The 115,292-nt window shown below is 46.8% G+C and overlaps 1 protein-coding gene across 1 annotated transcript; it reads right to left on the bottom strand.

Annotated features, from left to right (window-relative positions):
* Nucleotides 1-71,324: 71,324 nt before the first annotated feature.
* Nucleotides 71,325-115,078, bottom strand: Cnbd2 (cyclic nucleotide binding domain containing 2). Its single transcript, XM_027421318.2, has 12 exons — nucleotides 115,031-115,078; nucleotides 112,119-112,256; nucleotides 109,729-109,782; nucleotides 107,720-107,883; nucleotides 103,286-103,442; nucleotides 102,695-102,846; nucleotides 100,883-101,021; nucleotides 92,330-92,444; nucleotides 86,884-87,046; nucleotides 84,624-84,744; nucleotides 77,456-77,619; nucleotides 71,325-71,646 (listed from the first exon to the last, which is right to left on the bottom strand). The coding sequence occupies exons 1-12, from the start codon at nucleotides 115,076-115,078 to the stop codon at nucleotides 71,325-71,327; spliced, it is 1,737 nt and encodes a 578-aa protein (XP_027277119.1).
* Between the last annotated feature and the right edge of the window lie 214 nt (nucleotides 115,079-115,292).

Consider the following 115,292-nt stretch of genomic DNA (forward strand, 5'->3'; position numbering starts at 1 on the left):
CTCCCCTGTTGGAGCCCCAGAGGTAGGACCCCCCAGCACCCCAACAGGAGTTTTCAAAGCAGGGAGCCCCAAGCTGAAACCAAGAGGGACCACTTGCCTGATAAACATCAGTACAATGGAGACGCTGCCGCCTCCCCTGAAGGGCGTGTACAGTGATGGATAGGCACACGATCTGTGAACATGTGCCAAACACATGAAATTACCAACAATAACACAATCATCACTGGCCTTGCTGGCCACATCAGATCCCAATATCTAAATATCAACAACCATCATCATGGTTTCAACTCCACAGTACTATGAATTATCTACTGAGCAACGGGCATAGTATTAAGCAAAGTTGCCTGTGTTCTCACTGAAGTGAGAACCATTACTGACTCCATTTCACAGATGGTCAAATCAAGGCACAGAAGGGAAAAAAGTATCTCACGGAAACTCACAGTAGCAAGAGGTATCCATGCAGGCCTGCATCTGGACAGCGCACAAGTTTAACTGTAATCCACTACTGAGGCAACTCCAGGAGCCAAAGCATGACATACATGTCCCTGAGCTAATGCAGTCACCTCACTGACTCTTGCAGTAGTAACTTCTGAAGAGGATACAACTGTGTCTCAAGTAGCTGGGACCACAGGTGAGACAGTCCATTGCCCACCAGCCCAGCCAGGTTACCTTCCAGGCTCACTTAGCTGTTATCCTCCTGGGCAGTAGTAACCTTGCTCTCCCCAGTCCTGGGTACCCATGTGAGTCCCCACAGTCCCCAAGTACCTCAGCTACTTGTCAGAGTCTCTAGACTACAGGAAGAAAAAGACGGTTGTTCACGTTAAATGGCACATCCTCGGTGGCTGTGAAAATTGTCGAAAAAGTATTCAGTCAAGCCTTAGTGAAGCAAAGGTTAAATGGCAGGGGAAAAGAAAATCTGTGCCACCTCTATGAAACTCACATTCAATTGTTCGAGATGAACCCAGCCTCCATCTCTTTATCTGTTAAATGGGGACTAGTCTTCTTGGCCTACCTCCTCTCAGAGCTTCAGAGAGGAACAAAAGATGTGATGCTCCTTAATGCATTTATTCAACAAATCTGCTGAGCCTAATGTGTGGGGGGTGCTCTAATCCAGGCTATTCCTTAAAACAAGATTTAGGTTTAGTTGATGTATGAGTATTCTGTTTGCATGTTTGTATGTGTACTCTGTGCTTTCCTGGTGCCCACAAAGGCCACAAGAAGGCACTGGATCCCCTGGAATGGAGTTCCAGATGGTTGTGAGCCACCATGTGGGTGCTGGGAACTGACCAAGGTCCCACACAAAAGCAGCAGTGCTCCTGAGTGCTGAGCCATCTCTCCAACATGCTCAGTGTTGAGTTATGAGAGAGAAAGAAAGGTCATTCACCTGCCATAAAGCTTATCACTTTAACCCGTATAATTTAAAGGATCTTAGTGTGTTTACAGAGTTGCATAACCAATGGGAAGAAAGAGCCGGACTCCTGTGTGTTGAGTATGCAAAGGCCTGGATTCAATCCCCAGTGCTACATAAACCAGGTGTGGCAGTGCATGCCTGAGATCCCATCAGGAGGATGGTCAGAAGTTCAAGGTCATCCTAAGCTTTATGGTGCATTCAAGGCCAGCCTGGGCTACCCATGCGACCCTGTCTCAAAACAAACAAAACACTTTCTTTCCTGCCCTGTACTTCAGGGTTATGGAGGAAAATCAGAGAGAGAGAGAGAGAGAGAGAGAGAGAGAGAGAGAGAGAGAGAGAGAGAGAGAGAGAGAGATGAGGGGCTGAAAATCCTTCTGTGGTAAATACTTCTATTTTAGTCTATGTGAGCTGGAGAGCATCACAGAAACTCCAGGACCCCAGAGACATGGAGTTGCAGAAGAAATGCTGGCTGGCTGCACCTTATCTGGGGAACATTCCGGAGGCTGGGCCCTCCCCAAACATCCCCTCTGGCTGCAGGCAGGCAGTAAGTGAAGGGATGACCTGTTACTGCAGAGGCGAGGCTAGGGAGCAGCCCTCTGTGCAGTCAGGAGGGCAATGAACTGGCAAAGGCAGGGAAGGAAGGGCAGGCTTCCTGGCTGAGTCTCCCACGAATCTGTCCCTTCTTCAGAAGACAATGACACAGCTACCTTCTGTGTGACAAAGACATGTCATTGCTTTCCTTGGAACTTTGGGGTCTTCACCTACAAAATGGGGAGATAAGGACCCAGCATGCCCTAAGTTCCACTCAGTTAAGTGTGACTGTCACTAACAGCAAACTCATTCCTCACTTTTCCTCGATCCCAGAGACAGGTTAGGGACTAAGCCTGGGCTGCTAGGGGTACTGTCCACCTGTCTATCCAGTACGATTAACAGTGAGAGAGGCCTCCTCAAGGGCCAGTGCCATCTGCTTCAGTCTGTAGTCCAGAGCGGGGCTAGGGAGCCCTCTCTCCAACAAGGCTACCAGAAACCACCCTGCCTCTCAGAACTCTGAACCCTGGGCAATGGGCCATCCCCATCGCCCGCCAACCCTCCAGCAGGAGTGAAGGCTGATTCTAAAACCTACAAGTGAGCATGCCCTGGGCGTCCACCATCTAGGTGGGGCTAGCCTCCTTACATCTGGAAAGGGGGAAGCATACTGAGTATCTCTCTTGCATTCTAAATAAAACAAAATGGAAAGAAGGGGCACTCTGGGTGAGGGCTGAAAACACAGTTGGCCACCATCTTTGCCTGCAGCTCTCCAATCCTGGGGAAACCTCGTGACCCCTTCTCCTCCCTTCCCTGCCATCGATAAGTCCTTCTCCTCTCATAGAGAGCCCTTTCTAAATCAAACCTTCAGATCCCAGCCCCACTGAACTGGATCCGAGGCCCCCTCCTCCCCTCTTCCCTGACCTCTCTCCTCTGAACTCCCACTGTGCTTTGCCTGTCTCTCTCAATGGTAATCTGCACACTGTGTTACAGCGACAGCTGTGTCCTGCACACTTTCATCCCACTCTGGAGGACACAGGCATGACAGTCATTTAACAAAGCCCAGCAGATAGGAACTTAAACAACAGCTTGTAGATGCTCAGCCTTGTGACCTTGGGCCAGCCTCTCTCATAAGTGTGTTAGCTCTGGCAAATGAGGTAATGCCAGTACCTCCTCAACCGATAGGTGGTGTAATTTAATGAGATAATGTGTCCAGTCCAGAACCTTGAAGAAAGCAAAGCCTATTGACGCAGCCTTGGTTTAGAAGACCTTTTAGGCAGGTTCATGGATGAGTTTTCTTCATTTCTGAAACACCTGGTACAGAGCTGCATGCTGGACAGACAAAATATGCATGGAGACAGACAGTGGGCCTCAGCAGGAAGTAGAACAGTACAGCTTAGGCCTGGGTTGTCTCTTCAGGTCATGAACTGTGCCACTAAGCAGATGCACGGTGACGCCATAGCCTACCAAAAAGAATGACCCAAAGGCTCCAAGAGCCTGACTCCCAGTGTATGGACTTAGCTGTGTCTCTGCTTCTGCACCTGTACAATGGGCTGATAATGGTACCCACCAAAGGGCTGTCATGAGGATAACTCATGCCAAGCAGTGGGGCCCGAGAGCATGCGAGCCTCTATTACTAGGCTGCATTATTGGGCTTTTGCTTCCTTCAAGGCTTCATGCTGGACGGTTTCCCTCATTTAATTACACCAGCAGACCAGCAGAGGAGGTGCCATCATTGCCCCATTTGCTATCAGAAATAAGCTCAGAGAGGAGAATGGCTGACCCAAGATCTCACTCGAAGAAGATGATGCAGTCATTAAGCTATTGTTATCACTGTGGATGATCTATACCCAACACAGAAGGGGGCATGTTTGGCCCCTGCAGGCTATGAACTGTTCCTTCTCCTATAACCAGGACTCCACAAAAACCCTAGTATGGTCCAGGGCTGTCTGCCCAGCAGTCACCATGACCTTGGGCTGGTGGTGGCCTCACCCCTCCACTAAGCACATGGGCAGGAACCTGACCTATGCCAAGTAACTCACAATGTCCCTGTCTTACAAGGATAGGACCAATTAAGAGTCTTTCTCTTGACAGATAAACCCTAGAAGAAAGACAGTCCTTTATGTTGGAACAACTAGACTGAGGCAGAGGACAGCTCAAAGGGAAGAGACAAGCCATAGTGGGTTTATGGTGAGTTAGCCTGATTCTTCATCCTTCAGTCCTATGATCTGACACAGGTCTGTGCCGCTGCCATGGGAACTGCCCCTGTGCTTTTGATCCAGCCTCCCCCATCTGGGAACAACTTCAACAGGTCCAATACGCTCATCCACGTTGTATGCAAGGTAGAGCTAAGGCCCAGAAAGGAAAAGTAACAGGGCCAAGGCCTTGGAGAAAGTATATGGGACTAACTTGTGGGCCAGTGGCCTCCATTGCAGCAGGCTGCCTCTCATTCCCTGGCACCCTCAGTAAACAGATGGTGGCTCTTCCCTCTCTACAGGATCCTACAGAGTTGCCTCTGAACCTGGTTCCTGGGTGGGCTTGAAGAACATGAAGAATAAATGCTTGAATGGATGGATCTCTGCCTCTCCTTGCTGTGCCCCCGGCTCAGCACATAGGAGCTTGCCCAAATGTCAGGGAGCTGTTGGGCAGCCTCCCTCCTGGGGACTCCTAATCCACCTCCCCTGTCCTGACTGCCCTCTGGTTGTGGACAGAGAATTCCTTGTTCCCAGTGCTTCCTGCCCAGAGATCTCCGTGGGGCCCGAGTGCTGGCAGGAAGGAACCAAATCGCTCTTCTCACATGGAGCTAAAGGCACCCCTGCCCCCACTACTCAGGGATAACACACTCCAGCTCTGTTAGCCATTCATCCTACCTGCCCCAGCCTGGCTCAACACCACTGCCAGCCCCTCTCCCACAGACCCTGCTTGTGTAAACACACACACACACACACACACACACACACACACACCCTTCATATCTACCCAAAACTAAACTGGAAGATTCTGGAGTAACGTTACAACCCCAGCAGTCTTGCCTAACAACCCCCACAGTGATATCTGCATGTGACTTTGCAATTTTTCAATCAATGTAGGTTACTGGCTTTTGCCCTCTCTGTCACTTCACCCTGATGTGAGCCAGTAATATTTTGTTTTCTCTTTTCTGTTTATTTATGATGACCCCTCCCCCAGAGATGCTCAAGACCACTCCCACAGGCTTTTTAAACTGCCACACAGAAAATAAACTCCTGGTTTTCCGGTCTCTCTTTCCCAACTCCTCTCTGGGGGACTGGAAGGCCACTGGGAGCCTTGTATCCATTGAATGTGGGCTTTTTCTAATTCAGTTTGATTTGGATTATTTGCATCAGCAGAGAGGCTTATCAGGGTGCAGAAACTTTTCAGCTACAACCCACTTAGCTAGCTTATACATTGAGATTCTTTGAGTTCATTTCTAACAAATACTTCCCTAAAACACCTGGAGAGAGAGAGAGAGAGAGAGAGAGAGAGAGAGAGAGAGAGAGAGAGAGAATTTTCCTGGCAGAAAGTTCAACAGATGTCATTCATCCTGACCCTAGGTTCCACTGGACCCGTGATTCTAGGGCCAACAGAACAGAGGCCCCATCATGCCCCCAACTAATGTAATCTACACCCAGGAAAGGCTGAGCAAAAGAAAGCAAGGGCCCAGGGCCCACAGATCCAGCTAGACCCAGCTTTCTGTCTGTCATCTCCATCCTTGGCCGGCAAGTGGCTCAGTCAGAGTGTCAACAGCGTGCTCAGTGAAGCAACACTTCAGCCTCTTCCACAGGGGCAGCCTCAGCACTGTCCCCTTTGTCAGCCTTAGCAGAACCTGAGGCCTAGACAAACTCTCAGGCTGCCTCAGCATTGACAGAGCAACCAAGAACCTCTGGGCCCAACCTCAGCTGCAGCAGATGGCCCTGGGCACTCACCCCTCCTCTGCACACTGGCTCCCTGGGGAAGACGTCCTCAGCCAGGCACCTGGAATGAGAAGAGAGCATTAGCCTCTTTGGCATGTTAGACTGGCTCAGGAAGGTCTGAGGAACCTGGGAAGTTGCTGAACCTGTTAAACAGAAAGGCCAGAGAGCCACAGGTTGCCAGAGGGCAGGTGGAGGCTAACTCGAGGATGAGTCTTCATTCTAAGGCCACCCCGAAGCCCCAAGCTGGAGAAGGGACTGGAAAGAAGTAAAAAATGACTGTGGGAGAATTAAAAAGGAGGAAGGAGCCTAGGCTGAACAGCCACAAAGGAGACAAAGTGGATGGACTAAAGAGACACTTAGGGTGGGACCCATAGACTTCACAGAGCACTGGGCAGAAGCAGCGGACGGACAGCAGAGCACCACTCCTCGGGGCTTTCCTTCACATCAGCCCAGTGGTTTCCAGCACCACCCATCAACCTGACTGTCCTGCCTCAGTCTCCCCACCTGTGACATAATGTGGTTGGCCTTAGGCATCTCTCAGGGCCTTTCTAACACCGGCACTCTTGTTCTGATATAACTCCATCTGTCATGGAGGTCTTAATTCCCTTTGTCTCTTCTTTGAGCTCCATGGCAGGCCTGGCCTGGCACACAATGAGCAGTGTAGTCGGGAGAGAAGACTGGAGTCCTCATGCACTCAGAAGTGCCAATCTCCATGTTTCAGTGTCATAAGGAACATGACGATCAAGTGAGCAGGAGGAAAATACACAGCGATTTGTGAACTTGGGTCTGGTTTGTTCTGTGGCCTGGGTAAGCCACTTCCCTCCTAATCTAGAGAATGTGTGAGCTGTGGCATCAGCTTCTAGAGCCAACAGAGGATTAAAGGAGATGATCTTATGGAGAGCTCCATCCCTGGAGAGGACGGGACTCTGCATACACATGAAAACCCTGAGCTCCTCTTGGTCCCCAGACTAATAGCTGGGATACCAGCATGGGACTGATCCAGACCCCCAAAACATGGGTTTCAGTGAGGAAACCTCAGAAATCTACAGGTCCTCCTGTAATAGTTCAGTACTTATCCCTAGAATAGGTGTGGACTTTGGGAGCCCATTCCACATAAAGGAATACTCCCTGAGCCAAGACACACGGGGGTGGACCTAGGCCCTATCCCAAAGGATACGATAGACTCTGATGACATCCTATGGAAGGCCTCACCCTCCAGGGGGAGCAGAAAGGATATGTGATAGGTAGGGTTTTTGTTGGGGGGGTGTGGTAGGGGTGGAGGGGAGAGAGAGGGAACTGGGATTGACATGTAAACAATCTTGTTTGTATTTCAAATAAAAAAAAATCTGCAGAAAGAAAAAGAAAAAGAAAGAAAACTCTGAGCTCCAGAGACTGAACTGGCACACCGAAGCCCACAGTAGAGATGAAACACATACACCCTCACTAGTCACTAGGTTGCAGGACCCACGTGGTGGTGGGGGTGAGGGACGGGGGAGGGAAGGGGGAATCGTGGGGTGGTGTCAGTGCTGCTGCTTCTGGTTCCTCCTCCTCCTCCTCTTCTTCGAGTTAGTATCTCTCTATGCAGCCCTGGCTAATGTGGCACTCACTCTATACACCAGGTTGGCCTTGAACTCACAGAGATCCATCTGCCTCTGCCTCCCCAATATTAAAGGTGTGTTCCACAACATGGAGCTTGGACCTAGGTACTTAACTACTAGGTTGTCTGTACACTATTTGGTTTTTCGAGACAGGGTTTTTCTGTGTAACCCTGACTGTCCTGGAACTCACTCTATAGACCAGGCTGGCCTCAAACTCACCGAGATCCACCTGCTTCTGCCTCCCGAGTGCTGGGATCAAAGGTGTGCGCCACCACTGCCTGGCTGCCTGTACACTATTTTGATTGCTGGTTTTTGGATAAGGAAAGTAAGGCTAAAAAGTTTCCAAATGGCCTGCCTAAGATCAGAGGGTGAGTAAACTTCAGGAGGGGAATTTGACAGACGCCTTGGTGAGAAACCCCGTGGTCTCCCTGTGCTATCCAGAGAGTAGATGGTTACACGGGGGCTCTGGTTTCCTAATTTGGAATGGGAGGGGATGACATCAGGCAGCAGTGGTGTGTGTGCCTCCACTGCATGCCATGAGCCCCAGGGCACCCACATGTGCATGTGCCCCAGGTACCTGGAGAGAAAAACAGACAGAGCTGGAACAAAAGCCTCTTTCTCAGAAGCCCTCTCTGGGGACTGGACAGGAGAGGAGGCCACAGTCCTGCCAGGGCTGAGCACAGGGCTGGATCCAAGTAACAGAGGCACCAACTGGCCGCCATATTTCTTCCTTCCTTCCTTCCTTCCTTCCTTCCTTCCTTTCTTTCTTTTTTTTTTGGGGGGGGGCTCAAGACAGGATTTCTCTGTGGCTTTGGAGGCTGTCCTGGAACTAGCTCTTGTAGACCAGGCTGGTCTCGAACTCACAGAGATCCGCCTGTCTCTGCCTCCCGAGTGCTGGGATCAAAGGTGTAAGACACCACCGCCTGGCCCTGGCCACCATCTTTCTGTGTGACCCCAGCCTGGCTTCCTGCACCTCCAGCCTCTCTCCCCTGCTCCCTTCCTCCTCTATGACTCCAGAATATGACACAGCTACACTGACAGTGTCAGGACTTTCTCAGAGCCAGGAGAGGTGACACAGGCAGGAAGATCACTGCAAGTTCAAGATGATCCCATTCTGCATAGCAGAGTTCAGGACAGCCAAGGCTATACAATGAGAGGCTGGCTGGGGGTGTGGGGTGGGGCCGAGAGAGGAGGTGGCACCTGTGGAATGCCACCATAGACTATCCTCTGGCCTCCAAATACATGCAAACATATGAATATGCACACATACATACACACCAAAAACAAACAAAAAAGATACTTGTGCTAGTTGGCTTTTTGACAACTGGATACAAGCTAGGGTCATGGGGAAGAGGGAATGTCAATTAAGGGATTGTCTCCATCATATTGGCCTGTAGGCAAGTCTTGGGGGGGGGGGCGTTGATTAATAATTGATTCGGGAGGACCTAACCCACTGTGGGTGGTGCCACCCTGGCAAGTGGTGCTGGGTTGTATAAGAAACTGAGAAAGCCATGGGCTGGAGAGATGGCTCAGCGGTTAAGAGCATTGACTGCTCTTCCAGAGGTCCTGAGTTCAATTCCCGGCAACCACATGGTGGCTCACAACCACCTTGAATGAGATCTGGTGCCTTCTGCTGTCATGCAGGCAGAAGACTGTATACATAATAAATAAATAAAATCTTAAAAAAAAAAAAGAAAAGAAAAGAAATTGAGAAAGCCTCTATGCAGTATTCAGTGTTCCTCCATGGTTTCTACTTCAGTTCCTGCCTGGAGTTTCTGCCCTGACTTCACTCAGGGATGGACTGCGACCCGGGATGTGCAAGCCAAATAAACCCCTTCCTCCCCAAGTTGCTTTTGGTCATGGTTTTTAACATAGCAATAGAAAGCAAACTAGGATAACCCTATTCTGTTACAGGAGACAACTAATACCATTCCTCAGTTGTTCCTGTCTCCTATAACAACCTAAAGGAAAGAGGCCCTCCTAACACTGGCTCTACCATCGCTAAAACAAGGTTGGGAAGACCTGCACTTATGTTCTCTTCATAGCTAGGAAATTTTCCTTTGAAAGGCCGCTACTTCCTCATCTACAAAATGGGGACTTATTGATGGACAGTGATGGTGCACACCTTTGAGCCCAGCACTCAGGGGCAGAGGCAGGTGGATCTCTGTGAGTTCGAGGCCAGCCTGGTCTACAGAGTGAGTTCTAGAACAGCCAAGGCTATGCAAAGAAACCCTGTCTTGAAAAACCACAAGAAAAAAAGATGGGGACTTATTTTTGCCTGATCACTGGCATAAAAGTAAATCCAAAGAGGTTCTCGGAAGGTAAGCCATTTATGGAGGTACCACATAAAGCATCCCGATTCCCCTTCCCAGCTCCCATGCTTCGCTCTGGTACAATCAAACCCAATGGTAGCAACATCCTCACAATCAGAGGTAACAGCAACTACTGCCAATCTGAATCAGGTGTGCCAGGCATCATGCTAGCTGCTTCCTGGGATGGCTTCTCCAGTGCCATTGGTCTCACTGACAGATGTAATGTAAAGTATCCAATGTCACACAGAGCAAGTGGCATAGCCAAAATGAGAAGCAATGCTACCCTGGAGGCCATGGGATTATCCAGGGTGACATCTCACCAAGAGGCATTCCCTAGGGTTGGAAGTGAGGAAAGGAATATCTGGCCTAATATTTCCCCAGAGCTCTTCAAATAATTAGTCTTTACAGAACCTTGTATTGTTATTCGAATGTGTCCAATTCAACACTGGTTATAACAATATTGTCCAGTAGAAACATGACTTAACGGAGGCACAGTGACAGGTGCCTGTCATAGCAGCTACTGAGGAGCCTGAGGCAGGAGGAGCAATAGTTTTATGTCAACTTGACACAAACTAGAGTTATCTGAAAAGGAGGGAACCTCAATTAAGAAGGAAAGTGCATCTCCAGCAGGGCATGGGGGTGCTGCACGCCTTTAATCCTAGCACTCTGGAGGCAGAGGTAGGTGGATCTTTATGAGATTCAGAGTTCCAGGACAGCCTGGTCTACAAAGCAAGTTAACAGAGACAAACTTTCAAAAAACAAAACAAAAGCTAGAAGTGCCTCTATAAGAGTAGGCTGTAGGCAAGCCTGCAGGGCATCTTCTTAATTAGTGATTGATGGGGCAACCCAGCCCATTGTGGATGGTGTCATCCCTGGGCTAATGGTCCTGGGTTCTATAAGAAAATCAGGCTGATACCTTAATGAGATGATGGGACTTAGTAGACTTCCTAGGGGAGGCCATACACTCTCTGAGGAGCAGGTGGGAGGTGGGGGTGGGGGAGTGGAAGGAGAGGAGGGAGGGGGAACTGGGACTGGAATGTAAAAAATAAATTAATAAAAAAAAAAAAAAAGAAAAAGAAAACAGGCTGAGCAAGCCAGTAAGCAGCATCCTCCATGGCCTCTGCATCAGCCCCTTCCTCCAGGTTCCTGCCCTGTTTGAGTTCCTGTTCTGACTTCCTTCCATGATGAACAGTGATGTGGAAGTGTAAGCCAAATACACCCTTTCCTCCCCAACTTGCTTTTTGGTCATGGTGTTTTATCACAGCCATAGAAACCCAAACTAAGACAAGAGACACATAAATTAAAAGTAAAATGCAAGCTATATATGAAATATAAAAAATTAACATTTTTAAGAAAGGATAAAGGAATGGGTTAAATTTAACTCTTTAACCCAATATACAAATTTCAACATGTAATCAATATATACTATTTAGACATTGTTTTCATGCTAAGTCTTCTAAATCCTGGGTTTATTTTCAAATATTTAGCTTTTAAAATTGAAAAAAATACATTCACAAATCTAGCTTCCCAAGCATTCATAGAAGTTTGTCTACAACTAAATGGAGTATTGCTTTAAATGTTAAAATGAAATAATTAACAGAATTTGAAATTCAGTTCCTCGGCCTCACTAGCCATATTTGGAATGCCCAGTCATCACTTGGTTGGCTCCAGCACTCTACAGCAGGTCCCTGGGGTGTAAGGTGGTGACCTCCTTGGGTCTGGCCCAGAGCTAAGCTTCAGAGGCACAGGCTTGTCGGAAAAGAATGGTGTCTACTCATTTCACAACCCCCTGCTGAGCCCAATGTTACTATCCACCTGAGGTGCCTGTTATATTCACAATGTTGATGACAGAGAACAAGAGTTCAGAGGATGAAAATGTGGCCCACAGAGTGGTCCATTTGCGTAAGGTCACCAGCTTTGACAGGGCCCGCTGACCTAGAAGTTTGAGCTGAGCTGTCCCTAAAATTTGGCAGGGGCCTGCCCCAGGCTTGGCTTCTAGAGAAGAAATGTCTCTGTCCTTTTCTCAAGGAAGCCTGCTCCTAAAGGGTAGAGTCGAAGAAGGGCCTGGAACAAGAAACCCAGTGAAGAGGCTATAGGGGGAGGTGAGCAGGAGAAAGACACAGGGTACTACACCTTTCAGTGGAACCCCTCTGGACTCTGTAGATAGAGGGTTTGAGCCACTGTCACCTCTTCCTTGTCTCTCCTCACCAATGCCCAGCAGCAGGCAAGACTGGCACGGTACACTGACTTCCTGCATGCTGGGTGGGTCCCTGGGGCTAGCGCCCTTGAATCACCCAGCCTTCCCAAGAGTGCACAAGCAGAGGCCCTTGGACTAGGGCCAGGGCTCATACTTACTTATGTCCCAGGCTTACCTCTGTGGAGGCAGGGGGAAGGGTCCAAGTGGCAAGTTTCCCCCCTGGGAAGGAGAGGGCCCCGGAAGACAGACCTCACAGTAGGGAAGAGGTAGTAGGCATAGGCCAGAAAAATCTGGGTGGCTCCACCCCTCTCCTGGGGAACAAGGCCAACACAGCCCCCTCCAGCCAGCCCAGCAGGGTGAAACTCAGCAGCCATTAGGTTTAACAATTAACTCTGGTTGGCTTCCAGTTCAGCAGAAGGTAAATCCAGCAAAAAAGTCCTACCTGAAGGTAAGGGGACTTACAAGATTGGAACTGAGAAGAAGGGGGGGTTTGTCTGCTAATGTGGCCTAAAGTTCCCTCCTTAAAGCTAGAGGCAATGCCTGATGCATAATAGGTGGTTAATCAATAAATACTTTTAATAAGCAATTAAAGAGAAGTAAGATGGAATAAAAAAAAAAAAAAAAAAAAAAAAAAAAAGGCCTGCCTAGGTGGGCAGACTGACAAAGGGATCAGGAAGTCTTAGACTAGGTACTACTTGACCCCTTTGACATCACAAAGCCTAAGACAACAGCCATGGAGGGCATGCCAAGAGCATAGCTTTGAAGTCTCTAGCCCTAAAGGCCACTCCTGATCTAGTCTTCTACCAGGACCTTGGGAGCCCTGATTTCTAAGTAACACAGGTGAGATCCCACCAGGGCACAGGCTGGAGAGGGCCAGGCCTGCAGTGATAGCTGATCTGCTGTTTTCCCCATCCTCTGGCTGCTTGGCAACAGCCTCCTCATCTAAGGCCACCCTCTGACTTCCCCCACATCTCAACATGCCTCTAGCCCCCACCTATCCAGCCCTTTCTCCTTTTCCGGAAAGAAGGCCTAGAGCGATGAAGGCTCCAGCCCTCACACATCCCACTCACCTGGATCCCACACCCCTGGCAACAGATGGCTGCCAACCTGACATTGCATCCGCATTTCCAATCCTTGGATTCCCTGTTACCCCTCACCTTTCTCCCAAGCCCTAACGCAGATCTGCAGCCCACCACAGGCTCAGGGGCAGTTCCCACAAGGCTCTCGGGCAGTGGACCTCTGTTCCCATCTGTCTGATGGGGGTTGGGTGGGTAGATGTTTTCCTCTACTGGTTTTCTCATCTTTAGAGATCCTGGCATTTCTGGGGACACTCTTCACTTTAAATTCAGACAGACCAGGGTTCACATCCTGACCTGGGCCAGGTACATAGACAGCTCTGCAGAGGCCTAGAACTGAAGACCACTTCAAGGCCTCCTTAGCACCAGCCTGCATAGAAAAGAACTAAACATCTACAGCCTCTTGTGCTGAGCAACCTTCACTGGCTTGCCATTAGCACCAACAAAAATCTCCCCTCCCAGTCCCATTTTCCAAGCCCCCACCCCCCACCCCCTGCTCCCAGTTGGTGGTATCAGGAGCCATCAGTCCTGAAAATTATTATTCTTGGCAAAAAGAAGCTTGCTGCTCCTCCTCCTGAGCCCCTCATGTGGAGACTCTGGGACTGTTTGCACTCTGCTCTTTCCTGCATATAAACACACCCCTACCCTCCAGCCCCATGCTGAACAGGAAGCAGCTGCCTCCAGACTCCTATTACTCTCCTTCTTCATGCCCTTCCAGCCTGGGCCCATCTGTTCCCTGCAGCCCTCTGTGTCACTCACTCAGCCACATCTCTTCTAGACGCTAGCTCCTTGTGTTAGAGTCTCACGGGCTCTAAGTGACCTAAGATCCTGAAGACCTCAGAACTTCTGTAAAGACTTCACCCTGCCCATGAGAAAATCCTTCATTTGCTGAAGCAATAGTCATTAATTTAAACAGAAAGGATTATTCCTGAGTAGTGGTCGTTTATTCTCCGCAGTGCTTCCCGGGCACTTTACCTGGAGCTCCAGTTACTTCTCCACACCACAAACATATTTGTCATCTCCACCTCTTTGGTTTGGTTTGTTGGTCTTGTTTTATTTATTTATTTTTTTGAGGGGGGGGTGGTTGAGGCAGTATTTCTATGTAGCCCATATTGGCTTCAAACTCACAATCCTCCTGTCTCAGTCTCCCCAGTGCTGGGATTCAGGAATCCACTTCCACACCCAACCTTATCCCTTCATTTTAACCCAAGAAAATGGAGACTCAGTGAGAGGAAGTGGTTGGCTCAAAGTCACACAGCCAGCAAATGGCAGCATAGGGAGTGGAATTTAAGTTCTTAGCTACTGCCCAACTTGGCCTTTCTCCAACCCACAAATAAAAGAGGAGCTATGTGAGAAGTTGTGGCCTGCCAGCAACTGATGTGGGCTACAGGGGTTCCAAAGAAACCAGCCTAGCTCAAGGCAGCTCCCTGCCAATAAAACTTTTAGGCCTGGATTAAACACCTGCTCTGTACCCAGCCCTGTGAGGGGGCTGAGGAATGAGACATGACACTCCTCAGGAGAAGAGAGACCAGATAAAGCTGAGGCACAGCAGAACTTGTCTCCAGAAGGGAATAGATAGGCACTATGGGAATGTAGAGGAGCAGAGAGAATCTCACCCGTGAGGTAGAGGGGGGCCCTCGAGGCTTTGTGGGCCAGAGGCAGGCATGTGAGAAGAAACTTGGAAAAGGCACACAGGATTCTATCAAGGATTTGGAAAAGCAAAGCTGGCCTTCTTTGTGGGGGACAGAAGAACAAGGGCATAGGTGAGCGCTGGGCATGTCCCATGAGCCTCTGGAAAGTTCTGCTTGCCCTTGGCTTGGCACTAGTCCAGGTATCCATACAGCCCACAGAGAAACCACCTTGAACTTCCCCAGACTCACAGGCACCTGCTACACTTCTGGTGAGTGGGCATAGTGGGAGAGAGCCAGCCAGGGACCTGCAGGCCCAGGCATGTGGTTTGACACTCAAGAGGGGACAGGAAGAACCTGAATCCAGGCCCTGTCCAGAATCTGAGGAGATGGATGCTGAGGCCAGGTCACCATAGGAGGTAACACAGAGGCACAAAGGAGAAGCCCAGATCAAGACTGCATGGAACCTTGATATTATCCTGCTTAATCCCCACTTTACGTGGGAAAACTGAGGTTCAGACTAAGGAAGGGACTGGTCCACAGTCACTTGGCACCTTCATAGCAAAACTAGCCAGCAGCATTCCCAAGGGACCAGCTAGACGAAATCCCTCCATATGGTCCCCTATTAGCTCCCTGTGGACCCTTTTCTAGACCTCAGTTTCAATTCCACAGAAGTCCTAAAGGTAAGCATGGTGTTTCACACCTGTTATCCTAGCACTTGGGAGCCTGAGGCAGGAGAAAGTCACAAGTTCCAGGTCAGCCTTGGCTAAGAGCGAGAACCTGTCTTAAAAACAAATAACAACAACAATAAAAATACTAAAGAGGTGCTGGGCATGGTGGCTCATGATTTTAATGGTAGTCAGAGGCATGCGGATCTCTCTAAGTTCAAGGCAAGCCCAGTCTACAGAGTTCCAGGACAGCCAGGGCTACACAGAGAAACCCTATCTCAAAAACAAAATAAAACAAAACAAGGCCAGGTGTTGGTGGCACACGCCTTTAATCCCAGCACTCGGGAGGCAGAGGCAGGCGGATCTCTGTGAGTTCGAGACCAGCCTGGTCTACAAGAGCTAGTTCCAGGACAGCCTCCAAAACCACAGAGAAACCCTGTCTCAAAAAACCAAAGAGGCAAGCCTAAACTTTCATGGGTGACATAAGGACTCAGAGAATGCACACAGAATGTCTCGTCATCTGACCTTCTCCCCCCCCCCCGACAGTACACAATTTCCGTATGCCTGCTACTTCAGAAGTTCACAGGTGTCTCTGACGAGAGTCTAGAAGAGGGCTAAAGTAGCCCTCCTGCATTGCTGTAGCAAGAACAATGTCTAAAATCCCTGGTGTTTGGGGACCCTGGGACTTGGGGACATGAGACTCTCCCTTGAGTGATTATACAAATCCAGTTTCTGCTCCTTTGCCTGTGGAGAGGCCTAGAAGTTGTGAAGCTCCTTGGTCAAGGTCTCAGGCAAGCATGTAGGTGGCTGAGCTGGGCTGGGCTGCCCAACTGATAGTCAATGGGCAAGGGAGGGAGTGGGCACCCAGCATAAGACCATAGCTGCCCAGTATCTAAAGTGACACTGTGAGGTTGGCAGCCTGGCCTGTGTGGAGGTCTGGACTCCTGGGCTGTGCTTGGAATGACAGGATGCCCAGACTGTTCTGCCCCAGCACTCTGCCTTTCCTCATCTAGAAATGGGGACCCTAGGACTCCTGGCTCTGACCTCTGCTTCCCTGCCCACTTCCTCCAGAGTTCCGGCCATCATTAAGCCAGCCAGAGGGTCCTTAAGTCCCCAAGCCCCTCCTGAGCAAAAAACTAACTGTGGTTTGCAGACAGTTAAGTTGCTTTAACTGGAAGACTCAACATCAGCTATGAGAAATTAAGGTGGTTAGTGGGAAAATAACCAGGAAAAAAGCAAAGGAAACCAGGTGTGGTGACTCAGGCCTTTAATCCCAGCATTCAGGAAGCAGAGGCAGGAGGATCTCTGTGAGTTTGATGCCAGCCTACATAATAAGTTCCAGGACAAACAAGACCATGTAGTGAGACCCTATCTCAAGTAATAAATAAAATCAAAAGACCTTCAAACCTGTCTTGTCACCTTCCTCTGATGCCATATCTCTCCCAAAAATGGGCAGCTGCTCAGAACAGGGCAGATTCAGAGGCGTGGCCAGCCCTGGGACCCGTAGTCCCCGACACTGAGACAAAGCACAGACTGGAGGCACAAGCCCAGTCTTGAAGCCCCTATACTCAGAATGAAGAATTTGCTCACAGAATTTGAACAAATGTATGCACCTCTCTGGACCCCTAAATGGTCTCACTGGCCCCAAGAAAGACTCAAAATTACCTGTGGGCTTTGGCCAGATCAAGATTTAAATCCCAGCTGGGCCTCTTGCTGGCTGAGCACTAGTCAGGCCCTGGGCATGTTATTTAGCTTCCTCCACACGACAGGGATTGCAGTCTGTGACCCTGGGTAGTGGTGGAAGGATTATGAGTCAGAAATCCCAGGAAGCGCTCAGCAGCACCCGATGCAAAGAAGCCGGCAAGTGACAGCAGGGATTTCTAAGTCCACGACAACCCCAGGCTTTCTAATTCTAGTTGACCCCAAATCAGTCACCTGAAGTGGCTCTGCAGACTTTATCTTTAGACCTATAATCTTAAGAGAAGGTGGGGAGGAAAGAAGAGAGAAAAAGTGGAGAGAGTGGAAGGAATCAGAAGGGGAAGGAAGAAAGGGCAAGAGTGAGGTGGAGAACCCAGCTTGGGGAAAAGGAAGATGATTTAATTTATTGGAAACTGCCAAGCTAGGGTAAGTCCTCTCCCTCTCACCCCTTTTCTGATCCTCCCTAGACAAGGATCACAAGGACCCACCATGCAGGGAGGAAGCACAGGCCTGTCAGTGGCGTATCATCGGCTTATCTCTGGGTGCTGCCTCTCCACACTGCTGCTCACAGAAGCTCCTCCCTCCCACTGGAGCACATAGAGAGACCACTACCAGGCAGGTAATAAAACAATCTGCCAGGTCAGCCACACAGGTACTGTTTGCTCACCCAGGCCCCAAAGACCTCTTTTCTTTTTAAAGGTTTATCTGTATGAGTATATATATGCCTGCATGAATCTACGCATACCATGTGTGTGCCTGATGACCAATGAAGCCAGAAGGTGTTGGATCCCTGGGAACTGGAGTTACAGTTAGGAGGCACCTTGTGGGTGCTGGGAACTGAACCCGGGTCCTCTGCAAGTCCAGCAAACAGTCTCACCACTGACTCATCTCTCCAGCCCCTGGGGCCTCTTTCTTGACACTGACCATGCCAGCTGAATCCCCACCTCTGTCTAGGACTTGCACAGAGCCCTCTCTAGGCATCTACATGCCCTAAACTGCTCTGGAATGGAAGTTGCAACTGGGGAAAACAGATGGTTCAGGAGCCACAGATAAGGTATTCCAACTGCCACTGGCAGATTTGGGGTGTCACTTCTATCTAAGCCTACGTTTCCCTCTCTAGGCTAATAAAGGGAGCAACAAGAATTATGTCCATGGTTTCCCCAACTTTGAACCTGGTAGTACTTCATGCAAAGCCTCTATGTAAGGGAGAAGAGGTCCTCCCTGAGAGAAGAGTAGGCTGGCTGGGCTGTTGAGGTGCAACGGATGTGGCAATGGCCAAGGGTTATTATGGTGATGGAGGTTATAATTAAAAAATCACAACAACAAACCCTTAAGCAATTCACAGAGAGCTTTCTCATTATCTCCTGGGATTTAGAATCTGGCAGGATTGGTCTAGAATACTCTAGAAGATGATTCCTTGCATCTGAAAATGTAGCAAGGCTAAATAACTTCTCAGCTACTCAGGGCAGAGAGGGAGGAGCCCCAGGGGATGTAATAATTGAGTGCCTACTGTATACCACCCCAATGAATGTCCCTCTTCTCCCTTACATAGAGGCAACTTCTTCCTGATCACTCTAACCTCTATAACACTATCGTACGAACTGCTGTCCCCATTTCACAGATGAAAACACTAATACTTGAGAAAATGTAACTGACCCACCCTAAGACTCATGGCCACTCTGTTCAGAGCCGAAATGTGGATCTGAGCTTGAGGACTCTAAGCCTATGCTCTTCCTGTCTTCTGTCTATAGTAGGTTGAGTAGTGACACCCACCCTTTTCCCAGCTTGTCTAAGGAGAACCTCAGAACATGACCTTATTTGGAAACAAGGTCTTTGCAGATATGATTAGCTAGTTAAATTAAAATGAGAATGCAGAGGATTAGGGATGGTCCTAAACCTTAAAAGAAAGGGACTGCAAAGACCGAGAGAAAGTCACATGACACAGAGACAGACCGGGCAGCAGATCAAAGGCACCACTGCAGGCCTTCTCCAGAAACCAGTGGTGAACAGGGAGGTGGAAGATACCACCTGGCTGACTGGATGTTGTGCTTCCAGCCTCCAGAACAGAGAGAATACAGATCTGTGGCTCTGAGCTCCCTGGAAGCTCCTCAGGAAGGTAACACACTGTAGCAGACCTGGAATCTACAGCTCTGGATTCCAGATACCCACTCTCCAGGCGGCTGTACAGTTAAAAGGATCTCAGTGTTTGTGTGTGGACAGTGTGTGACTGTCAGTTCAGTCTCTTTCTCTCTCTCTCTCTCTCTCTCTCTCTCTCTCTCTCTCTCTCACACACACACACACACACACACACACACACACACACACACAGAGAGAGAGAGAGAGAGAGAGAGAGAGAGAGAGAGAGAGAAAACTGGCTCCCCTGAGTAGATTATTAGATTATTAGGCTGGACCCTGACCCTATCCAGGTCAACAATCCTCCTTTTCTACCACAAGTCAGCAGCTCCCAACACCTGGAGAGCTGTTTTTGAAATGCAAATCTTTCCTGGTCTGTTTAATTCTCTTCCCCAGTCCCCACCACCAGCAAGACCAAGGCAAGCTCTGCCACAGACCTGGAGCCTTTCTGCCTCTCCCGGTTCTGCAGCCACTCACTCTGCTCCCCCCCCCCCGCCCCCGCCCCCACCAGCTTTTGTTTCAACCCCAAGAACCTCTTTGGGATAAAACCCCACATTGCCTTTGCACATACTGGCCCAACTACCAAAAGACCATATCTAACATGAACACCATCTCTGCCTCTCCCAAAAAGCCTTTCCTCCCTAGGCAGCCGCACCTCCCCACCTCCGGCAGTGTCCTTGTGCTGTGGCAGCTTTACATATCTTGCTGCTGCTCCAGGCTGTATTTGTCTCTCTTTCTGTAGGCCCAAGGCCCAACACAAAGGCATTCAAGCAGGTTGAACCAAACTGTGCAGTAGCCATAAGAGTAATAACAGCTAACATTTACCAAATGTTTACTCTGTGCCCACATTGTGCTGAGTGTTCCGTATGTGTTGTCTCATTTAATTCTCAAATCGGCCCTATGAAACAGAGGCTTCTATTGGTTCATTTTACAGGTGAACAGATATGAAGGAAGAGATAAGTCACCTGTTCAACTAGTACATGGCAAAGCCTGAAGGAATCCGGCGCCAGTGTCAGTAACCATATTAGTCCCTCCTTAGCTGATTCAGTTACCAGTTATGGTTTGGAAATATTAAATGTAAAATTCCAGAAGAACACAATCCATACATAGTTGTAGACTGTTCTGAGTAGCACAATTAAGCCATTTTTTTCTTGCTCTGTTCTGCTTAAGACATGAATCACTCCTTGTCCAATGTGTCTGTCTGCTCCCAACAGCCATCTCAATTATCAGACCAACTGTTGCACCGGTATCCTGTCTCATGCATTCAATCCTTATTTCACATACTAGTGGCCCCAATGCATAAGAATAGTGACGTTGGCAATGTAGATATACCAGAGAAGACACAAAGCACTTCCTTCAAGTGAAAAGATGTCCGTTCTCAACTCATTATGAAAAAAATATGGTATGTACAGTGTTCAGTACTAGCCACACTTTCAGACATCCCCTAGGGAGCCTCGGTCCAAATCCTCATTGGATCAGGAGGGATTCATCCCCACACCTTCATTTGATGGAAGAAGAAACATGCAAACATGATGGAGGAAAAGTGATATGTCCAGTCACACCCCAAGCCTTTATATCCCTCACTCATTGCTCTTCCTCTACACGGTATCATGGGTTCCTATTTCAGGAGGATGCAGAACACAAGCATCCCAAGAGCTTTCTCCTGCCTGCCCCAGGCAGAACCAGCACAGCTCAAGGCACACAGTGAGAGCTCAAGTCTACAGTCAGGAGATGCAGGAGGAAAAGGATGAACCTGTCTGAGAACAATCCTTGTCCTGCTTGAACGGCACACCATCAAAGCTTATAAGGAGACACTTAAGAAAGGACATCTCTTAGTATCATCTCCTACTTTAGACATTAATTCATTTGACAGACGTCCTGAACACAAATCAAAGGCCAGACACTATGTGGGACACTAGGAAGAGTAACAAGCAAGCCCCTGCCCAGATGCTATTTACAGTCTAGTTGAGGGAGACAATCAAACGACTAACAAGTTCAAGAACAATTACAAACGCTCACAAGCCCTCGGAGAGACAGGCACTCTAAGAATGTATGAAGGGAAATACTGGCCCAACCTAGGGAGCTGGCAAAGCCCTGCTCCTCTCCCAAAGAAACAGGGACCAGTGTGCTAGACAGAGGAGCCTTCGTGAACAAAATCCCAGCCAGAGGCAAGTGGGAAAGGACTGGATTTTACCTGCCTTTGGGTAAATCAGGGTAAGGTTTGAAGAAAAACAGAGCATAGTGGGGAAGCTGCAGGGTGAGATTTTGCTTAGGTCAGCAAAGGAGTTATTGTCTAAACTCACAAGGAAGACCCAGGGCTTGAAGCCAGAAGTCCTACCTATTAAGGTAGGCTTTGGGGCCTCAGGCATGGATGGCCTAAAGAAAGGAGGGGTTTCTCCCTTGTTTCAACCTACAAGTTCCTGGTTCCTTTATTGAACCATAGAACAGGTCAGAATAATTTGCATTTGTTAAAACATAGATTGCTAGGCCCCATCCCCAGATTTTGTATGGTGTAGGTCTACCACGAGGCTCCAAATTTGCATTTCTAAGAAACCGGTAACCCTGCTGCAGGTGGTAAGCTGACCACACTGGGAACTAGTGCAATAGGCTCTAATGAGGAAAGTGGCAGATGGTGAGTAGGGACTACAGCCAGGATCTCTAGGGGCAAGAAGGGTGAATTCCTGGCTAGCAGGATGTCTCAGTGGGTAAAGGCATTTCCTATCAAGCCTGATGACCTGAGTTCAATCCCTGAGGCCCACATAGTAAAAGGAGAGAACTGATCCTTTCTTGAAAGTTATCCTCTGACCTTTGCTGCCCCCTCCATACATATAAAATGTAACCTTTTTTTATTTTTTTTAAGAACAGTGAATTCCTAAATTGTGGTAAGGAGACAAATCTAGCACTCTGGGCAAAAGTCTAGCCTCGAAGACCCAACCCTGGACCCCCAGCCCCCTAACCAGAGAAACTGAGGCTCAGGAGTCTTTAAGAGAAAAGAAGTTTAATAAAGATAAACACCAAAAGGGTTTGGTTGTTGTCAACAGGGGACTCCTGTACCACACTGCAGAGCCTGTGACCTGCAGCCACAGCACCTCTCCTAAGCTGTGTATTCAGGGAAAGACCCCAGCTTCCCTTGCCTCTGCCACCTTTGGCAGGGAAAGAGTTTAAGAGTTGCAGAAATCCGCCTTTACACACACACACCCCCAATCACCATCCACTTGTCTTCCTTTTATACCCCCAGCTTCCTCCCTTTCCACTCCAAACCCTGCACACTTATCCTTGTACACACACCAAGCAGCAAGGTGGAGGGAAGTTAGGGAGAAGAGCCAGGAGGAGGTTTGAGCTTGTATGTCCCTCTCCTTCCTTCCCTCTGGAAGATTTTGTTTCTCCAGATCCTTGTCAAACCCAATCTATCTACATACATTTCAGTACCAATATCTGAAACCGGCAAAACTAGTAACCAAATCCCCAAACTTCCTTTTCACCTTGTTTTTCAAATAGAAGGGACTTTCTATCCTATTCCAGTTAGCAGCAAAATGGCACTCTCTTACAGCCCCACATTCAGGCTCACCAATACACAAACAGTTACACACACACATAGAAACAAATATACCGGAACTTATCAAACCAGATGCACACATACATCCAGAGTTATTTATTGTTCATGAGTAAAATGTACATTTGCACCTAAATGCACAAGCAATGGGGGGGGGACGCACACGTGCACACAGACTAGACATGCATGCGGTGCCCAGTACGTGGGGGAAGAGGTGCAGACGTGTCTCTCAAAGTACTGAGGCCTCCTGAGAGGGGATTCCTTGGAATTGGGCGCTGGCCCTTTAAGACAGTGATGAGCCTTACTAGTCCTTTCAGGGTACCTAGGCTGCTGCTCTGCCCAGTAAGAGGGTGAGGATGTGAGTGTAGCTGACCAGGCTGGGCTGCCTCTGGTCCTGTCCTTAAACCACAAGGAAACAGATCTCAGAACCCCTGGGTTACTAGCCGAGGGGGCCGCTGTTGCTGCTACCAGCACCCCACACCCACGCCTACACACACCCACCCCTTCACACCCAATCACCCATCCCACCCTTCACAAGCACACACCCGGGATTCAGGCAGGCCACGCCCTCCGCTTCAGCTCAGCCGGGAACCAGGCTCTGCTGTCAGTAGGGCTCTCTCCCGTACCCGGGGCGTGGCTGCCCACCTGCCAGCAGGGAGTCTCCACTCAGCTAGGACGCCCGCGCCGCCACTGCCACCCACTTCCCCGGCTAGTGAGGGGCTCCGGGCGACGCCAGCGCCTCGGCCGCCGCCCCCACCCCCTTCCTCCCGGCAGTGCCGAGACAAAGCCGAGCACAAGCACACAGGGGCTACGCGGGCGCACACCCGCTCTCACACGCGCGCGCGCGCGCACACACACACACACACACACACACACACACACACACACGGGGAGTCACACTGGAGCTCACACAGTGAAACACACACACACACACACACACACACACACACACACACACACACACACACGCCATAGGCTTCAGTCACAAGCGAAGCCATCCGTACAAGCGCACACCCTCATCCAGATGTACACACTGTTACACATTGGGACACACCCTCTCCAGGCACATCCGCCGATAAGCACAAGCCGACACGCAGACCCTCACACCACCCCGCCCCAAGGTGCACACCCTTACACTGAAGCACACGCACGTACATACCAAACACCCACTTGTACCGATCCACAAATAGACGCGTTTTCACACTCAAAGCACACCAGGAGACTGGGACCCCGACACGCGTACCCGCAAAGACACGAATCGAAGCTCGCGGCTTCGTTCACGCACGTCCTCCAGTCCTCGAGGCTCGGGACGCGGCGACAGCCTGCGTGGTCTCGACGCCCTGCTAACCTGGCGGTGGCGGCGCGGCTTCCGGGAGCCGTCTGTCTGTCTCTCGGTCCTTGCGTTCAGTGGCCGCCCTGGCGGGTTCCGAGGCGCTCAGAAGCTGCGCAGAAACGCCCGGCTCGCTCTCTCGCTCGCTCGCTCCTTCGCTCCCTCCCACGGCGCTCAGCCCCCTCCCGCCCGCTCCGCACACCTCCTCTCCCCCTCTGCCCCGCCCCGGCGGCTCCCTGGGAGGAGGCGGCTGCGAGCCCGGCCAGGCAGCGGCCGAAGGGCGTGCTAGCAGTGAGCGCAAACCACTGGCCCCGAGAGCCCAGCTGCCCCGGAGCAGCCGCGTCCGGTCCCAGGGAGGGGCGCTCGGAGGGGGGGTGCGCCCCGCGAGCCCCTACCGCTCGCTTCCCCACGTGGGCCAGGAGCCCACCTGAGCCTCGGTGGAGCACAGAGGCCAGGATGGAGCAGCGGGACCACGAGGAGGAGACTCCACAACGAGCCTTCTCTCATTCCAGGTGCCAGCCAGGTAGGCTTGGCCTCACCCCACCTCCTCCAGAATCGCTGCCGGCACCAAGCCCGTTCAGCTTTCAGGGCTGTGGCCTGGTCTAACCCGGTGGCCCAGCAGCACCACCGGTCTCCTCTCCCTCCGTCAGGGACCTGGCCGACGCCCACCAACCTCCAGCCTCCCTCCTATTGTTCAGACGGCCAAGCTGCGAATGCCCGTGCAGCTCTTTGCAGCCAGTCTCAGGTGGTAGCCCCTTTGCACTCACTGGGAGCTCAGCAAGGGCCGAGCACCTGGTCCTGGGACCCTGGGACCCTAGACTCATAGACCCAAGCATGCCCAAAGTAAAGCGCTTCTCTGAATTAGGAATATATCCACCCTGGCCCTTACCGGGCTCCTGCCAAAGGTCCTGCACACACACTTAAAGCCAAGCATAGGAAAGGGCGAACTAACCTAGAATAGCACCCCAAGAAGTACCCCAGAACATAGACTAGAAACCGAGGGAATTGCGCTTGGGTTCCCAGGGCAAGGGCCAGACCTCAGGAAGGCCAGGAATACCGAGCCTTCTTTATTAGATTTTGAAGGGAAGAAATGAGGGAGAAGTAAATGTAAGAACTTACAGCGTTTTACTGTAAGTCAGGACGTGGGTGACAATATGGGCAAAGACTCCTAAAAACAAACAGTCACCTCCTTGTCTCATTTGGCCCTAACCATATCTCAAGTGCAGCTGTGAGCCTAAGTCTGCCCCAGGTAGCACAGAGTCAAAGCCAGGGCCAGTATTCTGGTTCTTTGCTGTGCTCCCACCTCTTCCTCCCAGACCCCCTCCCCACCTCCTCCCTACCCCATCCTCTCCAGTACAGGGTGCTAAGAGCAGATCCGAATCAAGAAGCTGAATGGATAAGTCTAGAAGGGGGACATGGTGTGGACCTTCAAGGACACGGATAAAGCAAGGAAACCAAGACCCTAACTCAGGACTGAGCAGAGCTTGCCCGGCTTTCCTCAGGATGCAAATTAAGCTCATCATAGAGACTAACAATTCAATTATTTGGAACATGTATATTCCAAAAATTGTTTTGAATCATACTAGTTGGGCAGTGGTGGCACATGCCTGAGTGTTCAAGGCATGGTCTACAGAGTGAATTCCAGGATAGTCAAGGCTGTTACACATAGAGAGTAACAGAGTAACTCTCTCTAACCCCCCTCCCCAAAAGTCATACATGCATTAACTCATTTTATCTCTACAGTTACACTAGAAAGCAGAAATTACCACAAAGTCACTACATAGCTTGAAAAGTGGCAGAGCCAGGATCTGAACCCTGGAAGCTGGCTTTGAACTCCCACATCAGGCCAGGCCTGAATATGAGATGAAGCTAATTGAACAACTACAGTCAGGATCCACCATTACAGGACTCTACTTATGGTGTTTTCTGTCTCCCTGAAGTTCCCTGGTACCCAGCACAGACCCTGATTCAGAGACCTAATTTATTAAACAACTATTTGATGACATGGGCATGGGTCCTATGTCTTCTGCTCTGGGGAGAGTGTTTGTTACCAGTGGTTTTAGATGAAGCTGAGGAGATATGAAGTGCTAATCAGATCTGCTGTTGTCAGCAGGAGAGAGAGAGACAGGAGAGAGAGAGAGAGAGAGAGAGAGAGAGAGAGAGAGAGAGAGAGAGAGAGAAACTCAAGAGCATGTACTGTGGAAACCAGAACAAGTCTCCAGAAGGCCTCAACTGGCTTGAAGACTGAGATGAAACTAGCAAAATGTGCTGCCACCCAGAGCAAGTGTAAAGTCCTGTCCTCAGGTCCATACCAGAGGCATCTGAGAAAAGATTATGGGGTCATACTGTCTGTAGCCACTATCTACCCATTGGCTACCGAGCAGTTGAGATGTGGCTGGTGACTAAGGAACTTAATGGCCATGTGGGGGGCGGGGGGCTGGTAACTAGAGAGAGTGTCTCCATGAGATCCAAGTGCACAAAACATAATATGAAGGATCTAGATTAAGAACAGTTTCCATGAAAATCATTTCAAGATTTTTACTTGACCTTGAGCTCAATGATACAATGGGGGTAGGGGTGGGGTGGGGTGGGTAAAACAATTTTGTCTGTTGTCCTCGAGAGATCCCAGCATACCACAGGACTCAGCTCCAGGATCCACATCTGAGAGAGACACTGTCATGCTGATGCATGTCTAAAGGAGAGGACCAGAGTGCTGAGGACCTGCACATCACATGATGTGTAAGTGGCCTGGAGAAGGGTGTGGTGAGTGGCTATCTCCGGCCATCTGTAGGCTGACTCCCAGAAAGCAGAAGTGATCCATTCCCTATTATGTGTTTATGTCTATTAAGCAAGACCATCATCTGTGTACATGAGCCCCTGCGGCTCCTCTGAAGGAAGGATCCATGTGTAACAGATCTGCCCTTTCCCCTCAGCACCTATTCACCCAAGACCTGGCTCAGATGAAACATTGATTACAGATTTTCTGGCTGAAGGAATTTGAAGGAATTACATTCAGCTCCAGTAGGTAGACATCCAGGAGGATGAGTCCGACTCACCTTAAAGAACTCTAGAGCTGGGAATGTAGCTCAGTGGATAGAGCATTGGGGGAAGCCCTGAGTTCCATTCTCCAGCACTGAGAAAAGAGAAAGGAAAACAAATAAACAAACCCTCTCTAAGATTTAAAGCTAACCCAAATCTGTATGGGTCACTTTGACCAACTTACTGTCGATTTGATCCCTACTCAAAGACCACATTTTCACTGAGAGGCCGAACCAGGAACTAGGTGACAAACCCTCAAGGTGAAAACAAGCCAGTTCTAATAGGAGGGAAAGTCAAGATCAGGGCCATGCTGCTAGACCATCATATGGTGGTCCGTGCTGCCCTGACTGAACCACGGCAGGACCATAGGACTCACCTCTAGGTCCTATACCTTCTGACAGAGACACTGCCACACTAGAGAAAGTTCATAGGGAGAGGCCAGAGTCAGGGGGGATCCGTTTGGGAGACTGCAGTGGCCCAGGAAATAGGTATGACTTGAAAGGTGGTCTGGGATGCAGTTAGGACCTCTGGGTTCTAATCCTGCTTCTGCCACTAGATTATTGTTTGCAGTGTCTTCTCCCAGTGATTTCCCTGCCCCTCCTAACTCTGGATCCTTAGAATGGGAGACAGAGAATGAAAGGTTACTAGGATCGCATGTAAGACAGCCTGCATAACTGACAAAGTAACAACTTAGTATCGCTACTATCATTTCAAAGAAGCAGCAATAGGGTTTGGTGACTGGGCTTGTTGGGGACACCAGAAAAGAGGATTGAGATGAGGAACAAGGGCCCCTGAACTTTTGGAAGGGTCAACAAACACCCCCCCCCCAACTTTAAAGACAAATTGTGTTGCTGTGTCCCCGTCACCTCCTGCACAGCTTCCTCATTCCTTTGAGCCACACCCCACACTTGGCTAAAAGAGTCAACCAGTTGTGAGAAGCTTGACTCTGTCCTCTTCTTTCGTTTCTGGGGATTGAGCCCCAGGGTCTTCCACATTCAAAGCACACAATCTACTCCTGAACTACCCCCAGACCTGCCGCCCTCTTTTCACCAATGAGCCCTCCTTGGGTTTTTACTTACATAATCAGCATCATTATGTTGTTTGGAAATAACCAACATTATTGAGCTCTTGGTACATGCTAGGCACCTACATAATTTTCCCATCCCAGGCTCTAATTATTATCTCCATTTTATAGAAGAGGACGCCATGGCTTGCAGAAATTCCAAATCTTCTGCAGCCTCCTGGTCTATCAGGGAGATTTTAAAACTAACAAGGGAGAAGAACAAGACCGTTGTTATCTCCAGTTCTCCGCAGGGTCAAATTCAGCCATTTGGACTAGTTAGCCAAGCTTTCCGAGGTAAGGTGGGCTCCTCCCTCTTCTCAGCTTGATTCTGCTGTTCCAGGGACCCCTCTTTCTCCTGGGAGGAAATGGCCCAACCCACCTAAGGAAAGGCTTTCTATCTTTTTCCAAAGGGAAGGGAAAGACCTGTGGAAGGTAGAAGTGACTTCTGCCTCCCTTCTCCTGCATCACACACCCTGGCCCAGGGCCTGGTGGTGACAGTGTTGAAGGCTCACAGGATGAATCAGGTGGCACTGTCCTGTCAGAGTCACCTAAGCACAAGGTGCTAAACTCAATTTAGAGAGGTGGAAAAATAGAACAAGTGCTGTCATCCTCAAGAGAATGACCCAGTTGTAGTGTGTCCTCCCTACCTCATTCCCCAGTACTCTGGAGACACTGTATAAGCAAGCCATTGGGTGGAGAGGGCACCAGTGACAAGGGAGAGAGAGTATATCCCCCACCCTTCAGAGGAGATAAGAGAAAGGACAAACTCATACTGATATATGTTAGGGTCTGTTAGGGTTTGAGTCTAGGAAATCCCACTGTGGGTACCAAAATGGTAGATGTTTAAGTCCTTTATATAAAATGACATAGCATTTGCATAAATCATACTCATAACTTCAAGGTTATTTACAATATTCAACACAATGGAAACTACATGTAGACAATTGTTATACTGTGATGCTTAGTGAATAAAGATAAAAAATCAGCATATTCCATGCAAATGCAATTTTTTCCCAAGTTGGTTTTTTGTTTATTTGTTGTTTCATTTTTTGAGACAGGGTTTCTCTGTCTAACAGCCCTGGCTGTCCAGAAATTCACTCTGTAGATCAGGCTGGACTCGAACTCACAGAGATCCTCCTCTTTAATCCCGAGTGCTAGGATTAAAGGCATTTTTCGCTTGGCAAAGAGAAGGCTAGGCAAGCAAGAGGGAAGGTCAACAGAGTGAATAGTCTTCCTCCTACTGCCCTACCTTTTAAAGATTTAGTTATTTTATGTACATGTGTGTTCCAAGATATTTCTTTTTTTTAAGATTTTATTTATTATGTATACAACATTCTGCTTCCATGTATATCTGCACACCAGAAGAGGGCACCAGATCTCATAACGGATGGTTGTGAGCCACCATGTGGTTGCTGGGAATTGAACTCAGGACCTCTGGAAGAGCAGTCAGTGCTCTTAACCTCTGAGCCATCTCTCCAGCCCTCCAAGATATTTCCTAATTTATTTTTTACATTCCAATCCCAATTCTCCCTCCTTCCTCTCCTCCCCCTCTCCCCTCCTTCTCCGCACCCCACCTCCCATTCACTCCTCAGAAAATGTAAGGCCTCCTCTAGGTTGTCAACTAAGTCTGTCTCGTCATCTCATTGAGGCAGGACCAGGAGCCCTCCCCCATGTCTGGACTGAGCAAGGTGTCTCTCCATAGAGAATGGGCTCCACAAAGTCAGTTTATGCATTATAGTTTGACCTTGGTCCCACTGCCAGTGGCCTCATACTGCCTAAGCCTCACCATTGTCACCCTGAGGGTCGTAGTCCAAAATTGTTTTTAAGTAATTTTAACCCGGGTGTAGTAGGGCACGCCTTTAATCCCAGCACTCAGGAGGCAGAGGCAGGTGGGTCTCTGAATTTGAGGTTAGCCTGGTCTTTAGATGGAGCTACAGGACAGCCAGGGCTGCAAAGAGAAACATTGTCTCAAAAAACAAACAAGCAAAAAGTATTTTTAGTTTTTTTAAATTAGTGTATGAGTGTTTTGCCTGCATATATGTATGTATACCATGTGTGTGCTTGGTGCCCATGTAGGTAAGAAGAGAGCATCAGATGCTCTGGAATTGGAGTTACAGATGGTTGTGAGCCACCATGGGGGTGCTGGGGATCAAACCTGGGTCCTCTGCAAGAGTAACAATTGCTCTTTACCACTGAGCCATCTCTCCAGCTCCCTTTTTCTAAGAGTTTTAATCCTTGGTTGGTTGACTCTGCAAATGCACACTCCACCGATTTGAGGCGCTGACTGTAAACGTTTACAAAGCACTGTCTGATATATGGCAATGATTCTCTCAAAAGAATTGAGAATGGATGCTGGCTTGAAGAGTAAGTCCAGCACACACAAAAGGAAAGAGGCTGACCGGTGCATGTTTGCATCTTTCATAGATACAAAATTAAATCCAACAGGTAGTGGAGACTCAATACATCCCATGGCTTTAGAGGACTGAGTTTGAATTCAGACTCTGCCACTTCCCAGCTGGTTCCTCAGCCGCTATGGTTCAAGTATGTCTCTTCGTCACTTGTCACTTGTCCTTCCTCTTTTCCAGTGAGAGGATTGCCGAAATGATCTAGTGAGTTGTCATGTGACTTGAACACCCTTCGGGAGGAGTGCACTTCCCTAGCCATGTCAAGGATGACCGTAGGAATTGCTTTGGCCAGAGAGCTGAAGGCCATGCTTGAGTCTCAGATCTTACTGGTAATCCTTTCTGCCAGTGGAGCAGTGCACCTTGTATAGCAACTGTGCCTATATTTGCATCCAGGAATGAAAAGACACACAGAGAGCTAAAGATGACCCACAACTGCCTCTCGCTGCTGCTGCGGTGGATTCAAAGCCAGGGAAGGTCTGGGGATGTTTGTTATCATATCATAAACTGGCAAATGCTGACAGGGATATCCCCTAGCAATGTGGGTGGTTTTAGAAGTATCAACCTTGAAGTTTTATTGCAAGTATCAAATAAGATTAGCACATGAAAAATCTATAACCATTTCATCAGCGCTTCAGATGATAAAATGAGCAAACTGGCTGCCAGCCCAACACTTAGGAGGCAAATGCAGGCAGATTTGGAGGTTGAGACCAAACAAGTCTCCATAGTAGACAGGCCCTATCTCAAAAAACAAAACAGGGCAGGGGCAAGGTAGCTCAGCAGGTTAAGCTCTTGCTGAATAGGACTGACATCCTAAATTCTGTCTTCAGAACATGTGAAAAGACACACATAGTGACTCCTCTGTTATCTCAGTACTACTCAGGGAAGTGGGAGGAAGAGACAGAAGAATCGCCTGGAAGCCTGAGGGCCTGCTAGCCCGGAAGACAGCTAGCCTGGAGGACACAGCTAGCCTAGAGGATAGAGTGGCAGAAACAGCCAGGGAGACTGTGCCTCAAAAAGGTGAAAGGACTCTTGAAAATTGTCCTCTGACCTCCATGTATGTGTTTGTGCACAAGTGTGTGTGTGGGTGCAGCCACACACACACACAAATTAGAGAAAATAAAATAGCATTTCTGCCCCACAACCACCACACATAGAAGTTTGATGAAAATCAGAAATGGTGTTTGCAAAAGAGAAGTAAGAGGTGTGAAAATGTGTGGAGTAATGTCACCCCAAAATTTGTGTCCCCCTTAAAATTAAAAATATTAACTTATTTGGAAATAGGGTTTAACCTGAACACCGTGACTCGCACTTGGACTCTCAGTCCTGGAAAGGATGGAGCAAGATGCATAATGAGTTGCAGGCCAGCCTGGGCTACAAAGTGAGGCCCCAAAACAAAACAGAAATGGGGTTTACCGAGGCAATCGGTTAAGGATTTCATGAATAGCTTGCCCTGATTTGGGCTCAGGAGGCAGAGGCAGGGGAATCGCTAGCTTGAAACCAGTTGGAGGCCAGTCTAGCTGTACAATGGTGCGATTTCTCACTGTCCTAAACACAACAATAAAAACAAAACATCCTGGGTTTAGGGTGGATCTCAAAAGCCTAAATCCAAAAACAAGAACACATGAAGACACTCAGACGACAACGTGAAGATGGAGGCCACACTCAAGAGACAGATCTACAGACAAGCCAAGGAATGCCAAGGTGGTGGCCACCATGTCAGAAGCCAGGAGAGAGGCAAAGAGGAGCTTCTTCCTTCAGAGTCCCTGAAAGAACCGACACTGAGGATACCTTGATCTCCGACATCCTGGACTGTGGGAAAATAAATTTCAATTGTTCTAAGTCACTAGGTTGGTACTAATTTGTTATGTCAGCCCTGGAAAACTAGTACAGATGGATTATTTTAAAAATAATTTTGAACAATTGGTTATTCATTTGGAAAAAAATAAAACTGGATTCCTGCCTTGCAGCATGAACATAACTTTCAGTTGTACTAAACACCTAAATTTGGAAAGTAGAACTTTAAACTTTTTAGAAGCATCAGGAAAACTGTGGCTGGAGAGAGAGCTTGGTGGTTGAGGACCCAAGTTCAGCTCCCAACACCCATGTCAGGCAGCTCATAACCAGCCATGAGGCTGGGGTATCTGACGCCCTCTTCTGGACCCTGTAAGCAATTGCATTCACAAGCACATGTCCATGACCAGACACACATACACATAATTAAAAATAAAACAAACCTTAAAAAAAAAAAAAGTAACAAAAGCCGGAATGTGGTGGCGCACGCCTTTAATCCCAGCACTCGGGAGGCAGAGGCAGGTGGATCTCTGTGAGTTCGAGGCCAGCCTGGTCTCCAGAGCGAGTGCCAGGATAGGCTCCAAAGCTACACAGAGAAACCCTGTCTCGAAAAACCAAAAAAAAAAAAAAAAAAAAAAAATTACAAATTGTACTAGTCTTCATTCTCCATAGAAACAGACTAGTAGGGTGTGTGTGGATAAGAGAGATATTTCTTGTGTTTCTCATGTTTACTATGAGGTATGGTGGGGTACACATGCTAGCATTTGACAGGTGCCAACAATGTGCTATATAGCAACGTCCAGACCAGAAGGAGCTACAGAATGGGGCTTATCTCAAGGAACCATAAAGGGGGCAGGGGCAGGGCAGTGAGATGGTTCAACAGGGCCTTAAGACCTAAATTCAATCCCTGTGCCCCATACAGTCAAAGGAGAACCAGTTCCTGCAACTTAACCTTGATTTCCACATGTGTGTTGTTGGGGCATGTGAACATATGTGCACTCACTCACACACGCAAATGCAATTAGAAATTCAATCCTTTTCAACTATATAGTGAACTTTACTAAATATAGAAATCCTATGCATCAAAAGATGGCGTGAGACAAAAAGATGAGTCACTGACTTGGAGGACATTGCATCAGCGGTGCTTTTGGCTGAAAAAGGGCAAAAATCCAAAATGTGCAGAGAATTCCTAATAATTGATATTAATTAAGCAAATGGGCAAAGAATGAATGGGAACAAGACGTTGACAGAAGTAGAAATATGAATGGCCGATAAGCCCTTCCATCTCACTAGTTACAGACGTGAGACAGTCTCTATGGAAGTGGAAAAAGTTCTCCCACTCAGCGATTCTGTTCCTAGACTTGAAACTCAGGCAGGGCAGCTGGAGCTGGGCCTCATGTGTAGGAAATGTGCAAGCATGTGCGAGGTCCTGGGTTCTGTGCCCAGCACTACCAAAAACAAATGAGCAAGCAGACAGCAAACCTTCTGTCCATTCTATCTATTCTTGGCCTCCTGATCAGTTCATCCACAGCACAGTTCCAGTGAGGAACCTTTCAAATTCAAGAGAAAATCCCGACTATGTAATTCAGGGCTTCAGCCTTTCTGTGACAAATCTCCTCGTCTCAATGCCTACCACTTTCGGTGTGTGAGTGTGCATTTGTGTGCATGTGTATGGCACTAAGAATCAAACCCAGGGCCTCATGCAAACATTCTAGTTCAGTCCTGGGATTCCATTACTATTAAACATATCCTTACCTTTCTTGTTCCTCCACAAGCCACCCCATTTCACTATGGTCACTGTAGCATCCATGGCCCTAATATCCTTTTCTCTGGTCTGGGGTTGTAGTTCAGTAGTGGAATGATTGCCTAGTGCATCTGAAGCCCTGGGTTTAATCCTTAGCACCAATTTAAAACATAAAAAAAGAAAAAGATAATTTTCCCTTTTTCTAGGCTGGGTATGTAGCCCAGTATAGGACATGTTCAGGGTTTGAGGCCCTGAGTTGGATCCCTGTCACCAATAAAAAGAAAGCACAGGACTGCAGAGATGGCTCAGTAGTTAAGTACACTTACTGTTCTTGTAGAAAACCTGAGTTTGGTTCCCAGCACCCACATAACATCTTACAACCAACCATAACTCTGGTCCCAGGGATTCTCTTGTCCTCTGTGGGCTTTGCACTCACGTGGTGTACCCACACATGCAGGTTAAACACCCACACACATAAAATAAGGATAAGAAAATCCTTTAAAGTTCTGTTTAAAATACAGAAAAGGTAAGTTTCTCCCTTTCTAGTAAGGACCCCCTTCTCTTTAGGAGCTCTGTTTCTCTCTTATGCACAGGACCCCATGAGTTCTAGCAAGCTTTCCTCCAGGCCACTGGGATTCATTCAAGTGACCTAAACTGCCCAATATCATGAGCTCCTGCACTTTTCTGGTTAAGGTAACAGAGAACCTGTTCTAGTTTCCTCTGCTCTCCTATAATTATTGGGGTTTTGTTGTTGTTGTTTGAGGCAGAGTCTCACTACAGAGCCCTGGTGGATCTGAAACTCACTGTCTAGACCATGCAGGCCTGGAAGTCACGGACATCCACCTGCCTGTGCCTCCCAACTGTTGAGACTAAAGGTGAGTGTCACCATGCCTGACTTTCCTGTAATCATGGAAGAACCTCCCTTGGGGAACCTGAGACTTCTGACTCTTCTGTCTCTGTGACAGTCACATCCTGGCAGTGGCCTCCTCCAAGCACTCAGTGTTCACTGACTGCTTCTTATAGGCAGACTTTGTGTTCTGCTCTTGGGATATGGAGCTGGATGGGACACCATGCCTAACTGAATGACTGACTGGATAAAAATGCTCCTCTGGGCTTTACCCAGTTTAACCGTTGGATTTGAAGAGAAGAAAATGAGATATAAGATTTGAAATTACCAGTCATGCCTTCCAGACTTCCTACAGACAGTCTGGTTGTAGTTTTGTCTACATGTTTAGCTCCAGCCAAACTGAACTGTTTGTGGTTCTGGAACAGCCCAAGCTGTCCCCACTTGCATGTCACTGGGGTGTGTGACCTGTGCTCTCCCACGTCTCTTTCTGTTTCTTTCCCATCCAGCCTTTGTTCTCTGTCTCCTTTCTCCTTCGTGTGTGTGTGTGTGTGTGTGTGTGTGTGTGTGTGTGTGTTTATGCACATATATGTACATGTGTTTGGAGACCAGAGGACAACCTCCGGTGTTTGAGACAGGGTCCCTTATGGTCTCTGTGCTAGCATACAGAGTCTCCTAGGCCAGCATGCCCCAAGAATCTGCTTGCCTCAGCATTCCTGTGCAGGGATTATCAACATGTATTACACCTGGCTTTTCTACAGGTGACCTGGGATCAAACTCAGGTCCTCATACTTGCAAGCACTTTACCAACAGGGCCATGCCCTCAATCCCCATCCCTCACATTTTTTGAGAGAGAATCTTAGGTAGCTCAGGTTGGCCTCAAATTCATTATGTAGCCAACGATGGCCTTAAATTCCCAGTCCTCCTACGTCTACCTCCTAAACTCTGTGTCTCCACACCTGGATCTTGTGGACGTTCATCCCCACCCATCCCTCTCCCTTGCTCTCTTTTCCTTTCTTTCTCCTCTAAGCACCTCCTCTTCCACCCCACCTTCCTCCTTAATTTTCCCAACCCCTTTCCTGTCACCACTCTACCAAGGACCTGTCAATGACATCCATGGTCGCTCAGAGTCCCTCTCTGTGCGAACAAAAGATAGAATAAGACAAATCTAAATCTAACAGCTCCTAGACCTCATTACAAGAAGCCCTCAGAGTGGGTAGTCAAGGCGAGGGGCTGAGTTGGAGGGGGAGGGGAACCGAGAGGAAGCTGCCTAGCGACTGCTGGCGAATCCCGGGAGCATCCACAGTGAGCATGCCAGTCATCAGCTTCCAACCCACCCGCTCCTCCCTTTCCTCTCTCTGATCAAAGAACTAGAAAGAAAAAAAAAAAATCAGGATTTCAAAAATCCTTGATAGTCATCTATCCACCTCCATAATTCTGCATTGAGAAACTGAGGCAGAGAAAAGGGAAGCCTTTGGTTAACGTCATTCAGAAAGTGGTTCAGCGGGCACTGGACTCCAAGCCTCCAGTTGCTCCTTTTTGTTTGGTTTAACTGTTTAATTGTTGTTGTGGTGTGTGTGTGTGTGTGTGTGTGTGTGTGTGTGTGTGTGTGTGTGTGTACTGTCAGAGGACACCTTTGGGGCGGTAGTCCTGCCCTGTCACTTTGTTTCAAGGCAGGGTCTTTTTTGTTGTTTCTGCTCCTTCAGTGAGTACTTCGGGACAGCACCACCCCCACACCACCCTTTTTGGTTTTTTTGAGACAGGGTTTCTCTGTGTGGCTTTGGAGTCTGTCCTGGAACTTGCTTTGTAGACCAGGCTGGCCTTGAACTTACAGAGATCCGCCTGCCTCTGCCTCCCAAGAGCTGCCATTGAAGGTGTGCACCTCCACTGCACCCCCTCTCGTCTCACTGTAGGAGCAGTGGGATTAGAGATGGGCACTACCACACCTGTCTTTTCACATGGGCTCTGGGGGTTCAAACTCAGGTAGTAGGCTTGCTCCATCTCCCTGGCCCTCTGGGGGATTTTGAGATGGGTATCATCATGTAGCCCAGGCTAGCCTCAAACTCACAATATTTCTGCCTTCGCCTGCCAAGTGCCAGGGTTACAGATTGCAGGCATGCCACCACACCTGGCAGAGGCGTCTTCTTTCACTACCCCACCACCATCCTGTTCTCCTAGTGCTCTTGTCTCCCCTTCTCTCTGACTCCTACTATGCCAGGCTTGGTATTCCATGTTACGGTTCTCCGTCTCTTTACCGAGTATAAGAATCCCTAAGGTTCGAATAAAAGGACAAAGCATAACATTATATCCTAGCCAGATGCCTAGTAGCTTCTGTGGCTCTGGGAGGGATGATGCAAGTATCCCTCTGGCCTGTAGGGGGACAGGCTTTGAAGAGCCTACAATAAGCAGCTTGCAGAGAGTTAAAGCAGGCTCTGGTTCGGTAGGTGGGACCCCTCCTCACTCTCCCAGCCTAGATGGCTGCTTGGAGGCTCCGTCTCACCCCACCAGCCTCCGGCTTGAAGCAGAGGACACCCAGGCACAGGATGGTCAGGGCCGCCGCTGCAGGCTGCTGCAGGCAGGGGGAGGGAAAGGTTTCCAGCGGCTCCTCTTTCAGTCCACTCCTCTCCTCCACAAAGAGCCACTGTCTGAACACAGAGGGACCCTGGAAGGCGGCCTCCCAAGGTGCTCAGCAACAGGGCTGGGTTTCATCAGGCCAGGCCTCTGGGCTAAGTAAACATCAGGAAAGGAACAGGCCTAGCGGTTTCTGCAGACTAGCTCCCAGCTCCAAGCAGCTCAGGAGCACGCTCACCCAGGGCTTCCAGAGACAGTAAGGATGACTATGGTCATCTGCCTGATTTTATAGCTGCAAAAATGGAGAATCAGAGATAAGAAACCGGCACTCCCTGGCATTTGTCATTGCTCAAGGCACAACCATCCTATAGTCCTTGTCAAAGGCAAGGGTCTTATGAGAAGGTGTTGTGTTAGTTCAGAGATGAAAGGGAGTTTTGTGAGCTGCAGAAATCAGGGAACACTTCCAGGAAAAGTAGGACTTCAGTTTAGTCTCCATAAATGTTCAAGAAGAAGGACGATATCTTGGGCACAGATAAGGTACAGCATAGAGAAAGCAGGAGTACTTGGGGACAGAGATGACACCTCTTTAGATACGACAGAGAATTTGCATAGGGAAGGTAGAACATTGGTCTCAAAAGTTTGGTTGGGAATTAAACCACAACTAGTCTGAACCAAGTTGAGAAGTCCTAAACAGAGTAGTTAATGGATACCCTAAAAGAGCCGTAGATTGACCCCTGCTTCTCTGGGTGGTGCTCAGTAAAGTGCCTGCTGCACAAGTATGAGGACCTGCTCAGGTTCCCAGCACCCATGTAAACATTTGGGTGTGGTGGGCATGCCTGTAATCCCAGCACAGGCAGGAAAATGGAAGGATTCTGGGACCTTACTGGCAAGCTGGACTAGCCAGTTGATGAGTTTCAGGTTCAGGGAGAGATACTGTCTCAAAAAATAAGGTGGAAAGTGTTTGAGAAAGACACTTGACATTGACTTCTTACCTCCACATGCATGTACATGCATGAATACATATACATGTAAATACTGCACACAGAGACACATAGACATAAAATTAAAAAAATAAAAGTGGGGGCTGGATCAGCAGTTAAGAGTAATTGCTGCGCTGGGTGTTGGTGGTGCACACCTTTAATCCCAGCACTTGAGAGGCAGAGGCAGGTGGATCTCAATGAATTCAAGGCCAGCCTGGTCTACTAATGGAGGATGTCCTTCTGTATATTTGTTTCTCTTAATGGTTGATGAATAAAACACTGTTTGGCCAATAACCAGGCAGAAAGCATAGGCAGGGCTACCAGACCAGAAGAAGGCTGGGGAAAAGAAGGCAGAGTGGGGCACAGAGAGACACCATGTAGTGGGTGAAGGAGTAACAGGTCCAGACCCTTCTCTGGTAAGATAAGACCACTTAGATTAATAGAAATGGTTTAATAGTTAAGACAGAGCTAGCCAATAAGAAACCCTAGCCATCGGCCAACACTTTTATAATTACTATAGTGTCCGTGTGTTTATTTGGGGCTGAAGCAGCTTCGGGACCAAGCTGGGAAAAAAACTCCAGCAACAGTCTACAAAGTGAGTTCCAGGACAGCCAGGAGTGTTACACAGAGAAACCCTGTCTCAAAAACCAAAACCAAAACAAACAGACAAACAAAAAAGAGCACTTGTTGCTCTTGGAGAAGACCTGGGCTTGGTTCCCAGTACCAATTTATGACTTACAACCATTTGTCTGTAACCCAAGTTCCAGGGAATCTGATGCACCCTTCTGACTTTCACAGGCATCAGGCACATATATAGTACACACACATACATACAGACAAAACACACTCGTAAATATAAAATAAACAAATCGAAAACAGTAAAAGGGTTCAGGGGTTGAGAGTACAGCTTAGTGGTACATTGTATGCTTAGCATACATGAATGTAGGTTTCATTACCAGTGCCAAAAAAAGTGAATAAAAGAAAAGGGCTGGCGATGTGGCATAGTGGTTAAGAGCACTGACTTCTCTTTCAGAAAATCCAGGTTCAATTCCCAGCACCTATATGGCAGGTTACAACTGTCTGTACCTCCAGTTCCAGAAGATCTGACATCCACACACAGGCATGCAGGCAAAACACCAATGCACACAAAAAAATAAAACCTGGGTGGTGGCACACGTTTTTAATCCCAGAACTCGGAGACAGAGGCAGGTGGGTCTCTGTGAGTTCAAGGCCAGCCTGGTCTACAGAGTGAGTTCTAGGACAACTAGGTCTAAACAGAGAAACCCTGTTTCAAAAAAAAACAAAACAAAACCAAAACAAACAAACAAAAAGGACTATGCTAGAGAATCTTGAGGCCCTTTTATATCTGATGTGGAAACACATAGATCATATCAAATGAAGAGAGGGGCAGAGAAGCTAGGAGAGTGAATCAGAGCTCACACCTTTAATCCCAGGATTTGAGAGATATAAAAGGTAGAGGCATTCAGTCTGAGAGTTAGTCTCTAGCCACGTCAAGGAGTGCATAGCAGTCTGAAGAGCAGTGAAGTCAGGAGCAGTCTAAGGATTACCCCTTAGGTCTGAGTTGAGGTAGAGGTAAGAGCTGGTAGCTGACTGCTTTGCTTTTCTGATCTTCAGCTTGAAGCTTGAACCCCAATATCAGTCTCTGGGTCTTTTATTTTTCATGCTCCACTTCCTTAGCAACCCTCCCCTTATTTATTTATTTATTTATTTATTTATTTATTTATTTATTTTGGTGTTTCAAGACAGGGTTTCTCTGTGGCTTTGGAGGCTGTCCTGGAACTAGCTCTTGTAAACCAGGCTGGTCTCCAACTCATAGAGATCCGCCTGCCTCTGCCTCCTGAGTGCTGGGATTAAAGGCGTGTGCCACCAACACCGGGCCCTCCCCTTTATTTTTGTTGTTGTTTTGTTTTGTTTTTTTGAGACAGGGTTTCTCTGTGTAACAGCTCTGGCTGTCCTGGGACTCACTTTGTAAACTAGGATGGCCTCGAGCTCACAGAGATCCACCTGCCTCTGCTGGGATTGAAGGTGTGCGTCATCACCACTTGGCTCCACCCCAATTTTTGAGACAATGTCGCTCATTGAACCTGGTGCTTGTGGATTGGCTAGACTGGTTGGCCAGCAAACCTCAGGGATCCCACCCATCTCTTCCTCCCCAACTGCAGGGTTTGAGATAAAGATGCGCACCTCTGCAGTCTGCTTGCACATGGGCACTGGGAATCTAAACGAAAGTCCTCATGGCAAGTGTTTTACAGACCGAGCCATCTTCCCAGCACCTGCCCCCCTCCCCAATTCTTTTTCTTAGCAAACACATGCTGTTCTACACCTTTTCAATTTAAAAGTTCTTTTCATATGAATATATCAAGAATTACTCTTTTTTTCTTTCAGATTTTTTTATTTGAATTAGAAACAAGATTGTTTTACATGACAATCCCAGTTCCTTTCTCCCTCCTGTCCTCTCCTCCCCCCTCCCCCAATTAAAACCCTACCTATCACATGTCGTTTCTGGATGGTGAGGCCTTCCATAGGGTGTCATCAGAGTCTTTCATATCTTTGGGATAGGACCTAGGCCCACCCCATGGGTCTTGGCTCAGGGAGTATCCCTCTATGTGGAATGGGCTCCCAAAGTCCACACCTATGCTAGGGATAAGTACTGAACTACTACAGGAGGTCCCGTAGATTTCCGTGGTTTCCTCAATGAAATCCATGTTCCTGGGGTCTGGATCAGTCCCCTGCTGGTATCCCAGCTATCAGTCTGGGGAGCAAGAGTTCCCCGATGTTCAGGTCAGTTGTTTCTGTGGGTTTCACCAGGCTGGTCTGGAAGAATTACTCTTTTTTTGTAAAATTTATTTACTTATTTTTATTACATATACAGTGTTCTATCTGCACACCAGAAGAGGGCACCAGATCTCATAACGTATGGTTGTGAGCCACCATGTGGTTGCTGGGAATTGAACTCAGGACCTCTGGAAGAGCAGTCAGTGCTCTTAACCTCTGAGCCATCTCTCCAGCCCCTAAGATTTACTGTTACCTGTGTAGTCTGATGATAAACCATGTGTGTACCATTCCCGAGGTCCTGAGTTCAATCTCTAGCATAAAAGTAAGAACTAAAAAAAGATACCTTGATCTTTATATGGTAAAGCAATGATGAACACTCTAACCCCTACTGTTGCATACTTAGGGTGTTTCTTTTCTATTGCAGACAATATATTATTGTGAATACATCATTCAGTACATGCAGAAATATGTCTCCAGGATACAATCCCAGAATAGAAATTATGTGCTAAGTTCTTTATATCACTTAATACAACAGTTTAAAGCAATCATAGTTATGCAAATTGTACAAAGGAGGAGAATCAAGCCATAAAAAGACTCTACAATTAGGTAGGTCAAAATCACATGGCTCCTATGTAGTAGGGTAGGGATTCCCAGAGAGGCATTCTGGGAATTCTGACACCAGAGCTGACAAACTCAATCATTCTACTGGTGGTTCTCACATGGTAGCGTCACCTGGAGGACCTGTTACAACACCTAGAGGACTACAGCTAGCCCTGAGAATTTCTTACCCATTTGCTATGGGTCCATGGATTTGTGTCTCAATTCATTCCTAGGTCATCCTGATGTTACAAGCACACTTTGGATAGTCTCCATGTCCACAGTCTCTCCCACTCTAGCTGTTTATTTAGGTCAGAAAGCAAGTGGCTGGTGCTCCGCACATGACCTTGATGGGTCCAGAGCTGAGACATACAGGAAAGGCTTCCTGGAGCCCATGAGCCTATGCCCCGTGTGGACAGGGTGAGAGTCTAGAACAGAGCCGGTGTCCTGCTTAATAAACACTTGCAGAATGAATGTAGAAATAAACGAGGTACAAAGTGCTCCATCCAATTTGTTGCTGCCTCTTTTCCTAGCCCCCTGGGAAAGCCCACTGCCTACACTGGCTGAGATCCAAATTCACGCTCCGAGAGCCTTGGAGGGAAGATGTTCATTTCCTCCCATCACTCCTCTGACTTATAATGAAGTCCGTGAGGCAGCCAGGCCCCTGTTATTGATGGAGAGACAACATCTTAGCATGCTAGAGTTCCGCTGAGATAAGCCAGTCCAATGCGCTCATTTTATTAGCATTAATGGCAATAGATATAATTCATAGCATACCCATGCAATCGATACACTTACTTAAAAAAAAAAAAAAAAAACTCTAGACAGTACTTCCTTCCCTCTTATGGCAGAGAGCTTCTTTCCAGAGATGAAGCCTTTCCATGGGATCAGCCTGGCAGGCTCACTCAGACACAGCAGGGGATGACTTAAATTCAGGAGGTCTGCAGGATGTCCCTTCCACATAGCAGGATGGCAGGGATCGCTCACAAACCTGAAGGCACAAAAGGCACAAATTCACAAGCTTACCAGAGGTGCTTAAACTTACATGTCAAGCCGGCTCCTCCAGATCCTGGTACAGAATTCCATTCCTGCAGTAGGAGTTCTGGATGCCCTATATATAATCCCTTCCCCAGCCCTGCTGATTCTTCTGGCCCTTGACGGGCCCTTAACTCCTGCTTCTGTTGCCTGCTCCACCTCAGGCTGTTCCTAAGCCCTCTTTCCTGTTGATGTACTTGCTTTGGGTCCACCAAGGCCCAGTCTTATAAGGATCAGATCCCAGGTCTTGCACAAACATCATGCAGGAGTCACCATGGACATCTGTGGTGAAGGTATCGTGGTGAAAGGTGTCAAGAGTCACAGAGAGGAATTTCATGGGCCCACTCTACCTGATGCAGTTGACCAGCCAAGCAGTTGGATCACACTGTTGTTCCCTGAATGGCTACTGCGTGAGGGATGGATGAAGCCAGAGTGGTCAGCCATCATGGTCTTTAAGCAGGGGGAGTTCCACACTGATGCTGTGAATCAAGAGGGCTCACACAGGTGGCCAGTGAGGGACATCAGGCAGACCCAGTCACACAGAATGCCCTATCTGTGAGGTACATGTACTCAGAGGTAGGCAGAATCAGCAGCCATGCAGACTAGGCCAAGGGTCTGGTCAGCTGACCCATCTCAGTGCTGTGGAGAGGCCCATGGGGGTAGGGTGGTCATAGTCTCAAAATCAGTTAGGATACTCAGATCCAGGTGTGGGCTAGGCCAGCCCATCTGATCCCACAAAGCTGAGATGGAGGGTGTGTGTGTGTGTGGGGGGGGGGGTGTTGGGCAGCTGGGACAGAAGGTCTCAATCTGACTGCAGCCAGTCCGACACAGGCAGCTGACACCAGTCAGATGCAGTTTGTCAAGCATGGATAGGGTCTGTTTGGTCAGTTGCAGTTAGGTCACCGCAGACAAAATTGTCCTGTCAAGAGAGATGCCATCAGCCAGGTAGGGGCAGTCAGTCAGCTGTGATAGGATGGACAGAGCAATCCGTCTTGGTCTGTCAGGCACCCAGGAAATCTGTGTTCAGTTGGACAGCTGGACACACTTGGATTATCAGGCAATGATGGCCTCTGTGGCCAGTCATCTGTAGGTGGTCAGTTAGGTTGCATCAGTCAAGTGTTAGATTTCAGGGCCCTTATGTTCTTGGCAGAGACCTGGCAGTTTAAAGGTGGGGCCTGCTCCTGCCAGGCCTGAAGACCGTGCTTTCCCAGCAGCCTTCTAGTGTTGCCATAGCAGCTGGGCTGTCCCAGGCTTCCAACTAGCCGTGGCTAGTTGGTTCCAGATTCCCCTCCCTGGCCCAGGGACCACCAGAGCCCAAGGATCGAGCACTGTGCAGAAGCAGTAGCAATGGCTGGGGTGAGGGGGTGGGGTGGGATGGGGGGATAAGACGGGGGCTGGGAGTGAGATGGGGACTGGGGGGTAAGATGGGGGGGGATGGGACACCGAGTACAGCACACTGCCAGGTTGCCACTTTATCAGATCTTTACCCTCATGGGGATGGCTGGAAATGGCTCACATAAGGCTACACAACAAGAATGATAGGGACACAGAAACCCCCAACCCCTGATGCATACCATGACCCTGTACCATCCATTCAAATTCCTCTAGATGTTGAGGGCGTGACCACGAGAACAGCCTATGCAGTGATGTGATTAGGGAACACTGGACTCCAAGATGACAAGGGTGGGGGCCAGGTCTGTGATGAAAGCTGTCTAAAGTACTTGAACAGAGCCTCACAATATTGCTTCTATAATGCTTCTTTTTTATAGATGAGGAAATCACACCCAAAGGGGTTTCATGTCTTGCACGGGCTTAGCTGTCCTGAGGTGCAAGATGGGATGGAAGGCAATCTAACCCTTGCTTGACATGTGGACATGTAAGTCCTCAGCCAAATCCTTCTGGGATGTGGTGGTGTAGTCCCAGCTGCTGGCAGAATGGAGGATCACATGAGATTATCATGAGCAACCTAAGACCCTATCTCAGTAAAAAAAAAAAGAAAAAGAAAAAAGAATCCTTCACCTTTTTATTATAAGCTTGCCCCCCTAAAGGCCATAGCATAAATCTCCATTCACATGTCTCTTATTCTGCTCAAGTAGAAGAATCTGTTAGAATGGAGAAGCCAGGGTAGGGCTGTAGCTCAGGGTTAGAGCACTATACCCAGCATGCATGCACAAGACCCTAGGTTTGATCCGTGGTACCAGAAAGGAAAACAAAACAAAACATAGAATTCATATTAAATCAGGGACAGATTACAAATCTGTCTTGCAGGCCTCTAAAATTGGGAAGCCTGTGGGATGCCACTGAAAAATTGGGTGGGTACACTGTCACCAAAGAAACCCAAGAGTATGGCTTCAGGTCCAAACAAACATCCATGATCAAGTTCCAGCGATGTAAGCCAGGAGTTAGGAACACATGGTCATAAGCTCAAATAGTTACAAAGGTAATGAGATCATGAAATTGAGTCAAGGACCAGACCAGCAAACCTGGTCCCTCTAAAGGGCTGTTTGCTCCAGGTGTTGTGGCACGTGCCTTTAAACCCAGCCCTTTAATCCCAGCATTAGGGAGGCAGGGACAGGTGGATCTCTATGAGTCTAAGGCCAGTCTATGTCTGCGTAGCCAGTTCCAGGCCTGCTGAGGGTACAAAGACCTCATCTCTAAATAAATAAGCATATCATGTACTCAGTCACCCACTATCTCTAGCCCTCCAGTTAGGCAATGCTGACTCAGCCAGTTAACAGTCTGATTTCCACCATTTATATAACAAGAAGGAAACTTCATCTCACAGTGTGAAATTTTATGTTGATCAAACATTTCTATCTGTAGAAAACATGGTAAGTGTAGCATAGTCTATAATTGAAGGGGAAAGCAAAAAATGCTGACTGAGGCTCGTTGGCCATCTGCCACAGAGACTACAGGAATTCTGAGGACATTTCTCTGAGGAAGGGCTCGTGTCCCTCTAGACAGAAGAGGAAAGGCCCTTACAGGAGTAGGGTGACTTAACCGAGGTCACAAGTTGTTTGCAGTGGAGGCAGATTTGAAATGTATACCCTCCGATGCCAAAGATCAGTGTCTTTTCCCAACCCCACTATCATTCTCACCGTTGATGGGCATCGCCCTGCCAGGAGTGACTTGTGGGGCTGGAGAGATGGCTCAGAGGTTAAGAGCATTGACTGCTCCTCCAGAGGTCCTGAGTTCAATTCCCAGAACCATATGGTGGTGGCTCACAACCATCCCTTATGAGATCTGGTGCCCTCTTCTGGTGTGAAGGGAAACATGCAGGCAGAACACTGTATACATAATAAATCTTAAAAAAAGAAAAAGAAAAAAGAGTGACTTGTGTCCACTGGTCACACCAAAATGATTTAGGAAGAGGCTGAAAGAATAGTTTTTAGGGCTGGAGAGATGGCTCAGTGGTTAAGAGCATTAACTGTCCTTCCAGAGGACGTTGGTTCAATTCCCAGCACCCACATGGCAGCTCACAACTGCCGTTAACTCCCAGATCTGACACCCTCACACAGACATACATGCAGGCAAATGCCAATGTTCAGCCTCTGCAGATTCTTGGAGACAGGACTGCCATCTCAGCTTGGTAGAGGAACCCCAGTACCTGAAGAGTCGAGCAGCTTGCCTCAGATAATGTACTCCTGTGATCCAGTAAAAGATATAAAATTCCTCTTCAGAAGACACCCCAACCAAACAGATAAGTGACGACTGATGGGGAGGCTCTGAGACACCGCTTTCTGGGTGGCAGTTTTTCTTCCTCTCCTTATACCTTATGCATGCATGAGAGACCCTTACTTCCTTCAGGGTGGAGTCGTTCTTTTGAATGACAGGGATCACTTTAGCTGAGCCTTCCAGTGTTATGAATTTCCTAACAGTCTTCCTTCTGACTCTTTGATTCCCTCCCACATTAAAACTGCTTAAAGAGCCCACTGCGTTTAACCTAGCTAACCAAATTGCTTGTCCACTGAATTGCACCCATTCTTGCTATTTGCTTATGCCTTGACGATAGAGCTACCGGCACCAGCCCACGGCTGGGCTCTGAGGAGTGTTTTCCAAGGAAATGCACGAGGCCAATCTTCTGGTCCCTTGTCAGTTGAGGGCTACTGGCCCAGAAACAGACTTAACAAAAGAACCAAAATGTGATGCAATCCTAAAGCAGTCACAAAGAGTGATGTACGCCTCCCTAGTGGATGGATGCTCAGATATCTAACCTGGGACACAACTACCAAGTTCTCGTTCTCTTATGCAACAAAAAGGGCTCTCACTCACAGGTGGAGAACTTTATTAATCTCCACCAATGGGTGTAATAACTGAAATAATCTTAGAAACACTCACTCACAGGTGGAGAACTTTATTAATCTCCACCAATGGGTGTAATAACTGAAATAATCTTAGAAACACTCATGACAACGCATTAAAAACACATCTTTACCACAGGTGTGGTGACACACTCCTTTATTCCCAGCACTTGAGAGGCAGAGGCAAACTGATCTCCTCTATGAGTTCGGAGCCAACATAGCCAAAGCTACACAGAGAGACCTGGAGGCTTCCCCTGCAACCTCCTCCAAACTATCTTAGCTAGCTATCAAGTGTCCATTAGGGGGCAGATAGGCCAAAGGCTTGCTCCTTCCTGGCATGGCGCGTGTCCTTGCCTTCACTCTTCTGCTTCCCTTGGCTCCCATCTTCTCGATAAACTTACACAGTTCATTTCTTCCAGAAGTCAGCAAATCCCAACTCCAAATGGTTTCACAAGTGAACAGTGTCCTCCTGATGCATGAACACAGAAAGCAGCCTCTGACCCAAAGGCCACCGCCTGACTACCCATCACGGGATGGGGGGCTCCAAACCCAAGGGCGCCCCAATTCAGCAGGAAGTAGCTGGACTGATTCCAACGCCCACTAATCCCTTAGGCACCCCCATCTCCTTTTCTATCAAATCACCCTTCTGATCCTTTTGGATATAAACAAAAAGACTGGAAAAGCTAGAGAACCTTCAAGTTACCCAGGCCCTAAAGGATAGGACTTCAAATAAGGCAAGAACACACTCAGCATGCATGCATACCTGCCCCCCGGAAGTCTGAGGCTGACTGCTGTCATGTTGAGTGAATCACGCATTAGCCAATGAATCATACATCCCCTACTCAGAGGAGAGTAGCCCCTGTCATGTCACCTAAGTCATGAATAGCCCACTTCCCAACCTTGGTCATGTGGTAGAATAGGTCACATGTGAACTAAACCTGCTTCCTCATGGTACAAGACCCCCCTTCCCCCTGGAAACCTAAAAATAGACACTCTGTTTTCAGACTCCCCCCCCCCAAATGCCAATGTTCATAAAATAAGAATAAATAAATATTTTAAAAGGAATAGTTTTTAAACGTCATACCATGCTTGTTATTTCAATTAAAGAGGAGGCTTAGACATAGAGGACACCTTAGTTTCATTCAGCCATGTTGTAGTAGGCTGAATAATGGTTGTCCAAAGACATCTGATTGTAGTCTTTGGGGCCAGTTTCCTCTCTTACATTTCTCGTTTGTTCCAATTAACTTTAGTGTTTCTCCCACTGTTTTAATGAAACACCAAAATCAAAAAGCAAGTTGGGGAAAAAAGGGTTATTTGGCTTACATTTCCATACCATTGAAGAGAGTCAGGACAGGAACACGGCAGGAACCTGGTGGCAAGAGCTGATGCAGAGGCCACGGAAGGGTGATGCTACTGGCTTGCTCCATATGGCTTGCTCAGCCTGCTTTCTTATAGAACCTACAACTACCAGCCCAGGTGGCCCCACCCACAATGGACTGAGACCTCCTACACCAATCACTAATTAAGAAAATGCCCTATAGTCTTGTTTACAACCAGATTTTTTCTTAAGTGCATTGGTGTTTTTGTCATGGTTTTGGGTCCCCTGGAACTGGGGCTACAGACATTTGTGATCTTCCATGTGGGTGCTGGGACTTGAACCCAGGTCCTCTGGAAGAGCAGTCGGTGCTCTTAACTGCTAAGTCATCTCTCCAGCCCCTACAACTGGATCTTAAGGAGGCGGTTTCTCAACTGAAGCTCCATCCTCTCTTAGGACTCCAGCCTGTATCAAGTTGACATAAAAGCAGCCAGCACGCTCACTACTATCTCTCTTCAGTCTGAGTCCTGTGGAGCCCCCCACACTTCATTTAGTCATTTCCTCTCTTTGCTCCCTTCTCCTTAGTTTCTTGGATTTTCATGACCTAGTAGACATTTTATTGTTTATTTGGTTTTTGTTGTTGTTGCTTTTTGTTGTTGTTTTCTTGTTTTTTAAAGATTTTATTTATTTATTATGTATACAACATTCTGCTTCCATGTATATCTGCACCCCAGCAGAGGGCACCAGAGCTCATAACGAGATGGCTGTGAGCCACCATGTGGTTGCTGGGAATTGAACTCAGGACCTCTGGAAGAGCAGTCGGTGCTCTTAACCTCTGAGCCATCTCTCCAGCCCCGTTGTTGTTTTCGAGACAGGGTTTCTCTGTAGCTTTGGAGGCTGTCCTGGAACTAGCCCTTGTAGACCAGGCTGTCCTTCGAACTCACAGAGATCCGCCTGCCTCTGCCTCCTGAGTGCTGGGATTAAATGTTTTTTTTTTTTTTTTTTTTTTTTTTTTTTTTTTTTTTTTTTTTTTTTTTTTTGAGACAGGATCTCACTATGTCATCCTCACTAGACTGGAACTTGTTATGTAGACCAGGCCGGCCTGCCTCAAACTCATAGCGATCCGATTGCCTCAGTCTCCAGAGTGCTTGGCTTAAATGGCTGTGCCACCACGTCTGGCTCTGACCCTGCGGTTTTGAGAGTTATTGGTCAGAAGTTTTATAGGAAGCCCTGGATTTGGGTTCATCTGATGGTTGTCTCATGCTTAGTCATGTAGGTGGGGTGGGGGACATCACTGCATTATGTCATGGGTATGTGCTCTCATCATGGCTTGACCACCTATCAAGTGGATGTATGCCATGTTTCTCCCCACACTGCAGTTAGGCGCATGGACTATGCCACTTAACTACAGCCCAGCCCTGGAATTCTTACATCAGAATGATTGGTCTTGGGTTAGAGAGAGCTCAGCAGTTAAGAGCACTTTTAGAGGATGCAGGTTTGGTTTCCATCACCCACACAGTGGTTCACAGCCATCCATAACTCCAGTTCCAGGGGATCCAATTCCCTTTTCTGACCTCCTTGAGTACCAGGCATGCATGTGCACACACACACACACACACACACACACACACACACACACACACAGGCAGAACATTTATGCACATAAAATATTTTTAAAAATTTAAAGAATGTCTCATAAAATTCCTACGCATTTATTTATCCAATAATTAGTATCAACCAACATGAACTTGGGGATGTTTAATTATACATTAGCCTATATTCCAATACTAGGATACTTGTTTTGTTGCTCAGATGGTCCTAGCTCTGGCCATTGGCAGATCTTTCATGTTGTCTCCTAAGTCCTTTTGATGTAACAGCTGTTTGGCCAAGTGGGACTCAGGTTCCCTGACTGCATCGATATGGTCTCAAAAGGAATCTAGATGAGCCTTTCTAAGAGTTACATATTTGAGTCAGCAAAATAACTCAGCCACTAAAGGCACTTGCTGCCAAGCCCGATGACCTGAGTTCAATCCCCAGGACCCATGTGATGGAGAAGAGAACTGACTCCTGCAGGTTGTCCTCTGACCTCCACACTTGTAGGCATGTGCACAAACACACATACACCAAGTAAATTTCTTAAACATCCTTTTAAAAAGTTATTTACTTCAATGTGTACTAGGAAAATATGACTATCATGTCAACTGGGTGATTTCTCAAGGACAAAGAGATACTGAGTATAGGCTGGTGCCCACCTTTAAAAAAAGGATACAGATATAAGAGGGTAAAACTGTAGATTATTATTGAATCTACTCTTAAAAAAGAAAAAAGGGAGAATATAGATATAAGATAAAAGGTAGATTATCAAATCTACTTCTAAAAAGCATAAATATGATGAAATAAAAGGTAGATTATTGAATCTACTTTTAAAAAGCAACTACTAGTTTGAAATATTTTACACTGCATTGGATTTCTGTATATTGTATACAAATATTATGTATTGCTACAAAGTGTGTCTGGCTTATATGGCTTGTTGCAGACTTTGCTTTCTAAATCCTCAGGCAAGCTTTAAAAAAATGGTAAATAATTTTTCACTACAGCAGCCTAAAGGGCCTAAGACAATGTGGCACACAGATATGAAGGTCATGGTTAAGCTGTTTTGGGGATGACTGAAATTTGAGAAATTCTGGCCTAGGACAGAATAGACTCCTAAATCCAAATAATGATCCAATGAAGATTATGACCAGGTTGTTGGAACACACCTCCCTCCCTCTTCATGTTGTCTCATAACTTGAAAAGCCCTTGAAGTTATCTTTCATTTGCTTGCTTGCTTGAGTCTAAGCTGTGAGTTTCTGTGTGCAAGTGTCTACTCAGGCCTTGGAAACATAGCTGGTTTCCAGAGTGTACTGCCAATCGGATCTGCCTGGGTGGGGGCAGACGCACACTGCTGTTGATCAGGAGGTGGGTAGTGCATGTCTAGGCCCAGAAAAGGGTAGCTGCTGCACTGTGTTTGTTTCTCTGGCAAGCTGTGTGGGTGGCTTGAAGCTCAGCACTCTTTCGTGCTAATGAGCTTAGAGCTTTTGCCCTAATAAACACTGCTATGTGTCACAGGGCTGACATGTGATGGCTCCCAAGGAGAAGTGTTATAGATGAGATGCTCATTATTTTTGTTCACTACTTTTTCTCCCATGTTACTCACCCTTAATGTAAGACAGCCAGAAGGATGGGGTGGCCAGATCTGGCTCACCCTTGACTCACAGTCATGTCTAGAGTCTTTGGACTCACACACCCCAGCCTCGATGATGCTCAGAATTGAACTGCATCATTTAGATTTAGCCCTGAACCTGCCTCCCAGTTAGCAGAATTCTGGACCTCAGAATCTCTACCCTTGTCTGAGATAGAAAAGCCCTTCAAGTTATCTTTCATTTGCTTGCTTGCTTGAGTCTAAGCTGTGAGTTTCTGTGTGCAAGTGTCTACTCAGGCCTTGAAATCTTCTGCAATGCCTTTCCGGAGCTCTGGAGCCAGGGCAGTTGGATTAGACTACTGGTTTTTCCTGATAACTAGACAGATTGCACAGCTTCCTATTTGTAAGAAGGAGAGGGTAATAAAATGTACTTTCATTTTGCTGTGCAAATTAAATGAGACAACATGAAGTCTTCAGTTATTATAGTACCTGGCCCAGAGTATGTGTCAACAAATTCATCTGTATAAGAAATACCGCTGGAGCCGGGCAGTGGTGGCACATGCCTTTAGTCCTAGCACTCTGGAGGCAGAGGCAGGCAGATTTCTATGAGTTTGAGTCCAACCTGGTCTACAAGAGCTAGTTCCAGGACAGCCCCCGAAGCCACAGAGAAACCCTGTCTCAATCCCCCCCCCAAAAAAGAACTACCACTGGGTGTGGTGTGGCACAAGCCTTTAACCCCCGAACTTGGGAATATACCCTCATGTGGATCACTATGAGTTCAAGGCCAGCCTGGTCTACATAGTGAGTTCCAGGCAGCCAGGACAGTATAGTGAGATCCTGTCAAAGAAAGCAGGAAATGCACATTGTTGTCACCTCCGGGTTCCAGGAATATCAGCTTGTTTGGCTGCTGAGGAAGCCAGAGTTCAGAAGAGGGACCATGATCTCCTATTCCTTAACTGTCATTGTGCCACTTATTTACCCAGCCCTAATGTGTGAGGTCCTCGTGGGATAACTCCTCCCCTGCAGACACTAAACCCAGGAACTTCTTTTTGGAGGAGGGTGTTTCAAGACAGGGTTTCTCTGTGTCTTTTGAGGCTGTCCTGGAACTAGCTCTTGTAGACCAGGCTGGTCTTGAGCTCAGAGATCCGCCTGCCTCTGCCTCCCGAGTGCTGGGACTAAATGCGTGTGCCACCACCGCCCGACTCTCAGCCCAGGAACTTTGTTTTGCGATGCTATAACCCTTTTTTCACTAGTTTTCTAGTCCTCTAGGCATTCCCATCTCAGGTGCTTGTCATCCATCATGGACAGGCGTCTACGGCCTCCTCACAGCCTTCCATCAGAAACATGTTTTTGAGTGTTCGATTGTCCTCTTGGAAATCCTGTCTTAAGCTTGGGCTGGGGTGTGGCTCAGTGGTAGAGCAAGTGTTTAGTATGTCCAAGGCTGTAGGTTCCATCCTCAGCACAGTAGTGTGTGTGTGTGTGTTGTGTGTGTGTGTGTAGCTCATTCTTACTATAGAGTTCATCAACCTCAGCATATTTTTTCTTTCCTTGGCAAATAGAAAAGTTCACCTTTTTCACTACACAAAGCACTATATAACTTCTTTTTTTGCTATATCTAATTTATTAATACCACTAGTCTTATACTTTAGAACCATTATTATATAACATGTGGGCATTTTTGACATTTTATTCTCTTTCTCCCCCGCCCCATCTCTCTGTCTCTCTCTCTCTCTCTGTGGTGTTAACTGAAGCTAACAAGTGGCTTTGGAGTTCTTGTAGTTATAGTTACAGGTATTTTGTGCTTCCTGATGTGGGTGCTGGGATCCAAAGTCTAATCCACTAGATAGAGCCATTGCTCTAGCCCCAAGGATAGTGTCGTTGCCTTGGCTCATGTGGAACTTGCTATGTGATTTGATAACAATCAGTCTGATAGCTGACAGGGTGACTGATTGAGGACAGAACAGATAAAAGACAATTTACATCCTGGATGAATGGCATGAGACAAAAGTATTTCATCATGTCACTCAGAACTTACACATTGTTTATTTGGGGAATTATCCATTTAGTACTTCTGGGAAGCAGTTCACCTGTTGGTAGCTGAATCTAGGAAAAGGTAAACCAGGGTCAGGAGAACTACTGTATAAGCCCTTACCATACGTCACCAGGTTGAGCGCAATGATGTACTATAAGGTCTCTCTGCTTCTGCCCTGGTCCCTACCTCACCTGTCTTTCATGGTGCAATGCAAAGCCCTTCAGTAGCAATCATTTCTGTCTTTGTATACATTGACCAGTTCTGACTTCTCTTCTCTAGTATTTTTTGGGGGTAGTTGGGTATGAGGCAGGGTTTCTCTGTGGCTTTGGAGGTTGTCCTGGCACTCACTCAGTATACCAGGCTGGTCTCAAACTCACAGATATCCACCTGCCTCTGCCTCCTGAGTGCTGGGATTAAAGGCGTGCACCTCCACCACCCGACTCTTCTCTAGTATTTTGATATTTGTGGAGTAGGCCTGGCCTGTGTGGTAGTTTTGTAGCCTGTTAACTGTTTTCTATTCTCTTCTGTGAGGGAAGCGCTTTCCTGATACTCCCCATGACTGGCCATTCCTTGCCTCCTTCAAGACTTTGTTCCAATCAGGAGGCAGAGGCAAACATTTTTGTGCATTTGAGGTCAGCCTGGTCCACACAGTGAGTTCATGAGAGCCAGGGGAGTGTATATATATATGTATATATATATATATATATATATAGAGAGAGAGAGAGAGAGAGAGAGAGAGAGACCCTATAGCAAAACAAACAAACAACGTAACAACAACAAAAATCAAAGACTGTTCCAAAGTCGCCTGTCTGTCACCTCAACGTCCCACGCATATATTTCTGTCATCCTTCCCTACTTCTTACTTGTTCCTAGGCATTTCTGCTACCTGTCCTTAGATTTATTTTAAGGATGTTTAGTGTCTGTTTTACCTACTAGAATATAAAGGTCATATCAGTGTGTATTGCAAAGCAGGAGGACCTGAGTTTAGGCCCCAGAATCCATCTGGAAAAAAAAAAGACAGATATGATGGAACATATATTTATAATCCCAGGACTACGAAAGGCAGGATAGGCAGGTCCCGGGGCTCCCTTCTTGGTAAATTTCTTGGCAGTGAGAGCCCCTAGCTTCATAATAATAATAATAATAATAATAATAATAATAATAATAATAATAATAATAATAAATAGGTTGGTAGGCAAGCAAGTGTGCACATACACAACACTGGACAAAAACACAGTGGGAGAAGAATGATGGTCGTGGGGGGCTGACTCACCTTCCTACCCTCATGGAGCAATACTATGGGGTTGTATTTGAATAGATAGGAGGCAGGCAGTTCACTATCTTACTAGCTAGCTACTTTATATAACACCATTTCTAGTGAGACTAGCTATTCCTAGTCAAGTGCTCCGGCTGTTATAGGGGTTTGGCTATTACTAGTTATATAAAGCGTACCACACTGCGGGGTCTGCTAGTTCACTTTTGCCCCCCTTTCTGGCCTTCTGGTCTCTACAGAAGATTTGAAGAGATCAAAAGTGCCCCCATCTCCCCGCTTCACCATGTCGTATTCCAGTAGGACTGCAGAAGGCGCCCCGCTCCTGGCCGGAACGTTGAAGTTGGGTCACTGTAGCTCTCCGGCGGTGTTTATGGAAACTTCCGGTGCCGCTCCTGTTTGAGCGAGGAGAACTGCCAAGTCAGTTCCGGCAGAGAGCGTGGCGAGCTAGGGAGTGCGGCCTCCTTCCTCCGGGCCCCCCACCGCCTCCGGCCTGCGCCGGGTGAGCCGGGGGGCCCGGGGGCAGCTCCGGTCTACGTCCTGCGGACCCCAGGAGCCCGAGCCCTCCCAGCGGCGCCGGCCCGGCCGATCCGCGACCCGACAGCGACTCTTCCTCCGCCAACGAAGCGCCGCGATGGCGGCGCCCTCTGCGCGAGGCCTCCTCGACCCCGCCGGACCCCTGCTCCCCGGGGCCGGGCCATGCAGAAGCCCCCAGCCGGCCTTCGAGGACCCCTCCCTGGAGTCGGCGGGCGGGCGTGGCGTGGCGGGAAGAATGGTGGCCACCCGAAGGCCAAGGTTGGCTCTTCGGGGCCTCTGCAGCCTGAGGCGGCGGATCTGCGCAGAGCACTCGGCCTTCGCTGCGAGGGACCCGCCCGGTTGTCGAGCCCTTAGACCTGGATCGACAGAGGTCCCCACGGTCCTGGAGGAACGCATAGCAGCCCGAGGATCGACGGATCGTGGGGGCGCGGGTCCTCCTTCCACCCGAGAGAAGCCGGGACGTGACATCGCTTGCGGCCAGTCGGAAAGGCTGGCGAAGACGCAGCCGCCGCCGTAGAAGGCCTTGTATATAATATGGAAAAGCTGCTCTCAACCTTTCCCCCGACCCTTTATAGAGACCTTTGGCGAAATCTGGACATCCAGCTAGCTGTAGAGATTGCCGACGCAGGGTAAAGTAGAGGTAGGACATCACATGTGTGTATCCAGTCGTCTTTAGAAACATCGTAGACGTGTCTTCCAGAAGTGACTTTGCAATGGAATTGTTTAAGCCACCTCTAGAAAAGACCCCAGGAGCGACACTCGTCCTAGTTTGTTCAATAGGTTAGAGGACCCAGCAGGAGGAAGAGGAGGTCCGGAGCCAGATTGGTCGTGTGAAGACGTCTTCTTTTGTATTCTATTGCATTGTGTATGCATTTTATTCATTTCAACACCCCCCCTCCCCCGTGTGTGTATGTGCCTGCGTGTGTGGGTGTGGTGTGGTGTGGTGTGTGTTTGACAATGCCAAGTATTTTTGGGGAAATATCTTTCTAGATACTCTAAAGTGCCTGACATATTTTATTAGTAGTAGTAAAACAATACATTATGTAAATACGTTTTTGTTAGGATTCATTTGAAATATTGTTTGGGGAGGAATAGCCAAAGCCCTCCTGAGGTGACCACATTGTGTTTGTTCCCTGGTTTCCAGGAGAAGGAAATGTAGAGCTCTAAGTCATTGTGCTCCATGGGTGGAAAAAACCCACTGTCCCATTTCGTTTGGCTTTGCTGTGTACATAGTATATATAAAGGACAAAGGGGTCCTATTCACAGCATCTAGTCACTCTAGATGTTAAAGAGGTTGCCAGTGTATGACAAAGTAGAGGTAGTAGAACAATATTTTGTACTTTTGTGTTAAAATTTTTCTTTTTGTGTTAAAAAATTTTTTAATTATTACTCTTGTTCCATGTGTGCTGTTTACTGGACTGCTGTGTACATAGTGGACAACAGTCCTTACTTGAAACATCTGGTCTATCCAGATGTTTAGAAGTGCCCAACGTATGTTAAATGTAGAGGTAGTGAAATATCACTTTGTAAATATCTTTTTGCTAAAATTCATGAAACACTGTCTTTGGGAGTAGAATTATGAGCACCTCTATGAGCAGTACTGCCTGTACTTGCTCAGTGCTCTGGAGGAAGCGCTGGGAGACATCGAGGTAGTGTTTTTTATATGGGACCTTTTCAGATGCCACTTCTATATATTTGCATTTTGTTTTGCTCTGTGTATACTGTATATAATGGACATGTCAGCTTCTACTCGCTAAATGTTAAAGAGGTTGCCAGTGTATGACAAAATTAGCACATTGTGTACACTGTTAAAATTTATAGGAAAGATTGCCGTGTAAATGATTTGGGGATATGAATTTGTTCAGCAATTTCTAAGCATTGCATATGCCTATATTTGTCTACTGGTTTGAAGGCAGACAGAAGGGAGAAAAGAAGAAAGTGGGTCAAAGCCCAGATGGTTACGTTTAGAAGATACCTCAGATAATAACCATTGCTTTACATAGTTTTATTTACTAGTGCGGTGTGAATAGCAGATAAGTTTACATTTAAAAGTAGAAGTAGTAGAATAAAACTTCATGTAAATAAATTTTGAAAAACTGGAGATACTATGTTTAGAGTAGAATTGCTAACCCACCTCTGAGAACAGTACCAGCTGTACTTGTTCAGTGGATTGAGGAGGTGGGGGGGAAGAAACTGCAAAAAGATTCCATTAGTGTGCTAGATAGTTTTAGCTTACCCATCACCCCCTGTATATACTTCATTTAACTTTGCTATACTGTATATATTGTACATACTGGACAAAGGAGTCCTGATTTTAGTTTCTAGGTATTAAAGAGGTTGCCAGTGTATGGCAAAAGTAGAGTCGGTAAACTAGCCCATTCTATATACTCTGTATTAAAAGTCATAGCAAGGTTGTCTTCTGAAAGGAGTGGTGAAAGTATCAGGTGCCTGTGTCACATGATACAGGGGAGGGGCTGGAGAGAAAGGAGGTGGGAGCCCAGAATGCTCTCAGCAGAAGACACTTTGAGATCTACTCATTGTTACATGTGTGTGGTTTCAACACTACTCTGTATATAGGGGACACATTTATGTCCTCATCTGAAACATCTAGTCCTTCTAGGTGTTTAGAAGTGCACAAAGTATGTTAAAGGTAGACGTAGTAAATAATACTTGTTGTAGATTATTCTGTACATTATTCTGTTTAAACTCGTGGTGAAATGTCTTTTGGAAATGGAATGCTAAAATCACTTCTGAGCAATATGACGTGTGCTGGTTTGGGAGGGAGGAAGAAAGAGTTATGAAGGGCCTAATACTAATGTAAGTTTTGGTAATGAAGATTAGCCATTGTCCCTTTTATCTGTGTATCTTATTTTTGCAATGTGTGGTGTATGGTAAGACAACCAAATCCAAATATGCAGCACTTAGTCTTCCTAGATGGAGAAGAGGCTGCCAGTGTGTGACAAAGTAGAGTTAGTGAAAAGACATATTTTAAAGTTGTGAAAATTCATAGGAAAAAACTCAAAACCATTTAGGACGTGAAATTGTTAATATCCCCACAAAAAAAAAAAAAACATAAGTTACATAAACTGGGTTAAGAGAGATGGGGAGAGGTTCTAGACCAGAAGGTTGCTATTTATAGGTGTGTGCAGTTTATTTACTGCACTGCATTGTACATATGCTGGGGAAACAGAAGTGTTAGTGGAAACATCTAGTCTTTAGACTTTAAAGTGCATAATAGATTTGGTGCGGTAATGCATACCTTTAATCCTAGGTTGAGGCAGGTGGATCTTGTGAGTTCCAGGCCAGCCAGGGCTACACAGACTTTGTCTCAAAACAGTAAGAAAATGTGCATAATGGACTGTTGGGATGGCCCAGCAGATAAAGGGGCTTGTCACCCAGCTGGTGGCCTGAGTCTGCTTGCCAGGATCCCCATGATGAAAGGAGAAAAGTGATTCACAAATTGTCTTATAGCCTTATACAAGTGGCATGCATGTGCCCACATGTACTAATTAATGTAAAAAATGCACATGGTAAAAATAGAGAGTTAACACCTTTTAAGGATTATTATTTCATAGGAATGGTTATGGGGGGTGTGGAATTGGTAAGCTTTGTCTTTGAGCAGATACTGTTACCTGGTGGAGGCGAATAGGAGAAAGAATAGTGCAGGGCAAGGCGCTGCCCGTTGGTTGGTTCCACCGGCCTAGCCACTGTTCCTGTGTGCATTTCAGTTAATGGTGAATGTTGCCAAGTATTAGAGAATAAGTTCCAGTGCCCAAAAGAAGGGCTGTCTTCTGGGGGTGACCTTTGTAAGACTGGCAGCATCCTGGACAGGAGTTGTGCAGAGAAGAGGACGGATGAAGGAAGAGCTCTTTGCTAGGACCACCACATCTAGAAAACAGCTGTACCCAGGGATCCGTATGTGCAGATACTTGTGTTTATTGTGTACAAAGTTCATCCCACAACATCTGAACTTCATGAATGTCCTAAAGGAGAGCATATGGTTAAAAGTATAGCTTCATAGATTGACAGAAAAGGTGCCTCTTGAATTGTTACGCCATGTCTGGACAGTGTGAGTTAATTCATGTTGTTAGACTGACTGGAGAGGCAGAGAGGTTCACAGGGCGAGATCTACGGCGCTGTGCTGTGTTGACATTGACATCCTGAGGACCCCTGCCGTAGGCGCATCTAAAGTGCTCCATAGGAATACATTTATTGAGCAGGAACACCTTCATATTTACTATATAGATCTTAGGAATGCTGTACTTAGTTGGTCTGTTGCTTTGTGTTTCCTTATAAGCTGAGCATTGAGGGAATGCAGAATTTTAATTGTAACTTCGCCAGTATTTCTATCTAGAAGCCCTGCTGCCATTTTTGTCTTCTATGAAATTTTTGTTGCCAAGGAAGACAGGATTACAGTCTTGTCTGACAGATTGAGATGGCGTGGTGTGTTCTTGGTTATCAAAATACTCATGTAGCGTTGGGGGTTTTAGTTGGTGAATATTCACAATGTGTGTGTGGGGGAAAGCTTGATACATAATTGTATAATCTCAATTCCCTAAATGTGTGTACATTACAGCATCTAGAAGGACACAGCAAGCTGAGCGCTTATGACTGGGAGACTGTTCTTGGCTTCTTGTGTTTTGTTTCCTGTAATGCACATACTACAAAATAAATAAAAGCATCTTTTAAAAGCTTAACGTGAGCCTGTACTGCTTGTATCATAAAGAGCATAAACCGTGGAAGCAGTGTTGTCGGTGGGCTGAAGAAGCTGAGGTCTCTTCCATGCTTTCTTCCTTCCTAGGTGCTAGCCTCCCCTCCCTGGATAATTGGTGAGAGATCTCATTGGGTGTTTGACATTTCCCTATGCTTCTGCTGACTTGAATGTAATAGCCTGATACCTACAATGTGTGTCCTTTCCCTAGCAGTCCTTACGTCTTGAATTTGGAACCTACCTTTGCCAGTTGTCCTCAAAGCCACCTTTAAATCACACTACAGCCATAGGATACAGCAGATTACCTGGCAGGAAGCAGGGGTTAGGTGGTGTCTGTTCACACAGTTGCTGGAAACCCAGCTTTTTGCACTGTTGCTTTTTGTGCAGCATGCTGGTTTATGCATCCATTGAGAAGCCAGGGTTTTCCAAATAGGAAGTTTCCTCTGGTTATGACTGACCAAACCAGAGGACTAGATGAGGTCAGGTGTGACACCACTCAGCCCACATCAGTCTCAGAATATCTGATGTGGTAATGTAGGGGTTTTTATCCTCAACCTCTCAGGGGCCTATTGGAACTTGTGTGAGTTGGGAAGCTGGGGGCAAACAGGCCCTTCAGTTGACTTCAGCTTAGATATAACCTGCTCCTATAGATGCCCCTTTGATACGGGTGCTGGGTTACTGAGCTGAACGTCAGGGAGACACATGTTATTTTTGTTGTTGTTTTGGTTTTGTTTTTTTTCGAGACAGGGTTTCTCTGTGTAGCTTTGGAGTCTGTCCTGGCACTCGCGTTGGAGACCAGACTGGCCTCGAACTCACAGAGTTTCGCCTGCCTCTGCCTCCCGAGTGCTGGGATTAAAGGTATGTGCCACCAACGCCCGGCGAGACACATGTTGTTGTTGGTTTTTTTTTAAAGATTTTATTTATTATGTATACAATATTCTGCTTCCATGTATATCTGCACACCAGAAGAGGGCACCAGATCTCATAATGGATGGCTGTGAGCCACCATGTGGTTGCTGGGAATTGAACTCAGGACCTTTGGAAGAACAGTCAGTGCGCTTAACCTCTGAGCCATCTCTCCAGCCCCGACACACGTTTTTTTAATCTCTAGTAACGAACTATAGAAATGATCCCTGAAAGTATAGTCTTGAGACACACGTTTTTTTGTTTTTTTTTTTAATCTCTAGCCTGGGGCAGAAATACCAGGTATCCACTCTCCTTTCCCCCTGAAGATTGATGAGGTTTGCCTTTCCAGGTAATGCTGGGCCATCTTTTTAATGATAGAAGCCAGGGCCAAACTTCCTAAGTATCACTCTTGAGTAAAGTGTGATCATAGAGAAAAGACTAACCCCAGGCCTACAGCAGGGCAAGTACAAGAGCATCCTGACATTTTGTTTTTTACAGGATGATGGGGACACACCAAAATGACATAGAAGCCAGCTCTTAAAGTGGCTTCCACTGGCCAAATCTGTGTTTGAGAGCTTGTTTGGAGGTTCTAGTAGGGGATTGAAGCTACTCATTCTCCCTTGGCTGACAATCAGCCCTCTTTTGAGGGAGGTCATCCTTCTAACCAAGTATGTTGCTTTAGTGGGGACACACGTGGAGTGGAGGAAGGGGACCCCTACCTAGCCAGTGAGATCAGCTGAATTGTCCCTGGTGATATGGAATGACAGATAGTGCAGCTAGATCACCTCACAATGGAGAAAGTGGAATCTATTTAATTTTTGTCTTTTTTGAGACTTTTTTTTTTTTGAGACAGGGTTTCTCTGTGCTGCCTAGGAACTCACTGTAGCCCAGGCTGGCCTCGAGTTCAGAAATCCACCTGCCTCTGCCACCACCGCCTGACTGAGATCTTGTAAGCATTTTTGCCTGCATGTGATGAGCACAGAGTTCCATGTCTTCACGATAAAATTCTAGGGCTCTTTTGCATAACATAAGTATGCTTCATACTACTGAACTGTGACACGTCAGTATTGCAGTTCCAAATGATAATGCCACATTTTATTTTTCAATAAAAATACATTTTTTTAATAAAAAGAAGAGTGACTTTACATCAGGGACAACCACTTAGTCCTGTAAGTTAATATCACCAGCAGAGGACCAGACTGAAACCCCTTGTTACCTAGGGATCAATAGAACAAATTATCAGGAACGGTGGCACATGCCTCCAATCCCAGCTGCCCAAGAAGCTGAGCTAAGAATTTTGTAAGTTTAAGGCCAGCCTAACCAATCTTGTCTCAAAATAAAAAGGAGAAGAACTTAGGAGGTAGCTCAGTGGCAGTGTGCTTATCTAGCACATGTGAGGCCTGAGTTCAGCACAATGCAGACACTAAATCTAATCATATAAGAATACTACAAACCCAAATCAAAGAACATTCTACAAAATAACTGACCCATAATCTACAAACGTATTGGGAATACAGACATCCAAATAAGACTGAGAAATGTCACCCAGGAGAAACCAAAGAGATATGACAAATAAGTGGATCTGTGTGCACTATGTGTGTGCAGGTACCTGTAGAGGTCAGAAACCGGGCTGGAGTTCCAATCAGTTGTGAGCCACCAAAGTGGGTCCTGGTACCAATCCTGAACCTTTGGAAAAACATCAAGTGATCTTAACCCCTTTCTTGTGTTCTTGACTCTAAAGCCAGAACCATGTGGCCAAAGCTGCCAAGTTCTACTGCTTTCTGGGGCTGGAACATGGCCCCCTCCTTCAAATGCATATTCACCAGCTTTCTGTTTTCAATAGTTTACTTCACTGTCTAAGTTTAGCTGTCTTGGAACTCAGTCTATAGACAAGGCTGACCTCCAACACAGAGATCTGCCAGCTTCTGCCTCCCGAGTGTGGGAATTAATGTCATGCCATTGGACCTGGCCCTAACCTTTTCTTTAATTTCCTTTCATAGTTGGAAGCTTAAATTAAGTTCTTGCTGTGAGGTCATCACCACCTTTATTCCAACTAGCATCAAGCTTTTCTTTGATCTGTTTACATTTCCTGGTGCCCCTTTTCTCCACAAACTGTACAATTGAATTTTCCTTACTTCATTGTAGATCTGCATAAGATTGGCCACTAATAGCCACATGACACAGTCAATACTAGGCTGTTTTGAAATCTCTGCCAAAGCTGTTAATCTATAACTTTTAAAATTAGCCTCAGGCAGATTTTTTTGGACAAGGGTAGAAAGCAGCCACAGTCTTTGCCAAAATATCACAAGAACAGTCTCTAGGCCACATACTAAAATTCTCTGAAACCTCTTGAGCCAGACACACACAGCTCAAATCACCCTCAGCAATACTGTTTTCCATGCTCCTCCTTCTATGGCCCATTAAGCCCCACTTAAAGCATTCTATTTCTTTTCTAATTCAGTGTCCCAAATCCATATTCATCCAAACAAAAGCACAGTCAGGTGTATCACAGCAATACCCCACTGTTTTTCTTTTTTTCTTCCTTTTTCTTGTTTTATGTATGAGTGTTCTGCTTGTATACCTGCATGCCAGAGAGGGCACCAGATCACATTATAGATGGTTTTGAGCCACCATGTAGTTGCTGGGAATCAAACTCAGGACCTCTGGAAGAGCAGCCGGTGCTCTTAATCACTGAACCATCTCACCAGCCCCCACCAACTTCTGTCTTAGTTAGCACTTTATTGCTGTGAAAAGAACCATGACCACAGCAATAATGGAAAACATTTCTTTGGGACTGGCTTAGTCCATTATCGTTGGGTTGTTAGTAGTCAGGCATCTGTCCTGGCTGCCCCTGGGGTTCTGACAGGATCCGCCCTTGGCTGCAGTCACTAAGAACACCTCCTGTGCACATTCACTACATTCCCCTTTAAAAGGGCCCCTGCCTACCTCCCATCTTTCTTTCTCTCTCTCTTCATCTCTCTCTGACTTTCTTTTCTTTTGCTGCTCCCTCCAGAGGCTGGTCTCCTCTCTCCCATTCACTTTCCCCCAATTAAAAAAAAAAAAGAAAGAACAAAAAAACAAACAACAACAACAACAAAAAAAAACCTCCACCGAAGCTCTGTGGTGTGGTGTCTTTCAAGTGCCACTTTTTAAAACGGTGGGAAACATGGTAGTGCATGGGCAGATGCGTTGTCGGAGAAGGCAGCAGGAAGAGAGTGCCAAGGGTCTGGCTTAGGCTTCTGAAACCCCAAAGCCCACCCCCAATGACACACTTCCTCCAACAAGGCCACAACTCCTAACACTGCCATTCACTAGGAGCCCATGGGATCATTTTCATGGAAACCACCACACCCATCATCAGCACTCCTCACCTGATGGGACATTTTTACAGAGCATAAATCATCCACACCAGAGTCTATACCTTACATTAAGACTGTTTCTTGGTGCTGTGCATTGCAGCCCATGGGTCTGGACAATTATATAACGGTGTGTATTCACCATTATAGTGTTTTGCTGTTTGCTTGGGTTCTTGTTTGTTTTTGAGGGGATTGAATGTACTTAATGCCACTGTATACTTAAAATCGTTAAGGTGACACTGAGTGTAGGGGGGCCAATGCCTGGGAGGCAGAGGTAGGAGAATCTTGAGCCAACCTGAGCTACATAGTGTGTGTGTGTGTGTGTGTGTGTGTGTGTGTAGTTAAGGTGGTAAATTTCATGTGGTTTGCATTTACAATTTAAAATAACTTTTGAACTGCCAGCATGATTCAAAGAACTCCTAAATACCTTTCACCCAGATTTGCCAATCGTTATTTTCCCTTTTTCCATTTTCTTTGTGTGTTGTGTATATGTATGCAAGATATGTGTCATATACATGCGCAGGTAAGCATGTATGCACGTATGACATGATCGGGCGGTGTTGCACATGTAGAGAGGCCCAAGGTTGATACTGGAATCATGGTCCATTGCCCTCCCATCTTACTGAGGCAGGGAGTCTCAGTCAAACCCAGAGCTCCCCGATATGGGGATCCCCGTCTCTGCCTTCCCAGGCTGGAATTGGAGGCAGGCAGCCATGCCCAGCTGCTGTCTAGAGATCTGAATTCTGATCCTCATGCAGTCTCCTGAACCATAGAGTCACCCTTCAGTCCCAGTTGTTACTATTTAACTGTATTTTCTCAAAGTGCACAGTGTATTTTTCCTAAATAATTTCAAAGTAGGTCAAAGAATATATTATTTCCCAAGAAAAGGAGATTGGCATGCATAAAATACAAGACAGTTACTAAATCAGAAAAAATTCTAGTCTCCAACTCTCAGTCCACTTGACTCTCAGGCTGTTTTCATATTGATTCTTTTGTAAGAAAGAATATAAGTGGGACAGGAAAATGTCACAGTCAGCTTCAACTGTCCACTTGACACAAACCTAGGATCACCTGGGAAGAGGGCACCTCAACTGAAGAATTGCCTCCATCACATTGGCCTGTGCTCATATCTTCGGGGTATGTCTTTAATTGCTAATTGATGTAAGAGTGCCCAGCCTACTGTGGGTGGTGTCACTCCTGGGCAGGTGAGCCTGAGTTACATAAGAAAGCAAGCTCAGAAAGCCAGTAAAAGCAGTGTTCCTCCATGACCTCTGCTCCAGTTCTCTCCTCGAGCTCTGGCTGTGGCTTCCCTTGACAATGAGCCAGTAAACTAAAACGAACCCTTTCTTTTCCAAATCAGAGTTTGTTCTGTTTGTTTGTTTGTTTTGTTTTGTTTTCAAGACAGGATTTCACGCCGGCAGTAGTGACACCCACCTTTAATCCCAGCACTCAAGAGGCAGAGGCAGACAGATCTCTGTGAGTTCAAGGCCAGCCTGGTCTCCAAAGCCAGTTCCAGGACAGGCTCCAAAGCAACACAGAGAAACCCTGTCTCAAAAAACAAAACAAAAGACAGAATCTCACTGTGTAGCTCTGGCTGTCTTGGAAATCTGTAGACTAGGCTGGCCTGGAACTCACAGAGATCTGCCAGCCTTTGCCTCCTGAGTGCTGGGATTAAAGGTGTGCACCACTACAGCCAGCTTTAGAGAGTTTTATTATAGCAATGGAAGGTAAACGGAGAGAGATGGTCAAACTTGACAGGAGAGTAAAGACCTCTAGAAAGGAAAGGTCACATAGTGCTGCTGGCCAGTTCTCACTGCCCCCAGCTCTCTCCTATGTAGGTTTTTCAAAGGTCACAGTCCTGCAGCAGGCATGAGTACCTCTCTTCCAGCTTTGGTCCCACTCCTCTGCCACCAGTGACAGGCCTGCAACTAAGTCCCTTGTTAAAGACCTCAGCCTTGACATCCCAAACATCAGCAAGGAACCAGGGTAAAGTTGCCTGGACTCCAGGTGTGTCACTCCCAAGGCACACCCCTCCATCTCATCCTTAGGGTTGCTGGAACTGGAAGGTACAATTCCTCCACAGTGGCTGGAGAAACAGCTTAGAGGTTCAGAGCACTGACTGTTCTTCCAGAGGTCCTGAGTTCAATTCCCAGCAACCACATGGTGGCTCACAGTCACCTGTAGTGAAACTTGGTGCCCTCTTCTGACCTTCAGGCATACATGCAGGTACATAATAATAATAATAGTAATAATAAAAATTCCTCCACAGTAAGGATTAGGGATTTATCAAATGTGTTTGTTTCCAACCCCCAAGATGGGCTCTTAAAATTCTTCTATAATAAACACTGGCAACACTCCCTGTTTGTTTCTCAAATGGGTTTTCCCATTTCCTCCAAACAGTGGAAGCTTTTACTGCCAGGGGCTCTATTTTTGGCTGGGTGTGCCTACTTACATATGGGAAACCATGGCAGAGGGCAAGTGTGTTCTCTTTAGTGTAATCTCAAGGCTGGGTACACAGAATTTCTCTCTAGAAAACAGGTGACTTGCTGGGGGATAAATGAGTAACAGTGGCATAACAGTGCACACACTCAAAAGCTGACTAAACAGGAGTGGGCAGAGTGCGGAGAAGGCACACAAGCTGCCTGGATCAGCCACCTAGCTGGCAAGTGGGATGAGACATGGCTTTTGTCTTTTTGGGCCTCAGTCTCCCTCTCTAACAAATGGAATACTGTCTCCCGGTTAATATCCAGGAAATATTCAGGGTCAGTGTCAGCCTTTTGCTATTGTTTAGTCTGAGTGTGTTCCCCACTGGTCCATGTGTTGAAAGCTGGGCCCCAGTGTGGCAGTCTTGAGTCAAGTGGGGCCTATGGAATAGGGGTGTAGCTCAGTCACTGAGCTCATAGTAACAGCCACACACAAGTTCCCCGGTGTTTGTGGAGACAGATTGAGATTACTCAATCTCTACCATTGCAGCAGGGCCTTAGAGAACTGTGTTCTGCTCCTTGAGTTCCTGAAGCCCACACCTCACTCAGGGCCCTTTTCCCGAAGTGCTCTTCAAATAGCCCTTCCTCTTCTGTCTTCTCTCCTGTCCCCACATCTCCATCTCCTCTCTCTGACCTCCTCCTCCTCACCCTTCCCCTCAGTTCTCCTCTCCTCATTTTGGCTTTTGAGGTAGGGTCTCTATACAGCCCAGTGAGGCCTTGAACTCTTCCTTCTTTGCCTCTGGAGTTTGTGGATAAAGGCCTGTGCCACCACACACTATTTCGAGTCCATTTCTTACCCATAATTCTCACAGAGAAAGACCCCCGGAGGCTCAGGCCCCCAGGATCTCCTCCCAGGACTGCGGCCACCCCAATCACCAGGTGGAGGTGGAAACTTGATGCAAACAGCAAGAGGTTTTATTGCAGTTGTTTAACGAGCTAACCCCATGTTAGCTCGGGGCTTTCATACATCCACCATGGCGGATAGCTGGGAAAGATGCTTCGAAGCCACAGCATAGAGATCTTATAGGGCAGCGTAAGAGGAGTGTCTAGGGGTACGCACAGGCTCAGGATTGGTGTGCCTCCAGGCTTGGAGGGTTTGCCCTGTGTTGATTGGTCAACTGGTTGTTATGGCCCATAGGCCCTGCCAGGGTGGTTGCTATGCTCTGTGCATCATTGCTGTGCACTTGTCCGTAAAGCACACCCAGAGCCATAAAGCATAGCACCACCAGCTAACTTCTGATTGGTTCCTTGCCACGAGGCAGGCATCTGACATCCTAGTGACCAAGGTAAGGTCAGGCAAGCACGTGCTAGGCTGTTATGGCTGCTGAACTGGGGAGGTGGTCCCTTCAAGAACATGTGGAAGAGTAAGAACATTCTGGAAGCTTTTTCTCTCACTTCCCAAGAAGAGGGCCCCAAATTTCCTTATGAACAAAAACTTCACCTTGTTGTACACATATTACCTCAACAGCCCAAAGTGGCAGAGTTGGCAGGACCCAGCAGGTCACTGGACCCCACAAGCAGGTACCTAGCAAGACAGCTGTCCTGTGGATGCTCATTCTTACTAGCCATTCTTCTTTTCTCTGGCCAAGTTACATCTCAAGTACCTTCAAGGCCCCCAGCTACCTAGAGTGGAGATCAGTGGACTATGGCCTATCGGTAAGGTCAGACTGACCACCTATTTCATCACCAGCCATGCTCACTACAAGTTTTCTACCATCGCTCTCCTGAGGTGGCACTGACTGCCGTAACAGGGACCACTGGACCTATGCAGCCTGAAGTATGTACAGTCTGGCTCTTTCCAGATACAGAGCCCTCACCTAGAGAACATGGAGTGCCTCATCCTCTGAAGCTGCCCCAGAGCAACAGCCAATAAGCACACCTCACATGAATGAAGAAGTCTTCACCACCATTTCAGAGCCACCAACCACCCTCAGCCTAAAGAGATCCCTAGTGAGACACTGCCACTTCCCTAGCCCCCAACAGTGGTACCTGGTCATTACAGGACTGCTGATGCCTCAGACTTCGTGTTTAGTGTTGTTTTGACAGGGTTTCAAGTAGCCCAGGATGTCCTCACTGTATAGCCATGGATGACCATGAACTTCTTGTCTCAGTTTGGCCTCTGTTGCTGTGACAAGCACGATGACTCAAAACAACTTGAGGAAGCAAGGGTTTATTTGGCTTACAGGTTACAGTTCGTCATCCAGGGGACACCAAAGGCAGGAACCTGGAGGCAGCAACTGAATCGGAGACCATGGAGAAATGTTGTTTACAGGCTCCTGGTCAACTACCTTTCTTACATAGCCTAGGCCCACAGGCCCAGGAATAGCAATGAAGGGACCAGCACCCCATTTCGGCAGCCATAACAGCCGAACACGTGCTTGTCTGGCCTTGTCTTGGTCACTAGGATGTCAGATGCCTGCATCGTGGCAAGGAACCAATCAGAAGTTAGCTGGTGGTGCTATGCTTTACGGCTCTGGGTGTGCTTTACGGACAAGTGCACAGCAATGACATGCAGAGCATGGCAACCACCCTGGGAGGGCCTATGGGCCATAACAACCAGTTGACCAATCAACACAGGGCAAACCCTCCAAGCCTGGAGGCACACCAATCCTGAGCCTGTGTGTACCCCTAGATACTCCCCCTTACACTGCCCTATAAGATCTCTATGCAGACGCTTCGAGCCGTCTTTCTAGCCATTCGCCATGGTGAGTGGATGAAAGACCCAAGCTAATATGGGGTTAGCTTGTTAAACAACTATAATAAAGCCTCGTGCAGTTTGCATCAAACTTTCGACTCTGCCTGGTGATTGGGGTGACCAGGGTCCTGGGCTGAGATCCTGGAGGCCTGAGCTTCTGGGATTCTTTCAGCAGCACCTACCATGGACTGGGCCCCTACATCAATTAACAATCAAGAAAGTGTTGCACGGATATTCAGGCCTATCCATTAAAGGCAATTCTTCAGTTAAGTTCCCTCTTCGAAGGTGTGTCAAGCTGACAACAACACTAACTAGGACACTCCTGCTCATCTTGCCCTCACATTCCCCAGTGCAAACATTAAAGTGTTTGCTACCTCACTCTGCTGACTTGTCCCTGATTTCTTGTCTCTCTCAGGTCACCAGGAGTCAAAACCCTGAAGTTTACCGTTTCTCTATAATATCTACACTCTCTTCTGAGGAAAAAAAAAATCCTATTCCTCCTTTTTAGTACACAAGAAAATGTTTGTTCTGTTTGGTTTTTTTTTGGGGGGGGGCGTTCTAAGACAGGGTTTCTCTGTGGCTTTGGAGTCTGTCCTGGAACTGGCTCTTGTAGACCAGGCTGGTCTCGAACTCACAGAGATCCCCTGCCTCTGCCTCCCAAGTGCTGGGATTAAAGGTGTGTGCCACCACCTTCCGGCAAGAAAATGGTTTAAAACAAAACAAAACAAAAACAAAACCAAACTACTGTTGAACATATTATAACTATAGTCAATTCCATGCCTATGCAACCCATTGATCTTGACAGTTTTCTCAGTTCACTACTCGGGAGACAGAAGCACAGGCCCTAGACTGACCCATGGTGTTCAGGGCGTCCCCAGGGAGGGACAGTGCCAGGCCCTCCGGGGCTCCTGACTCAAAGTGCATAGCCCAGGCCATTGTTTTCTAGGCTGCAGGTGAGTGGGATTGGCCATAGCCTTGGGGTGCAAGAGGGTTCCTGTGTTGTTATGACCTCATTCAGGCCTCAGGGTGCTCATTTGGAGAGGTGGCATGGTGCTTTCTCTGGGGTATTAAGGCTATATGAGGACAGGTGCCTCAAAATAAGGAGTACCAGAGGGACAAGGAGTCTTCCTGAACCCCATCCCCTGCCTGCTTGTCACTGGTGGGCTCCTATTATCCACAGGGTGCCAACTTAGCCAGAGAGGCCAAGCCCCACAGCTTGCTGCCCAACACATTCCATGTTTATAAAATATTTTAAATTAGTTGCTCATGTTTAAAAAAAAACAGTAGGAATAATGCATAATATTGGGTTTCTTGATTTTTCCCCCCCATACTATATTAACTGGCAACAGCTGGCCTGTGTTGGTTCCCAGGGCAGCGTCCATTGATTGAGGTGAAGGAGCTCCATCTAAGATGAGGAATGGTCACATTGGTTCCCTTGTAAGAGACACACCCCAGCCTCCTGGACATCTGTGTCCTCATTGTGTCCCATAAGTGTCAAGGGAGACCATGCCTCTCAAGTTACTGGCCGAGTCCTCCAGCCTTCCCCATCCTAAACCAGCAACTGCCATACAGTCATCCAGAAAACAGAGACAATTCCAACGTACTTTATTGGTTCTAAAGAAGAACCCCTGAATTTTTATACTGAGGTAGGAGCTCTTGAATTTTGGGCCGGGGTGCTGAAATAGTTTGGACAACCTTCAAGGGGGGTAGGAATTTCTGGGAGACCATAAAAACAGGATAGTGCTGTTTTACCTTCTTCTCGAGGTTACACAAATTCAGGCTCAAAGACCTCGGGTCGTAGATCTCTTTCTTCTTGGTCTGGATCGGGGGGTACAGCTGTCGCTCATTGAGGGGCTTCACCAGTAGCCGAAGCAGATCCTTCCGGAAGATATTCCAGTTGTTTTCCTTCAGGAATCTCTCACACAGCTCTTCGTCACTGAAGGGCAAACAGAAGCTGCGCTCTAGAGCCCCCCACCCCCGGCCTCTGCCCTCCATCCGAATGGACGATTCCACTGCTCCTTTCAAAACCTAAACTCTCTGCTCCCCGCCCTGTTCTCCCCACACTTCTCCACCTCCTTTGCCTTTCTACCAACTCAGTCCTTTAAGCCTGGGCTGTCCTCCTGTCATGCCAGGAGTCACTGGCAGGCTACTGAGTCCCTGAAATGTGGTCAGTGTGAATTAGACACACCACACAAAGAAATGTGAATTATTGATTTTCAAACTGATGTGTTGAAGGACTACTTCTGATACAGTGAATCCAATAAAGCGGGTTGAGGTTAATTTTTGTGGATAAACTGGAGATGGTGGTGTATGCCTGTCATGTCAGTACTTCCAAGACGTACAGGAGGGTCACTGAATTTCAGGCTAGACTGGGCTACACAGTGAATTTGAAAGTAGCCTGGGCTACATGTTAAAACTCTGTTTCAAAAAGGCCAAACAAAACAAGACCAGAAAGATGGCTCAGGGCTAAGTGCTTGCCATACAAGCTTGGCAACTAGAATTCAATTCCCAAAACCCATGTAAATGTGGAAAGAGGAAATAACTCACCAAGTTATCCTCTGACCTCTGTATGAGCTCCATCCACACATGTACCCACACATATACATCATGAATACAAACAGACACATACACAATAACAAAATAAATGAAAATAAGTAAAACTATTGGAAAGCTGGTCATGGCACATGTTTTATAATCTCAGCACTCAAGAGACAAAAGGATGATGAGTTTGAGGCCAGTTGATCGACATAGTAAGTTTAGGACAGCCTGGGCTACACAGCAAGATCCTATCAGAAAAAAAAAAATAATGTAGCTTTTGGGAAATGTCAGTAAAAGCTACAGTGGGATGAGGGTACCACCACAGCAAGACCACTCACACCCCCTAAGACAGCTACCATCAGAAGCATGGAGATGTTCAGAATTCAGAGAGAGGGTCCTCACAGGGCTGAAGGATGTAAACTGGTGCAGACCCCTTGGGAAAGAGTTTGACAACTTCACAGAAGTTTAACTATACAGTTACCATGTGATTCAGCAATTTGTCATCAAAAATATACTTAAGAGAAATGAAGATATATACAAACCTGCACAAGAATGTTTACAGTAGCAATACTCATAACAGTGAAAAGCAGAAATAATCCAAATGCCTATCGGCTGTTGAACAGACAACCACCTGTCTGTCTGTCTGTCTGTCTGTCACACACACATATAAAATTATTCTTCCATATGAAATGTCCAGAACAGACGAATCTGAGGGAAATAGACAGTGGCTGCCCTGGGCTGGTCATGGTGTCCTGATCCTACCTGGACCCCTCCCTCACAGCATCTGAGGGTGGGAAGGTAGAGTCGGATGGCTTAGTAATTATTGGCTCATTCCTTCTGATACCTCAGCAAGGGAAAGGCACTGCCAAATTTCCTTTAACTCATCTGGTCTCACCCGTCCAAGGGCACAAGCCTAACAGCTCACTGGCCATATCTACATATAAGCAGTCCTTTGATTTGTTCATGAGTTTTCTTACTTACATCTACTCAGTTTCTTCTGTTTTTGTTTTGAGTTTTGAGACAAGGCCTCACGTAGCTCAGACTTCTCTCCAACTCACCTAAGGGTCCCTGCCTAACCAATATTGATCAGGACAAAGGCAATTGTGATCCCCAGGCCTCAACCTAAGAAAACACCCAGCAGTCAGAATGGGCTACCAGGTCCTTGAAGTCTTAGTAATGTCCCTACCCACTCATGAAAGCTGACTGTGGGCATCTCTTCTCAATGCCATGTTGAGTGGCATCACGTTGGTAGCTGGAAATTGGCTGGATGGTATATTCACACCACAGAAATCAGCACATGTTACTTGGCGAGATTGTCCCTGCCTCTTAGCAACCTGGCTGGCAAAGATTTTACTAGCACACGGACTGGACAGTCTCCTCTTCAAAAGTTCCATTAACTCACATCTCCTTACACAACACAGAACATTATCTGACCCTGACCCAGCATCTACCATATGCCCAGGCGGTACACTGGCTGAGACTTTTTGTTTTGTTATTTTGGTTTTGTTGGTTTGTTTTTCTGTTTTTTTTTTTTTTGGGGGGGGGGGTGTTCAAGGAAGAGTTTCTCTGTGGCTTTGGAGGCTATCCTGGAACTAGCTCTTGTAGACCAGGCTGGTCTCCAACTCACAGAGATCCACCTGCCTCTGCCTCCCGAGTGCTGGGATGAAAGGTGTGTGCCACCACTGCCTGGCTGTTTTTCTAGACAGGGTTTCTCTATGTAAAATCTCTGGTTGTCCTGGAACTCCCTTTGTAGACCATGCTGGCTTGGAACTCACAGAGATCTGCCTGCCTCTACTTCCTGAGTGCTGAGATTAAAGGCATGAGCCACCCATATCAGACATGAATTATGGGCTTGAAAGGGCCAAAGGAATGTGCCAAAACCTATGTGGGATAAACACCTAATTACACATTCCTATGAAACCATTTCTTTTTGGATCCAGAGTCCAAGATAGATAAAACTGCATATCACACTTGGACACTGAAGGCCACACTGATTTCTAGTCTATTTTTTGAGTGAATAGCTCCAAACCCCAGTCTCTCCTAACCTGTGGCTATGTCACAGTAGTCAGCTCTTTGTTTTGTCCTGTGTGACACGACCTGGGCTGTGAGGGGGTAGTTTTTAAGTTCTCTGGTCTATGACATTCACAGGACAGGTACCCCAGTTTAAAGATGAGGCATGGTAGACGTATCTCCTGTGTGACTGGGCAGGCTGGAAACCTAAGTTCAACCTTTAGTGAAGACAGAATCCTGTCTGGCAGCATCGAGATGGTACAGCGAGGTGCTTGTCAAGCAGAGCCAGGGCAACTGCTCCAAGCAGCTGCACATTCCAGCCAAAGAAAACCTCCAGGAATTTGAGCTCCGCAAACCCTGTCCCCACTGCATGCAGCAGGAGGGAGGGAGCTGAGGCGCCTTAGATCACTTGTTAGACCCCCGAAAACCTCAAGTATCCGGGGTCTCAGGCCAGGTTCTCGGTCACCCCAATCACCAGGCGGATTCGAGAGCTTGCTGCAAACTGCACGAGGCTTTATTGTAATTTAACGAGCTAACCCCATGTTAGCTCGGGTCTTTTACCCACCCGCCATGGCGGACGGCTAGAAAAGACAGCTCCAACGGGCTCCCAAAAGATCTTATAGGGCAGCGTAAGGGGAGTGTCTTGGGGTACGCACAGGCTTACGATTGGTGTGCTTCCAGGCTTGGAGGGCTTGCCCTGTATTGATTGGTCAACTGGTTGTTATGGCTCATAGGCCCTCCTAGGGTGGTTGCTATGCTCTCTATGTCATTGTCGTGCGCTTGTCCGTAAAGCACACCCAGGGTCGTAAAGCATAGCGCCACCAGCTAACTTCTGATTGGTTCCTTGTCACAAGACAGGCATCTGACCTCTAAGTGACTAAGGTTCCTTGTCACGAGACAGGCATCTGACCTCTACGTGACTAAGGCAGGTTTATGGCAAGCACGTGTTCGGCTGTTATGGCTGCCAAAAGGAAGCTGGTTCCTTCACACTCATCCAGGAGGCTGCTCCACGAGACCATTTTTAATAGTCACACTCAAGACCCAGAAGAGAATGGAGCCCTGAAGCTGGAAGAAGCCACCAGCGATTTTCAACTTGTTTCTCTCAACAGCCCCAAGTTTGGCCATATCTACATATAAGCTGTTTTTTGAATTGCTCATGATTTTTCTTAAATCTACTCAGGTTCTTCTGTTTTTGTTTTGAGTTTTGAGACAAGGCCTCATGTAGCTCAGACTTCTCTCAAACTCACCTAATAGCCTTGAACTCCTGACCTCCTTGCCTCACCTCCTGGGTGCTGAGATTATAGGCATGAGCTGCTATGCCCAGCTTCAGTGTCTCCTACTTAAATGTCTAACTGCCCTGAGTAATGGTCAGCCCAGTCCGGGGTTTAGTAAGTTCATCATGTTGTTTCTCTAGTTCACAATAGAAATTGTACATTATTTGTGTCAAGACTCCACAAGTAGGGGTGGGGCAGAAGAGGACAAGGGAGAGACAGAGGGATAGGGGAGAATTAAAGAGAATTAACAAAATAAATTTTGTTTGAAAATGCTACAATGAAACCTTATGCTACATGAACTGATTTAAACTTTAAAAAAAAAATGGCTAAAATTTTCAAATACAAACTGAACCTGTATACACCTGAAAACACACCCTTCCATCATTCTGAAGGAACAAAAAAAATGGGGACATGACTGCTACTAGGTATGGTCAAGGAAAAGGTTTATTGTAGATATGAGGGAAAAGAACAGCCAAAAGCATCTGGAAAGGTCCAGATTGAACATGGCCAGCAGAATAAACCAGACCATGGGGGAGGGGAGGGAGGAAGAAAAGGGGAGGGGCTAAGAAAGGAGCTGTGGACTCAAGATTGAGGAAGTCAAACACCTGGAAGGGAGAGGTTTTAGGGTAGGGGGTGGTGTGAGACGTGCTGGTACTGAGCCATGCTGGGAGAACTAGCCAGTGTCCTCTTTGACATGTGTTTTTGTTTTGTTTTGGTTTCTTTTGTTTTTTTTTTCCAGATAGGGTTTCTCTGTATAACAGCCCTGGCTGTCCTGGAACTCACTCTGCAGACCAGGCTGGCCTCAAACTCACAGAGATCCACCTGCCTCTGCATCCCAAGTGCTGGGATTAAAGGCTTTCACCACCACCTGTTTGATATGTTAATAGCACCTCAACTAGCCTTTTGTCTTGGGGTTTCTTTGAGACCTAACTCCATTTGTATCCTACACTAGCAGAAATACCTGTCTAGTCAATTTCTCTTTTTAAAACATTTTTTTAAAAAGATTTATTTATTGATGGGGGATGTCCTTCTGTATTATGTTTCTCTTATAGGTTGATGAATAAAACACTGGCCAATAGAGGCAGGAAGATAGGCGGAGCTAGGAGAATACTAGGGAGAGAGGCAGAGAGGCACCTCGAGGGACGCCATCTAGGGAGGGGGAAGATAGGACATGCCAGGTGTTATCCAGTAAGATAAAACCATATAGAAATACATAGATTAGTAGTTATGGGTTAATAATTAAGAGAGAGTTAGCCAGTAAAAAGCCCTAGCCATCGGCCAACAGTTTAATAATTAACATAGCATCTGTGTGATTATTTGGGACTGAGAAGGGTGGCAGGACCTGGTGGGACAAGAAACTCCAGTTAAAATTTATATTATGTGAGTGTCTTGACTGTAGGTCTGTGCACCATGTGCATGCCTTCAGAGTCCAGAAGCAGGCATCATGTCCCTTGGAACTGGAGTTACAGATGGTTATGAGAAACAAAGCTGGGTCCTCTGCAAGAGCAACCAATGCTTTTAACTGCTGAGCCATCTCTCCAGCCCCAATTTCTTTTGTTTTTGCTGACTGGACTCTACCAAGAAGACCCAGCCATCTCTCTCGCTCCAACAAATGCAGCACCATTTGCTAAGCTGTCTCCTCGGTGTGACACGTGGGTGACTGCCACTGTTTATTGTGGATGTGGATGCTAGGCACATCTTAATGCATGTAGCTTTCCCCATATTTTGACTTCATAAAGACAAATTCACAAGTGGATGGCTGACTCAGAGGGGAGAGACGGTTTTAGAGCTAGCTCTTTGAAACACAATGCTAAAAGTAGCATCAGAGACTGCAACTGTTCTGAATAACAGCCCAGCTCACCATTGTCAACATCAGTTCTAATTGGGCGGATCCCAAGGCCTCACCTTCATTACAGCACTGACCTGGGGTAGTCCACATCATTCTTGATTATCTTCATTTTCGTCTCCTCATCAATCAGATCATAAAACTTTCCTTTTCTCACCCGGATCAACTCCGTTCCCATGCTCAAAAGGATTAAGGGTCGAACATCACGCATGCTTTCTGGAAGGAAGGCATTGTGAATGCCCTAGGGAGAAGTTACAGAAAGTTAGACCTCACAGAGCAGCCAGGTCCACCAACAGATTTTCTAGACGGGAAACATGGGACCTGGGGGGCGGGGACGTCTTTCTGGGGCTTTGTGTGCTGCTGAGGAGGGGCAGCCCGGGACTTCATTTGCTACCCACCAACACAGTATCAGTCGGGAACAACAGGGGCCTCTAGGTCCTCTCTCCCACCACCACACAGGTTAGGCTCTCAGGGCCCCTCACACTGTGTTTGAACTTTCTCCATGTCCAATCTCAAATCTGTCCATTCATTCATTCATTTTGAGAGGAAGTCTTGCTCTATTACCTAAGCTTGCCTGGGTCTGAGTGATCATCCTGCCTCAGCCTTCTGAGTGCTAGAACAGGCATAACACCACCATGCTTGGCCTTGAAAACTTCTCTCTGCTGAGTAAACCCACTCTTTTGTTTGGTTTTTTGTTTGTTTGTTTGTTTGTTTGTTTGTTTGAGGCAGGGTTTCTCTGTGTAGCTCTGGCTATCCTAGAACTCACTCGGTAGACCAAGCTGACCTCTAACTCACAGAGATCTGCCTGCCTCTGCTGGGATTAAAGGCGTGCACCACTACCACTACCCAGCCCATTTTCTCTTAAGACTTAAAAAAAAGACTAATGTCTTCTAGGCCTTTTCTTTTTCAACCATCCCCATCTTTTTTTTTTTTTTTTTTGAGACAGGGTTTCTCTGTGTAGCTTTGGAGCCTATCCTGGCACTCGCTTTGGAGAGATGTGGGACCATTCACAATGAAAACACTCCTAACTTCAGAAGGTAGGGCTAGGTAAGACCTGTAATCCCAGCTACTCAGGAAGCTGAGACAGGAGGACGAGTTAAAGGCTAGCCTGGGGTACAGAGTGAGTTCAAGATCAACCTGGGGGCCAGGTGTGATGGTGCACATCTTTAATCCTAGCATTCGAAAGACAGAAGCAAGAGGATCTCATTGAGCTTGAGGCCAGCCTGGTTTTCATCATGAGTTCAAGGCCAGCCTGGGCAACTTAAGTAGAACTCTGTCTCAAAAGAAAAGAAAGGGGGCTCTGGATGTATGGCTCAGTGGTAGAGTAATGTGTATACATCAGAGAGGGAGAGGGGCAAGCCTCCCTGGGCTGTTTGTGCTCCTGTGAAATGGTCAGAATGTCGGGCCTATGTGTCTTTGAAAGACTGAATTTGAAAAGAGCTCTCAAGTGGATTTTGGAATACCCACCCCACCATTTTGTTTCTAGGATTTAAAGAATGATCACCCACAAGAAATTCCGTGGTGACCAGTGCCAGGGGTCTCTCCTTGGTACAACTAGAATGGACGGATGTTGCTTTTCAGAAGCTGTTGATGATCTAAACAAAATAGTGTATGCAAGAAAGCCCTGGACACAGCTCCTGCTGGCCATTCTCAGTACAGTGGGTACGGTACCAATGCCCCCCTCACTATTGCCAGACTTTGTACAAGGAACACAGTGGCTGAACTTCAAGGGGCCCTACAGGCTGGAGGAAATATGCAAATTTAATCTTGTTAACTGCCTGAGGGCCCAGGGATTCACCCCCACCCTCAGAGGTGGGAAACAAGGTTCAGTAAAAGTAATTTGCTTGTTCACAGCCATGCCTCATATAATCCCAGCCTTGACAACAGTGGCTGTGGTGGCACCAGCTGAAGTCTACTGAGCAGTCTCGAAAGCCCAGGTCCCCTCCTGGTTTCCAAGTGTGGGCATTTGTTTAAGCGTCACAAATATAACCACTCATGTTGGTCCTATGCTGGTCCTCATCTTACAGGTGAAGACACTGAAGTTATAGAACTGTCTGCGGTCACACAGCATGAAAACAACGAACATAGAGTCAACTCTGGTTTGTCTTCAGAGTCCATGCTTTTTGCCAACACAGCAAGAGGATAATAAGACACAAAGTGGCAGAGACAAGATGTGAACCCAGGAACCTCTGCAGGGACAGCTCTGTCCTGCTTGTGCTCCAGCCACCGCCTGTCCACACCTGAATCACATCAGGTCATTTCTTTAGTTAGACCCCTTAAACAGCACCCAAGGTTCCTAAAGTGAAACTCATTTCTGCTGCCAAGGCCTGGGCTAGCCCACCTTTGCCTAGGGCACCAGCCTGGCCTGGCTCTACACGCCACGCCCCTTACTTTGTGTACGATGCCCTACTTTCTTGCTTCCGCTTCTGTCACGCCTTTGAACTTTCTGCCCTTCAGTTTGGAACGCTCTCACGAGCAGCTGCACCCCCCCCCCCCCCCATTTAAGAAGCCTCCCCTTCCGCCCTGCTTTCCAGTCCATTCCCAACCGCAATGCTCAATTGTTTTCCCATTCGTAGCTTGTCTGTTCATCATTTGTCCCCCACTGGGTCCTGTGGTACCCACTGGCGCCTCTTGCTGTTCTTAAACCAAGGCAGACATGCAAGAATGAATGAATGAACATGTAGGTACATGGAATCACATGTTAGAGGCAGAACCTGGCCTTGGGGATTTTTACACTTCATGATGAGACCACAGACTCAGAGAGGTAAAATGACTCGCTCAGTGCCACACAGATATTAGAGGAACATGAAAATAAGATTCCCCATGAGAAAGTTAGCTCTCCTATACCTCTCAACTCAATATCTGGGCTTTGACCCCAGTCCCCAGACTGTGCTGTTCCCTGGTCATTCTAGCATGGCTGGGGATGGGAGGATGGGGAGTGGGGGATGGGGGCAGGTCCTTTATGTCAGGGACCCTATTGCTCCTGTTCCTAACACAACTTCCCACCAAGTCACCATCTGCCCAGAACGCTGGCCTGAAAATCCTGTTGCCATCTTGGTGCCCTGTGGTGGGTTGTACACAGTGAACTCCGATGAACCCCAGCCTGGCCTGACTCTATACTCCATGGCAACAGCGACTTAAAGAGTAACTGCAGAGGAAAATCCTCTGCCTGAGAAAGGTGGTGGCTGGTGTGGCCCTGGCACGGTGCCTGGCTGCAGAAATGCTGAATGAGAGCTGAATGGTGTTTTTTTTTTTTTTTTTTTTTTTTTTTTTTTTTGCTAAGCCAAACAACCGAATGGTGTTCTTTAACTGTCTCAGAGCCATCTCACTGAAAGGGAGCAGAGTCCTTCTGGGGATGGCGGTGGGTGGAGCTAAAGTTACAGTTTTACTAAACAAAAGGAAGACCTTTCCAGGTCAAAAAGCCTTAAATCAGTGTTGATGGAGGATGCTGGAGACCCAGGCACCATGATAGACCCTCGCTAACCTGACACACCAGGCCAGTGGGAAAGGAGCGTTCACAACCGTGGTGACATGGGGGGAAGGGGTGTAAGGATGACCCTGGGGACATTGTAACTGAAGCACAGCAGAAAGCACCTGGCGATGGAGCAGGTTTCCAGGCTCCAAGTGATCATATAGTGCCCCCTCCCCAAGTGGGCCCTACCCCTGCCAGGCCCATGCTGTTCTACCCGTGTTCAGCCCTACACTCATCAGCAGTCTCACAGGTGGACAACTCAGGGCCACACTCACTCCTCCTTAACTGCATTAGGTTTTGCATTGGTCTAATTTTTGGAATATTTTTAGATTTACAGAAAACATGAGAAGATGGCAGAGCTCCCACAAAGCCCATTATTAAGGTCTTACGTAAGAACGGTAGGCATGAGCTTTGTTACAGTGGGTCAATCAATTCTGATGAGTCATTACAAACGAACTTGACCAGCTTCCCTGAGGGGTTTGTTGCTTTTTAGGGATTTTTTTCTATCGTTTTGTTGTTGCTGTTTGTTCCCGGGACAGGGTGTTCCCATGCAGTCTAAGCTGGCTTCAAACTCTGGACCAGCCTGCCTTAGTGTCCCAAGTTCTGAGTGATTACAGGTGTGTACAACTATGCCTGACTACTTTTCATTTCCTACATTTTAAATTTTATACTTAATTATGTGTAGGTGTGTGTGTGTGTGTGTGTGTGTGTGTGTGTGTGTGTGTGTGTCAGTGCAGTTGCTTGATGAGTCCAGAAGAGAGTCTCGGATCCCCTGAAGCTGCAGTTACAGGTAGGTGGTTGTGAGCTGCCTTATATGGCTTCTTGAAGTCCAATTCAGATCCTCTACAAGGACAGTATGTGCTCTTAACTGCTGAGGCATCTCTCCAATGTCTAAAGATTTATTATTACTTCTATTTATGTATCTGAATGGTCCATGTGTGCAGGTGCCCATGGAAGCCAGAAGGGGGTGTTAGATCCCTTGGAGCTGGAGTCACAGGTTGCTGTGAGTCACCCACTGGTACTGAGAACCAAACTCTGGTCCTCCTCTTTAAGAGCAGTACACGCCCTTAACCGCTGAGCCATCTAGCCATATATGCCTCTCTAAGTATATCTGAGTGAAACCTGAGTTCATAATGACGTCTTTAACACTAATCCATCCCCAAAGGTACCTGTCTGGCTTCCTCCACTTTTCTGTAAATTTCCACTTCGATTGTAAGACGCCCAGCTCTCACCGTAGCCAGCCATTCTCTATGTGACATCAGGATTATTCACCCATGGCCTTGTGGAGAACAAACTATCCACTTGGTATAGCATTCTTGTAATCAAGGTTCCTTTTACCTTCTCCCTTAATAAACTCATTCCTTCTCTTAAACTGTCAATGCCCATAAAGATGGCTCCACTCCATCTTGGCTGAAGAGCAGAGAGTTCAAAAACTGTCTTTATTAAGTCATAAGACCTAAAGGCCAAAGGCATGGCTATAGTAGGATGTTTGATATTGACCTTGGGTGTCTAATCTAAGTAACAACAGACCTGGTCTCAGGTGTGGTTACTCCTGACCCACAAGGCCAGGTAACGAGAAGTTGAATCTAAGGGGTGGTTACTGAATCCTTGGAGATATGAGGAAGAAAACTCTATTCTGTATACATGATACTATGTTCCCTTTTTGGTTAAGGTGGCCATTAAGAATGGTGGCCGGGCGTTGGTGGTGCATACCTTTAATTCCAGCACCCAGGAGGCAGAGGCAGGTGGATTTCTGTGAGTTCAAGGCCAGCCTGGTCTCCAGAGCGAGTGCCAGGATAGGCTCCAAAGCTACACAGAGAAACCCTGTCTCAAAAAACCAAAAAAAAAAAAATGGTATTTTTTAAGATTTTATTTTTAACATACATGATCAATCACGCCTTTAGTCCCAGCACTCAGGAGGCAGAGGCAGATGGATCTCTGTGAGTTCCAGGCCAGCCTGGTCTACAGAGAGAGTGGACAGTTAGAGCTATATAATAGTTAGAACCTCTCTCCTTACTTTCTCTCTCTCAAGCTGACCTTGAATTTGCAATTCTCCTGCTGCAGCCTCTCAAATACCTGGGATTACAGGTCTGTAACACAAGGCCCAGCTTTCTTTTCTTTTTTTTTTTTAGATTTATTTATTTATTTAATGTATATGAACAATCCATCTGCACATATGACTATGTCAGAAGAGGGCATCAGATCCCACTATAGATGGCTGTGAGCCACCACATGAGTACTGGGAATTGAACCCAGGACCTTTGGAAGAGCAGCCAGTGCCCTTAACTGCTGAGCCATATCTCCAGCCCCAAGGCCCAGCTTTCAATCTATACATCTAATTTCCTTTTCTCCTCTTAATGTACTACAAACTAGGACTTTGAGTACAGTGCTGAACAGGAGTTGACAGACTTGACTTACTACTTCACCATTGTGTTAAAGGACATCCAGAACTTTCATCTATGCATTTTCTCCTTTCTTTTTTCTCCTTTCTTGTTTTTCTGTGTAGCCTTGGAGCCTGTCCTGGAACTCACTTTGTACACCAGGCTGGCCTTGAACTCATAGATATCCACCTACCTCTGCCTCCCAAGTGCTGGGCTTAAAGTCGTTAGCCACCACTTCCTGGCAACCACAGCAACTTTTGTAAAGGAATACATTTAATTGTGGTGACTCACTTACCATTCAGAGTTTAGTGCATTACTGTCATGGCGGGAAGCAAGGCAGCATGCAGGCAGACATGGTTCTAGAGAAGGAACTGAAAGTTCGTATGCCTTTTTTTTTTTTTTAAGTGTGTACGTCTTGACTCAGAGGCAACAGGAAGTGGTCAGTCTCACTGGCATAGCTTGAGCATATATGAGCTCTCAAAGCCCGCCTTCATAGTGACACACTTCCTCTTACAAGACCACACCTACTCAAACCAGGCCACACTCCTCATAGTGCCATTCCCTTTGGGGGCCATTTTCTTTCAAACCACCACAGCTCGCCAAGCAGGGATTCACCTGTCTCTTCATCCCAGGGCTACCACACCCGGTTTTCTCACATGGGCTCTGGCTCAAATTCAGGTATTCATGCTTGTACCTAACATCTTCCCCACTTGTTCCCCTGCCTCCTCCTCATCTCCAGCTGGTTCCTTTTGTTCCCCACTTACCCATCCCTCTGCTTCCCTGTCATCTAATACATTATCATATTTGTAACTCTCTTAAAGTCTGTCCGAGGAGCCCCAATAGACAGACTCCTAAAAGATCAGCCACAATATCTCTATTATGTCTTTATTGTTTTACTTTTTTGTTTTGTTTTGTTTTTTGAGACAGGGTTTCTCTGTCGCTTTGGAGCCTATCCTGACACTTGCTCTGTAGACCAGGCTGTCTCGAGCTCATAGAGATCCACCTGCCTCTGCCTCCCGAGTGCTGGATTAAAAGTGTGCGCCATCACCACCACTGGGCTTTATGCCCTTGTATCTTAAAAGCTAATACTATTTCTTTTCTTAAAATTTTTTATTTAATTTTATCTTTGTGTGTGTGTGTGGGGGGGGGTCAGAGGATGACTTACAGGAGTCAATTCTCTCCTTCCACTGTGTTCCAGGGGCCTAAGTCAGGTTGGCAGGCTTCAGCTACAAGCGTTTTCACCCCGAGCCATCTACCAGCCCAGCACTGTTTCTTACATCAGCAAATATAGAAAGATGTGTTTGTTCTGAAGCCTTTCTGCTCATTACTCAATACTCCCAGGCCAGCTGTGCTTGTGCACTAGCCTGTGAACAAAGCTCATAGCACACTTACCACAATGTCTCCTTCCTTCAGAGAGTGGACTTTCATGTAGACCCCCACCATGGCCTCCTTGGGGAGTTCACCATACTTAGTTTTGACCATGGGACATTTGATTGAATGACCAAACTTGGATCTGAAATGCAACAGCTTGTTAGAACTGATCCATAAAAACAGCCAGCTCACCAGGTAGGTCCCCAGCAGTCTGCCCTCACCTTGCTACAGATGAGAGCCCTCCTGGAGGATGTGTGCCTCCAAAGAAGGTGGAAAGAACTCAAAAGTAAGTCCTGAGTGACTCTGACTGCTGCTGTCTGGGATTGGAGAAATGTAAGGGAGACTGGAGTCAGGAGAGAAAGGAGCTAGGGACCTTTTAGTCGCCAGAGGCTGCTTTCTGAAGAGCAGACGGTGCCATGCAGATGAGCCAGCCTGGTAGACAATAAGTCCAGGCACAAAGTTCAGGCTGCTTGCTCAGTTGGAGCTCGGGTCTATTTAATTCAAAGCTCCTATGGGACAGGAATTCCCAATAACCAGAGCTGCTTACAAACAGAATGGACTGTTCAAAGATGAGGCTCCATGATCGAGTGATAAGGAAGGCAGCATAGAGGTTGGCCTCTCTGTTTATAAAGAGAGGGTGAGCCGGGTGTTGGTGGCACATGCCTTTAATCCCAGCACTCGGGAGGCAGAAGCAGGTGGATCTCTGTGAGTTCGAGGCCAGCCTGGTCTCCAGAGCGAGTGCCAGGATAGGCTCCAATGCTACACAGAGAAACCCTGTCTCGAAAAAAAACCAAAAAAAATAAAATAAAATAAAATAAAATAAAATAAAAAAAAGACAGGGTGTCATGGTTGGCCTGCAGACCCCAAACCTTGTTCAAATTGGGGTTACTTTTACAAAGGCAATCCTGTTGTTGCTGTCTTTGCTTTTTGTATATGACAGCAGGCAGAGGCTGGGCAGTTGATTAGAAACAGAGAAAAGATTATCAGCTGAGGATAGCTGGGACTCACTCAGCGCACGCGCAAGCAGGCTTCATTCCTGCCCCTCCAAGAAGAGAACAAGCCGGTGCGTATCCAGCATCCCCTGTATCTTTTACTTCTGGGCTCACTTTGTCCTTTCTTCCTTACCAACTCAAAGCAGATACAATGGGTCTGTTTTATCTCTATCCATGGGAAAGCTTAAACTGGGAATATTCCATCAGAGGAAAAACAATCTGGAAGTCAAGGGTTGCTTCTTATGGAGGCAAGCAGATTAGAAGTTAGTGGATAAATGAAGAGGCCACCAAAAACAGGCACAGTGATACCAACCCCATTCCTGATAACGTTTTGTTTTGTTTCGCTTTGTTTTTCAAAGCAGGATCTTTCTGTGTAGCTTTGGCTGTCCTGGAACTCACTATGTAGACTAAACTGACCTTGAACTCACAGAGATCTACCTGCCTCTGCCTCCCTAGTGCTGGGATCAAAGGCCTGCACCACCCTGTCCAGCTTATATATCTTCTGATACTTGGGTTTCAAATGGGATGGAGAAAGTGGGTGGTGCAACCTTTTTCTGTTCATCAGGTCAAGTTAAGGCACGAACATAGTTCTCAATGTGGATCTGTTGCATGCCAGTGTGAGACCTGTACCAGACGAAAGACAGATGTTCAACCAGCTGCTCAGGTTTGAATCCTGCCTTTACCATTTCATACATGTGTGACCTTGAACAAGCAACTTCGCCCTTCTGTGAACCTTAGTTTGCTCGCACCTTTAGGGACATTGTGGAGCTTGACTAGATAACTTACTGCCAACTACTAAGCATCCTGTGAGCTTTACGTATGATTTATCAATACGGCTTACAATAACCCTGTGACTCAGAAACCACTGTCCACAAAGCGTAAGGCTTGGAAGTCAGATACCTTGACCAGAGACACAGCCAAAGCCAGTAACCAAGCCAGGATTTGAACCTGGGTTGGACTAACTGCAAACCAAGCTCTTACCTGCCATAGTAGAGCTTGCTCCCCTAGGTGGGTAGCCTCCTGAAGAAGCTGAGTCAAAAGGACCCAGCAACACGGACACAGGAAGCCAAAAGATCCTTTCTGCCCTCTTTAAAATATTACCGTGGCCTTGAGGAAATAAATGGTTGATGCTCTTAAGTGAATCAGAGGCAATGAATGCAGGCTCTGGATGCCAAACCCAGGACTCCTTAGCCACACCCATCCATCTAGGCTCAACCTGTCTGCCATCCCTGCCCCTCCCCAGCATCTGTGAAATCCAGAGCGCCCTATCAGCTAAGAGCTCAGCTTACTTGACATTGGGGCCCAGCAACTTTGGGAGAGTATTCGCTTTTGTGTTGATCTTCCCCTTTTGCTCTTTGGCTTCCTGGAGACGCAGAAGTTTCAAATAGCTGAAGTCTTGTAGAGGATATGATTTGATCCGGAACTCCTTAAATCTCTCCATAGCAGTCATTGCTGTTCAGAGAAGGCACAGAAAAACACAACAATGGGCCTCGTGGAAGAATACCATAGGAACCTGCCAAGCTGTCTGGTACACCGAGGAAAGAAGTGGGGGTGCACACCTTTAATATTTGTGCTCTGGAGGCAGAGATGGTGGATCTCTGAGTCTGAGGCCAGCCTGGCCTACATAGCAACTTCTAGTCCTGCCAAGGCTACTGAGCCAATGAAGAAGAGGAGGAGGAAGCAGCTTCCATAAACTGCCCTCAAGGGCAACCCTGAATCAAATCTCCATCATTATTACATCTAGATAAGCAATTAACCTGGAGAGGCCAGGTGAACCGCAGGGAATTTAAGATCCTGCTAAAAGACTGACGCTTAATTTGAACTCGGTTCTACTCAATTCAAAGCCGCTCTCCTTCAAATTGATCACATTGGGGTGGAGATGGAGGTCAGTCGGTATTTGCCTAGGACATACAAAGCTCTGACTTTGCTCCCCAGCACCCATGTAAATAGTGGGGCATGGTGGCTTGTACTTATTATCTTAGAACTGGGGAGGGAGAGACAGCCCAGCCTATGTGACAAGCCCTATGTCCTAGTGTGAGAGACTGCCTCAGAAAACAAGGTGGGCTGGGCAGGATGGCTCACACCTTTAATCTCCCTACACTTGGGAAATAGAGCCAGGCAGATCTCTATTTCAAGTTCTGAAAGACAGTAACTGCCAGCCCACATTACTATATTCAGCAAAACCATCATAATTAAGGAGAAAGAAATGCTTTCCATGTTGAAAATAAGCTAAAGGAATTCATGAGCACTAAGCCATTCTTGAAAGACTCCTTTGACCAGAAGAAAAAGGTTAACAGTAGGCTGGAGAGGTGGCTCAGCAGTTAAGAACACTTGTTGCTCTTGCAGAGGCCCTGGATTAGACCCAGCACCCACATGGTGGCTCAGAACTATCTAGTTCCAGGGGATCCCACAGGCACACACACAGAACATACATCCATGTAAAGTAAATGAAAAAAATATTTTTTTCAAGACAGGGTTTCTCTGTGTAACAGCCTTAGTTGTATTGGGACTATTTCTGGAGACCAGGCTCGCCTTGAACTCACAGAGATCTGCCTGCCTCTTCCTCCTGAGTGCTGGGATTAAAGATGTTTGCCATCACCGCCTGGCAAATAAATTTATTTTTTTTTAAAAAGTGAACACATTTAGGGGCTACAGGAAAGAATAAACTGTGCTAGAACAGTAAGCAACAAGAGGAATAGGAAATGCCAAACATTACAAAATCAACACAAATACAGGAGTTAATACACAACTTTTCAATAATGACTCTGAAGCTTAATGACATCAATTCTCCCCTCAAAAGACATAGACTAGTGGGCTGGCTTTAAAAAATAAACTGCATTGCCTGATGGTGGTGGTGCCTGCCTTTGATCCTAGCTAACACTTGGGAGGCAGAAGGAGGCAGATCTCTGTGAATTCAGGGCTAGCCTGGTCTACAGAGATAGTTCCAGGACAGCAAGTGCTACACAGAGAAACCCTGACTTGGAAAACAAATCAATCAATAAATAATGAATGAATGGCATCTATTAGTTGCATCTCACCATCAAGGATAGAGGTAGCCATAGCATGAAAGGATGGAAAAGGGTATTCCAAACAAATGGAACTAGAAACCAAGCAGGGACAGCTAGCCTGGCATACTTGTTGGTAAACAAGAGAGCTCACTCAAACAAGGAGGAAGGCAAGGGCCAGCCTGAGAGAGGCCTGAGACAAGTGCACCTCAGCAAGTGTACACTCACATTCACATACATGGAGGTGTGGAGACAGGACCACCTCTGGGGTCTGGCAGCCAGTCAGTCTAAACCAAACACATGCCCTTTCTACCTAAAATAAACAAGAGTAAACAAAATGTTTAAAAATACTTAAACTCATTTTAGTGACCGTGGCTAAAGATCAGTGGTATGGTGCTTCCCTGGCATGCATAAGACCCTAGGTTTGATCCCCAGTACCACACACAAAAAAAGAAAAAGCCGTTTTAAATACAAAAACACCAAAAAAGCAATCACGAAAGGATAGAAAGAGCAATATCAAACTAATAGCCATCAAAGGAAGCTAAATTAAATCAAAAGGAGTAACTAAAATAGTATCATAAAAGGTAGGTTTTAGAGTAAAGAATGCTCTAAAGAAGTTCATTTTAGGTCAAGAATGTCGCTCATGGTAGAGCGCCCGCCAGGCCTTGCAGTCTGGGGTTCATCTCTAGCAGCTCAAAAAGAAGTTTTCTTGTCTTTAAGAGTTCAGTCCTGTGGTTCCACGGGTGAAATTGAGTCTAGGATACAGACGGGGAGGGGAAGGGGAGGATGGGGTAGAGGGAGAGAGAAAATATTACTGGAGATTCTCACGGCTCTCTATTAACAGCTGGTAGAGCAGATGGAAAAATCAGGAAGGACACAGACCACTGGCCCACCATCACCTCAGCTGACTTACATGCAGAGCATGTGGCAGCAAGTGACTGCATAGTCTTTTCAAATGCAAATGGTGCATTCACCAAGATAGATTGCTTTCTGGGCCATAAAACAACTTCCAACATATTTGAGAGGATTCAAACTGTACCGAGTATTTTATCATAGAAATAATAAACAGAGAGATAGCTGGATGGTCCCCAAATCTTTGGAAACTAAATAACACCCTGATTAATATTCAATGGGACAAAGAAGAAATCAAAAGAGAAATTTAAAAGTATTTTGAACTGAACCACAATAGAAACAGCATATCCAGATTTTTGCAATACAGCCTTATATCTAGGGAATTGCCATTGGTGGTTGCCTGTCATCTTGTAATAATGGTGCCAAGTGCCTACCATATATTCATGCATCCAGGGAGTGGTCTATGAATTTTGTATATTCATTTGCTTAATATCCAAATGATTCTGCAATATAGGGAATAAAATTTACATTTTACAGGACCCAAGGACAATAATGCACAAGGAGACCATCATTTGTCCAGTGTCACACAGGACCCTGTAGTCTGAGCCTGGGATATTTTTTCCCCCTGAGACAGAGTTTCTTTGTGTAGCCCTGGCTGTCCTTGAACTTACTCTGTAGACCAGGCTGGCCTCGAACTCAGAGAATCATCTGCCTCTGCCTCTACCCCCAGAGTGCTGGAATTAAACATGTGTGCCACCACTGCCCTGCATGAGCCTAGGCTCTTTTGTTTTTGTTTTTGTTTTTCGAGACAGGGTTTCTCTGTGGCTTTAGAGACTGTCCTGGAACTAGCTCTTGTAGACCAGCCTGGTCTCAAACTCACAGAGATCTGACTACCTCTGCCTCTCAAGTACTGGGATTAAAAGCGTGAGCCACCACTGCCCAGCAAGACTAGGCTCTTAATAGTGACACTGTCTGGAAAGATGATGGAGAAGCCAGGTCTAATGACTTAAGTATTAACCAATGCCTGCTACTCTGTGGAATAAACCCGGCTCTGTCAAAGCTCCAAAATTCTCTGACATCCCCCTGCCCCTTTATCCCCTGCCCAGCCACCCATGTTGGTTTCAGTTCTAATAGCAGAACAACTAGCCACATCTACAATTATCTTGGAGAGGCTGGGTTATAATCTCAAGGGAATGTTGAGACAAAGCCAGACCTGGTACTTGGTAAATGTGCAACCCCTGAGCAACTACAGATTTCTATTGAGGGCTGGTACTCTTTACCCAAATGTGTAACACACACACACACACACACACACACACACACACACACACACACACACTTTCACATGCTCTCATGTGCACACAGATATGCAGCTTCCTGTGAACAGAAACACAGAAGCTACTACCTTAGGCAGGCTCTAGAAGCTTTTGCCTCTCACTGTCTGTGTTCAACCCTAGGAAATGGAGACTGAGCATGACTGGAGCCTGTGCCACATATGAAAGCTCTTGCTTTTCTTTCAATGAGCTGAGCCTGCACTCTGCAGCCCTCCATTGCTCAGTATCTCTATGACCCTTAGACAAGAGGCTCGGCTCTCTGAGCCTCGGTTTCTGTATCTGTGAAATGGAGATACAATCATATCTTATTGAAAATCTGCAGTAATGGCTAGTCCTGGTTGTCAACTTGACCACATCTGGAATTAACTAAAGCCCAAAAATAGAGGGCACACCTCTGAGGAGTTTTCACTTAATTTTAAGAGGGATGATCTATTTCTAATCTGGGTCTTTGAGGCAGAAAGACAAACCTTTAATCCAGATCTTTTGAGCAAGCAAACACCTCTAATCTGGCCACACCTTCTGCTGGAAGCCTATATAAGGATGCGGAAGAAGGAGATTTTTGCTCTTTGCCTGCTTGCTCTCACCTTGCTAGCAAGTCCATTCCTTCAGTGGCATTAGAGCCTGCTTCTTTGGAATTCCAGCATCTGCTGAAGAACAGCTGAAGCATCCAGCCTGTGGACTGTACACAACTCCTAGATCCTAAATAGGCAGCCACTGTTGAACTAGCTGAACCACAGCCTGTAAGCCATTCTAATAAAACTCTTTTCTATATAAGAGAGAGCTATTCACTCTTTCACTCCTATTACTCTAGAGAACCCTGACTAATACATCTTCTGTTATGTGAATTACAATTAGGTATAAACAGCCAAACTGAGTATATAAAGAATTTGATGAATGATAGCAGCTATTAATGCCATATATATCAACTTAGATAGGCACTGGAGAATTCATAGGTACAATTAGCTCAGGACATACCCCAAACCATCCACACTAGCGAAATACGAGTGTCTATTGACTCAGTGAGCCACTATGAATATACATGAGTTGCCTGGGATGGCCACAGGCCCTAGGATCACAGAGTTTAAATTCTACAGAGACAGCCATTTAATAACCATTCCAGATTCTCGCTGTGTGATTTCAGCGGGACAGACACGACAGAAATACTGCAGATGCAAGTGGACTATAATGAGGGCTGGGCTAGAAGATGCTGCTTCAGCATGAGAAGTCTGGGAGAATTCCCTGAATAAAGATGCTGCATCTAAGACGTGAAAAGCAGAAGCGAGCTGAGGAAAGACAGGTGGGGGTGTATGAGGTATGAGTAGAAGAATCCAGAGACGGAGGGAGCAGTTGGCAGGCAGGGCCAAAGACCAGCTTCTTAGAGCTGGTAGAACAGGAGGGTTCAAGCAGACCTCCTGTTCGCCCCTTTGAGCTCAAATGTCCAGGAATCTATAGATTGAGGACTGCAACCAGGATGGGGCCCAGGGGGAAGTACCTCTCCCCTGCCAGCTATGCCATCAACTGACAGATGTGGCCATGTGACTTACCATTGCGGTGAGTTCCCAGAGGTTTGTGGTCCAACAGCTCCAGCTGCTGCCAGACCCACTTGTAATAGGTACTGGAGGCCCCCAGGTCTACCAGCCGCAGGATCTCACAGCTGCCCTGGACATATCAAAGGACACAAGCCAAGGGTTAAACCTGAACGCTCCAGGCAGGCTAGGCTTTGAAAGGAAGCTTTATATCCACCTGCCCTAACCCTCTTTTTGTTTTATTTGCTCAATGCATATTGTTTCATGTATTTTCCTTAATAAAAAATGTTATCTTCTCATAGAAAATTTTAACACCTAAAGAAACACACACACACACACACACACACACACACACACACACACAAGCACTCTAGTTTTTTGAGACAGGGTTTCTCTGTGTAGCCCTAGTTGTCCCAGAACTAACTCACTCTGTAGACCAGGCTGGCCTCAAACTCACAGAAATTCCCCCTCTGCCTCCTGAGTGCTGTGTGGTATGCCATCACCAATCCTGCACAAAAAAAAAAAAAAAAAAAAAAAGCAACCCTAGGTTCCCAGGGATGACATTCACCTCTTCAGTAGCTCAAAAGGTGGCAATGTGTATTAAATCAGAGACAAAAGAAGAAGATAAGGAAGTGTGGTGGCACACCTTTAATCCAGGCACTAAGGAGGCAGATCTCTGTGCGTTCCAGGCCAGCCTAATCTACATAGCAAATTACAGGCCATCCAGGGCTACATAGTGAGAGCTTTTTTCAAAAGAACAAACAAAAAGAAACCCCAGTTATACATATTATTCTATGGTAACTCTTTATACGTGTGTACATGTTCGTGTGTGTGTGTGTGTGTGTGTGTGTGTGTGTGTGTGTGTGTGTATGCATGCTCTCACATGTGGAGAGCAGAGGATATCAGGTGTCTTCCTCAGTCATTCTCTACCTTATTTTTTTGAGGCAGGGTCTCTCACTGAGCTGAGAGCTCTCAGTCATTAGACTCCCTGACCAGGGGGCCCAAAGTTGTCCTCTCTGTCTCCTCAACACCGCTAAATAAAAAATATCAGATGTATGTACTGATGTTATTCCATTTGCTACAAAGCAAGCCATGGAGTAAGAAACAAAAGTATACAAAAGATAAGGAAAAAGCCCAGAGGTAAAAGGTAGTTGAAATAATTTAAGTTAAAGTCGCTAGAAACAGCCCAAGCTAAGACAGGGCTTTTTTTTTTTTTTTTTTTTCCCGAGCCAGGGTTTCTCTGTGGCTTTGGAGGCTGTCCTGGAACTAGCTCTTGTAGACTAGGCTGGCCTCGAACTCACAGAGATCCACCTGCTTCTGCCTCCCGAGTGCTGGGACTAAAGGCGTGTGCCACCACCGCCAGGCCACATCTTTTTAATCTTTTTTTTTTTTTTTTTTTTTTAAGATTTATTTACTATGTGTACAGTGTTCTATCTGCATGTAACCCTGCAGGCCAGAAGAGGGCACCGGATCTTACAGATGGTTGTGGTTGCTGGGAATTGAACTCAGGACCCCTGGAAGAACAACCAGTGCTCCTAACCTCTGAGCCATCTCTCCAGCCCCATCTTTTAATTCTTACAGAGGTCACTGAGACAGCTCTCGGGGCAGGCAGTGGGATGGGATTTTTCATCTTTGAATTGGAAACAGTCTCCTTATTTGCTTGGATCAGTTTCCTTAGAAAGGGAACTTGTGATGGTCAGAGTGAAAACTTTAAAACCCAGTTTTTAATTCCCAGCCTTCCCTTCTCCTGCCTTTTTGATCCTGGGAGTTTAGATCAAGATAGGAGTCTCCAGACCAAGAGTGGTGATACAATAAAGGTTGAGGCAGGAAGATTTCAAGAGACCCTGCCTCAAGAAGAAACAAGAACAAAGCAATCCTAGCATTGTGGGGTCCTGGGCTTGAATCCCAGCACCAGAAAAACAACATCATCAACAACAACAAAAAACCCAAACAAACAAACAAACAAAACCAGCTATGTTCCTTTTATTTCCTATCTTTATATAAATCTTTTGCTTCTTAGTAGGAACTCAAAGAGACACAAAAGGGTTAATCTTAAAGACAGGCTACTATTGGTAAGGGAACAGACATCTAATAAGCCTTTGATGTATGCCAGGCACTGTCTTTAGGGCTTTATTCAACATTCATTCAACAAATACTTCTCACCCAAGAACTGCAGATGTAAGAGAAACAATGATTCCTCTTGGAAACCTCTCTCATAAGCCTTTTACTGCATCTGATACTTGCAGAGAGAGGTCCAGCCATGTGTCCCAAGTGGTCCAGAATGGATTGATTATGGGCATTAATTGTGTTTGCAATACCAGTGGGAATCCTATTCCCCAACCTCCCTTACAAGAAATCAGCCACTGGCGGCTGGCTTCATCCTCTAGTGGCAGGAAGCACAGGATGCTGAGGAAGTCTGAACGGGCAAAGAGCCAGCTCCATAGTGAATAAAAGTGAGAACACAGCGGTCCCTTCAGAACAGCAGGAGCGTCTCAGTTCCAGCCAGAGGACACACAGGGTCTGGTGTGCGGTTGGTTGCCTGTTCTGAATTCTCAAAGCCACAGATGAGAATTGTTACATAAACCTTCACATTAAAGGCTAGATTTTAGTAAAACACCGTAAGGAACACAGTGAACTGCGTGGCCAGCCCAGGGTGCCCTGCCTGCTGCCACTCTGTGGTCTTTGTATTACTTCCCCTGGAAGGTCACCTGCACTTACTCCCTTGCAGATTTTTTGATGAACCAATCTTCAGGGAGAGACAGGAGTTTCCCTTTTAAAAAGTACTATAGTGTGCTTCAGAATTATTGAAATTTTGTCAACTACCAGCCCTCCTTCCTGGACTTTTGGATTTAATAGCTCAGGGAGTGGGGGGAGCTTGAGAATTTTCATATATATTTACACGTAAATATATATGGAAAAATAATTATGGTGCATCTTGACAATGAAATATTATTCAGCCGGGTGGTGGTGGCGCACGCCTTTAATCCCAGCACTCGGGAGGCAGAGGCAGGTGGATCTCTGTGAGTTCGAGACCAGCCTGGTCTATAAGAGCTAGTTCCAGGACAGCCTCCAGAACCACAGAGAAACCCTGTCTCAAAAAACCAAGAGAGAGAGAGAGAGAGAGAGAGAGAGAGAGAGAGAGAGAGAGAAATATTATTCAGCAACACTAAAACCAAATCCATTCAAGAGATAAAAATTTCTTTTCTTTTTTTTTTCTTTTTCTTTTTTTTTTCTTTTTTTTCTTTTTTTTCTTTTTTTTTTTTTTTTTGGTTTTTCAAGACAGGGTTTCTCTGTGGCTTTGGAGCCTTGTCCTGTAACTAGCTCTTGTAGACCAGGCTGGTCTCGAGAGATAAAAATTTCTTAAATGCAAACTTCTAAGTCAATCTGAATGGTAACATACTCTAATACTCTATGATCCCAACCTATGGCATTCTAGAAGCTGTTGAGACAATAAAAACTTACCTCAGATTTCTGGCTGGGGGGTGGGGGAGCCATAGGTAGGGAAAAGTTGTTTTAGGATAATACAATTACTGTATATGGCACTACATTCACTAAATACTTGTCAAGACCAATAGACTGCCCAACCCAAGGAGGCTGTCCTGAAACTCTACGTAGCCCAGGCTGGCCTCAGTTTTGAAGCAATACTCCTATCTCAGTAACCCAAGTGCTTGGATTATAAGAACATAGGCGCACACCACTGTACCTGGGTGACACTATTTTATTGTTTTGTTTTGAAGCAATGTCTCATAGCCCACAGTGACCTCAAACTCCTCAGATAGCTAAGGATGACTCTGAACTCCTGGTCTCTCTCCCCATGGTGGGATTATAAATATAAAGCTGCCACTGTGCCTGGCAGAGTTTGTGTTTCTCATGAGCTCCCGAGTGTGGGTGCAGGCTGGGCTGTGCCACCTTTAGAAGCTCTACATTGGTGGATGAACATTAACCAAGGAAACTTGTGCTTAAAAAGTTATTGTTTGTTTGTTTGTTTGTTTTTCGAGACAGGGTTTGTAGGTTTGGAGACTGTCCTGGAACTGTCTTTGAAGACCAGGCTGGCCTCGAACTCACAGAGATCCACCTGCCTCTGCCTCCCGTGCTCCACCAATGCCCAGCAAAAAAGTTATTTTTTAAAAGATTTCTTACTATTTTTAATTGCACACACATACACAGAGGTTGTGGTGTGTGTGTGTGTGTGTGTGTGTGTGTGTGTGTGTGTGTGTGTGAATGCAGTTGCTAACTGAGGCTAGAAGTGTGTATCAGATTCCCTGGAGCTGGAGTTACAGGTGGCTGTGAGCCGCTCTACATGGGCACTGGAAACCCTACACAGGTCCTTTGCAAATGCAGTACATGCTCTTAACTGCTTAAGCATCTCTTTTTTTAAAAAACGATTTTGATTATTAAAATAATTCCTATTGTAAGACTTTATGAATTCAGTGCTCCCATTTTACAGATGAAAAAAATGGAGATGAAAACAGAGCAAGGTGTCAGGCAGGATGGTGCACGCCTTTAATCCCAGCACTCAGGAGGCAGAGGCAGATGGATCTCTGTGAGTTCGAGACCAGCCTGGTCTACAAAGGCTAGTTCCAGGACAGCCTCCAAAGCCACAGAGAAACCCTGTCTGGAAACCCACCCCTGCCCCCCCCAAAGAAAACAGAGCAAAAGACATTCAAGCTGGCCATGGTGATGCCGATGTGTGGTCCTGTAATCTTGGTATTCCAGAGCCTGAGGCAGAGGACATAAATTTAATCCAGTCCCCTTTGAATGTGTAGAGACTGGAAGCCAGTCACTTCAATTCCAGCACCCTACAGCAAAGGTCCTGGGGCTCTCTGGGTTCCTTGATCTTAACGAGGCTGAGTCTGGGAGGTGCCCATATCCACTTGATTCCCCTTGCACTGGCTGAGGGACTGGCTTCCTCTTTGGCCTGTGTGTCAGGTATCTGCAGTTCAGGACTGCTCCTGCAGGTGTCCACACCCCTCCATCCTTCCACAAATCTGCTTCCTACTTAACAACCCTTTTGCTCCTTGTTAGTCAGACTTAAGTCTTCCCTTCTGGGCTAGGCCCCTGAAGAACAACACTCCCCCTAGTGGTGCTGCTAAGCTTAACACCAGGGAAAATACCCATTTGCATGTTCAACATATAAATGTTACCTTTCGGCCAAGTGTGAGGCACATGGACTCCCAACATTGGAAGGGTAGACACAGAAGGATAAAGGGTTCAAGGTCACCTTGGGCTACATAGGGTAGACACAGAAGGATAAAGGGTTCAAGGTCACCTTGGGCTACATAGGGAGACCCTGACTCCAAAATAAAACAATGGAAGATGTAGGAAAATGTACAATTAATATAAACCTTTAAATACAATTAATTGTATATTAAATACAATTAATATAACCTTTAAAAGGGGGTGGGGATGTATCTCAGTGGTAAATCCCTTGCCTGCTCTGTGAAGGGCCCTGGGTTCAGTCCTCAGCACAGCAAAAATGGGGGCGGGGGGGGGGGGGAGATCAAGATCACTTGTACAGAATAAAATACACACACTATAGAAATTCTATATAATCCACCAATCCTCGGCCACTTTGGTTGGAGCTGTCTGACCTCCTTGCCAATCCACCCTCACAGACCAGCCAGGATTTGACAAATGAAGCTGAGGGCAGCATTTCCCTAGGGAGGTTAATCTAAGTCTCATAAGCCGCCTACTGTTTGACCGCTCTCTCACTCACATGCATGACAGGCAATAAATTGAGATACCTGCTGTGTCAATGGTGCAAACTTTTTGATGACCCAAATAATAGAGGGGCACATGCCACAGCACAGATGTGGAGGTCAGAGGACAACTTTGAGGAGTTGGTTCTCTCCTTCCACCCTGTGAATTCCAAGGACTGAACTCAAGTCATCAGGCTCGGAGCAAGCTCCTATACTCGCCGAGCCATCTCGCTGACCCTAAAATCACTTTTGTATTTAATGCTTTCTTAGAACACCGTAGCCCCAGGTTACTGAAGGCATGAGTCATTTTAGATTTAGGCACAGAAGTCATCAGGAAGAGATCTTTCCAAATCATCCACTCGGGAATTGACTGGTTTGTCCCACTTGACTGTTTTGTCCTCCTCCTCTTGGTGTCTGAAAACAGCTGATTCATTTATTGATTTATATTTTGAAACAAGGTTTCTCTGTGTAACACTTCCTGCTGTCCTGGAACTCACTTTGTAGACTAGGCTGGCCTTGAACTCTCAGAGATCTGCCTGCCTCTGCCGCCTGAGTGCTGGGACTAACGGAGCGCACCAGCCTTGTTTTCAGCTGGTTCGTTTATTTACTCGCTTATATACTCTGCCATGTCAAGCTCTCGCTTCCTTTACTCACTGTCTTCAGAACCAGAGAACGCCTGGCACACAGCAGACACTTGAAACAGTATTTGTTCAATTAATATTTACTCAGTGTCTTGTCCTACCCTTTTCTTAATCACTGCATGGGTGGGAAGGACCACTGATCATTTCCATTCGATGTCTCATGATAGAATGGAAATGTTTTCTGGAGTTCTTTCTCTAAATCGGTCTGTAACCACATTATTGCTACAGCTGGGGAGTTTGGGGAGTGGATGAGTAACGATTCTTTTTGTGTGTGGAAGACGAGGTGGCAATGGCAGACCCCTTTTACTTCTAACTTACAGTGACCTCTTCAGGGTTTCATTATATGCAGGGCGTCCTTTGGTCACTATGTAACAGCCTTGCTGTCGTGGAACTTGCTTTGTACACCAGGTGGTGTTCTACTCACAGAGATCCACCTGCCTCTGCCTCCCCAGTGCTGGGATTAAAGACGTGGGCCACCACTCCCAGCCCCATCTTGATTTTCTATACCCCATTGAGATGACCTTTTACTATATAATGACCAATGTCATTTACTGTTCCAAAGTCTCTGCAAGACAGGCTACAATGAGTGTTCCTCCCACAGATGAGCCATGTCCTTGGTCCCATCCTGCAGGGACCCATCAACTTCTGTTTCCTCCTGGTTAAGGACAAAAGCATTTGTTTCATGTCTTGAGAAAGCAGCACACTGACGCTCTCTGTTAGTATCTTCACTGGTAAAATGAAGGCTTGGACAATAGGAGTCAGTGTGCTGCTGCAAGCCAGTTTCTGGCTTTGCTTTTGACTGAAGACTTCTGGAGCTGTTTGCAGGAACTGGATGAACCCAAAAGAGCTCCAGCTGTTATGTCTCCTATGTGAGTATCCTAAGATATCTATAGATGCTATTATTGCCAGTAAAGGTAGCGATTAAACAAAAAAAAATAAGTGGTGTGCTACCAACTCATAAAATGCCCGAAAATGTAACACTCAGCTCAGGCCAGTCCGTACAGCAGTTCAGGGCATGTCAATCTGTGCATTCCTTTCATCTCTGGGATCAATACCTGAGGTTCGCCTTCCTCTCACCTCCTTGCAGCTTCCCTTTCCCTAGTCCTTGGACACCACTCATGTATACCCATCACTTGGCACCTGGCATTGACAGCTTTGACTATGCTCCAGATCCAGTGAAGGAGACAGAGAAAATCAGTCTTCTACATCTTTGTATCTACTCACATCCTGGACAATCATGTCCTTGACAAAAATGCACTGAATCTCTTTGGTGACTTACAGTGTAAGGAACTGGCTGGTCAACTCCAATCCCAGTTCTGGAGAAGGACATTGGAATCACTCCCCCCACCCCGCATGCTTCCCCCCCAACTTGGTGACTTTGGACGAACATTTCATAGTTTGTGCCTCAGTTTACTCTTCTGTTAAATGAGAACAAGGTCCCTGCCAACCTCTGGGAGGTCACTGTGAGACCAAAATGAGACACAACATATGAAACAAACAAGAATTTAGCTGTGGTTACAATCACCCATACTCTAACAAACTAAGAATATCAAATGGAAGACTTCAGAAATAGACACATTATAAGTCTGAAGTTGTGCACCCTTCTGAGTGCCAGACTACTCTGTCCTGCCTAGGTGACAAACCATGACCAGTATATCCATGCTGTATGTGCTACCTACCTGTGAAGGACTTTATAGCTCTCTGTGATCAGCTTGGCTGTTGTAGTACCACAGTGCTATGGTCAAGTAACTTGATCTTACTTAACAGTGGCCCAAAACACAAAAATTGAGATTTTGTGATACAAACATGACAAAGAAAAGCTATACATTGTTTTCTTTATGTTCCATCTTACATCATCACAAAAAGGGTGTGGATATAGTATTTTGGTTTTAACAGTTCTATTTTATGTTAACTTAATCTCTTACTGAGCCTAACTTATAAATCTGAATATAGAAATGTACATAAAGAAAGATGTAGTCCATAGTTAGGTCCTATACAGTTTCCAACATTTGAAATGCACTCCCATCCCTACCCCAACAACAGGGGCACACTGTACCCCCCCCCAAGCTCACAGAAACCCTCTGAGGTAAGTGAATCACGCTTTGCAGGAGACCTTAAGCTAGAAGGCCAGAAAAGGACTGCAGAACTGGCTCAAACCATGTCTGCCTGGACAGAGAGGACTTCAAGTCACACCTGTTCTTCCCAGCTTTGCTCCCTGCTCAGACTCTCACCTTGCAAATAAATGTGACAAATGACGATTCCACAAAGTCTTTTGTCACCAGCTGTCCATGTGAGAACTTTTCCGTTCTCCCCAAGGCCACCAGCTGCCAGACTTTCTCATCAGACCACGATTGTAACAGATCTAAATTCCTGCGGGGAGAGGGAAGCCTATTAGAATTTAGCCGGGGTGGGGGTGGGGGGTGGGGTGGGGAGAGTGCGGGAGAGATGCTCAGTGGCAATGAGCTGTGGCTGGTAAAGCTTTTGTAGGGAGAGCTGCTAAACCACAAACAACTAAATGCTAACACACTACTAAGGAGGCTGTAGTAATCACTTTCCTTTCATAGCTTATATTGCATCTGGTCATGTTGCTAGTTGGAATGCTCAGAGTAAAAATAATGAGTCTCACATTGTTTTTATTTTGCTTTGCTTTGCCCTGTTCAGATAAGCTCTACTAGATTGAATTAGCCCATGGAATTTTCCCTTTAGTAAGCCTAAGAGCTGAGCTTGGGTGTCAGACCCATTTTCCCATTTGCACGTCTCTCAGACCCTCCTGCCTTAGTGATGCTACCTCCCAGGCCCATCCAGGACAGCTTCATTTAGTCAATATTTATTTGATGAACATTATGTATGCTTAGTACCATGACAACAGGAAGATTACAATGGTGGCCAAATCTGCACTCCTGTCAGATATGGCATGCAAACTATAAATGAATTACTACACAAGGGAGAGTCTGTAGTAGAGATCCTTCAGCTGAACCTGTAGGGTGTGGTCACAGATGCCTACTTGAGGTGTGGGATTTGGTCTGGAGTCAGGGACAGGCTTGTTCTCTCTGGGTTCCGATCAGGTCACAGAAGGCAGCTGAGCTTGGATCCTCTGAGTGCAGATCCTGGGTTATCGGTTTCTCATGTAAGTGATTTATGCCCAATAAAATTAACCTATAACATTCCCAGTCCCGTATATCTTAATTTGTACAACCACAAGAGTCACAGTATGGATAGAATTTTTGAGGAACACAGGATTCAACATAATAGTGGATGAGGCACCCCATCTACCTGGGGTGATGACAAATGGGGTATGTCAGTGAAATAGGATGTTGAGACCCTATTACTTTTACTTCTGTTTTGTTTTTGTTTTTTTTTGTTTTGTTTTGTTTTTTGAGACAGGGTTTCTCTGTGTAGCTTTGGAGCCTATCCTGGCACTTGCTCTGGAGACCAGGCTGGCCTCGAACTCACAGAGATCCACCTGCCTCTGCCTCCCGAGTGCTGGGATTAAAGGTGTGTGCCACCAATGCCCGGCGAGACCCTGTTACTTTTACTTTTATTTTATTTTTAAATTTCACTAATTTACTTTGATTTTTCCAGACAGGGTTTCTCTGTGTAACAGTCCTGGCTGTCCTGGAGCTTGCTCTGTAGACCAGGCTGGCCTTGAATCCATAGATATCCACTGCCTCTGCTCCCAAGTGCCGGGATCAAAGGCTTGTACCACCACCACTCAGCTTGATCCTGTTACTTTTAAATCAGACATGGCATGTCATCATCTTGAGCCCTGATGCTCTCATCTACACACTAAGGAAAATAAAAGAAACGACCACACAGTGTTGAATATGAGACTAGACAGGAAACAAATACAAAGTCCTAGCATCCTGCCTGGCCCAGCAAGCGTTCATCCTGTTGGGTAGGAACGGGCTTCTGAGCTGAAGGCACACTTGGAGTTTGGCCAGATAGAGAAGTTGGGTAGGATTTTAGAGCACCTCCAACATGTTTCCAACCAAGGGCAGAGCTAAGCACAGGAAGAGGAAAGATATTGAATGAGGTGGCATTACCTAAAAAAATTGTACCGATAGCGAGTTTCCTTCTGGACTTCTTCATCCAGCTTATTCGCGAGGAAATCTTCCCGGTCAACAACCAGGAACTCTGTTTCCTCCATGCAGACCACTGTGGCCCTCCTTACTGCAGTACTCAGAAGGCCCATTTCCTGGTGGGAGGAACAGGGACAAGTGTGAGGCCACATCCAGCTTCCCACCATGGCCCTTTCCATACTCTCTCTCTCTCTTACACACACACACACACACACACACACACACACACACACACTGCCCCAGCCACTGCATATTCCCCTTTATCTGTTTGGGGAAAAGAGGCAATAGGTCTAAACAGGCCAGAGGAGACCGGGAACTGAAAAAGACACTCTGTGGAGTCTATGGCATCCTTGTGTCTGGGGAAAAACAGGGAATATACTCTTTCAGTATCAGGTGCAGAAGTCAGCTTTGGACAGTGCGTAAGGGCCCTGGTGTGCATGTGGGCTAGTGACCTGCAATGAGGATAAGGCAGGCAGGGCCTGGCTAAGAGGTTAGAGCAGGAGTCCTGTCATACCCTGACCCCAACCCAGGAAGTGAGGCCCTCCTCTGGCTCACCCCGAAGCAGCCACCCTTGTGCAGCAGTGTTGGATGAGGGTCCAGGAAGGCACTGCTCCCATCATCATCATCAGTTACGGCTACCGTGCCCAGATAGATGAAATAAAAGCTATTGCCTCTCTGCCCCTTCTTGACGATCACACGCCGGCGGCCAAACCTGGGAAAGGATTGACTTCTAATTAAGATGCTCCAGACTCAGTGCTGTGTGTTCTGGGACATAAAGGCACAACCTTGGGATAAAAAAGACTTCAGAATGGCCCAGGCCCTTCTGGACCCTTTACTCACACCTAGCCAGTCTCCTGCCTCAGTTATGCTGAGGCTTCCTGGAAGCAGCAGCGGCTACTTGGGTTTGCCTCGCTGTTGGTTAAGCTTAGCATCTGTGAGTGCTCCACTGGCAGCACAAAATGAAAGACTAGAGGAACCCAACACAGCAGACACTCGGAGAAACCGAACAGTGATGAGCACTGGCATTAGAGTCACTCCAAGGCCCGCCTGAATCCTGGTTCTGAACCTGGCTGTGTGACACCAAACAGGTCATCTCTTTGAACCTCAGTTTCTCTTGTTTGTGAACTACAGGTGATTTGTCTAGGAAGAGACAGATAAAGGGACTGGTGGGACTGTGCGAGGATGGAGACACTAGATGCCAAGTCTGATAACCCAAGCTTGTTATCAAAGTCCCTCGACTTTCATAGAGAACTCATTCCCTCGATGTTCCCTGATTGCCACACAGGTGCTGTGCATGCCCTTCCCAAATTAGAGGGGGTGGGGCTCCATCGCTCTGGTAGCTCTCCAACGAATTTGGTGCTCAGACACCCAAGTCTAGTACAAATAGGATTTGTTAGCAGTTCTTTTTTTTTTTTTTTTAAAGTGGGAAGGAAGTTTTATTAGAAAAGGAAGGGAGAGGGGAAGGGAGAGAGAGAGAGAGAGAGAGAGAGAGAGAGAGAGAGAGAGAGAGAGAAGAGGGAGTCAGGAAAAGTCCTGTCTGCCCTTTCAGAGGAATAACAGGAAAGAGAGAGGAAGTGGGTCTTGTTAGCAGTTCTTAAACCCAGACCCCATTGTGATTCTAGGCAAAGCCAACCCAATGGAAGGAACTAAAGAAGGGAGAAAGGAAGAAAAAAAATTCCAAGGCAGTCCCAAGAGATACTCTTTTCCACTGGAGTCAGACTGGAGGTGGACATTAGGAGCTATGACTGTGGCAACCATCTTCAAACTCTGAGGGAGGAAGGTTGGGCTGGGGACATAGGCCTGTCATCCCAGCTGCCAAGAGGCTGAGACAAGAAGATCTCCAGTTCAGGGCTTGCCTGGGCTACAGGATGAGTGTAGAAATACATAGATTAGCAATTATGGGTTAATAATTAAGAGAGAGCTAGTAAGTAAGAAGCCTGAACCATTGGCCAAACAGTTTTCTAATTAAAAGAAGTCTCTGTGTGTTTATTTGGGGCTAAAGTGACTATGGGATCAGGTGGAACAGAAACTCCAGCTACAAGTGAGTTTAAAGTCAGCCAGAGCCAGGCGTTGGTTGCGCACGCCTTTAATCCCAGTATTCGGCAGGCAGAGGCAGGCGGATCTCTGTGAGTTCGAGGCCAGCCTGGTCTCCAGAGCGAGTGCCAGGATAGACTCCAAAGCTACACAGAGAAACTCTGTCTCAAAAAACAAAAAAACAAAAAACAAAAAAAAAAAGAATAAAGTTAGCCAGGACAACTTAGTAACACCCTGTATCAAAACAAAAAATATGATAAGGGCTAGGAGTACTCTTCAGAGGAAGAGCTCATGAGTGTGAGGCCCTAAATTCTAGGAGCACTAGAAGGTAAACAGGCAGACATAGTCCTGTTTGCACTGACCTGCTAAATCTAGCTAAGACTGACTTCCAGATGAGCCTCAAGGCCTTCCTTGGGGCTGGGTTTTCTTTATAGCTGAAGACTTCAGTCTAAAATGCTAATTCCTGGTCTGTCCCAGAAATGACTAACAGTTGACAGGGGGCTCCAAGGACCATCACTTGTGCACTCTCCCCACAAATCTCTATTTTTAGTAAATCAGCGTTATCATTATTTCACTAATGAAAATTCCAAGGCTCAAAAGGTTAAGTGGCTTGCTCAGAGTCACACTGGGACAGATGTGGCATTATCTGCATGCGCCATAATTTTCTTTTTTCCCTCTTGACAGCACTCTGCCAGCTTGCCTTTCTTTTTTCCTTCCTCCTTCCTCTTTCTTCTTTCCTTTCTCTCTCTCTTTGTCTTCCCTTTTTCCCTTCCTTCCTTCCTTCCTTCCTTCCTTCCTTCCTTCCTTCCTCTCTTTCTCACTTTCTTTCTTCCTCCCTTTCCTCTGTCTCCCTGACACTCTCATTCTTGTTCTTCTGATATGGAATCCTCAGAGTGAACTGCTCTTCTCCCCTGGACTCAAACAAAGCAAATAATTCTCCCTGTCTGGAATGCCTTGGTCTACGTGCCCTTTATCAAATCTACCTATTCTCTGTTACACAGATAAACGCTGTCTCAGAAAAAAAAGGGGGGGGGGTTAGGATTAAAACTTCACCTACCCCTGCCTCACATCCAGGCTATGCAATATGAGTAAGTATGAGTAAGTACATCTTTATTCAGGCAGTGAACCCACAGGACCCGGAAGGAGGTCAAAAGTTCTAATTAAAGATGTGATAAATGAATTTTTTTAAAAAAAGAAACTGCAACAACTTCAACATTGCATGAATGTTTTCTTCTGTGTATGGTGTATACAATTGTTTGCTTGTGCACACGTGGTCATGGGAATGGATACACGAGCGGATACATGTGGAGGTCAGAGAATGTCTCTCTTGGTCATTCTTTTTGTTTTGTTTTGGTTTTTTGTTTTTTCAAGACAGGGTTTCTCTGTGTAGCCTTGGTTGTCCTAGAACTGGGTCTATAGACCAAGGTGGCCTTGAACTCACAGAGATCTGCCTGACTCTGCCAACTGAATGCTGGGATCAAAGGTGTGCACTACCACATGCCTTGGTCATCCTTCACTTTATGTTGTCATTATATTTATTCATTTATTTACTCTGTGTGTGTGTGTGTGTGTGTGTGTGTGTGTGTGTGTGTGTGCCTGCACGAGCATGTGTGTGCACACTTGATTTGAATATAGTTTGTCCCTTGAAAACTCTAATTGGAGTTTGAGCATTGTAAGGTAGTAAGAGTAGAAACTTAATCCCAGCCCTTAGAAGATCATTAGGATTATGCCGGGCATTGGTGGCACATGCCTTTAATCCCAGTACTTGGGAGGCAGAGACAGGTGGATCTCTGTGAGTTGGAGACCAGCCTGGTCTACAAGAGCTAGTTCCAGGACAGCCTCCAAAGCCACAGAGAAACTCTGTCTTGGAAAAAAAAAACAAAAAACAACAACAACAACAACAAAAAATATTAGGATTAGACAAAACTAGGCCAATGGCATAGCTTAATGGGGGCACATGTTCTTAACATGTGTAAGACTTTGTGTTCAATCTCCAGCACCAAGGGGAAAAAAATTGGACTAAATAAGCAGGGGGAACCCTCACCATCAAATACTGGTAGCTTCTTAAGAAGAAAGACCAAAGGCTCCCTGACTTTCACCATATTGTAGTGATATTTTGTTTATGATCTAATAAAGCGTGTCTGAAGATCAGAGTGCAAAGCTAGCCACAGCCATAGAGGCCAGGCAGTGGTGGTACACACTTTTAATCCCAGCATTCAGGAGACAGAGGCAAATGGATTTCTGTGAGTTCAAGGCCACCCTGGGCTACATGAGAATGAATTGGTCTAAAGGAGAAACAGAACTCATACCTCTAATTCCAGCACTAGGAGGTGGAGAAAGGAGTGATATGGCTGGGAAGAGAGAGGACTATAAGGTGGGAGGAGACAGAAGCTCGTTGTAGTCTCAGTGAGTCGGAGCAACAGTGCTGTTGGGAGCAATCTGAGGTTCGATGGATCGCCCCTTTGGTCTGAGCTTTGGCAGAGGTAAGAACTCTCCAGTGGCCAGCTGCCTTGCTTTTCTGATCTGCAGCTTGAACCCCAATATCTGTTTCTGGGTTGTTATTATTTGTGCTTTGCCATATGATGCTTGGGGCTCTTCCAGCAAGAAGGGCATCATCAGATGTGACCCAGACCACAGGCTAAGTCTCTTTCCTTTAAAACTAGCCCAACTCCGGCAGTATTAGTCACAGAAAATGGACTAAGACACAGTGACTAGGATGAGTGTTCGCCCTCTTTGACCCTCGTTTCTGCATCTGGAAAGTGTGTGAGTTGGACTAGATCAGTTCAGCAACTCCTGTCAGATCATTTCGGATTCCATGACTGTAATCGGAGGACTCTCAAAGAGTGACTAGGCTATGCTTCTGCCCGCACCAGTGAGCACACAGGTGACCTGCCTTGTCCTCCTGACTAGTCCCACGCCAGCCTAGGAGCCAGGGGCTGTGAGCCTCTCACTGACCTTTCAAAGCGCATGACCTTGGCCAGGAGCAGCTGTAGAGTCTCTGCGTAGTTTCGGTAGCAATCTAGAACCTGAAGAACATTGCAGAGGGACTGGATCTCCTGTTCTGTCCTCCAGGATGGCTTCTTCTGTGTGATATAAATGGCCCGTGGAGGAAGATGACCCTGGGGAGACATGGCCAGAGGATTTTAGCTGGTAACTCTCCATATACTCACTTGTATGCTTGCCTGTTCTACACACAGCAGTGGCTAACATAGACTGAGGGTTGTGTGCCAACTATCAAAGCGAGCATCTCACTACATCTTCACCCAGCCCAAGAACCGCTCCCATTGGTGCAGAAATTCAAAAAATAAGCAGCTCTGCCCCCTGCCAAGGCAGGATATGGGCTATCCTTGCTCCAGGACCTCATGGTCCCCAGCACAAGCATACTGAAACTGGGGGACAGCTGCTTGTCTCAGTAACATGTTCTTCTGTGTAGGGACCAGTGAGACCTGACCCATTGGACTGTCACTATAGGCCACACCAGCCACTGTGGACATTCCTTCTGAAGCCTCTTCCTTCTCTTGTCTACTATGCACAGAGTGTCCCTCAGTTCTAGAATTCTGTAGTGTTTACAGAGCCCCCCCCCCAGTTTCCTGAGTGAATCAGGGCAAAATTTTGGTAACCCTTCTATGCCTAGTGTCAGGCATTGGCTCATCTGAAAAACTGAAGAAATGCAGGCTTTAGAAGATTTCCTTACAATGCTTCAACAATGAGGTGGCATGAGAAATCAGACTGTGTCCAGGAGAACCAAGTAACAGGACCTATACCTCCAAATGAGTGGGAGTGGGACATGGGATGGGTACATGTGGCATTAGTAACTAGTTATAAAGTTCTGTTCTCCCTCTGTCCTCAGAGAAGAGCCCAAATGACTACTACAGACCTGGACCAAGTCCAGTCTGAACCAGTGAGAATGTGACTGGTTCCTTTACATTTAAAATTGGATAGTAAATGAAAATTTAATATCCAGGATTTGGTGGTTAGAAGAGAGGAAGGAGCTGGGTGTGATGGCCCTGCCTTTAATCCCAGGAGGCTCTATAAGTTTGAGGCCAGCCTGGTCTATAAAGTGAGTTTCAGGATAGCCAGGGCTACACAGAGAAACCCTGTCTCGAAGAAGAAGAAGAAAAAGAAGAAGAAGAAGAAGAAGAAGAAGAAGAAGAAGAAGAAGAAGAAGAATTAGAAAAAGAGCAGAAGGTAACGATGCTTGAGCCAAAAGACCACATCACATAGCCCAAAGACCCACACAGACATAATACCCTTCTCTTGTCAGAGCATAACTATACTTGAAGGACATCCAACACAGGAGGGGACATGTATGTCAGCATCCTCAGAGAGCTCAGGACTAAACCAGAATTCACCAACAGAACACGGAGTTTCCCACTACCGGGTTTTGTTCTCCTCTGGCTGGGCCCATCACATCCTCCATTTTGCTTTCTGCTGATTTCTTGTAAGTCCAAATCCAAAACTCCCCCAGATTGAGGAGTTTACCATTGTTTAACTAAGGAGGGCCTCAGTTAAACAATGGTAAACCAGGGACAGGGGACAGGATTGTTGTCATCAGAGATGGAATGGCTACTTCTAAGTGGCACGAGGACTGGCAGAGCCTGAACTAAAACCAGCTTGGTGCATGCTTCTTCCAGCCTGAAACAGACAGAAAAGCAGACCCACCCCAACTCCCACCAGGGGAAAAGCACACGCCCACACACCTCCAGACCCACCCCGACCCCCACACACCTCCAGACCCACCCCGACCCCCACACACCTCTAAGACCCCCACACACCTCCAGACCCACCCCGACCCCCACACACCTCCAGATCCACCCCGACCCCCACACACCTCCAGATCCACCCCGACCCACACACACCTCCAGATCACCCTGACCCACACACATCTCCAGATCCACCCCAACCCCCACACATCTCCAGACCCACCCCGACCCACACACAGGGAGAAGTCTGCGCCCACACACCTCCTCTGCAGCAAACTCCGTGGTATCAAACGAGATCCGGCATTGCTTCCTTTTCTGAAAGAATGGAGGCAGAGAACAGAAAATCAGTAAACCTGCCCCTGGAGTTCTGCTTCGAAAACCCTGTCTACTGGGCCACTGTGATAGTAAACCATGGGAAACCTCCAACCAGCTGGCCCTTTATCACCTCTGTCCCCAAACCCCTTACTCAGCCCTAGGGAAGGACAGGGTAGAGAAGGAAATGACAGAAGGGAAAAACAAGAGTAAGGGAGTAAAGGAAGAGGGAAATGAGGGAAACAGAACGGACAGCATGCAATGGGGAAAATGGGCAAAAGGAGGGGCAGGTGAGGTCAAGCTTTGTTCAGTTCTATAGTAACTCAAACGCAGCACATCTTCCTTCTGTAGCTCTGTTTAGTCAGTAGGACAAAACTGGTTGTATCGAGTCCCATACTGGAAGAACTTGCCTAAGAGGCGGCCACATAGAAAGTAAGTGGCCAGCTGGATGGTGGTGACCAACATCTTTGATCCCAGCACTTGGGAGGCAGAGGTAGGCAGAGCTCCGTAAGTTTAAGGCCAGCCTGGTCTATAGAGTGAGTTCCAGGGACAGGGCTCCACTAAGAAACCCTGTCTTGAAAAACAAAACAACAACAACAACAAAAAAGCGGGTGAGGGGGGGAATGGGGGGATACAGGCTAACCCAATCCAGTCTCATGCCTGACAAAGGAGGGGTGCAGAGGGGAGAAAACACACAGGAAGAGGAAACACAGAGGAAAGGTGGCCAAACCTAGGGACCCATTCTCCAGACAACACCTCAAATGGTTCCCTAGAGTTCACTTGGGTTCCTTGCCTGCTGTGAAATGCTGTCCTCCTGGCATGACAGCCATTTCCACCTCCATGAAAGCAGCTGTCGCTACTCACCAGAGACCCTCAGATAGCCTTCGGGGTCCCAGCGGGGTGGGGAGGGACATTAGACCCTCACCTGATAATTTCAGCAGCACCTCACCCCTTCCCTCAGGTCTGTTCCACCTGCATGCACTCTCCAGGGTGCTAGAGCAAAGAGTTTGTGGAGGGTATCTCTATCCAGCTTTGAGAGGGTTGTCATCCATACTGGGGTGAGGCTTTTCAGTGATGTGGCTGTTTAGAGGTGACCTGTGCTCCTATGTAACTCCTCTCTCGAGCGTCTAAACACAAGCTTAAATAAAATCAGTGGTTCACCAAGTTACTGGTGTGTGGAATCCGTGCTTTGCTTTGTTGTTGGCACCCTATCTGGAGGAGGTAGATATTTGTTTGAATCTCCCCAGGAAAAGTTTACACAACCCTGCCTTTACCCCATCCCTCTTCATTTCTCAGTGGTGCTCCTTGGGGAAGTTCACAAAGGAAGAGAGAGAGGCTCAGAAATACAGTCACATAGTCACATACTCCATGGGAAACTAGCCTCTAGCTCTCCCCATCTAGCCCGGTATTCCAGCCCAGCTATTCAGTCAACAGCCACATGACCCCTCTAGTTGCCATCACAAGGTTTCTCCTCTACTGGAGGCCACTCTGACTGAGCACTGTGGTGACAAAAAGAGCTCATGATTTACTATTGAGATATTTTAAGCTGGGACCTTCTTTATCTTGAAAATGAGGTCAGCGTGGCAAATGGGGCCCTGAAAAATGTCCCCTTCCTTTGGAAAAGAGAGTGTACATACCTTAAAACACTCAGAAAAATCCTGCTTCTGTTGTGGCCCCAATTCCTTCAGGCTCTTGTGACTACGTTGGAACTTTATTTTTTATGTGCATTGGTGTTTTTCCTGCATGCATGTCTGGGGTGGGGTGGGGTATCAGATCCCTGGAACGGGAATTACAGACAGGTGTGAGCTGCTATGTGGTTGCTGAGAATTGAACCTGGATCCTCTAGAAGAGCAGTCAGTGCTCTTAACCACTAAGCCATCTCTCCAGCCCTGTGATTATAGTTGGAAAGAATACCAAGCCTCCCTCATCCCTGGTGTTTCATTCCACCTGAGGGATGTGTGTGAGCAGTACACCACTGACCTCGACTTCCACAAGGAAGGGGAATGTGGACAGGAACCCCCCCCTTTTCTCCCTACTCTCTGTTCTGCCCTAAACCCAGGGCAGTGGGCCCTGCTACTGTCCTGCACCAGGGGACTGCCTTAGCCAGCACTGCCTGTCACCAGGTCATGAACGGATATCTAATTCAGGGTTCAGTCTTTGGCACCCCACTTGCGTGATGATATCACCTCTCCAATGCCAGGCTGGGATGAAAGGAGGCAGTGGTTGGATTTCACCCATCTGCTTTCCCTTATCTTCTCCCACAGCTGGCTTTGAGCGAGGACTGGGAGATGTGGTACACCCATTAAATCCCAGAAGCCTGGCTGAACAGAGTGACTTACATCCCAGAAGGAGAAGACAGGGTGCTTCCGTTGGATAGGCTCGGTGATCTGATACTCCCGGAAGCCCCTGAGGCCTTGGCGGAACATCTTACATACTCGAATCATCATTATTATGTCCATGGTGAGCTGGTACAGCCCCTGTGGAATCACAGTGAACCAGGTCAATGAAAGCCGTCTGCCCTCAGGTTGGGCAGCTCTAAACAGGGCAGAATACAATGGGGGTGAAAGGCAGTCATGTGCTGGAACAGTGGTTCTACACAGTCAGAAGTTTTGCTTTGGGGATGGGGGCTGGGGTGCTGGGGTGCTGGGGTGCTGGGGTGCTGGGGTGCTGGGGATTAAGTTAGGGCCTGGGGCATGCTAGGCATGAGCTCTACCGCTCAGGAACTACTCCAATCTCTCAGAAGTTTGAAAACCAGTTGAAATTTTGTTGGTAGCTTTAAACTGACCTGGTTTGGGGGAAGACACTGAGAGCAATCTCCTCACCAGGAGCCAATTGTTAAACATTCACAGTGCACTAATGGCTTTTTTTGTTTGGTTGGTTTGGTTTTCCAAGACAGGGTTTCTCTGTGGCTTTGGAGGCTGTCCTGGAACTAGATCTTGTAGACCAGGCTGGTCTCAAATGCACAGAGATCCGCCTGCCTCTGCCTCGTGAGTGCTGGGATTAAAGGAGAGTACCACCACCACCTGGCTGGTTTTTATTTTTTTGTGGAGAAAATAAAGAATACAAGAACTGAGCCGGGTGTTGGTGGCGCACACCTTTAATCCCAGCACTCGGGAGGCAGAAGCAGGCAGATCTCTGTGAGTTCGAGACCAGCTTGGTCTACAAGAGCAAGTTCCAGGACAGCCTCCAAAGCCACAGAGAAACCCTGTCTCGAAAAACAAAAAAATAAAAATAAAAATAAAAATAAAAAATAAAATAAAAAATACAAGAACTGTGTGTGTGTGTGCACTGGAGCATGTTCAGTGAGAAGATATACAAGTACTGTGGAGTCGGATGGCTTTGAAGAGAAAATGGTCAAAAGGATCCAACGCTGCTAGTTTTGAACATGGGGAAAATGTCACAAGCAAAGAAATGTGTGTGGCTCTAGAAGCAGAGGTATCCAAGACCTTTGGATTGGTTCTCTGGAGCCTTGCAAAAGGAATGCAGGCCTACAGACACCATTTCTTATTTTGTTTATTTATTAGCGTGGTACTTATTTTCCTGTTTATTGGTTGATTAAATGTAGGACCTTGCCTATGCTAGCTAAAGACTACCACTTGAGCCATATTCCCAACTTCTGACACCACGATTTTTGCCCAAAAGACCTTGTCCTGGAACTTGCTCTTGTAGACCAGGCTGGTCTCGAACTCACAGAGATCCATGTGCCTCTGCCTCCCGAGTGCTGGGATTAAAGGTGTGCACCACCACTGTCCGGCTTAGTCAGCATTTTTTAAATTATGAAAATTTTCAAATATAAAATTTGAAAAGCTATGTCTAAGCCAGGTGGTGGTAGCACACACCTTTAATCCTAGCACTCAGGAAGTAGAGGCAGGTGGATCTCAGACTTCAAGGCCAACCTGATCTACAGAGCAAATTCCAGGACAGCCAGGGCTGCAAAGAAAAACCCTGTCTCCAAAAACAAACAAACAAACAAAAGAAACAAAGAAAGAAAAGAAAAGCTATGTCTAATGATTGCTCATTAAATTTGCCAACCAATGTTTTGCTGCCATATTGACATTTTGGGGTTTTGTGCATGTGCAGGTCAGAGAGTTTGCTGTGTCTCTTAATAATGAGAAGCTATACCCATAAAGTCCGACCAATCCGGCTGCCTAAACATGAGCTGCACAAGGACAACACTAATACATATGGTAAAGTGGACAGAGGAGAGTCCACAAGGCTTCAGCCCGACACAAAGAACTACAGACGACTAAGGATGCTGAGGACAGGAGAGGCAGTCTTCCCAGTGTGCTAGCTTGAATGTAACTGTCCCCCAGGAGCTCATAGGCAGTGATACTATTAGGAGGTGTGAGCTTGTTGGAGGAAGTGTGTCACTGTGGGGTTAGGCTTTGCGTTCTCCTGTGCTCAAACTACTTCCAGAGTCACAGTCCATTTCCTGTTGCCTGCAGGATGTAGGACTCTCAGCTATTCCTCCAGTACCATGTCTACCTGCATGCTGCCATACTCCTTGCTATGATCATAGGGGACTGAACCACTGAAACCGTTTTCCTTTATAAGAGTTGCTGTGGTTGTGATGTCTTTTCATAGCAATAGAAACCCTAACTAAGACATTCAGGGAAGCACGCCAATTGTTTATCTAATACCAAATGGCTAGCTGTGAAATATATATGTAACATTATACAGATTGAACAAGTTGTATTTAGAGATATTTATGTATATACATAGATATGCATGTAACAACAATAATGAGAAAAGTGGCCATGAATTTGAAAGAGTGCAAGGAGAGCCATGTGGGAGGGCTTAGAGGGGGGAAAGCGAAGGGAGAAATGACAGAATTATAACATAACCTCAAAAATAGAAGAAAATCTCAAAGTACTTCATTACCAATGTTAATGCTTCCTGAGTATAATTTACTATCATCGGGTCATTATCCTCAGCAGTGAATTCTTGTAGAAGCTAACATCATTGCTCTTTACAAAGGAGAAAAGCAGTACTGCAGACCCAGTTATGTGTCTAAGGTCACACGACTGGTAGGTTTGGGCATCTAAAGCCAAGCAGCCAGGCTGTGAGTCCAAGAGATACAGGGTGACATCACCCATCTGCTGCCTCCCCCCACACCGGCTCCTTCTTCCTTGATGCCTGCTCCTTTAAATCTGTTTAATAATTCCCTCCCACTGGTCTCCAGAGCCAGTGCCAGGATAGGCTCCAAAGCTACACAGAGAAGAAAACCTCCCAGAACTGGTAGCTGTCTTACCTCTTCCACCTTCAGGACCTGCCAGCTATGAGACTTCCTTCTCCTCATGGTGCCTAAGGTGGCAAATGGTATTAATGGGCCCTTTGCCTTTCACGGAGAAGACAACAAATCTTCATTTATGAATCATAGAAACAAACAGCTTCCCTCAACGGCAAGGCAATAACTGCTCCTCACTTCACACCCTGCCAACAGCTGCTGGAAGCCTGATTCCAAGAAAATGTTATTCTGAGAATCTGCTGATGTCACAAGTGAAAATTCTGGA

The sequence above is a fragment of the Cricetulus griseus genome, chromosome 6, assembly GCF_003668045.3.
Source record: "Cricetulus griseus strain 17A/GY chromosome 6, alternate assembly CriGri-PICRH-1.0, whole genome shotgun sequence".
NCBI classification, from domain to species: Eukaryota; Metazoa; Chordata; class Mammalia; order Rodentia; family Cricetidae; genus Cricetulus; species Cricetulus griseus.

Excerpts from the sequence above, each read along its gene's own strand:
- Cnbd2 (XM_027421318.2), bottom strand. The coding sequence starts at position 115,078 with ATGAGGAGAAGGAAGTCTCATAGCTGGCAGGTCCTGAAGGTGGAAGAG. Across the intron at positions 109,783-112,118 it reads CTGTCTTCTCCTTCTGGGAT|AAAAGGAAGCAATGCCGGAT; the intron begins GTAAGTCACTCT and ends CCATTCTTTCAG. Across the intron at positions 71,647-77,455 it reads AATGATGTGGACTACCCCAG|TGACGAAGAGCTGTGTGAGA; the intron begins GTCAGTGCTGTA and ends TTTGCCCTTCAG.